Consider the following 106050-nt stretch of genomic DNA (forward strand, 5'->3'; position numbering starts at 1 on the left):
GAAAGCCATGCAGGTGGTTCTCCCATCTCCAGGGACCTTCCCCCCCTGCCCCCCATCTGCTTACAACGCTTTCACACCAGACATCCTCCTTCTACCCAAGACTCTAGAGTGGGGAGGCAGGACAAATTCCCTCCTCTACTCACCCCCCAGCCCCATTCCCCAGACCCGAAAGGAGGCGTCAGAGTGTCCACGTGAGTCACCAAAGGTCCCACCTTCAACTGCCAAGAGGATTCAGCCCAGGTCCCTGGCCGCCAGCCCCCCACCTCCACCCCCTGGCATATCGGGTGCGCAGAGGTCGCGACAGGTGCTCTCCCACCGCCCTACGCGCCCTGCCCGACCCAGAGTCAAAGGGAGGGGCCAGGGTTTCCCTCCGCCTCTCAGGAGGGCGGGCTGCAACCCCGGGCGGCGCCGCACCGAGGGGCGGGCGTCAGACTTTTCGCCGACTCAAAAGCGGCGAGAGGCGCGGGGCGACTCCGCCCCTGTCCTGCCGCCGGGCGTCCGGAGCCACACGTCCTGCTCGCCGCCGCCATGGCCAAGCCCCTGACCGACCAGGAGAAGCGGCGGCAGATCAGCATCCGCGGCATCGTGGGCGTGGAGAACGTGGCCGAGCTGAAGAAGGGCTTCAACCGGCATCTGCACTTCACGCTGGTCAAGGACCGCAATGTGGCCACCCCCCGCGACTACTTCTTCGCGCTGGCGCACACGGTGCGCGACCACCTGGTGGGGCGCTGGATCCGCACGCAGCAGCACTACTACGAGACGTGCCCCAAGGTACGCGCCCGGGCGCGGGGGGGCGGGGAGAGGGGGAGGGGGGCTCCTCGCCCCCCCCCGCCGGGTCGTGCCCTTCCGGGACGGCGCGAGTCCAGCATCCGGGCGCCGGGGCGGTGTCCGCGGCGGGGGTGGGCGGAGACCCCGGAGTGAACTCTCCTCACCCCGTTCTTGCCCCACGCGAAGTCCGGCGTAGAGCGTCTGGGCGGCGGGTGGGCAGCCCAAGAGGCAGATGCGGCCCTCCGCCAACACCCCGTTCACATCTCGTGGGCCTCACTGCGCTTCCTGCCCCTGGGCACCAACTGGAGCCGACGCCCAGGCCTCCCTCGCCTGTCCACTTGCTTCACAAACTTTTTTGGAGCATTCCTCTCAGCGTTTACTCTGAGATGTCGGGCGGCTCCTCTCTGTATGCCAGACACAGTTCTCGGCCCCAGGCAGTCGACCCAGAACAAAACGGATGAGAACCCTGCCTCGGGGAAGCTGAATGTTTAGGGAGGGAGACAAATGCAAAGGTCGTCAAACGGTAACAAGAATTAAGGGGGGGTAGGTGGGGAAGAGTGGGAAGAAGGTGCTTCAGAGCCCATAGAACTTTTGGAGGACTAGATGGGGGTTTCGCGGGAGACCCGGGCTTGTCGTAGGTACTGCCCGAGTGTGGTGAAGAGGGAGGGGTAGAGGTCCCACCCCATGGTCAGAGCTCTGAGCGACCCCCGGCCCCTCGCCCAACACGCAGTTCCTAGGAGTGGGTTGTGGAGCTTCTGGACTTCCTTGATTCCTGCGGACTGGAGACCGAGGGCCAGGCCACCCGGGAACTGCTGAGGAGTGCTGTTCACAGACCACCCCTACCCAGTGCGCGGGGGCTGGAGTGGACGCTGCTGGGCGCACGGAGGAACACTATTTCCACCTGGCCAACCTGGGAAGGCGGGGTGGGGAGGACTGAGTAGGACTTGGCGGCCAGAGGGATTGTGTTGTGTAGAGTGCGGGTGAGAGAGCAGCTCTGGCAGCAGCCGTGAGGATGGTTGTGAGTGTTGAGAGAGGAAACTGGAAACGCTGGCTGGAGGCATATTGGAAAGGGTGAATGATGGGAATATCCTGGAGGTAGTGGGAAATACACATAAACATTTATTAGGATTTTTTTAAATATGTAAAGCATGAAAAAGAATAGCCCATATTCCAAGTGCTCAAAGAACCCCTAAGCAAAACAGTCCTCAGAGTGAGAAATTGCAGCTGTAACAGAGCTTTCACATGGAAAGTAACTTCCCCGCCCCTGAGGCTTAGGCCTCTACCCAGAGGTAGCAACTGCTAAACTATATCCTTAGAAAACACTTCATGTATACATATATTTACCGTAATTTTTATTTGCATAGCGGGGACTGCACCTTACATTAAAAATTATTATTTAAGTTTTTAAGCTGGAGAGTGAGATGATGAGCCATATTTTAGGACCTGCCCCCCTCCGCTCCCCACACACTTCCAAAGCATTTAGTGCCATAGAACATAGTTGCCTTGTACGTTTCTCCTCCAGTGACTTATCTGGTACTTTATGGTTTTCTTGTTCTCTTGTTAGTTTCTGCACTGGGCAAGCATTTCTTACTTACGCAGGTATAAGCCAGGTATTCTGATAGTGATACAAGTGAACAAGATCCAGTCCACACATGTTCATAAAGTGTCTACTCTGTGACAGTCATTCATATAACAGAAGGTCCCTGCCCTCAGCATAGAGTGGAGTCAGTAGGTGTGTCCAATCTTCTCTCCCACCTCCCCTACTTTCTAGTAACTGCAGATGAATCCCAAATCTGGATCTCTAGTCTCAATTCCTTTTCTGGCTCCATTCCTACATTTGTAAGTGCTCGGTAAACATACCTAGATCTCACCTTATTCCCTTAAACTCAGCATGTTAAAAACTCAAATCCGTCATCCCTCCGGATCCTGCCCTCTCTTCTGTGTTTCTAATGTTAATAGCATTGTCATCCTGACAGTCACCCAGACACAAAACTTTAGTTTCGCCTTTGATTTCCTCCTGTATTCCCCGTTCAACAAGTTGCCAAATTCTGTTGATTTCTGCAGTTTGCCTTGAAAATACCCACTCTCCTCCGTTCTCACTTTTCTGCCTAACTGAGGCCCTGGCCTCTGGTCTTCGATGAAGTAGATTTCTAAGTGTTTACCTTGCTTCCCAGAAATGGTTAAACTGGCTGCATGCAACTGAATATGGCTAGCAGACTTATTTTATTTGGTCGGTTAGACATCTTTAAGCAGTTTTATTTTCCGTACCTTCGGGCAGGACACTCCAGTTCTTGACCCAGTACTCCTCATTGTTTTTTGTGACTGCCTTTACACACTTATTTTCTGTCTGGCTCCTGAAGGCATTTGAGTTTGCAATCCCATCTCATTCTATGCGTTACAGTCTGATTAAACCTCTTAAAGACATCCATCTTGCCCTCTGCTCAGATCTATATCACTGGCAGTGTTGCTTTCCACAGTCCTTAAGCACCGAAGGCCCTCCTCAGCCCAGGTGAGCCTGTCCCTCCCATTACCTTGCTCTCCCACCAGGCCAATTTGCCGTCCCCATCCATGCCCTGTTCTCCCCACTTCCGGGCCTCTGCCCACACTGCACCCTTCACCCGAAATGCCCTTCCCACCACGTGGGACTCTGCTCAACTCTTGCCTGCCCTGCAAGTCTCAGTTGTGTTGCCGCCTATTCCATACACCTAGGAACAAATTTAAAGTATTTTAAAAATATTGCTTATTGTTATGTTTTCTTTATTTTATCTACACAAGCCTTTTGAAAATTTCTAATTTTTGTAAAATATACATAAGATATTAGTAATAGTAGTGCATGCATGTGATCTATAAGCTATACTGGAGATGCTCAGATATTTTACTACCAGAAGTATGTTTAAATGTTTAGGGACCGCTAACTAAGACGACGAGGGAGATCAATTTTTTAAGGTCTTTTATACCCCAAATATAAGGTGCTATCCCCCCTAAAAAAATTTATTTGTGGGAAAATAGGAAATCACCTTAAATTCATGTCCTTGGAAAATCTGTCATGGAACAAGATGCTCTCTATCAACTACTTTATTTTAAGCAGCAACATTTTTTTAGGAAGACCTTGAAATGTCTTAAAAACTCTTAAGTCCATGCTAATTTAGAATCCTTAAAAGGGAGACAAACTTAACACAGATGTTGTCATTATTCCTGGGGCTATGACCTCACAATTGCAAGTGTTGGATATATATACTGTATTTATAACCAAGCTTTTTATAGATCACTAAAAAGTAAAAAGCAATAGGTAGTGCTTATATTATAGAGATCATGAAAATGCACACAGGGAAGAATGAAAAAAACTGCCCTGATGTTATGTAAATGTATATTTGTGGCTTGAGATGCTCTTTTTTGTGATGCATTGGTACAAGGGCACCGTGGGGGGGTGGTGAGTGACACCTTGCACCTCTTTGGCCTGAGTCTGCCCCAGGAAAGATACCTTTTCCCAGCTCACAGAAAGGTATCTAATAAACTAATGAGGGCCCTAATGACAGCATTATAGATATTCAAACAACTTAGATAAAAATAATGATGATGTGCTCTGGAAACTAGTGTTTGATAACATGTTGACTATCCATGGGAAGACTTAGAATTCAATTGTTTCATAAAATGAAAGTAGGGAAAAGTAAGATTTCTGAATTGACATTTTCATATAATATTTTAAGTATATATGTGTAACTAATGACTTAAATATCATAATAGGCATTTCTTATTTCTTTCTTTATTTATTTTTTAATTTTTTTTTGCGGTACGCAGGCCTCTCACTGTTGTGGCCTCTCCCGTTGCGGAGCACAGGCTCTGGATGTGTAGGCTCAGCGGCCATGGCTCACGGGCCCAGCCGCTCCGCGGCACGTGGGCTCTTCCCAGACCGGGGCACGAACCTGCGTCCCCTGCATCGGCAGGCGGACTCTCAACCACTGTGCCACCAGGGAAGCCCCTTTTTTTATTTTTATTATAGGCATTTCTTATATTGAACTATATTCTTTTTTTTTTTTTTTTAGTACTTCCTGGTTGACCAAATCCTTTTCTTTGGGGTTCTTCCTATTGAGAAATGGGGAAGTCCCTAAAATTTGAGGTGACTTTATATTGATACTGATGCATTTACAGATTTTTATTGTTTTGTTTTGTGTTTGGTGAAAAAGAAAAGAGGAACTGATACAGAGAGTAAGATATTTTATAAGAGGGTGATGAAGTTACTGACCCTTTTTGTTTTTTTTTGACTAGTAAACTGTGCTTGTATTTTAAAGGGTTTTAGGTAAGTCTGAGCTTTGCACCTTTTGCTTTCAACTCTGATTACTATTGATATTTGCTTGGCTTTTACTATGTCAAAGGCAAACAGTTTCTAACCTGATAGAGAAATGTCCTATTTCACCAAGAACAGACACCAATAAACCTGAGGCAGTCTTTTGTTATACAGAAGGAACTATTGCCAGTTCATAGACTTTCTAGGATAATTTTAATTCTAAAATATTTAATTATAATATTACTTGCAGTAACAGTTAAGGAGGAATACTTTGTAGCCATTGGGTGTATCTTGAAGGAGTTAATCTCTGTGTTTCTTGGATGACTTGAGATGCTCACAGCCAACCCCACCTGACCCTCATCCTATAAACATTTTACAGATGAATGATGAGCTATGTCAGTCTGACTTCCATTTACCCCAAACATATGTTTTTTCATGAGGCTCATGAACAGGAAGAAAAAACCCACAAAATTTTGAATCTAATGAGTTGGATGAGTTTGCTTTTTTTCCCCTCCCTGGGGGTAAAAGATATATATTTTTTAAGTATTACCACCAAAACCAGGATATGAAATGGTTTTTCCAAAGCCAGTAAGTTATCAGAAGTGCTTTTCTTTAGCCCTTCATGCATCTATAGGAGGCTCATTTGAACCTGAGTTAAAGTAGTCCTGCCTGTTTGTTTCTTATGGGTGACCTTGTGTTTTTATGTTGACAAGTAAGGTTGGCCTCATAGCCGTTAACATGACCTCTCTCTTTGTTTCAGAGGGTCTATTACCTCTCTTTGGAATTTTACATGGGCCGAACATTACAGAACACCATGATCAACCTTGGCCTGCAGAATGCCTGTGACGAGGCCATTTACCAGGTACATTGTCTCCATATTTCTCTCATTCTCTCCCTTTAAATTTCAAGTTCAACTCAGGAACCTTGGGGATATAGCCGCCCCACCCCCCCCCCCCAAAAATGGTGAAAAATTGCTTCTATAGACATGGCTATTACAAACTATTAGAAATCTAAACTATAGTACTCCTGATCTCTGGGTGAAGAGGAACAAAGCTAGAGAACTAGTTTTACCTCATGAGAATTTTGTTCTGCAATCAGTTTTTGACGGCATTATGCAACAAATTACATTTTAGCAATTAGCATCTGAACAAGCCTTGAAGAAGTACTTGAGTCCCTGCTGTCGGAATCACAAGCTTTACTTTGGGCTCCCATATACTTTTTTAAAGGGATCAAAGTTTGACTGTTATTTGTATATCAAGGCAATACGTGAAAGTAATAAACTTTTAAAATTCTGTTGTCATACTTCCTCTGTTGCTTAATGAGATGTAAAATACACTTCCTCTTTAAATGAGGAGCCTGAGGTCTTGAACCTAATGTGCTAATTTGTTTGAATGAACGTATTTAACTGTTTCTCCTTTGACCTTCAAGCATCTTCATACCAAAAATAGTCCTTAACCTTTCTGATGTGGTTAATAGGAGGAACGAGTATTTGCAGAGGTGCACTCTAAGTAAGAGACTGTTCAAGTCGCTTTTGGCCTGGCATAGGGTTGTTGTCCTCCCCTGTGGCCAGCTGCTTGTCACTAGGGCTGGTTTCCTTTGTGTGGGTTTAGTAGAGCATTTCGTGCGAAAGAAGCATTGCAGCTCCTCTCTGCTTCCCTTTTCTTTGCTTCCCCTGATATCAGCTGAAAAAAATACACCTCCTTTGCACCATAATCTAACCAGGTGGGATGAAGTGACCCATGTCTCCTTGCTCAAGGTTTATAGCCTACTCTAGACTCACACGTTTAGAGTGTTAAAAATCCTGAGCATTAGCATTAGCAGTTGATGTCACAAGGACCCCAGTACTCTAGTCACCACGGAGCAAGTTTGAAAGCCCTTTGAACAATGAACAGAAGCAAATACATTTTTGAACTCTTAGAAGATTTAGTTATCAGGACTTGTGTCAGAAAGCAACTTTTGAATAAGGATAGGGATCCAAGCAGGTAACCCCATGGCAACTGGGGCATCCACTTCAAGCATAGTTACATCTTGTGCGTATGTTTTCAAATGTGTAAATTATGTTTCCATGTAAAATTCATGGATTGCATCACTTTCAGATTAAGAATGCAGTCACTTCCCAATGGACCATTATTAGCCAGGCATGGGCTAGATTATTATCTAGTCAGCAGAGGACAGGTCGTTTAGTTTATCTGGCCATCAATTTCCTCATTGCAAGATGAACCGTCCAAGGTGACCTCTATAGCTGCAGAATTTTGATATGAGTCCACACTGCTGCTAGTGACCTCTGGCTGTGCGGGTCCCAACACTTTGTGGCAGGGAGCTGACTGGCAACCAATTCCATCCATCCCCAAGGTCACAGATGCTCCTTGGCCTCCCACAGTCTCTCTTTTTTTTTAATTGACTATAGTTAATTTACAATGTTGTGTTAGTTTCAAGTGTACAGCAAAGTGACTCAGCTATATATTCTTTTTTAGCTTCTTCTCCATTATAGGTTATTACAAGATGTTGAGTATAGTTCCCTACGCTATGCAGTAGGTCCTTGTTTTTGTTTTTTTTAATAAATTTATTTAATTTATTTATTTATTTTTGGCTGCATTGGGTCTTCATTGCTGAGCATGGGCTTTCTCTAGCTGCGGCAAGCGGGGGCTACTTTTTGTTGCGGTGCGCAGGCTTCTCATTGCGGTGGCTTCTCTTGTTGCAGAGCACGGGCTCTAGGCGCGCAGGCTTCAGTAGTTGTGGCACGCGGGCTCAGCGGGCTCAGTAGTTGTGGCTCGTGGGCTTAGTTGCTGTGTGGCATGTGGGATCTTCCCAGACCAGGGATCAAACCCATGTCCCCTGCATTGGCAGGCAGATTCTTAACCACTGCACCACCAGGGAAGCCCCAGTAGGTCCTTGTTGTTTACCTATTTTATATACAGTAGTGGGTGTATGTTAATCCCACCTCCTAATTTATCTCCCCCTCCCACTATCCCCCCACAGTCTGTTATCTACCCCAGAGAGAAGTAGAGGATTTTAGGCCCATCCAGCAGGACCACGGGGCTGAGGTTTCCCTGACTGCTGTCTGGCCCCTGGTGTCATGGGCAGTGACTCACTAACTGGTTTTGGGTTAACAACCTTTGACCTTACTGAGTAAATATGTTGTGGCCATGAAAAGATGAACTGTAGTCCATCCCGGAAAATCTGACCTCATACCTTTTGGTCATTTTCAAAATTTAGTCCAGTTAGTATCAACTTGGTACTGGACTATTTCTGAGGTTTTACCCTGGCAACAAAAAATAATTTTAAGAAATAGTAATAGCCAACATTTATCGAGAAATACCTACCCAGGAATCATTCTGAATGCTTTGTTTGTATAATCTCATTGAATTCACAGCCCTAAATGAAGTAGATACTATTATCCTTATTTTTAAACGAGAAGTGAAAGGCATAGTGAGATTTACTACCTTGCTCAGGTTCATATAGCTAAGAAGTAACAGGGTCGGTAATGGACATTTAGAGCCCATACTCTTCTCCAAGCTGCTGCCGTGCCATCTCGGACAGTTTGCATCTTCAGTCACCAGCATCCACAGCGGGTATCTGATGCCCGTTCAAGCAGTGAGGGACCTGGCAGGATTGAGTTCACAGATGAACCTGAAGACCCAACCCAGAGCTTTAGGAAATGACTGTTCTCTCTGAAGTGGCCTGTTTGTATATCTAACGTTTATATCCACGTCCTATGTTGTTTTTCTTTCATCAACAGCTTGGATTGGATATGGAGGAGTTAGAAGAAATTGAAGAAGATGCTGGGCTTGGCAATGGTGGTCTTGGGAGGCTTGCTGGTAAGTGTGCTATTGTCTGGCCCTTGACGCCGTCTCAGATGCCACGCACAGCCATGCTTAAAGAACCAGAAGACTGTCTAGAAGTGCACAGTGTGAGCCGGTTGTAGCTGTGTTTGTTTCTGAGTCTGCACGGTGGTTTGACCAGTTCTAGACAAACAGTAGAGAAACGATCTTTAACAAAAGAGACATTGCTTAAAAAGTTTGGAGACATTGCTTCAAACCCCAAAGCTAACCAGATCCTTCCTGTTCACTTAAGGGTTTCCAAGATGGCCCCTTCACTTCACTGTTATTTGTTCACAGCTGCTCAATTCACATACTCGTGTGGTAGCACCTAAGTTGTTTACCCATTGTGTTATCGTCCTGTGCACTTAACAGTTTGCTTTTTGACTAACTAGTAGGCAGTGACATGCTTGTTATACTATTGGTATGGTTTAATTAATGAGTATTTTTGTTTTGTACGGATGAATTTTGAGTTCTTTGCTTTATCCAGGAAATGATTTCTCCACAAATATAGAGGAAAACATTAAAAATATAATACCAATGCCATTAAATTAAAAATATGCATCCTTACCACCAAGCAATTCTACTTCCTGATATCTACCCTAAAGAAACACTCCAACATGTACATAAGGAGGCATGTGAAAAAAATTGCTACAGTATTGTCTGTAAAAGCAAAATTTTAGAAATAACCTAATGTCCATTGATAGAATAGGTAAATAAGTAGAGGAACACCATGTTACAGAATAATATGTGTCAACTTAAAAGTGAACTGTTTGTACTTCCCTGCATAGACCTCCAAGAGGTGGGGGGCTGGGGGCAGAGGAAACAAGTTGCATTAAAAGCCACACAGTGTGATACCATTTATGTTTTTTAAAAATTAATATTTTATGTGAGAATATATGTAAATCCATAGAAAAAGTCTGAAATTTGAAATACTGAACTGCTCCTTGTGACTTTCTGTAGAGAGGAGCGCAGAATTGGGGGTGGCAGTCAAAAGGGATGCTAGCCCTGTGGGTAACATTTTATAGTGTTTATTTATTTTTACTTGTTGACAGTTTGCTTTATTTATTTATTTATGGCTGTGTTGGGTCTTCGTTTCTGTGCGAGGGCTTTCTCTAGTTGTGGCAAGCGGGGGCCACTCTTCATCGCGGTGCGCTGGCCTCTCACTATCGCGGCCTCTCTTGTGGAGCACAGGCTCCAGACGCGCAGGCTCAGTAATTGTGGCTCACGGGCCCAGTTGCTCCGCGGCATGTGGGATCTTCCCGGACCAGGGCTCGAACCCGTGTCCCCTGCATTGGCAGGCAGATTCTCAACCACTGCACCACCAGGGAAGCCCTGTCAGTAACGTTTTAATTGTTTTTACAAAGAGGATGTTACTATATTATTTACTTGTGAAATTTAAATTTAATAATAGAATGTACGACCACACATGTATGTATCAGATCGTACTCTATGAAAAATAAATACCTACGTCTTCTCTTTTAGAAATGATTCCACAATCTCTTAATTTTACACACAGTTTCAAATGACTAGGACTCCATTTACATGTGTTTCATATTGTTTATTCCTTACTACATGAGTGGCCCTGTGTTTTAACGTTGCAGTTAGTCATAGAAAACGCTGCCTTTGGCATACTTAGCCACCTTGAGAAGTTAATCATCGGGTAATTAGTAGGCTTTCCATGGAGCTATAGGAAGATCAGCAGAGCCAACGGCATGCTCATGTAAGACTGACAAGGTAGGCTGCCTTCCTTTTATGTAAAGTCCCAGGCCTATTTTTGGCAGCGTTAACCCCACTCTGGGCCTGACAGGGAAGGGGTGAATGAGGCTGAGTAATTCTCATTAGATGACCTCATCTCTTACCAGACTGAAAAAACTGGGACCCCCATTCTGGTGAGGCTCTAAGGATAATTTGATCAGGACCCAGGAAAAGACAAATCGCCACAGCTCCGAGAGAGCAGGAACTGGGACAGAGCCAGGCCACATGAGCACAGGGACTGGAAGACCACTGTGATGTTACAGTAACTTGAAGGTCTTGGCCATTGGCCTTTGTGGATCTGTTTTAGGACCCCACCGTGAACCTAGCTCAGTCTCTTCCTGTTTGATCTGCAATTTTCAATGTTCTTTTTAGTTTTAGATCCTACTATATTTTCTCATTCTCTGTATATTTCTCAGTTCAGATTCCTGAGAGGGGCACCATGCTTAGCGTAACCCCTAAAATTCCTCCTGACCACAAGATAGATCCTACCCAGCCTGTTGATCGGCTGCTCTAGATCAGGTGCTCTGTCATTAAAGCCGTTGGCGACAAGAAACAGAAAACCTAGCAAAAGCTAGTTCCGCCAGCAAGGACGTGTATTATCACAGAACGAGAACTTCAGAGGTTGGCCATTTTAAGATTAATTTTTTCAGCAGACAATTCTGTCAGGACTCTGGGTCTCTATGGTTCTTTTGACTTTACCTTCATGGAAGAAAGATGGAAGCAGTAAGGAAAATCTTTCACTGTACCCAGCAGGCTTTCTAGCACCTCTCATTGGATTGAATGTCATTGAATGCTCATGCCAAAACCCAAACTGGTGAAGGACATAAAATTACTATGATTAGCTTAGAAGTTTAGTCAAGATTCAGTTGGTCCAGCCTCCCTGAAGCATAAGGCCACCTGATAATGTGAACCACACTGGAATTCCATTAGCCAGAAAGAGAGTCTGCCCCAGATGTCCAGCTAGTCAGTCAATTTACATGTAAATTATACACGTCTTTTCAAGCAGGGGGACATGGAGTCCGCTTCCCCTAGAAAGGGCAGTGTGAGGAACAGACATAATAAAGGAATTTCTAGCATAGACATAATAAAGGACATTTCTAACGTAGACATCTGGCATTTCTCAGATGAAATGCCAACACAGTGGTTATTTCTGGATGGTGAGGTAATAAATGTTTGTTTTCTTCTTTCTACATGTTGTATTTTCTACCTTTTCTATAGTTTATTCTATAATTAGAATGTTATTTTAAAAACTTAATACCCGCTGTGCTGCAGTCTCCGCTTTAGGATACAAATATGGTTTCTCATAGAGAAATGTTTTGTGGCTGCCATGTTTTTTAGAGAAAGACAGAATTTTGAGTAACCTTGGTGACGCTGCCTGTGGCCTGTGCTCTGTTTAATTTAGCCTGCTTCTTGGATTCCATGGCAACTCTGGGGCTTGCAGCCTACGGCTATGGCATCCGATATGAATATGGAATCTTCAATCAGAAGATTCGAGATGGATGGCAGGTACGTGAGACATATTTTTTCATTTTGTCATTAAAGTCCTTTGTCTTCATGGTGTTCTGGATGGTTTATAACTTATGGACATTTTACGTAGAGCTTTACTACTTTCTGTGGCATTTGGTTGACATCAGTGAATACTGTCAGTCTTCCCACTTTGAGGTGTAAGCTCCCTAAGAGCAGAGAGCCTGCCGGTATCGCCAATATCATTCACCACCAGGTCCGTAGCATCTTGTACGGTGCCAGACTCACAGGGGTGCTCTGAAGATAGTTATCACTGATTGCCTGCATGTGGACTACCTATAATGTGCAGTGTCCTATCTCTGCAGCATATAAAATGGAGGAGCACATCTTTTAGCTCATGATTTCCCCAATAACTTTTTTCTTTTTTTAAAAATTTATTTATTTATTTATTTATGGCTGCGTTGGGTCTTTTTTATTATTATTATTATTTATTTATTTATTTATTTTCGGCTGCATTGGGTTTTCTTTGCTGCGCGCGGGCTTTCTCTAGTTGCAGCAAGCCGGGGGCCGCTCTTCTTTGGGGTGCGTGGGCTTCTCATTGCAGTGGCTTTTCTTGTTGCAGAGCACGGGCTCTAGGCGCGCAGAGGCTTCAGTAGTTGTGGCTCGTGGGCTCTAGAGCGCAGGCTTAGTAGTTGTGGCACACAGGCTTAGTTGCTCTGTGGTATGTGGGATCTTCCCCGACAAAGGCTCGAACCCGTATCCCCTGCATTGGCAGACGTCTTCTTAACCACTGCGCCACCAGGGAAGTCCCCCAATAACTCCTGATAGTAGGAAGCATGTCACCATTTTTGTAGGTGAGAAAACTGAAGGTCTTAAGAGGGGAAGTCACCTCCGATCACACAGCTGGCAAATAAGGCTGTATATCCCCAGATTTCCAGGTCCACATTCAGTATTCTTTTCTACACTCAGAGTCTTGCCCTCCTTAACATGCCTATCTTACAAGATATGTAAGCTCAGTGTTCTAATTTTTTTTATAAGACGAAAGCAGGCAGTCCTGTTAACTATTATATTAAAAAACTCTGGCACATATGTAATATGTATAATTATAGTGCTCTGTAGAAAACTACACAAATAGTAATGAATCCATACAAATGACTCTCATTTTATTTTTATATAACCAAACTAGATTCTTAAGTATCTTTTTATCTTTGGTAACTCTTTGAACTACAGTCAGCCCTGGCATGGACAGTTTTCCCCGATGCTAAGTGTGATTGAGGTTTTTTCTCTCCGTATCTTTGTCTCATACACACACATCATTGGCAAAAGGATACTGGATATTCAAGAAGCCTGAGCTCTCTGAGCCTTCCCAAGAGTCAGTCCAAGGTCAGCGTGATCAGGCCTTGGGTTGAGGGACCTAGGCTGGAGCTGATCCCAGGGGAGAGGAAGGATGAGAAGCTGAGTGTCACCGCCATCCACGTTCCCCTCCCTCAGTGTTTGGACACTCCGGGCCAAAGAAGGAGGGCACTAAAAGATTTGATATAAGAGAATGCACCAAGGGAAGTCCCAGGAGGAGAATACTGGGAACATATTGAAAGACAAACTTCCAAATTTTGTTAAGAACCAGTGTATCTTTAGCTACTCCTAAATCAAGTAGGAGGCAGCATTGGGTAGGAAAAAAATTGGGCCCTAATATGAGATCTAATTTCTAATTTGAGGCCTAAGTGCAACTCATTACCCTTATGAAGTTTGTTGTCTTGATTAGGTTACCTAGCTTCCCTGACCCTCACTTTTCTTGTCTGCAAAATGGAGATGCCAGCTTCACAGAACTATGAAAATATGTAAAATGTCTGTTGCACAAATAGGCACTCAATGAAATGTTAATTTGTCCTAATAAAAGGAGGATAAGTTTTTTAATTGTGGTATTATATAATAAAATATTAATGTAACCATTAATATCATGTTTTTAATTAATTATAATGAAATGGGAAATTGTTTATGACAGCTGAAAAAAGGAGGTATAGGATCATTTGGATAGTATGACCTATCCAAAAGAAACCAAAAAGATAAAGTGCTAGAACAAAAAAATAACGTCAAAGCTTCAACAGTAATTGATTATCTCTGGGAGATAAGATTATGGGTGACTTTGACTATCTTCTGTTTGTTCTCCTACATGACGCATATTTCATAAGAAATGTGTATTTTAAAATCATAAAAAGATATAAAAACGGGGCTTCCCTGGTGGCGCAGTGGCTGAGAGTCCGCCTGCAGATGCAGGGGACGCGGGTTTGCGCCCCGGTCCGGGAAGATCCCACATGCCGCGGAGTGGCTGGGCCCGTGAGCCATGGCCGCTGAGCCTGCGTGTCCGGAGCCTGTGCTCCACAACGGGAGAGGCCACAACAGTGAGAGGCCCGCGTACCACAAAAAAATAGAAAAAAAAAAAAAGATATAAAAGCAAAATAATTGGTTCCCTTCCACAGTGAAGTAATATAGGGTTACATGGTGAGAAGCCTAGCTTGGCAGGCATTTCCAGTTGGACCAAGATTTTAACACAACCTGACCAAGCGATACATGGTATCCTTTCTCAGTCTTTGTATCCTGTATGGTACTCATTATACCCCAGGATGTTTAAGGATTTTATTTCTTACTTTTCTGTGAAAGATTTTTTTTAACTCAGCAGATCAGTCTCAAAAAATTGTCTTTCAAGTGCATTTTCCCCCAAAGTCTTATGAAAGGTCACTCTTTATTAATCCCACCTATGACCTTTGCTACTTTTAAATTGGCCTTATTTCAGGAAACCATCCCTTCTCTCCTGTGAGACCCAAGAAGTATATATGCTAGTGTTTTTAAAGGGAAAAGAGAGACCAAGTGGCTTTTGCTAGTCTCCAAAGCTAGCTTTACTACATCATCACTTCTTTCATTACAACTGAAATTGAGTCAGAAGGACACCTAATTTTATCTAGCATAGCCATTGTTCACTGGGATGGGATTTTAAAAAGCAAACATAAAAAAGAAACTGTTTCCGTGAAAAACAAAAAATATCTTCCAGGAAAGCAGAATGCCTTTTGGTCACTGCTCTACTCACATCAGCTACATGGTTGCTCTTACAATGGAGAAGGCTGATGAAAATTGCACAAACTAGGAAGATTTTTAAAGGTTGATAGACTTTCAGTTTTTGAAGGCTCTCTTCAAGGAAGATTTGCAGTAATAAAGTGTGTGTTGTGAACTCCACCCCACCCCCCAAGGAAAACAATTTTATTGCTCAAATGCTTGACTTACCTCGAACTCTAATGGGGATCATTGAGGCCTTCTCAGCATAGTCCTCTGAAAATGTCTGGCCACTGGGAGGAAGAGGGGGAAAGGCAGTTGCGACAGCCTCAAGTTAAACAGTCACACGCTAAAGTTCTGAGTGGAAAGACGCTGATAGTAGAAATCTCAGGGTTGAATCAAGCAGTCTGCTGGAACATTCTTTCTCTTAGAACCCTGCTATACCTAGCCATGCACAGTTCACATTACCCAGCAAGCCTCCCTCTCCTGGCCATTGTTGAATTCCTGGTGTTCCCCAGAAACATTTACAAATGACTGGTACCATCAGAAAGCAAAGTTTGTTGACAACTCCTGTTGGTTGCTCACTGGTTCTTCATGTCCCGTGTATCCCACAGTTGAGGGGAAAAGCGTTTCTTCGAATTCAGTCACTCACAGAGGCCCTGAGCTGACCTCTGCTTCCATGCTGGCTGGAATAGATCCCACCGAGTAATCTCTCTAGGAAGACCCCAGATCCAGCTGCCATGCATCCCCCCACACACACACCACCACTGCCACCACCACCCAGGCGGGCACGCTGCTCCCCACGCCACAGTCTCCTGCTTGCTTTGTCTCAGCTCCTTTTCATCTGGGATGTTCAGATCCACACAGCCCACTTGTATATAAATGGAAGCTCTCCTCCCGTCTGGCCCCTGCCCTTCATATGGCTCAGCAAGTTAGTGCACTCAGGGATCACTGGTTACGTGGAAATCTAAATTTACAGACCAGTTTGTTGATTTGTTGGAAGAAAGCAAGATAGAAAGGAGGTTTATCACCATCCTGCAGCCTCTGTGGATTGAGCTGGGGTGGCTGGAGGCAGTTCTCTCTTTCTCCTCTGATCTGCTCAGACCAGCTTGCTTTTATGAAATATCTATTTTTCAATTTACCTTAAAAACAGGCTTTGCATAACTGAGGGAAGTGTTGGCTGATTTCTTGCCAAAATCAGGAAGAGACTCAATAAAGAGCAGCAAGCTAGGAGTCCTATTCTCCTACAGAACTTGTTAACCCAGTGGAACGAAAACCAGCCATTATTTGGCAGGAAAAATCAGACCAACATCGAGAGTGACTGGCTGACTAGTCCCTTGTTGCTTAACAGCGTGTCCTCAAAAGAGCAAATGCAGCTTCTGATTTGCAAAGGAGGCCAGGAGGGGCCGGCCAGTGGTGGGAAGCCCAGTGTTCAGCCTCTCTTGTACGGGCATTTCACAGTGCTTGAGGGGAGAAGAGTCTGCTTCTGCTGCATTTTGCAGCAGAAAATATCTTGTCAGCTCACCTGTGGACATGATTTTTGAGAGGAATGCTGTTTCTGCCTCCTCGTCCTCCTGGTTCATGTACAAACTTAAGGTGTATTTTACAACAGTCCTGAATGCTGAAGTGAGGCAGATAGGCCGTAAGGTTCTTTCCTGTTACAGGAAGCATTGTGTGTTCACATTGACCAGTAATTTGAAACCCAGAACACTGCTCTTGCCTAAGTGCAGCGTGAAGTGTTTTGTAAGTCAGGATGTTTGATCTTTGTGCATATCCTCATTTATTTTTCATAGAGTTTCTAGTTATTAACACGAGCTAGAGGACTCTAACTTAACCAATTTCTTATCAACTGATAAAATTCAATCCTTTCCTTGTTAAATTTTAATTGTATTTTTGTTCTCTTTATGAATGGGATAGCCAAAGTCTCAATTCTGAATTACAGTTCCTGACTTTGTATTGCTGTGTAGCTCCCTGCTGCACCGTGTACCCGCTGGCTACATGTTAAGATGCAATTTTTTTTTTTTTTTGCGGTACGCGAGCCTCTCACTGTTGTGGCCTCTCCCGTTGCGGAGCACAGGCTCCGGATGCACAGGCTCAGCGGCCATGGCTCACGGGCCCAGCCGCTCCGCGGCATGTGGAATCTTCCCGGACCAGGGCACAAACCCGTGTCCCCTGCATCGGCAGGCGGACTCTCAACTACTGCGCCACCAGGGAAGCCCCAAGATGCAAATTTTTAAATGGAAAATTTAAGACCCCTCCCCAGACTGCCTGAGACTCTGCATTTTAACAAGGTGCATTGTACTGATTAGCTCACATCTAGGTCCAGCCTTCCCTAGGCTTCATCCTGCATCTGCTACATCCTCCTGCAGCTCTCTAATTCCAGACCTTCTATCCGAAGATGTTGTTTCTGTGTGTCCCCTTTTCATTCATCATGATGCTGGTAGCTCTTGTTAATGGGCAGCTTACTAGCATTCCCAATATGATCAATGTTTGAATAAATGGATGTGTGTTTGCTTGTCTGGTTGTTGACATTAATGTTTTGTCTAATATCTCAAAAGATAGCTGTGTTTGTTTGCCTCTCTCCACACTGTGCCTGGGGCAGACACTGAACTCATACATAGGTGATCATGAAGGATCCAGCATTGTGTCATAATTCATCATTAATATCTTTTTAAACTAAAGCTGAGTTTTCTAAGAGGGAAGGATGAGGAATCAGGTAGGTAAAATAACCATATTGGGGGTAATCTCATTGACAAGGGAGCTTTGTACTAAAAACCTTACCCCTCCCTTCTTGCCAGAACACGATTGCATTTTTTAATGTATATGGAATATTTTAAAGGTTTCACTCATAATACCTTTACTTTAAAAATGCAACCCCAGCCCCACCATGTGTCTTTTGTTCTTGTTTTGGCATTTTTATTTGTTTCTTTATAGAAAACAAAATGCATTTGATGTCCAGGATACCCTAAATACAAATTAGATTTTTAAATTTTTATGAGAAATATTTTGTTATAAATTGACATAAATACATGGGAAAATGTTGTAATTGTCAATAAAAGAAATTCCTTACATTTTAGTATATGTCATTTTCAAAACGAATTAGAAATAATAGTTCATGGGACTTCCCTGGTGGTGCAGTGGTTAAGACTCCACGCTCCCAATGCAGGGGGCTCGGGTTCCAGCCCTGGTCAGGGAACTAGATCCCACATGCGTGCTGCAACTAAGAGTTCGCATGCCGCAACTAAGGAGCTGGTGAGCTGCAACTAAGGAGCCCCCCCACCCACCCCGGCTGCAACAAAGGAGCACACATGCTGCAACTAAGACCTGGCATGACCAAATAAATAAATAAATAATAGTTCATTATCAGATCAAAATTCCATAAGGATTCAATTAAACAAAGACTTCAAAATGTGTTCTGTTGATGGGAATGTAAATTGGTGCAGCCACTATGGAAATAAGTATGGACGTTCCTTAAAAAACTAAAAATAGAACTACTGTATGGTCCAGCAATTCCATTCCTGGGTATATATCTGGAAAAAATGAAAACGCTAATTCAAAAAGATACATGCACCCCAGTGTTCATAGAAGCACTGTTTACAATTGTCAAGGCATGGAAGCAACCCAAGTGCCCATCAACAGATGAATGGATAAAGAAGATGTGGTGTATATATATGCAATGGAATATTACTCGGCAATAAAAAATGAATTAAATACTGCCACTTGCAGCAACATGGATGGACCTAGATAATATTATGCTTAGTGAAATAAGTCACACAGAGAAAGACAAATACTATACGTTATCACTTATATGTAGAATCTAAAAAATAATACAAATGAATGCATATGCAGCACAGAAACAGACTCACAGATATAGAAAACAAATTTGTGGTTACCAAAGGGGAGAAGGAACGGGGGGAGGGACAAATTAGGGATATGGTATTAACAAACTACTATGTATAAAATAGATAAGCAACAAGGATATACTGTATAACACAGGAAAGTATACCTATTATCTTATAATAACCTATAATGGAATATAATCTGCAAAAATACTGAAACACTATGCTGTACACCTGAAACTAACACAATATTGTAAATCAACTATACTCCAAATTAAAAAATGAAAAAAAAAGTAATAGTGTTCTGTGCCTATACTGAAATAAGCCTTATTAAGGGAGCTTTCTATGAGTAGTTTTTCTCAACCGATTCTGTGCTTTCAAGGCACAAAGCTCTTGACAGAAACCATAATGTAGGACCCATCAGGTCCAGGTATCCAACAATAAACATCCCTGGGAAGCCTCTCTCTTTCCCTCAAGCTAGACAATTGGATTCACAGATGTTAAGACACAGGCTTTAGAACTCACAGACCTACCATCAAATCTTACCTGTATCATTTACTATCCGTGCAACTTTGAGCAAGTTACAATTTCCTTAACAAAGGGAGAAGCCATAGCTCCCTCCTATATTTGCTATGAGGATTAAATGCAATAATATGTATAAAACATTTAGAGCAATACTAGCCAGTATTGTTGTTGATTTAGGCTGTACGACAATAACAAAGATGAACTGAAATTGACAGAACCAACATCTTGCTTGCCAAAACAGTATTCTTGAGTTGATTCAGTCAAAAATATATATATATATTTTTATAAATTTATTTATTTGGCTGCGTTGGATCTTTGTTGCTGCACACGGGCTTCCTCTAGTTGTGGCGAGTAGGGGCTACTCTTCGTTGCGGTGCGCGGGCTTCTTATTGCGGTGGCTTCTCTGGTTGCAGAGCACGGGCTCTAGGCGCATGGGCTTCCGTGGTTGCCGCTCACGGGCTCTAGAGCGCAGGCTCAGTAGTTGTGGCACATGGGCTCAGTAGTTGTGGCTCGCGGGCTTAGTTGCTCCGAGGCACGTGGGATCTTCGTGGACCAGGGACCGAACCTGTGTCCCCTGAATCGGCAGGCGGATTCTTAACCACTGCACCACCAGGGAAGTCCCCCCAAATATTTTTAATTTGATATAATTGAAGGGCTAGGTCCACCGCTCCTGAAAAACAAATTCTAAGCCATGTCCTTTTTGCAGATAGAAGAGGCAGATGACTGGCTCAGGCACGGAAACCCCTGGGAGAAGGCCCGCCCCGAGTTCATGCTGCCTGTTCACTTCTACGGGAACGTAGAGCACACAGAGGCCGGAACCAAGTGGATCAACACGCAGGTATTCTGAGAGTCCTCGCGCTGAGCATTGTATAGAGGATGGCACAGCGTGTGACGTGTATGTGGTGTTGAGTATAGTGTGTTGTATATTGAATAATAAAGTATATTTTTATAAATAAATCTGTTACGTCTCTTGGTGAACCCACTCATTTTGGAGACCAGGGAGCTGAGGCCAAGAGAGAAGTGACTTCCCCAAGGTCAAGTGACTTACCAGGGTCATTTTGTCATCTGGTTTATAAGAAATTAATCAATTCTAAGCATTCTATAATGCTTAGCTCTCCAGTTTTATATAAAGCTGTTGAAACCAAGATTGAATAAAGTTAAATGTCATTCCTCACCCCACTGCCATATGTACATTGACTTGTAAATTCTAAGGGGTAAATATTTTTAAAGTGAAGTATTTATTCAAAGGATTACCGGAGTTCTTCTTCATTACAAAGTCAAGAAAAACAATGCAAAATATTGCAAAATGCACTCTGTTACTGTGTGCCAAATCACTTCTAGAGAAATAATGCTGGTGTCGGTCCAAGTGTGCTTAATTCACGGCCGTGTATTTATCCTGCCACCACATTCGAGTGTTACCCTGCTACTGAACAATTTACTTTTCAGCTCCTCTAGGGGTGGTTTGTGCTTTGCTGTCTTCATACGTCCTGATAAATAACCCCTAAGAACTACTGGATCGCACTGTCCAACCACTGGAGGCTCCACTTGAGATATCTGTTTAGTAAATATAGTCTTAGGCCAGAAAAGATGTCTCACTGGCCACTTTAAAAGCTTAAAGAAAATGGTAAAGACCAAGGAAATGCTGTTCTTATATGGCAAAATCAGGAACAAAATTCAGTATCATAATGCTAAATGCAGTTGGTTTGCGGACTCTAGACCCATGTTATAGTGGACTTCTAAGCTGATGCTTTATTCTGCTAATCCATGCAAGGCTATTCACAGTTCACAAAAGAAAGACTGCTTTTGAAGTTTTTCCTATCTGAACGTGATTTTTTCAGCATATGAAATAATGGATTAGAAGCTAAAATCGGTCATTATATATAATAAGGAAGAAACTAATACTGTAATTTCAAGATGTTTCCCTCTATCCACCACTCCCCTTTTATTTTGGTTAAACAATAGACCACAACTGAGTTGCAGTTGATTACAAATATGACCATAAGAACTGCAACAAATCAATTGTTAATATGCCTAAAGAATTCTCACATGTTTTGGGTATTAATCTAGCAAGTATTTGGCGTCTAAAACTTCCAGTGGCTTCTGATCTGTTTAAACGTACGCAGGTTATACTCCCAATCCTGGAAGCATTCTGTTTACTTCGTAAGTCCCACTGATGACCTTATGATGACCTGATGATATATTTACAAAGCACCTCTAGACATTTTCATAATACATCCAGAAATTCAATTAGGGAGAGTGTGTTTTTCTGTGCCCACAAAGGCAAGTTTATGGGGCAGATGTAATAAAGGGTGAGCTGACCCAACCTGTGCAGAATTTTATGGATTGATGCCACTGCCTGATCAGCCCCAGATTTGTAGCTAGTGAGGTCAGACCTCATGTATGCCTGCTGTGAAGGCTTCCAGTAAACTGAGTTACTTGTTTCATTTCTTGTGTCAGTTCAGGTCCTCTGGGAAGCAGACAGAAGGGAGAATTAGAAGTACAAGTGATCTATTGCAGAAATGCCTGTGAAAGATAAAGGGAAAGGGGACGGGAGGAGGGGGGAAGTCGTTCAGACTGCAACGCAGGTGTGACACCTGTGAAGAGAGAGAGGGAAAGAAGGATTCTCAGGAAGGAGCCTCACACTGCAGTGCATCTCTGAACAAGTGCCCAGGCTGATGGGACATTGCTCATGAGGGGAGTCCTGGCTCTCATGCTCCCACCACGATGGGAGCATCCCAAAGAAAGCACAGCCTCGTGTGAGCTCTGAGGTGGCAACTTCTCCCTGAAGTTCTCTAAAGGGACCTCCAAGCCATGTGCTTCCCCAGCTGCCTCAATTATGCTTTGAGGGTCAGAAGGACAAGTCATGTTTGGACCCAGACTCAGAGTCCCACTCTGTAAGTGACTTCTCCTGATTGACCACAACTTGCTCTTAGAACTCCAGAGATCTTTATTTCCTAGTAAAAGATATTCACATAAATGTGATTTATTACTCTGTGGTTATGATGTTCATGAAAGCATGACTGAATGTATGTGACTGATTGATATAGGCTAGAGTGTTTCATTCCTTCATAATTCAGCAGACCAAATTAAAGAGATCTGTGGTTAGGTTTCAACACTACCACTGACTATGACCTTGGGTAAGTCACTTCTCTCGCAGCTTCATTCCCCTCATATCCAAAACACCTTAAGTTGCACTAGATGATCTCTAGCATCCTCCAATTCAATCCATCTGTCATTCCCCTTCCTTAGAGCTTGATTCTGATGAGGCAGGGAATAGAAAATTGTCTTCTCCCACATAAATTTTAAATTCATGTGAAACATGGTTCATCTTCCCGTTCTTCTCTATTTCCATGACTGTCACAAATATTGAGCTAAATTTTCCAAAGCTCACCTCTTAGACACATCTCAGCTAATTATCAGCTTATTTGTTAGATCACTAAAATAACTCTTCTTCGTGCAACTTTGAAAAATCCAGCATAGCATTTTAAACATCATATGTAATATTTATCTTCATAAATTTCCTATTCTGCTAATTTTCACCATATTTGAAATCAGATCATTGAATAGCCTACATGAAACTTGTCTTGATTACTGTTTTTTAATGGGTACAGATTCACATTTACCACTTTGCATATCATATTTTGCTATCTTTAGAGCAATGGCTTGATCTTGAAACATGAAAGATCTGTGTCCAGATCAGGGCAAGGGACACAAAGGGAAGTCAGCGTGGAAATGATGTGGAGGACCATCTGGGACCATCTGTCTGGGTCATTCCAGCCATCCATATTGTTCCAAGTGGGAGGAGGACCGACATGGCCCCTAATACCACCTGCAGCCTTGGGACCCTTAGCTTGGTTTAGGGATCATACAGTTTGAGTTGGTGATGGAGCCAGGAACCAAATTCCAGCTGCTGTCTCCCACCTCTGTTCAACCTCCTCCATCCACATGGGTAACAGTAAGTAGCTGCTTTGGTTTCACCCCGCAGGTGGTCCTTGCTCTTCCATATGACACCCCGGTGCCTGGATATCTGAACAACACGGTCAACACCATGCGCCTCTGGTCCGCTCGCGCACCCAATGACTTTAACCTCAGAGACTGTGAGTACAGCGTGGGCTCCCTTTCCTCATGTGTACCTTTAATCCTTCTGTCCAATAATTAGAGCCAAGTTGCACTGAGTTTCTGATCCAAACTCTTTAGTGACTAAAGCATTATATGGAGCAGGTATGGGGCACATGGTTAAATCAGTCCTTCAGTCTAGACTGTCATGTGAATCACAGCATGAAGGTTTGCTGAAATCTCTTTGGATTTTTAGGAATCCCACATGGTACCCAACAAGCATCAGGTGAGATCAGGGGGCTTCTGAAAACAGTGGTTGGCTCGTCTGTTTATTCATTTTTCTAACGTTTCCCTCAGTTAACGTTGGAGACTACATTCAGGCTGTGCTGGACCGGAATCTGGCCGAGAACATCTCCCGGGTCCTCTATCCCAATGATAATGTGAGTGATCAAGCTTGCTTTCTCAGTGGAAACAGAAGCAGCTTATTTCAGAAGCACCTATTCAGTAGCCATAAAGCACATACTTAATACTGGGTTTTTTCCTTCAGTGAGGAATAATCACCATATCTCTTCCTGACTTGTGTAGATTTCCCCTCCCACCCATGTAAGGAAAACGAATTTGTACAATTCATGAAGTCAGAATTGGTGTTTCGCCCTTGATTAGTGACCCCATCACTAATTGGGAGGCTCTGTACATGTATTTCAAAACAAAACCTGGCTATAAAAGATGAGGTGCAGTACAGGTGAAGCACTCCTTCCTTTCCAAACAGAAATTTCATCCACAGCATCAGAAGTCCCTGGAGGTGTCTTGCCTGTCCTCTTCCCCTCACTCATGGGTCTCCTCTGACCCAAGGCAAGGTGGGGTCATGGACCTCAGAATAGACCCAGGAGCAGACACTTGTTTCTTATGCCACTTATTTATCTCATTAAACTTTTTCTTATAGCTGATCATTCCAAAGTTTACACGAAAAATAACTTAGTTTAAGAAAAAAAAAAAAAAACACTTGGAACTGGATCTCAGATGCCTGTTACGGATCTTTTTTTTTTTGCCGTATGCGGGCCTCTCACTGTTGTGGCCTCTCCCGTTGCGGAGCACAGGCTCTGGACGCGCAGGCTCAGCGGCCATGGCTCACGGGCCCAGCCGCTCCGCGGCATGTGGGATCTTCCCGGACCGGGGCACGAACCCGTGTCCCCTGCATCGGCAGGCGGACTCTCAACCACTGCGCCACCAGGGAAGCCCACGTTATGGATTCTTAGTGGGTTAAAACATACTTAGCTCTAACTTCTCCATGAGTAAAATAATTTTCTGGACGCTATAATGATTTTTTTTTTAAATAATAATCTCAGAAGTAACCAAACTAGTACCCTGCTCCACAAAGATGTCCACAAAACAAGGATCTTGGGGACTAGGACATAAATGATCCTAAGACCAGATGTCCACTTAGTGTTAAACCCATCTCCAAGGAGGATTAAGTGGATTTGCTGCAGCATTTTTAGGAACTTAATGGTATGTGTTATTTTTCCTTTGGGAGAAACGATGTGGCTTCAGTACCTTAAAAGAAATCTGTAACGCAAAAGCAAAAGACTGTTCTGTTTCAAGGTCAATTAAAGTAAGAATCCTTCCAAGACTGGGGCCACACTGCCTAGCCAAACCCAAGCCTGCAGGATTGTTTAACTAGAAGGGGCTTGAAATTCATCCTCCTATCTTCAGTAGGGCCCAAACCTAACTTTACTTGGAAATAATCATCCACAACAATTGATAACACATACTAGGTTAGCATGGGGTGCAAAGTTGACTAAATGCATTGGGCAGAAAAGGTAGCTCTCAGAGTTATGCTTCTTTTTAAGTAGAAGTTGATAAATCTTTTTCGTACTGTAACCACAAGAACAGACTCATTCCCTCTCCCCAACTTGGCCATAGCCCTATTTGTCTGTCTTCCAAGAGTCTCGCCCCCTGTCCTCACTCTGCAACTAATGAGATTTTTTTTTTTCCTTGCTTAAAATTCTTTAAGGCTTTTGCTTACCCCTAAGAGAAGTACAGAATCGTAGGTGTATCTTCATCTATGTGGTCATCAGTTCTGACACATCCTCTGTGATCTTGCCCTAGCAATAGGTCCCAGCTGTAGAGGATTATTTGCCCTGTTCTTTCTAACCTCCATGCTTTGCCCAGGTTTCCTCTGCGTGCAGGGAATACTCTGGCCCTCTGCGCTCACCTCAAATTCCTACTTAGCTTTCAGGGCTCAGATAAAGATATCACCTGAGTATTCAGGTCCCCAAAGTACTGTGTATACACTTAAATACAACATAAATGTTTTTAAAAACTGTCTTGTTTGATTTCAAGCCTTGATTATACATCTGTCTCTCCCCAGTAGTTTGAACTTAACTGAGGTCAGTGATTGTTTAATTAATCATTTATTTCTAGCACATTAAAAATCCCCTAACTCAATAAACATTTAAATTCATTGTGGATGGATTCATGTGCTTTTTTTAGAATAATGATTTCATTATATTTTTTACTATGAAACATGCTATTAGAAAAAGAAATATAAGCAATATAAAAAACTACCAAGTAAAAAAAAAAAATTCCAAATTCTACCACCTATAAATTCCCATTGGTAATATCAATCCAGTTTCCTATTAATGACTTTAAATTTTTCTTTTGGTTTTTAAACTTTTATCAAAGTTGTACCTGCACATAGTTTAAAGAGAAAAGCAGCTCTCTGAGGCTTACTATAAAATCAGTCTCCTATTTCCCACTTCCCCAAAGCAACTACATCCCCTTGCTTTGAATTGCTTTCCTGGATACTTACCTCCATATTTCTAACAACATGCTGTTACTGCTGCTTCGTGATTTCCTCTTTTTACAATATTGACTCCCCGCTACTGAAGATGAGAGTTTAGCTCCCTTCCTCCCATAGACTTCCACCCCCACCACAAAAACACGTTTTCTATGCCCACTCTCTCAACATAATTACATGGTGATTTGCACTAGCTCTTCAGCTAGTGTTTACATTATTATGACGCTGTCAGTGCTACAGACAGCTGATCTGTGCACAATACATGTCATCGTCTCTTGATTATTTTTCCTTTCCTTAAAATGTTCTCCTTTCCTGGAGTTAATCATTGTTTTGTTTGTTTGCTTGGTTTTCTGAGTACTTTTCCCTAATTTAGCCTGCACTCTACCCCAGTCGTAGAAATTTCCTCTCAATATATTCAAACACCTTAGGTGTTCTGTTGACTCAGTCTTCTTGAAGTCTCTTCTGGATCTCTTCTGATTGGCTGCTCCGCTGTCATCCTGGGATCTACGTTTCCCATTGTCCTGAGGACGTCTGTGCTCATATACTCTCGGGGATCATTTGTTTCCAGGATCCCACGTCTTGGTTTGCTCCCTTGTTTTGGTAGTACACATGCCTGGGGCTTCCTAGGAAAGGGTGCAAGTGAGGTCGGTTTTTTTGAGACCTTGCATGTTGGAAAATGTCTTTATTTTTCCCTCTCATTGGGAGTTTGCCTGGATACTGAAGACTCAAAGTTTTTTTTTTTAATCTCCTAGTTGTTGGTGTTGCCGAAAAGTACAGTGCAATTGGATTCTTGATCTTTTGTTTGAATTCTGCTTTCTTCCCCCTTTGAAAGCTTCTAGTCTCCCTCTCCCTCTTCCCCTCCCTCTGTCCCTCTCCAAAACCCCTCTCTCCGAGTGTACTAAAAGTTTTGGGGGGTGTGCTTTGGTGTAAGTCTGCTTTCACTTATCACGCCTGGGTACCCTTTCAGTCTGGGGACACAGGACTACAGCTCTCTGAGAAACAGTCTGGAATTGTTAAACATCCTCAACTGGTTCTTTAGTCTTCTTACCTTTTTTCTTTTATTTATCATCTCTTTGTCTTCCTGCTCACGTTTTGGGCAATCACAACTCTCTCTTCCAGTCTTCCTATTGGGTTTTTCACTTTGGCTGTCATGTTTTAATTTCCACGTAATCTTTTTTTGCTCTAGATATTTTCTTGAAGCATCTTATTCGTATTCCTTGAATACAATATCTAATCTATCTGAGGATACCGGTAGTATTCTTATAATCATTCTTTTCTCTAATCTCTGTTACCTCTAAGTTGGCTTTTATTATTTTAACATGTTTTAGAAGTTTTTCTTAGCTGTCTAATGGTCCTTAGCTGCCCACTGAAACTTAAGAGAAAGGTACCAACAAGTTTTGGGGAGCTCTGTACACTTGTTTGGGATTTATCTATTTGGTTTCCCTCACCTGTGACCTGCTGGGGCCGCTTCCTGGTGGAGTTCCTCATGTCCATGTCTTTAGGTCCTCCCTCCTGTGCTGGTCGAATTCCCTAGAGAAGACGCTTGCAGCTTCTCTCCTGGTGGAATTAACACTTGGCTGCCTGTGTTCTCAAATTCAGTTGGGAGATGAAGACTGAAAGCATCAGTATTCAGTACATAAACTTTCACTGAGCCTCTTCCCCCATTTTTAGTATGGGATGGTACCCCTGCCTCCGACTTTACCTGCTGCCCTCCAGTCCAGAGACCCCTGTTATACCATCTCCAGAGAACAGACCTCCAGCTTCTGCCTGAGTTGGCAAAGGAGATTGTCCAGTTGAGGGAATTGGAGAGGAGGTCTGAGGCCAACTGCTTCTTAGGCTCCCCACTAACCTTTTACCCCCTCTTCACCCCTACTTCTGGAGGCACCCAATGCTGACACTTCTTGGGCCTTTTGGGAGCTCCAGTGTATACACTGGGTTGTTCCTTTGGCTTTTCTCCACTACCAGGTCAGGATGCAGCTTTCCTGGGTCTTCTGGTTCAGTTTACCATTTATCCATCTGTTTTTCAGCTTCTGAAAAGTTGTTGCTGTTGTCTTCTCTCCATTCCCTTCATCCTTTATCATGCCTTTTTTCAATCCCTTTACTGTCATTTTAGTGGAGTTTCAGGAGGCTGATGCTTGGCATTCAACCTGCCAGCTTCCACCAGACATCCCATGGGCTTTAGCCTTAAAGTCCCCTGGTAGGGGACGCCACCCATGTTCTGGCCACTCCTAGCAATGTGAGCCCTCTCACTCAGTCTCTCTGGCTTGAAGTTTTTTGAAGGGAAGGAGCTGAGACTGAAGCAGGAGTACTTTGTGGTGGCTGCTACCTTGCAAGATGTCATCCGACGTTTCAAAGCCTCTAAGCTTGGGTCCAGCAGGAGTGCCGGAACTGCGTTCGATGCCTTCCCAGATCAGGCGAGTATTCAGCCCGAACGCAGGCGGGAACAACTGAGGGCATCAGGACTTCCATCAGATTTACTCCTCTGTCTCCATGCTAAAAAAAATCTGAGTGTCTATATACCAATCAGAAACAGACTCACAGACATAAAAATAAGCTTGTGGTTACCAAAGGGGGTGGAGGGAGGCAAACTAGGAGTATGGGATTAACAGATACACACTGCTATACATAAAATAGATACGCAACAAGGATTTCCTGTGTAGCACAGGAAATTTACTTACCTATAATGGAAAACAATCTGAGAATATTTATATATTAACTGAATCACTATGCTGTACACCTGAAACTAACACAATATTTTAAATCAACTATACTTCAATTAAAAAAGAAAACTGAGTAGCTACAGGATACTTAAAGCCTTCCGTAGAGGGCAGACGTTTTGTTTGGTGCACGTGTGAGGCACGGATGAGAACAAGGGCCTGGGCCGTTGGTGACCTTCACGTCGGTTTTCCCCTTGCAGGTTGCCATCCAGCTGAACGACACTCACCCTGCGCTCGCCATCCCTGAGCTGATGAGGATTTTTGTGGACATTGAAAAATTGCCCTGGTCCAAGGTCCGGATGCTTTGGCTTCTTTTTCCTTTGACTGGCCAGAATATCTGTGCTTAAGAGATTCTGCCCAAAGCGCCTTTCACAGTTTTTCAAAATAAGTCACTGTTGCTAACTTCCAACAATTAAAGGTAAACTTTGCCCTGGCGCTGACATGTCTCAGCTCTTACTGCTTTACAGGGAGTAAGACTAAGAAATAAATAAACACATTGCTAATGGGACACAGCTCAGTGGCTATATTATTAAGGCTTATATTGTGTTTGCCATTTTTGTGTCTAAAAGGATTCGAAATTAAACTCTCTAGCCTCAGAATACAGCTAACTGAAGGTGTCTCCACCGATTTTAAGCATACTTGGTACTTTCTCAGAACATTACTGAAGTTTTATTCCTCAAGTTTTGTTTGTTTAATAAATGAAAGACAAGTTAGGATACTAGAGAAGATTTATCAGCATATGCTGTCCTAAATTTTATCAGACAATTTACTGCTTTTCCTCCCCCTCCCCCCCCCCCAAAAAAAAACCATCTTCCCATTACCTGGACCATCCAGGAACCTAGCGGAATTGTGTCTAACTGTATACATGCAGATAGAATTGCCCTGTTGCTGACGGGCAGGAGTTGAGGAAGTGTTTGGCCTGCAGGATGGGGCACACCTGCAGGCCGCCTTTCCTGCAGAGGCAAGCACTGAGCCCCCCTCTCCCCGCAGGCATGGGAGATCACCCAGAAGACCTTTGCCTACACCAACCATACAGTGCTCCCGGAAGCCCTGGAGCGCTGGCCTGTACAGCTGGTGGAAAAGCTGCTTCCTCGACATTTGCAAATCATTTACGAGATGAATCAAAAGCATTTAGATGTAAGTCACTTTGACAGATTCATAACCCTTTTGAGAAGGAGGTCTAGAGATGTTAAGGGTGGCTGCAGTCTTCCCTCTTACCAAACCTGAGGCCCAAACATCTTTCAGTCATTGATACATCAAAAGCACTCAAGTCCGGGTGGGGCTCTGTTAATGACATCCTTTTGAAAATACTAACCTGGAGGGATGGCATCTCCCTAGGCATCTTCACTCCTCTCTGTGGGAGTGAAGTCTTACCTTTGCTCCATCAAAGGTTTTGGTTGGGAAGTGAATAACGTTATCCCAGGGTTGCTGGAAACCTGAGTGACCAGTAAGGCCTTTCTCTTCCTTTGCCTAGAAAATTGCCGCCTTGTTTCCTAAAGATGTCGACCGCCTGAGAAGGATGTCTCTGATAGAAGAGGAAGGAGGCAAAAGGATCAACATGGCCCATCTCTGCATTGTGGGCTCCCATGCTGTGAACGGCGTGGCTAAAATTCACTCAGACATCGTGAAGAACCAAGTGTGAGCCTCCACCCCTGTCGCAGCGGGTCTCACATTGCTCAGGAATAGAACGGTGCTAGCGAATGCAGGGTTGCGGTTGGAGATGAGGAGAGGCCCCGTGAAATATTTAAAAGTAATGTCTTCTATACAAAGAACCCTTCTCTAAAAGGAAAAGCCCTTCCTCTCTGAACAGTCCTAATTCTAGACTTACAAGAAAAAAAACAAAACTCTTCTGCTCAAAAGTCTGATATATATGTCAGTGCTGGGAAATCATATGAAGGTGATTAGATTGGATTTTTTCTTGTAATTATTTTGAATTGCAAATGGATTTCTATTTAGAATGACACCCATAGCTGCTGTCAGCCCCTCTCTCCACTTTTATTTAACCTTTCTAAGCCTACACTCCGCTCCTTAGATCTAACCCTGAACTTCATCCAGCATGCGGGAACCTGCCGTTCCAGCCATGTTTAGTGATGTGTCTCTTCCATCTCCAGATTCAAGGACTTCAGTGAGCTAGAGCCAGACAAGTTTCAGAATAAAACCAATGGGATCACTCCAAGGCGCTGGCTGTTACTCTGCAACCCAGGACTGGCAGAGTTAATAGCAGAGGTAACCGGGAAGTGCCGAGGGAAAGGGGGTTTCTGACTGGAATTCAAGAGGCAGAGAGTGCGCTTATAACTTGCAAATCCAGTCTGCAGCAGGGCCTGCTTCATCCCCAAGCCAGTGGCCTGTGCAACCCCACAGGGCTCCGCACTGGTTTCGTTCTCCGCCGTAGCCAGCTTGAAATTCTTGATTTCAGAAAAAAGAGACCCCACGCATTACGCAGCTGGCCCTGGTGCACAGTGCTCATATGACACACAGATGGTACCCCTGTTTAATAAAAGAGGATAACAGAGGTCCTCTAACAGGACCTTTGTTTGTCCTCTAATAGTAACTAGTAGAACCTGGGTTATTTGTCACTCTTTTTAGGTAGATTTCCTGTTTTTAACACTTAATACCACTGAAGGTATAGCAAGTGTTCTTCCCACACGGCGTTTTCAGCATCTCCTGTGAATGAAGCCATTCTGTGTGCTGTGGGGTGCGAGTGTTAGGGGCATGTGAGCCCTTGCCACAGACTGATAGAAACTGCTCATGTGGGCTTGACTGCCTTCCCTGATTCGAGTCACCTTTTCCTTTAAACTGAAAGAAAATCGGAGAGGACTATGTGAAGGACTTGAACCAGCTGACGAAGCTGAACAGCTTCCTGGGCGACGACGTCTTCCTCCGGGAGATTTCCAACGTGAAGCAGGTGAGGCTTCCCGGTGTGGGTGCTTTGCCCGGCGGCACTTGCTTGGAGGGTTCATGCCCCACTCTTTAAAAACAGACCACCCACCCAATGCTCCTGAGTCCAAAGGGCCCTGGCCCCATGCACTGTCTCAACAGGAGAACAAGCTGAAGTTTTCTCAGTTCCTGGAGAAGGAGTACAAAGTGAAGATCAACCCATCCTCCATGTTTGACGTGCAGGTGAAGAGGATCCATGAGTACAAGCGGCAGCTCCTGAACTGCCTGCATGTGGTCACCATGTACAACCGTGAGTCAGCCCTGCAGCCCCCGACCAGCCCCCAGAGGTGGAGCTCTCACCACCCTGGCCATCCTCCGTCCTCCGTTCCATCCCCTTCTCCATCTTTTGCAGGCATTAAGAAAGACCCGAAGAAGCTATTTGTGCCCAGAACAGTTATAATCGGTGGCAAAGTAAGTTGCTTCTCTTCCCTGGGTACTTGGGGGCTCTTGTCTCTTTGGCCGTTTCTCCACTGCATCACGCCTGCATTCTGTCATGTGTCCACACCCTTCCCCAAGGCTGCCCCAGGATATCACATGGCCAAACTGATCATAAAGCTGATCACTTCAGTGGCAGAGGTGGTGAACAATGACCCCATGGTTGGAAGCAAGTTGAAACTCATCTTCCTGGAGAACTACAAAGTGTCTCTTGCTGAAAAAGGTAGTGCTGTCCTCACAAACCATGCGGGGCCAGGGCACATGCTAGGGATGGATTACACATTATAGAAAAATGGAGCAGCTGACCTCGGGAGCCAGTGACTTAGGATAGAAGGTGTCACTCTTAGGCAGAATACGACCCTAAGCTAAGAATGTTTAAGGTGACCCAAGTGACACTGAGATGACTGTCCCCAGACTCCACATCAGAGGTTACATCTGCAAGCACATTTTCCTCTTCTCAGCTGCTCAGGGCTGGGTGTTGGAGGAGGTGGCCCTGAGGTTTTGGTAAAGTACAGAGCGTGCTCTACAAAAGAAAAAAAAGATCTTCAGTTCCCAGCCCCAGTTCTGCAATAGAACACCAGTGCCCCAATCCCCGGATATTCCTCTGGTCACTCCATGGAAAGAAGGGCTGTCATTTGTTCATGTGGCAGCAGGGAATGAGGGCAGATGTCAGGCTGCCAAAGCCCTAGGCTTAGACGTGCCTCAGACAGGCGCTCAGAGCAGGCGTGGAGTTCCCATGTGGGGACAGGCAGACTGGCAAGAAGCCAACATCCCTTTCTTTTCTTATTTGCGTCACAAAGCACCACCCACATGCAAATGCCAACTGTGTGTTCGCCCTTTTCCCAAATTGAAAAGGGACCTTTCTCTTTCTGAGGTGTTTTTGGGTCCTCTGATGTTACAATTTAAGAACTGTCTGCATAAAGAAAAAAAGAGCCAGATTTTTATGGGCGCAAATGAAGATATGTCTAATCCACAAATAAGCTCTCAAAGTAAAGCTCTCAAAGTAAAGCAGGTCCTGTGCTTTGTAGCGGAGGCACCGGAGGGATGCTGCAGGCAGCAGGAACTTCTGTGTGAATCAGACTGAAAGGTCTGCCCTGGGCACACCTCAGTTGCCTGTGGCTTATTTCCCTGCAGTGAAAGCGGAGGGAAGGTGGTAAGGAGTGGAAGGAATGGCACAATCCAGTTTCCTCAGATTGCAAAAGAGGGGTCAGGGAAGATTCTGAATCTTAAGGATCAAGAAAGAGAAGTTTAGATATATTTTATAAAGTTATGAAATAGAAGAAATAAAAATAAAACCATAACAAAAACTGAAAGGAAGAAGGGGGAGAAGAGAAGTGTAAGGTTGATAAAAAATTAATCAGCCCATCCAAGAAAGAAATGGAAAATTTTATTTGAGCCAAACTGAGGATTATAACCCAGGAACAGCAGATCAGAAAGTTCCAAGAACTGTTCCACCCATTAGAAGTCAAAGCAGTTACATAAGTTTTTCGAGACGGGGCTCTACATTAAATGCTGTATTGTTGACAGTTTACAGAATCCAGATCTTCAGGTACAAAGTGGTGGGTCATTGTGACCCCTTACAAGATGGAGAAGGAATGTTGTCTTTTAAGGAGTTGTCTTGTTGGTGCCAGGAGAACGTTGCTCTTTATGGCTGAGTAGATATTCCTGCTGATGGAGAGGTTTGGTCCATGCCTAATGCAGATACACAGTGCACAGGAGAAGGGAGAGAGGAGGCCAAAGGGCAGGGAAAAATTTTCATGTTTAACTTTTTCTTGTCTGGCCATAAAATAGGAATTTTACTTCACAGTAGCGTCGACTTTTATAGCAGAGAGTCAATAGATGCTCTTTAACGTTTATAGACCAAGGAAGAGTAGTGTAAGCATAGAGTTATTCAGCACTGTGGCCATAACCACCACGAAGCACATCAGAAAGGGGCAAAAGTGGTTGCCAGAGTCAAGGGGAAGCGTGAGATCCATCCTGCACCATTTGAGTGTTTATCTTGATGTACACATACTACTTTAATGATTAGAACAGGCCAGCTAGGTGAATGCTTGGGTACCGTACAAGCGGATCCAGAGAGACGGGATCACTAATTCTGTCACTAATGCCTTGCTTGCAGTCATTCCAGCCACAGACCTGTCGGAGCAGATTTCTACCGCAGGCACCGAAGCCTCGGGGACGGGCAACATGAAGTTCATGCTGAACGGGGCCCTGACTATCGGGACCATGGATGGGGCCAACGTGGAAATGGCCGAGGAAGCCGGGGAAGAGAACCTGTTCATCTTTGGCATGAGAATAGAGGACGTGGCTGCTTTGGACAAGAAAGGGTGAGAGAGCACTCCTGCTTGTTGAGCAGGTATCCCCCCAGGAGGGTACCTGCCCACCCAGGTGTCCCATTGAGGCAGGTCCCATGAGAGTGACAGCAGAACATCTCCCATGAGCCAGGGGACCCTCCCGACCACAGATTAGTCTTATTACACGCAGCAAGTGAAAGTGAACGGAGCTTGGGCACAGGTACGTGGGCTCGTTGCTATTTGTTATCAGCCATGGCAGAGCTGGCCTCATGAGCTATTCACTTCTCCACATCTGTGATCTCTACTTTGACCAAAACACTGAACCAGTGGGTAGTTGAAGTTTTTGCCTATTATTTAAACCATCGAGTGTTCCTTTAAGACCTCAAAGAGATGGACTAAAATGTGGTAGATGATAGGCCTGGTTGTATAGAAGCACCCAGAATACTTGTTCCACTTACTATCTGGATAGGTTTATTAACCTGGATTCAAATAAGAAGTAAAGAAAGATGCTGCTCAAAGGAGCCAGAGCAATCACAAAATCTGGAGGGTGTCGAATATACTTCCCAACCCTTGGAAGTAAATTTTTGTTCAGTAGCAACAAATTTGGGAATCTGTGGGACCAAAGAGCAACTGTCGGGGACCTCCCTGGTGGTCCAGTGGTAAAGAATCCGCCTTACAATGCAGGGGATGCGGGTTCGATCCCTGGTCAGGGGACTAAGATCCCACATGCTGTGGGGCAACTAAGCCCGCGCGCCACAACTGCTGAGCCCGTGTGCTGCAAACTACAGAGACCACGAGCTCTGGAACCCGTGCACCACAACTATAGAGCCCAAGCGCCCTGGAGCCTGCACACCACAGCTAGAGAAGAGAAAACCCGCCTCCACACTAGAGAGAAGCCCACAGGCCACAATGAAAGATCCCGCGAGCCGCAACTAAGAGCCGACGCAGCCAAAAATAAATTAAAGAAAGAAAGAAATAATAAATCTTTTTTTAAAAAAGCAACTGTACGACGCTTGTTTAGAGCCATAAAGCCTGCTTTGAAATGAATCTTACTGTATTTTACCAGATTAGACTATCGCTCTGTGACTAGGATTTTTATTATCTACTGTCCTTAGTGTCTTTGGTTACAAGGAACTAATCAAATTTAGTTGGGAAAAAAGATGTCAGGATCTAGTTAAGTATCACTTATACCCTGTTGAACCTATAATGACTTTATAAATGCCATATTTCTGAATGCATCTTTCACAGCTAATGTAGCGTCCAGTGTGTCATTAACAAACATTAACAGAACCTTTTCTCTTCCCCCGCCCCGACCCTACAGGTATAAGGCAAAAGAATATTACGAGGCACTTCCAGAGCTAAAGCTGGCCATCGACCAAATTGACAAGGGCTTCTTTTCTCCCAAGCAGCCTGACCTCTTCAAAGACTTAGTCAACATGCTATTTTATCATGACAGGTGAGTTCCCACAAGAAGATGGTGCTGTTTGGGCCGTGGAAAGGGGATGAGAATATCTTAAACCAACTGCAACACATGTAGATTAGCATAGATCTGTGATCTGATAAGCTAACGTAGACTTGGAAAGGAAAATTAGATATTCTCCACTAACAATGCAAGGAGAAGACTTAAGAATAAGACCCACAAATTTGGTATTCTTTTTCTCCTTCCACGGGTGTACCCAACTTTCAGATGCATCCGTGTGATAACATTCTCACGTGTGGGAAGAAAGGTTGAGGGCTGGTTGAAACCCTTGTGAATAGAAGTGTCAGACTGGTAAGCCAGCCGTGCCTGACATTAAGCAAAAGAGAATTTTAAACGGAATCTTAGCACACATCTATTAATGAAGCTTTTTGTCTTTTCCTTCTAATCACAAAAAAAGGTTTAAAGTTTTTGCAGACTATGAAGCCTACGTCAAGTGTCAAGAAAAAGTCAGTCAGCTGTACATGGTGAGTACATGGCCGAGACTTACAAAGGAAACCAGTTTACGGTTCATTAAAATTTTGGTTTCTTTTTATTAAATCTAAATAACAGGGCCCCACCAACCAATCAAAAATGGGAAGTGAGGCAGCTCTTTAGGTTTTTCAGATCAAAACTTAACTGTTCCCGAATTCAGGCAAAGGTTGGCATTTGACATTTCAGTTGCAGTTGTAGGTTTTTTAATATCCAAGTAAAAAGTCACAAATAATTCAATATTTATTGAGCACCCACCATGCAGCAGGCATATCCTAGAGACTAAGAGTATAAAGCGAAATTAAATACTCACTTTACCCACTCATTTATTCAACAGAGAGGCACTGGGGCATTGGGTGCCTCCATGGCAGGCCATGCTGGGCACTGAGGCCCCAGCATGGACAAAGCCAAGGCCCCTCCAGGAGCCTATTTAGGGCTGGGGCCCTTAACCAGAAGTGCATCAGAATCACCAAGCAGTTTTTTCAAAGTACAGATGCCCACCGCCCTCTAAGAGATTCTGACCCAGTAGCGGGTGGGACCACCATCAGCATTTGAAAAATCTGCTAAATTGCCCGGAGATGGAAACAACCTAGGTGTCCATCATCGGATGACCCATGCTTGTTATGTAGAAAAGCTGTATAGGAAAAGAAACAGAAGTGAAACAGAGCAGGAGAGGAAAATATGAGTGAGGGCATGCACAAATGTGAATGTTGGTTTTGCACAATGGTCCCTTCTGTTAAAATGATGGCCCTGATCCAAAGGATGCCCACCTAGAAGGCCAGCATTCTGTTCCATCTTCCTTGTTCATTAGTGCAAACTGCAGCTTTTACTCTTAACAATAATTGTATTGTTGAAGCGTAGAAAACATGGCCCACATGGTCGGAAAGTCTAGTCATTATCCCTCTAAATAAAGAACATGAAGAGAGGAAGCTTTTATTCTCTTCTTATTTTAGTAAGTTTCCAAAGTCTGAATAAACTAATTTCAGACTGTGTGTTAGTTTTTCTTTTAAATGTTTACAATTCATTGCTGATTGTTTTCAAATAACATTCTGGTCATTTCCATAGAACTCCTTCTTAGAGTTCTTTACGAAATCACGAGGCTCTAAGTAGATGCTCAGCTGCATAGCACAGGGAGATCAGCTCGGTGCTTTGCGACCCACCTAGAGGGGTGGGATAAGGAGGGTGGGAGGGAGACCCACCAAAAGGGAGGGGATATAGGGATATACATATGCATACAGCTGATTCACTTTGTTATACAGCAGAAACTAACACAACACTGTTAAAGCAATTATACTCCGATAAAGATGTTAATAAAAAATAAATAGCTTCTTATACTTTTTACATAAAATTATGAGAGATATATATTTTATTTAGATATATAGATGTATATTTTTTATTTAGGATAAAACCTTAATTGGTCCTGTTTTCAAACCCCAGTGGAGTATTTGGGATTCAGTGTAAACCTATTGGAGTATCTACCTTCTGAAAAAAACAGGAAAAGAGAAGTCGGTGAATAAAGTCTCCCATGGGACTGTTTGCCCGCATGGTAGCTAATGTTCTAGAGTAGTGTTTTTCGAGCTCTGGCTGTGAGCCACGGGATAAATTTCTTACGTGGCATCTAGCAGACAATGAATGTTAGTCTCTTCCTTTTCCCCGTAGTTTAAAGGGAGATGAGGTATCTTCGTTCAAAATGAAGCATGGGAAATAAGGCTTACATGCCAAAACATTGTAACTATGGCAGAAATTACCAATTAGCGTTTCTGTAAGAGTGAAAAATACTTTCTTTTTCATTTTAGAGAAATATAATCTAAAACAGGAGAAAAGCACAGTCTGCCCTGTCCAGCTCCCAACTGTGGAACAAATGTATTTATGATTCATTACAATTTACTCCTGTCACTTTCCCCATAAATTGCACTTGGATGTGCTTGGCCTGATGTTTGTCATACAGCTTGTTGGGCACTCAGGCCCTGAGCCTTAGATGCACGTCAATTTAATTTAATTCAATTAAACAAGTATAATTCTTGTTTACAGAATCCAAAGGCCTGGAACATCATGGTACTCAGAAACATAGCCGCCTCAGGGAAATTCTCCAGTGACCGAACAATTAAGGAGTATGCCCGGGACATCTGGAACATGGAGCCTTCTGACCTAAAGATTTCCCTGTCCAGTGAACCCAGCAGTGGGGTGGACAAAGCCAATGGAAAGTAAGTTGTAAAGTGTCCTGAGAAAAAATAGCTTCTTACTGGACTTCAACATTTTCACAACATTCTTTGATTTTGTTTTGTTTTATTAAATAATAATCTAGTTAAGTATCTCTGGGAATTGGGAGGGAAAGTGTATGACTATATTAGGGCTAAAAATACAGTGTTAATTTCCAAAGGCTACATGAGTGCCGAATCTTACTATTTTATAGCAGATTGAATAGCATGCTAGGACTTTCCCCAATGCTATTCAGAAAGCTAGAAAACAGCTTGGAACTTTTTAATGCCATTTCAATTAACTAAACTGAAATACAAATTATTTAACTACATTGGAGCATCTTTCTTGCTACTGCTTGCTGTCTAGGTGCAGATCAAAAACCACCTTATCCACAGATATCCCCAGAATGTTTGGTAACTGTACATTTTTAGATGGGATCAAATTTTTACCAAATTCTGATTCTCCACAGTGAAGTTTTGGCATGTTCCACAAAGTAGACTATGACAAGCTAAACAAGAACATTCCATAATGCCCAGCGTCTGTGCTTTCCCTTACTAAAATGGCAGGTGACTTGTAGAAATGTCAGTAACTTCAGCTCACCCAAGCAGCCCAGTACAGTTTTACATAAGAAAGATACACCACAAGTGGTGTTTGGACCAAGTCTTTGCTCTCCGCTGTACTCAGACGTCACGCCCACTGCTGGCTCAGGAAACCTCTGCAGGAAAAGGACTTAGATGAGCTCACATGCGTTCCCCACCTCATGGTCTAAGTAAACCAGAGCAGCCCTCATTGCATTTAGCAAAGCAGATCTTACCTCACGGTTTTTAACCGTGTGGTGCCTTTACACAGGAAGGTGTGTTGGAGGCCAGGAGGAAAGATCACCATCTTCACCCTCTCTTTGTTCCTATATGCATTGTGTGCAATTTCACAGAGCTGCAAGGGGCAGAAAGACAAGGACTCAAAGGCTGATCATTGAAGCAGCTGTTTTCCTAGTCTACTTTTCCTAAAAGGGTATGGAAACAGCCAACTTAAGGAGTTAGTCCCATTAAGTCAGAGATACGGGCACCCTGCATATCCCTGAGTGGTTGCCTCTACAACCAAGGAGCTGAAAGCTGCATAGCTCATGGAACAGTGGCAACAGTGTATTGTATACACCAGGCGGCACAGCAATTCAGGGGTGCAGAGAACCCCTTATAATGTCAGAGACCCTTCTTTAGGCCCTAATCAAAGTCTGGCTGGCTGAGAAAATGGTGAAATTAGTATAGTATGTTTCTGTCAGCCGCTGAACTTAGTTTACCTTTTTTTCCAAATTCCAAAGGCACCGTTTTGTCATCCTCACCATGTATGATAAGAAGGGGAGAAGACAGGAATTTAACACTAGGAACAAGTGGAAGAAAAGCTTTCAGTTCAAGAAATATACATTGAGATTTCTCCTCTTCTAAGTTAAGGCTTTAGCAAAACATGAGGTTTGCCCAAAATAAAGGAATGCTCTTTCCATCCCTCCCAGGAAATACAACTTCATATATAATAAGCTTCATATAGTGACTTTTTTTTCCTCCAGGCAAGATTCTTCTGTTTACTCATACAATTTACTTAGCTTATTGGATTTAATTTATTCCTATGTGATTTTTGAAAATAAGGAACAAAAACATTGAATTTGTACAGAATTAGCAGAGCCTCACCTTTTCCTTATTCTGCCTTATTTCATAATATCTGGAATGTTTTAATTAAACGAAAACAAAGTAAGTCAAACCAAAAAATAACAAGAACTACCACAGGACCAAGGAGAACGCTTTGTAGCAATTTGTTTACATTTCCCCATAAATGTACAGGATGGACATGAGATCAATAGGTTTGATTAGCCTCCTGGTCAACTTCCTATCTGGTAATTCGAAAAGGCTATGACATGAAGGATGACTAATAGTACTTCCCTGTCCCCTTCCAAATTCTGATACCATCCACCCCTGCCACAGTGACTCGCTGTTACTCCTGAGGATATTAGATCCCTCAAGTGTGCTGAAAAGAAAAAATACTGATAACGACTGCCTATTTGTAGGCACTCGAGACTCTCCAGCTGTGAGAGGCTGACTTGCCAGATTCTCGTCACTGGACTTGCTGTTGGGTTATTCGGCTGATGGTGTATGGATTTTGGTTACATGGGGAATAAGACCTAGAACTCAGAGATTCCTCCAAGGAATGCTAGGTTAGACCGTACAGGACCTTTAAAGGGTCCTGAAACACCCTAAACCTACAACTCCCTTTATAACTTCAGAGAAAGTACTGCATTGGTAAAGTCATTAAATTAGACATAAGGATAATACCAAATACTAAAAATTTGTAGATACTGTAGATACCTTACCCCAAATCCTAGTGCCCATCTAAGAATTCTCATCTACTCATTCAGACTGGTCACCTCCCCATTCAATAAGTCACATGATAATTACCCACCAGAATCCTACAGATATAGTAATAATGGACATCTTTACGTCATTAAGTTACTTTTCATCACTGGGGAAGACTAGTTCGTCTTTCCTCAGGGCATCCATAACCGTGCTTAAAAATCCTGGAAGTTTCCAGTAAATCTATTTTTTAAAAAGGAAAAAAAACTTGAAACATGGCCTATAGCTATGTCATTTGTTATAGTTTCCCACTATGAACTGTAGTAATATAGAGAGTAGTGAGTTTCTAAATATAATAAACTTTTTTTTGGAAATATAACTTTTATGTTTTAAAAGTAATTCATGTTATTGTAGGAAATTTGGAAAATAGAAGAAAGAAGAAGCAAATCACACATAATCCCACCATCCATAGATAATCACATTAGACATTTTGTGGTTTTTACTTATCTTTTTTTAAAGTACAAATAGCCCCACTAACTTATTTCTTCATACTTATAAAGCAGCAGTGATACGCATAATCTAAAAATTGCTTCTACAATGAACTGCAGAATAATTAAGTGGTTTAGTTGGGGAAAAGAATATTCTGATTAGTTAGAAATTCTGATAAAGTATACAATACAGAGATAATTGGTTTTAAAGGATTTGAACATTACAAACTCTATTGAATATGATTTAATATTGCAATGTTTTAAAAAGGCATTTCAGGTTTTAATAATGACCATAGGACGCCAAATATAACAATTATCATTCTAAACATACTGAATTTCCTCATTAATGGAAAATTCCAGTAAAAAGAATGCTAGTTAAATCAGCTCTTGCCACATTTTGATTAAGTCGAAAGGTAAATTAGCTTATATGCCCTAAAAACATCCATTTCAACTGAAAATGAGGAAAGGACATAAACCCTGAGCAATACTGCACCTTCCTCAAACTTTTAACCCTGCCTCTAAACTACTCCCAAGGCCATTCAGTTCTCTCCATTTCCACTAATCACCCAGCCTAACCCAGCCCTCATCTCTTGCTTGGATTACACCAACAGTCCCAGGTGGCTTCCTGTTCCACCCTCGCCCTGCTGTAACCCAGTTCCCACAGGGAAACCAGAGTGATCATTTTAACGTGCAACTCTCATCACATCCCTCTTTTGCTTCACATCCTTCAAAGGCATGTGGATTAAACCCAAGCATCACCTTGGCCTTGGAGGCCTTACAGAATCTGGCTACAGCCTCTGTCGCCTATCACTAAGCCCACTCCTCTCCACCCCCAGGCCCTGCTGTCTTCTGCTCCTGGAACACGTCAGCCTTGATCCCACTGCAGGGCCCTTGCCTTTCTCTTCCCTCAGCCGAGACCTCCAGATTCTGCCATGACAGCTGGCTCCTTGTCATGCAAGTCTCAGTTTAGATGATATTTCTTCAAAGAGGTCCTCCCCTAACTAGCCATCGAACCTTGTCCCCCCCATCACCTCCCAGTCATTCCTTTCACATCATTTTATTACCTCTACAGCACTTCTCACTATTCAAAATCCTCTTATTGCATACTTGTCTTCTATGTGCCTCTCCAGCAACCATACAGACTTCATAGGAGCTTAGACCACAACTTTCTTATTCCCTGTGGTATCCCCAGAACCTAGAAAAGTTCTTGGTACCTAATAGACACCTGATAAATATTTGCTAAAGAAGGAATGTATCGACTGTGCAAATATCCCTGATGTACACTTTAAGCTATTATCTGTCATTTTCATCTCAGGGTGACTGAATTTCATTCAGAGTTTATTCCTTGGAACAGATTTGCAAAGAGAAAAGACCAACAAAGTATATTATGTGTATTCCTCTGCGGTGCTGAGCAGGGAGGGGGGTGCAATGTAGTAAGTGGGACATTGCCAAGGGAAGGGAGTGGGTACAGAATAGGTAGGCTGGGGCCATAAATGCAAACGTCTGCTTCGCAGTTTAAAAAGAAAAGAATTATGTTCAGGTTCAGTGTAGAAGCAAGTTTTAGATTTCTGCTTGTCACTGCTCCTTTATGAGTATGGAGAAATAAGAGTTAGTGGTCATTGCCCCAGCGCTATAATATGTCATTTGCTGTAGTCTCCCACTATGAACTGTAGTAATAGAGAGAATAGTAACTTTCTAAATATAAGGACCTTTAAAAAAATTTTTTTTTCCTGATTATAAAAAGGAAATTCATGCCTGGTAGGGAATTTGGTAGGGAAATGGGTACAGAATATGCAGGTCGAGGTCAGTAACGGCAAACTTCTTCTGCTTCACAGTTTTGACATGGGCCTGCTGCTTGCAGAAACCTGCGTGGTTTCCCAGGGTCTGTCTGGCCTGCATTTTTTGCGTGGTCTCACAGCAAATGACTCGCGTTCGGGGACAGTCTGGAAATCCCAATACTGCTTCTCTTTCCCTTCCTTCCTTTGCCCTCCTCTTACCGTGCTAAGGGCAAGATTTCTTGGTTTTCTCTTTCCTTTGTCTTCTGGTTCTGCTACCCCTGGAATCAGGACTCCTCTGAGGAGAATTCAGTAAGAGAAGCCCTTCAGCAATTCATCTCAAATTCTGAAGGCATAAGGAGAAAGCAGGCCCCAGTCAGTCTACTCCCCTTATCCCTCACTCCTCTCCAGCCAGAGGTGCCCCTCGAGACTCACAGGTCAGACCACCCCTCCAGCCCAGACCACAGCGAGTGGCTCCTAATTGGTTTCCCTGGCTTCAAATTCCGCCAGATGAATATCCTTAAAATACCAGTTACCTGAAATCTGCTGTTACAAAGCTTTGGGAGTGGAACACTATCTATTTAAACAGACAAAAATCTCCTATCTTGGCTGTAAGCCCATCCGCATCCGGCCACAGTCTTGCATCCCAAAAGCTGCGCACCTCCATCTGACTGCCTGGAGTTAGGAAATGCAGGATCGAGTCCCGTTTCCTCTCTATAGGGTATGGGGCAATTGGGCGAGCCTTTAAGCCTCCATTTCGCTCAGTGGAGGCAATGGTGCCAAACTCAGAGGTGCTGTGAGGATTTAAAAGAATGACGAGTGTGAAAGATCTTATATAGAGGTCCTCCGTGACTCTCAGGTATTTCATAACATAATCACCCCATTCTGGCCCCGTGCCTTGGCTCACATTCTCCCCTCCTGTCTGTGTTTTCTAACTGCTCTCCCTCGCCTTCAAGACATGAGCTTAGATCCTGTCTCCCTGTAAGTCATCATTGATCACACCTGCACACAAGACCCTTCTCTTCCCTGAATTCTCCCTACCCTGATATTATTGTTCTGGGTCCTCCCCTAACACCTAACTTAGTCTACTGTATTATAGAAAGAGTGGAAAAAAGGAACAAGCCTTTGTTGAATGCCCATATTTTTGCATGATTATTTTACTTAATTCAACCTTCACAACAACCCTATGCAGTACCAACCTCATTATAGAAATAGGAAAAATACAACAAAGGGAGATAATTTACCAAAGTCATAATTGGTTAGTGGCAGAGGCCAAATTTGAACCCAAATCCAAATCTGTCTAGCTTCATAGCCCATGGTCTTTTTCCACTGTGCTGAGTAATGAAATCGACTCCCAAGTGATACTCGGAAATCCACATCATTACTTTATACCCCCCGTTAATTTCCTGTCTCCCCAACTAGACAAGAAACGTCTTGAGGGTAAGGACCTATGCCTTTCACTACATCCGTGTCTCATCCCACCTACACTTTTTTATTCAACAGTACTGTTCAGAGTTATGGCACTCCACTGATAATAAAAATAGCTAACGGCCATTGAGTGCTTACTCTGTATCAGGCACTATCATACATGCTTTTCATATGTGAATCTACCACAACAATCTTGAAAGGCTGTGATTACACCCATTTATAGATGAAGCATTAAGAACAGTTAGTCCAAGATTACACAGCTGTTAAGTGACACCCCTGGGGGAAAAAACCCAGAAAGACTGACACCAGAGCGATGGTTCTTAAAGAAAATATTTTTAAAACGTTTCTGTGAAGGTATCAGAGACCTACCAAAGTAATGAGGTCTTGAGTGGCCTGGATCCCAGAGAGAAGGGAAGCCTAGTGAGGTGAGCCTGACACTCAACACACTTTTCTCCTTGAGACAACTGCCAAGTCAGAAGAAAGCCAGAAAGTAGAGGCAAAAGAACACAGAACAGATGACACAAATAGAAAACAGAGAGAGTAGATTTAAGCCTAAATAATATCATAATTACATTAAATGTACATAGACTAAATACTACGATTAACAGACGTTTGTCATACTGAAAAAGAAATCAAAACTGTACTATATGTTGCTTACAGAAGATATATATTAAATATAAGATTTCAGAAAAGTTGAAAGTCAAGAAAGAGAAAATGATATATCATGCAAACACTACTCAAAACAAAGGTATATTAATATTGGACAAAGTTGACTTTATGTTAAGAAGCATTGGGACTTCCCTGGTGCGCAGTGGTTAAGAATCTGCCTGCCAATGCAGGGGACATGGGTTTGAGCCCTGGTCCAGGAAGATCCCACACGCTGCGCGGAGCAACTAAGCCCATGCGCCACAACTACTGAGCCTGTGCTCTAAAGCCCGTGAGCCACAACTACTGAAGCCCATGCGCCTAGAGCCCATGCTCCACAACAAGAGAAGCCACTGCAATGAGAAGCCCGCGCACCGCAACGAAGAGTAGCCCCTGCCTGGTGCAACCAGAGAAAACCTGCACGCAGCAATGGAGACCTAACACAGCCAAAAATTTTTTAATTAATTAATTAATTTTTTAAAAAAGTACCCTTAAGATGCCTTCCAAGATTAATCGACAGTTTACAAACTTGGGCCATATGTCCCCTCTAAGAATCTTACCCACCCCCCTCTCATTTGCTAACATTTCTATGGAGGTATGACTATAAGCAATTGAGCATCAGACATGGAATGAAATTATAAAATTAGGATCATATATACAACAGATAAAAAAAAACACATCTTGTCAGTCAATTCTTTATCTTCTTGGAAAGATCATCTTCTCTACCTGGGATGCTGTGTAAAACCATTCAGCAACTTCCTTGAATTCTCTAGAGACTTCCTTCTCATAAAATAATGAAAGATGTGGTTGACGTTCATAGGGCTGAAAATGATGTATGAGAGGTTTGTTTTCACTTTAAAAGGAATAATAAATAAACGAACAAACCTAAGTCAAGTCTATCTATGAAAAAATTATAAAAGATACGAGGTACAGTTAGTTAATGGGGAAAAAAAGCTTTGGCTCAATCTATTAGAAGGAAATAAAAGGACTACAAAATCCAAAAGCCGTTGTGCCCCCCTTTAATAGCAACTGGCTAATAACCTATCACAAGTTAGAATAACTTAGAAATATATAAAACTAGTTACGAAAAGGAAAACTGTTAATAAACGTGTGTGGAAACAACCTACACTTTGACATCTTGTAAAGATCTATCACTCACCTTTAACAAGGGATAATTGATACTTGCAACCCATATGTTGGTAAGTGGAGCCTCCAAGATAATAGCATCAACTGGAAATCCTTGAAGAGAAGAAAAAAGAAATAACTCCCCTATTATATTTCAATACTGTCTTTCCTAAATAAGGGATCTTCAAGGTCTTGTACATGAACTACCTGCATCAAAATCAGTTGTGAATCTTATTAATAATGCAAATTCATGAACCCACACCAGAGTCCAGTCAGAAGCCAGTATCTAGGGGGTGGGGAGTGTGAGAATGTGCATTTTTAACTAGCACCCTCGCTAAAGAGATTTCATTCCTAGGTACATGATAATTGAAAACCACTACCTTCTTCTAAAACACAAGCAGATTTTCATGACTTGGATAATTTAAGAAAGCAAAGTACTACAGGAAGGGAGAGTGTTCAGCAGAGGCTGACGAGGTTGTTTTGGCCAACACTCCCTCTGAAAACAAAAGAGCTAAACATTGGAGTTACTGTATATGTACTTTAAAATAACTTACTGAAAATAACAAATGGTAAAATAGTGAAATATTTATTAAAACTTATTGTTAAAGAAAATTTCGTATGATATATTGAACAGGGTATAATGTGTAAAATAGATGTAAATATATTTAAATTAGAGCACAAAGAGAAAAGTGTCTGGAAAACTCAGAAAAGAACACTGGAAACATATAAGACATGGGAACAGATAAATATATATATATATATATATATATATATAATTATAGTCCCAGATAAAGAGAAGACAAAGAATGGAGCAGGCATAATATTTGAAGATATAATGACCAACAATTTTCCAAAATGGATGAATATCAGGCCACAGTTAAGCAGGATAAGTACCAAGAACACCTAGGAGAATCAGAGTAAAAATGCTGAAAAACAAAGAAAAAAAGAAATCTCAAAAATAACCAAAAGAAAACATTATCTTTAAAGAAGCAAAGTAAGACTGGCAGCTGACTTTCTAATGAAACTGTAAAAGCAAGAACAAAGTGGATGACATCTTAGAAAGGTTGAAATAAATGACTGCCACTCTAGAACTCTATGCCCAGGAAAAATTGCGTTCAAAAATGAAGATGACATAAAGACATTTTCAGACCAAAACTGACAGAAATCTTCACCAACAGACAGGTGGAAGAAAAATCCCAGATGGAAGCACAGCGATGCTGGAAATAATAAACAGCAAAGAAAAGGGTAAATCTAAATACTGACTTTATAGTATGAGAATAATCATTTTTATGGAGTATGTAATATAGAGAAAATTAAAATACATGGTAGCAAGAGTTCATAAGTTGGAGACTTAATGTAATTAAATGTTCTAAGGTAATTGCATTATCCAGGAAGTGAAGTATTCATTTATGTGGGAATTTAATTCAGGTAATTCATTGCCAACATTGAAGGAGCCATGAGAGTTTAGAGGACCAATGAAATGACATTTCTTTTATTTCCATAAGTAATTAAGATTGTGTATAGCAGGTGACACACTTTAAAATGTTTACCGTAACTCACCCTCACCTGTATTGCCAAGTAAAGTTTAAGATATACTGCAAGTGATTACAAGCTTTTAACACGTATCAAGATCACCTGGTCTTGGTCATAGGGATTCCAGTTTATGAAGACAGCTAGGATCCACCTAGCTGTCACCTGTGTTTCTAACAAACACCCCCCTGCAGATTCTGACAAAGGCAGTTCTCAGAACACTTTGAGAAACACTGATATAAATATTATGTAAGGAGGGCTGCAGAAAGCAAGTCCTGCCTATTACTTCATAACGTATTATTTTCCTCCCCTGTAATCCAGATTACTCCATAACAACACTTATTATCACTTCACAGTGAGGGCTCTTTTAAGGTAATTTTAACTCTTTCCTTAGTATTTACTTTTAATTTCATAACTCTGAAAAGCAGGTATTGTGTATATTAAATAGAAAAAAGAGAGTTTATTAGACTGTCAGGAACTGTCTAAAGTTGGGGTGCTCCAGGTATCTCTGTGTTCAGATTGTACACAATAGTCTCTTCACTGTTTTTCTTTTCCCACATTAAGCCAAGAAATTATACGATGTAAAATAAGCATTTTATCTTACCTTTCTCTTCTAGAACTTTTGCAGCATTTGTTGCAACTCTGTAAAGCAATGAAAATTAGTACATACGCGAAACAGTGACTTAACAGTCAAGTAAACAGTACAAAATGCAACATCCAGTATGAGCATCTGATGAAAGCTCTTGACCCTCGAATGTGCACAGACACAAAATTTTTCACAGGATTTCAAGAGGTTCCACTGGCCCTAAACAAGAATGCTTTCATTTAAAACGCTCAAGGAGAGTTCTGGAATGGGCTTCAGTGTCATAGACAGCCGGAGAGCTAGACCCTTCCTTGTATTACAGACAGGCATGCTGAGGTGTAAGGTCACTAGCCCCATGTGGAACCTGAGAGAAACCATCTCCTAGCTCAAGGGTCCTCCTGCTGCCCACTGCTGCCTATAATATGACACTAACGCCCCAAGGACCCACCTCAGCACCCATCTTCAGACCCCACTCACCCTGTTCCCAGAGAGTGGCCCCAGAGACACACAGGGGTGGTACCATTTCTCGCCTCGGTCCATTCATAGACACAGACAGCATCCGCACTCAGCCCATCCTCCGTGGGTTTACCCGTCGAGTCCCCGAACCCTGGCAGCAAGGAAAGGCAAACACAATATCACTGCCTCCAAAATGAGGGCTATCAAAAGGCCCCTTCTTACTGAAAAATCTTTGTACACTTTTCCTAACACATACCTCCGTAGTCAACAGACAAGACATGAAAACCACTGTCACTCAGCACCTAGATGACAAAGGAGCTGTTATCACTTTAATTGGGAGATGTAAACAAAAGTGGTCTCACCTCCTCAACACTTCCATAATCCTGGTTACGATGGCTTAATAGGTAGGGAAAAATGCATTTCTGAAATCTGGTGTTTGACTTCAAACTTGAGAAGATCAGGCTCAACGGGAAAGAAGGAAAGCAGCATGGCAGAATAGGACCACACAGCCTGGGTCACACCCTGGCTCTGTCACTTAGCAGCTGTCTGACCTTGGGAAAGCCACTTAACATCTAACTGTGTAAATATAGTCTGAGAAGTGAAAAATAAAACCTTCAGGATCGTTGGAAGATTGCATGAGATGATGTAGTACCTTGGTACATAGTAAATGCCTTTTTTTTAGGAATTCCCTGGAGGATAAGAACTCCACACAGAGTTGTAGTAGAAGCAAGCAAATAACGGGAAGATATTTATATTAAGTGTGAACAGATAAAGAGTTAATATTGATCAAAAATAAAGAGATCACTTGGTTACATGAAACCACTGCCAGCCCCAAATAGATAAATGAGAAAAGAATATAAAAACATAATTTTAAATGAAAAAAAATTACAGTGATAGACAAAGAGAAGGGGGATAGAAGGGGACAAAAATTTACTGTGCAGGCACTTTTAAATCTTTACTTAATTCTCACAACAGTCCTACAAGGTATGTGTTCTCCACATTTTACAGAGAAAGAAACCGAGCCTTGGAGAGCTTAAGTAACTTGTTCACAGACACCCAAATGGCCAGCAGCAGAGCCAAGATTCACACCTGGGCCTGCCTGTGTCCAAACATTGTGCTTCCCCTACTACTGCATAGATGTGAGAGACTGAACTTTAAATACAAGCTGAACTAATAATGAGGAAGTAAATTAAACTTTTAAACATGTCATATTATAGGCAGCAGTGGGCAGCAGGAGGACCCTTGAGCTAGGAGATGGTTTCTCTCAGGTTCCACTTTTAAACATGTATTTAAACTACATTCCCTCCAAACAAGTTATCCAAGACACAGGGCAGTTCAGCATCCAGGGAAACGGGAACATCCATGTGTTTTTTGTGGTGCCATAAATTGAAGAGCCCCTTGACAATGCAACTCAAGCAACAGATCCTACTCCTAAGACAATGCAACTCAAGCAACAGATCCTAATCCTAAGACAATGCAACTCAAGCAACAGATCCTACTCCTAAGACAATGCAACTCCTAAGACAATGCAACTCCCAAGACAATGCAACTCAAGCAACAGATCCTACTCCTAAGAATTAATCTCCAGGAAAAAAAAATTCCAAAAGAAGAATAAACTAACTGCTTAAAGTTTTCCATAGCAATACTATTTTAAAAGAATTTAGGAGGAAAAAAAAAAACTTGTATTAAATAGCAGTGAAATATTTAAGTAAATAAACAATTGTCTATAAATATAATAGAGAATGATCACCCTTTAAATTGGTAACTATGATGACTGTGGAAAAACACTGAAGAATATTTTTTAAATGGTATTAAGTAAAAGAGCACAACGTAAAGTTATACAGAGATACAGTCAGTAACATGAAAAACTTTATAGAGATTAAAAACTAGGTGGGAATGCAAATAAATGAAAATAGTTTTGCTGGGTGATTGAAGTGATGAGTGAATGAGAAAGGGGGAGAGAGGGAGGGAGGAAGGACAATTTAATAACAAAGTTTTAATTTTTAAAAGAAATCGCCTATCCAAAGGAGAAAATGAAGAGCTAGGGAAGTTTGGTCAGGCTGGGAAATGATGACTGTGGTGTGTGGAATCCAGAACCCGCCTGGAGGAGGTAGTCTTATCATACCATCCCCACACATCCCACACACCACAAGGTTGATCTGGCTACTTTTCACACCTACAACTCTTCTTCCTGTGCACATCAGAGACATACAATTCACCTTGGCCAACAGTAGGAGGGGAAAAAAGTACACGTTCCCACAGACCTCAGCACCACACCATCCCACTTAGGGAAGTACAAAGAGTGGAGTTCCAGGTGGAAAGTAAACCTAAAAATTAATAGACATCATCACCCCAGGCAAAACTGCATCTAGCCCACCACTCCTTGGAGTGATGAGAGAGGGGAGTAGACAGGAGAGGATGGCCATGTCTGAACAGGGGAGGGAGGATGAAGAAGGTGCTGGGGTGCTGGGCCTGGCAGGATTCTGGGCCCCACTAATGCTGTGAAATCAGGAGAGGGCTCTGGAGTGGGAGCTGGCTTGTGGGAGGAGAGACCAGGTCTTGGGATCGATAACTAGACAAGCAGCTGAATCACCTAAGGGAGAGATTACTGACTACCTGAGGGGAGTGTGGGAGGGCATAAACAGGAGCCCTCCAGCCAGCCGTCAGTCAGATAAGGCAAGGTGGAGAGCCTGCCATCTTCCTCATGCTGGGAGATGCAGGGGCTGCCCCCCAAAACTGGAGTCTGTAGCAGGCTGGTGAGGACACCAAGGTGTGGCCACCTTCCCTCGGCCCAGCCTCTTATGGGGCTGAAGAAGGGCCTGAATGACTTAAGAGAAGACACTCTACATCTTTATCCCATACCACCAAAAAGGTTGTTTCTTGTAGAAGGAGTGGTTTTTGCACTTAATATATTTTCTCAACCCATCCCCTAGCCCTTAGAAAAAGCAAATAAATTCAACTCCATCTGGTGATGAAAGGAACAAATTCATTAAAGTGTTTGGGACTCAGAGATGTTCACATCTGTTTTGATCCCCCAAGGTCAAAGCTGGAAGAGAAGTCTACTCATGGGACTTTAGGCCCAGACACCACAAACCCACCCTCACCTCCAGGAGCTCTCAGGAGATAACCATGCTGAGGGCGGAGGAAGATCTTAGGCCTGTAGCCCAGAAGAGAATAAATGGAGACATAAAATCGGTGCCTTGAGGCCCCTTCAGACATACCTTTACTAGCTCAAGTCTATGAGGAGCTGCCCTGTAGAGGAGGTTTAAAAAAAAAAAGAGCAAGAATTAGGAATTACAATGACAAGTTCAACAAAAATCACTAGCATGCTGCTGGCATCTGATCTCACGCCTTTCTTTTTCAGGTTAGACAAATAACCAGGAGAGAGGGCAATGCTTCTTGGTGTCATAGCCCACGCGCCTGTGTCAGGGTGAATGACCCACAGCTCCCCTCTGCTGCCGCCTTCCCCCAAGTGAGCACCGGCTGCCCGGACCGCTAGCGCTTCTCAACGTAAGCATTTGATTGAACTGCTGGCAACCCATCTCCTTTCACTGCTGCACAGCAAAACCTATTGCTAAGAATACTTCTAGAAGCTAAAGGAAAATAGAAAGTGGCTTTTCAGAAAAAGGGATGATATAATCAAGTTCACTAAAGGAAGATCTGCCTGCATCCTGTCCACTGTGCCATGAGGTGCAAGATGAAGTGAAGGAGAGAGACTCACAGCCCTGGAGGTACAAGAAATACTTTTTTCCAAAAGAACCACAGCCTACTCTGTATTAACCACATAAAAGGGAGATAAAGATGATTCAAAAGGCAGAGGATTCTTTAAAAAACCATTTGAATTTGTTTTAGAGCCAAGTTTCTTAAACCTTAGTGGGTCATGGAACCCTTTGAACATGTAATTAAAGCTATGGACCCGCTGCCCCGAAAAATGTATCCACTCTTCAAATTTTGTGTACAATTTTGGGTTGGGAGTTCATGGACCCTCTGGGGCGTCTATGGATCCCAAGTATAGAACCACTGCTTTCATCAAGGTTCCCTGTGATCTGTCATTTGGCCTCCTTCCAGCTCAGTACTGCTGAGAGCAAGCTGAGACTTTCGGGCAGGAGACAGAGGAAGGTGCAGCTGACCCCAAGTCAGGAAATCTGGGATAACTGAGGGCAAGAGTGGATTCACTCAGAGGGCAGACGTGACTGTGTGATTCACATGACCCTTTAAATAAAAATGCATTGTAACACCGTGCCCAAGTTTACACAATCAGAACAATGTTAAGCAATGTTGAAAAATGTTGATTTCACAGGAAATCTCTGTAAATGTGACTCTGAAACATACACCTCAAGAAAGCCCCTTGAGCAAAGGCAAGTCTTGAGAAGGCCATCTTCTGACACAAAAAGACAGTGAGTAAAAGAGACAGAGGCGGGGAGCCAAGGGGCAGATTCCAGACCTTGTCACTGAGTTTGAAGTGTCCTCCCAGAGACAGAGCGAGGTCTGCGGGTCTCTGAGGCACACCGCCCCTCCCCCATGCTGAGACCCGCAGTCACAGCCAATACTCATCACCCACCATAATGACACAGGCCCACAGAGGGACTGGCAGTGCACCAAAGGACAGCCAGCCTCCTGGGAGGTGCTCTTGGTTACCAAGCAAGGTTGGGACCACAGAGAGCAGGCCGAGGCATCAGTATTCCAGACTAGAATTAGTCAGGTGGCCCCCAGTAGCCGTGATCAGAATTCCAGGTGGTCTCTCCTAGGGAATCCATACTTTTGATTAATAGGATTCATGCCAAATAAATGAATCTCCATGTGGTTCTGGGAGAAGACCACTGATGTGGAAACTGCTCTTCCTTTTCTCCATACCTCATGCCTACTCCCTACCCAGTCGTCCATGGGTTTGATCCATCATTTCCGACACTCTTAGGGAGTAAAGGAACCATTGCCTTCTTTGAAATCAGTATCCAAATTTTGGAAGTTAGTTTCCCTTTCAGTTAAGGATCCACATATTCTACATATAGAATATATAGATTTTTTTAAAAGAGAAGCCTATTGCCAGAACACCCTCAAATTTCAACAAAGGGAAAAAAATATGTGAAGGGATGCTTACAGACCTAAAAACTGAGCTCTGCCTTACATGCCCCCACAGGGCTGAAATGCTCTTTCACTCTGTAAAAAAAAAACAACATCCAAGCAAAGGCAACTGACTTGTGTTCTGCATGCCATGAAGATAAACAATAATTGGGTTGCCGTCATGGAGGGCTGCTTCGTAGCAGCTACGGCCCTTCCCCTTAGCATCCTCCCCCCACCGGCAGCTAGAAACTGTGTGCCTGAAAAGCAAGGAAAGGTTTCGGCCAACATGGACAGAGAGAAGACTTCTCTATCCTTGCCAAAGTCTGAAACCTCCTTATGTCAATCAGATACATATTTATATGTTTATATACTATTAGAATATATAATGGATTATTATACGTAAATAGTCAATATATTTACATACAGATATGTATCTGCTTAATATATATGCACATGGTAAAAATTAAAATATAATGCCACAAACGTCTTATAATGAAAACCACTACTGCCTTACCCCCCCTCTCCCATGCCGAGATAACCCCTTTTAACCATTTACTGTTTTAGTTCTTCTGACTCCTATACCAATCATGCTTCCAAGACTGCAATTCTTAGGTGTGGTTTGTTGAAATGCAATCCACTGGGTGGAAACAAGTAAAAGATAATAGATATCTGCCACCTGCTATTGGTTTGGCTGAAGAAACAAATTGGAAACAAAGGGAAACCAGTTTAGGTAGGAGAAAAGAACTTGAACATGAAATTAAGCTATTCTACTCAAGAAACCCAGTGACCTTGTGATTTTAAACACCTGAGTGAGCTCCAGTTCCTCCACCTTGTTAAACCAATGAATGAACCCTGCTAACACGAACACTGCCATATGACATGTCACCAGGAGACCTGGAGAACTGGCCATGTGATGATAAATCTTCAGTCCCTCAATCTTTTTTTTTTTTTTTTTGGTCACACCGCGTGCAGCATGTGGGATCTTAGTTCCCCAACCAGGGATCAAACCCATGCCCCCTGCAGTGGAAGTGCAGAGTCCTAACCACCAGACCACGAGGGAAGTCCCAGTCTCTCAATCATTTAGAGGCAAAAAGTCTGACATCAAACCCCAAACCCCAAGTCTGTACTGCGAAGACGGGCATTGCTGCCATCTAGATAAGCTAGTCATGAGGACAGCTGACTCACCAAACAAGGACTGATGGGGCAAGAGTAAAGAAGAAAGATGTTTTCAAATTCCAACACTATTGGTGGGACTGTACCCTGCAAATTAGGAAGAAGTTATGTGAACCCATCCATATTGGCCCCCAAACATTCTGTGATCACATGTTTAAACTCAGGGAGATGAAATATAAAACAGGGCACGGGAAAACTGGCAACCACGAACAAGTAGGTGAACCAAACAGAAGAAAATATTGAGATCAGAGCAAAACAGACAGTAGGATGCTCACGGCCTTGATGGACAAGTATTTATGGAGTGCCCTCTGCCAAGCACTGTGCTGAGCAATGGAAACCCACCAACAAAGTCCCCCACCTATGAAGTTATTGTCTCATAAGGAAGACAAACATTCATCAGATAATCACACAAGCATTTATTCAATTACAGTGGGGATAAACGCAGTAAAGGACAAGCACAGGTTGCACTAACATATGCCGAAAATGGGGTGGGGGGCGGTGAGGAAAGGCTTTCCTGAAAATTACCGTTTAAAATGAGACCCAAGAGATGGGTAAGCAGTTAGTTAGGCAAAAGGAGGGAACAGAGGGAGCAGAGAGAGAGAAAGAAATGTTGCAGACAGAGCATGGCTTCTGTACACGGAGGCCAGTGGGTCTGGAGCAGGGTGGGAAGGGGGTGAGGCATAAGGCAGGGAAGAAGACAGACCCAAGGCACCTGAAAGACTCCAAACTCCAACGTAAGATTCCTGAAAAGCAAATGCAAGCAAGTCAAGCGTCAATATAAAGGGAAGCTGTGTGGAACAGCTTCCTCCAAGGAACACCGACCTCTCCCCAGGCAAGTAACACAGCACTGCTCACCTCTGCCCTTGTGACCTGAAAGCCACACCCACCAAGCACCCCAGGGTCCAATCAGTGCACTCACCATGTTCCCAGAATCACCCTAGGTTCACCTTTGTTGTAGAAGCTCACTGTGTGAGGAATCTTTAACTCCGGTTTCTTTAAATCCACAAGAAATGGTGCTTTGACTGGAAAGGAGAATTCATTATCAACTCCCAGAATCGAATTCCATGTCTCTTAATCACAATCAAAAAAAGTAATTAGCCTCATGATTGACATGTTTCTAAGCTGCAAGCTACTACACTCAATTCCAAGCAAAATATTTTTACTTTATAAACTAGGACTACCCCGCAAAAGAGTTGCCCCCCCCCCAAAAAAACTAAAGCTAGACTTAAAAATACCACCAGTGTTATATATAGCCTCTAATGGAGTTTATTCAATCTTCATCCCCGTTTCAAGCGAAAAGCAAAGGAGACCATTCACCTAAAAAGTAAGAGGGTCTAGAAGAAGGTAGTGAGTATTTTGCTACTTAAGTCATGAGTTACTTTTTGCACTAAGTAAAACCTAGTCATTAGCCATAAGCCACTAAATGTCCAAGATAAACATACACCTGGAGACATGCAGGTGAGAGCATCACCTGTGCTCTAGAAGAACCGTGTGTCGCACTGACTAACGCAGCACTTGGTAGAAAAAACACGGGAAAATAGATTTCTCACATCAACCTGTCTCTCTCTCAAGGGATACAGGCAAGAAGAGGAAGAGAAAAGGCACAGAATACAGGAGGCAGTAAGGTATACAGATTAATAGCCAATTTGAAGACTGAGCTCCTGAATTGAAACCCTACCCGCAAGGCCATATTTTTCTATCTATCCCAACAGTTTGCAAGGATTCATCCTAGACCCCAAAGCCAATATTAAATAGGTTTCAGACCATTTAAGTCTAGCCATAATTTTATAACTGACATATCTTTTTCATTATGCCATAACTGTAAGGGCAGTAAGTTCTCTATTTGGGAAAAAAATATATAAAGGCAAATTCACAAAAGGTACATACTCACAAAAGTTGAAAAAAATCACCATGTGCATCAGAGGAGGGAAAATATGTTCGTTTAATGATTTAGTTGTAAAGCTGTCACACAGAGTGGCAATTTTTCTTCTGAGGGTTGAACAGGAGTATGGGAAAGATCTGTAAGATACTGTGAAGCAAACAAGGTATTCAAAATCAGTCCAAGTGTTGTCTCGGTTTGTTTCTCCTTTTAACCTCCAAATTGAATTTCACAGACCGACACTGGGAATTACAGGCAGGTTGGCATTTAAGCAAAAATGCTTTACAGAACTGTATGTAATTAGGGCAGATCCAGATCTGGCACGAAGGGAGAACCAGGAGAGGAAAGCAATAAGTCAGGGCCCCTACCAGCTGCTCAGAAAGCCCAGGTGTGACAGGACAGGAGGGGAGGGGACACGGATGTACTCGCGTCAGACTTGTTTCCTCAGTGTACCCCACAGAAGGCCAAGGCTGGACCCTGAAGTCACCAGGAAACAGGATTCAGACTGTTTTAACAGTTGCCACAGTTTTCAGTCACATCACAGTTCAGTGCTGTATGTGCTAGCTACTATTAGTATTAGTCTAAAGCAGTGAATGAATAATCGTCAGATTCCCACCGCCCCTTCTGCCTGGGTCTTGGGAAGCAATGAGACAAAACCCTCACATCTGAGGTGACATCCCTGGTGGGCGGGGCCGTGAGGAGCAGCCTGGGGTGCAGGGGGGGACCTGGAGGCTGGACGCAGCAGGGCCTGGTCAGGGAATGGGACACGGGGGGCCACGCACATCTTGTTCATTCTACTGCCCCCTGTGACACAAACCATCCAAACTGGGGGCCACCAGCAGACAAGTTATGGTTTGTCCATGAGGGCTCCCTCAGGCTACCTCTGTCTCTAGCCACATCTCCCATGAGGACTGTCTCCTACCTTTGAGAAACGAGGGACACAGGAGGTCAGTGTCACCACCTGCTGCTCCCAGTTTTTGTCCACATCGTCCATGACAAGAGTCCCTTTCCCTACTGTGAACGGTCAGTGTGATCAAATCGTGAAGCTGTAGGGGATGGAAAGCATTTCTGATGCGCTGTCTCCCCTGCCCTGATTCCTCTGCTAGACCAGAGGCATCTTAGAAGACAACTGTTATTACCTCTGCTTTGCAGATGAGGAGGCTGAAAAGTTAAGGACCCTTCCCAAGGTCACAGAGCCAATGAATGGCAGAGCCACGTGAACCCAGGTCTGTACAACCCCAGAGTTCCATGGTGATCTCCAGTGAGCTGTCACAGTCCTGGTGAGTTCTACTTGTCATCCTTGAAGCAAAAATGAGCCCCAGGAACAAGGCTGGGCTCTGGTGAAATTCAGCTCTTAGAGAGAGTTGTTTCAGGATCCTTTTCTCCCCTTCTGCACCCTTGCTCCTCTCAGGGTCCCTCCTTCCTCCCACTTTCTTCCTTCCTGCTCCCGTATCCTCAGAACATAGCCAAAGGCATCAAAGAAAGACCTCTAAAAAAATTCTCCCTCAAGTGTTAATAACTTAAAAATCAGGGCACTTACACATGTTTGGAAAAGGCATGGACGCAGAAGGTAATGAATCTCTGATGAATTTCCAGCAATTCTGCTGGGAGTGGAAAAGATAAGCAGGCTAAGGGTGATGGACAGCTCTTCAAATACATCAGCCATGGGCAACTGCCTACACATAAAATCAGCAAGAAAGAAACGAAAATGATTGTTTCATACTTTAAAATAGCCTCCATGAAGGTGGTCGGAAGCAGAGGATATGGCTGTTCTGATTTTAGAGATAAGAAATCAAAACCCAGAGGAGCCACTTTGAGCCACAGATCACGCCCAGACAGATGAGCAGAACTGAATTCTTATGCTCCCTTCCAGTTGGCTGGCTCTGGCTTTCTTTCTCCTGACTCTCTGAACTCCCACTACCCTGCCTGTTAGACTCCCGCTAAGTTACCTTTTGCAGGTAGCAGGGTGCTTGGGAAGCTGGGGCAAGAGAGGGAAATATGTTTCTGTTTTTAAAGAATAATTCATACAGGACCCTTCTCTCAAATAGCTCAAGGCACTTCTGTGAGAATTGCTGCGGGAAGAGAACAGAGTGACCACATCCCTCACAGCATCAATAATGCACAACGGCTCCTTTGAACTAGGGGGCTGTCAGTTTGACTTCCCCTAGATCAATAGGGGATCAAAAGTCACCAGTGGCTAATAGACCTTATTTGAGCAGAGGATGCAGTTTCAGCCCGATCCTCACTCGCGGCCAGCACATCAAACAGCCACCTTGATGCTTCGGTGTTCTTCGCCTGCCCTTTGATTAGCTGTGGCTGTAACTGCACCGCATCCCACAGGGGCTACAGAACCTAACTGGATGATTCTTACTGGCAAAACCTGGTGGAACCAGCTGCTCCAGGGCGAATCATTTCTCCTTCATGCTCAGAGGTACCAGCTTTGGGAAGCCCAACTCTGACCACATTTGGCAAGACAGCGATTCCAAATATTAAGACATGCCACACATCCACCCTGTGCCCATTCATCCCGCCAACATGTATTGATCACCAACTCACCAAGCACCAAGTTACATCTGTGTTCTCCTCCCTTCTTTCCTCCCAACCAAATCCTCCCTTTCCTTCACATCCACTCAAGTGTCCCTCTTTTTTTTTTCAAAGCTTCTCTAGACAGATCTTCTCATGGTGACTTCTCCTCTTTTCACCCCTCCCACTAATTATAATCGGGGCCTCAGTTTGACCCTTAATTGTTTTCTGATTGTTTTCCCACTATGAGTCCTGTCTCCCCAGTGACAAGAACCACGTGACAGATAATACTGCTTTTACATTCCACTCTGCCTAGCACAGGGCCGAGCTCCATAAATATTCATTGAATGAAAGGTTGAGAACAGAAAGAAGAGTGTATTTCTTTCATAAAGGAGAAGGAAGCAAGGCTTATTGGTAGCTTTGGGGGACAGGGGAAGGGATTCCTTCTCTGTTTTGAATTATTGATACAACTGAAAATTAATCAATGTGAGCTCCCCAAGAGCAGGGGTTTTGCCTGTTTTATTTATGGTTGTGTGCCCGGGGCCTGGATGAGTGCCTGATAGGGAGTGGGATGTCCAATACTCTGGTGAGGATGGATACGTTTATCAGCCTTCTCATGGGGATTTTCTAAGCACTATCTAGAAAAGTAAAAACTTGGGATGAAATAGGGAGAAATGAAGAGGAAAACAGCCCTTCGGCTTCCCCCAACTTCTTTCCTGAACATGGTTTCCATTTTTCTGATTTGAAGAAAATCAGTTGCAAGTGGAGATTTACTTTCCTGGGCCCATCCATTTTCAGAAGCAACTACATCTGATGAGACTTTTGTAAAATAAATAGATCCCCAAGGCATTAAAAAATAATCACTGAAAACAACATGGTTTAATGTTCTCCCTGAGTTTCACAACATATCACAATAGATCCACAGCTACAGGCTGTTCCAGGTGCACAGCAGGCCCTCCATGAATGTTTGCTAAACTCACCAGCTCCAAGGAACAAAAAGGACTCGGGATGCTGGATATCAGTCTGTGCCTCAGCACGGCCTAAATTAGATCAGTAATTTTCTGCTCAGATGAAGAAATGCCCAAGTATTTTATTCTTTCACGGAGCATCTCGAGAATTATTTTTAGTAACTACGAAGGCAAGTAAGGGGCCCCAAATCCCCATCTCCTCTCCACTATCAACAAAGTGGGCTGTTCTCTGAAAGCGTGAACTGCAGCTTTGATTCTCTACCAAATAAATGTTAAATAATCAGCCACCCACTAAAAGGTGGTAAATGCTAGCTTTCCCAGAACAACCGTATCTGGGAGGTAAGGCCCATGATGGTGAAAAGTGCAGCCAGTCAGGACATTCTGACTGGTGTTCAGATCCAACACAGAAAGGGGGCTCCGGCCTGCACCGCTGGGCCAGGAGAGGGCCGCTCTCTGCCTCCTGCCTTTGGCCACAGCAGGAAGAGAGGAAAGGAGATTGGTGTTTGTCTTCACCACTCAGACATCCCAAAGTGAAGTCTCCTGTGCCTGGATATGATTTTTGGATATCTGGTAATCAGCAAAAATTTAACAAAGCAAAACAAAGGAATAGAAAGAAGCAAGGTAAACAGAACTGCCAATACCTTCCCACACCAACAAGACAAAACAAGACACGCAGTCTTTTGGGTCCAAGGTCTCCAACCAATACCTGGCTTCAACGCAAACAAGACAGTCAGTGCATTGCTGGTCGACTGAGGTAGTCTAAGGTGACTGCTCAAGCCAAGGATTCATGGAAGGAAGAAAATGAAAAACCTGTGCTGACCTACACATTTCACATTTGAAGGATATAAGAACTAGGCACAGGCAGTGATGCCAAGTTATGGTTTCAATGTACCATGCATCTCTAGCATTATAGAGAGGCGTTCTTCACACGCCAGACGCTTCACACTCAGGGAGGTGGGCTTCCGATCCTTCTCCATCTACACAGATAGGCCCTTGACCTAACAGAATGCCTTCCAAGACCACAACACTGATTATTATTGCCACTATTATTATTTTTTAAAATCCGTCCTGCTGTTAGTAAAATGTCAAGGCAGATAAGAGATTGGCACAGGAACCTGAACCAGCTTTCTGGAATCTCTAGTTCAGAAGCCCCAAAGGGATATAGGTTCCTGAAAAATCAAACGTGCGAGTCTCGCCGGCGCGGGTAGGGGTTGGGGCTGAGGATACAGCCGTCCAAGAGCTCTGGGGGCCTCCGAAGCCCCGGGAGTCAGCGCTCGGCCACCAGCCCTGCGTCACCGCCCGGCGGTACCCACCCTGCCGCATTCCGGGCGGTCGGAGCCGGCGGGGCGCTGCCGGGGCGCACAGGGCGCGGCGTGCACTCACCTCAGGTTCCACGTGACCATGTGCCACCACGCGGGCACGCAGCCCTGCTTGTCTGTCTCCATCCCGCGTCGCGTCTGGATCGGCCGCCGCCGCCGCGGGAGCTGCCGCCGGTAGCCCAGAGCCGCGCCCCGGTCGCTCTCCTCCCCCGCGGGTGTGGCGACCCGGGGGCCCTGCGGCGGGTGGAGCGGGGCGTCTGACCCAGCGCGCGGCTGGGCGCGGCCCGGGGGCGGGCTGCCCTAGCGCCCCCGACGCCACACGCACTGATGATGTGTGATGGAAATAAGTGCCCTACTCTTCTAGCTGGCTACGCGCAAACTTATTTTCTGTTTTAGTCTATACATCTCTCTGTGTGTGTGTGTGTGTGCGCGCGTGCGTGTGCGCGCCCTGCGTGGAGTAAAATACATTTCTTACTATGATAGTAATAAAACAAAAGTCTGAGAGTTGCAGCTTTAGAAGATCCTCCTGAAGGACATATGCTTTCCTCCACTTTAACCCTTCTTTTTTCTTTCTCCCTTTTGTTTTTCCCTTTTTCCCTGAACCTTCCCTTCCCAACCCCCATCTTCTTCCTCTCTCTCCCTCTCTCCTCTCTCTCTTTCCCTCCCTCTCTCTTTCTCTCTCTCTGTCTCTCTCACACACACACAAACCTGTCATCATTACTGTAGTAAGAATTTCTTTAGCTCCCTTTCATTGATTACTACTTTATCTGTCCACAGGGTTATGAACTACACAATTACTCCATGTGTCCAAATGCACCACCTTTTTGGTGTTTTGTTTACCTAGCAGCAGGTAGCAGAAACCTCCACCTCCACCCCCCCTTGTATCAGGAGTTCAGGCTTCGAAAGGTTTGGCAGCGATGCGCTTACATCGTGCACTGTCTTCTGGAGCAGAAACCGTCCTTCACCAGAGCTGTTCCAGGGAAGCCACGGGGCAAAGTGTGAGGGCAAAGGGGGACAAAGGGAATGAGGTTCCATTTGGAACCAATTTGATGCCAGCACCAAGACTGCATCTGGGAGGCAAGGTACAACCTCCCCAGAGGGAAAAAGGGGTCTCTCATGTGCCTGAGCTGTTGGGCATTTGCCAGCTGAGCAGAGGGCCTAGCAAGGACTGCCAACCCACAGAAAGTGCATAGGGATGCATCAGCTGGGGGCAACTGGCCAGTCTAGAGGAAAGCACCAACACCTTTCAAGAAAGGGCAGTTCCCTTCGAGAACTAGGCCATTTCAGATAACTGGTCAGACAAGGGGGAATTTTGTTCACCTCTTCTTGTCATTTCTCTAGGAATGTCAACTTTTGGATGCACATCAAGATAGAAGAGGAATCAGGTGAGGAAGGACCAGAGGAATCTGAGCCCGCCTGATGAGCCAGCTGCAGCTGGGTCACACCCTGCATGATGAGAAACGTTAAGCCACCGTCAGATTCCACCCCCGGAGTCATCCGTGAAATGGGTCTGGAATCTCACAGAACTTATTCAGGGGAGCTCCGGAGGATACCCTGGGCCATGCCCCGTGGAGGTGGAGGGATCCGAGACAGCAAGAACAGGGGGAGGAGAGAGCAGCAGCTGCGTTTGGTCCCAGCTTCTATTTCCATCTGTTTATTCAGGTTGAGAGGTCAGAGGCCCACGTGCTGGTTGAGCAAACAAAGTTGTAAGTCCCAAGTCTAAGGAAATGGTTGAAATGCTCAGCAAAATCTCTGAAGTTAGAAATAACTATGGCCCATTTTTTTTTTTAAAGACTGTATAAATTAAAACTCTAGGAGAAATCTTTCCCCAGCATTAATAGCCCCTTTTCAAACGGCACATCCTGGAAATCAGAGAGCAGAGTCTCTGAAATGATTTTGCAAAACCTGAAAAACAAGTGATTCATTTATTTTTTAAGCACCTATTTCCTGAGCACATTTTGGGTGCCAGGTACCACATTTGGCTCTACAGGGATACAAAGCAGGATCCTGCGTGGTAGAGAGACTTACCTAAAGAGAAATGATAACACAAAATAGGGATGGAAGAGTGCCCTCGGGACAGAAATCAAGTAAGATGGTGCGGGGGGCGAGGCTGCCAGGGCCTAGATGTGGAGAAACGGCGTGACTACGAAGGGACATTTTAGGGTGATGGAAATAGTCTATATCTCGTTTGTCGGTGATTACATGACTGTACGCGTTCACCAAAATTCACTGAATTGGAAACTTTCCAAAGGTGAATTTGACGAAACATAAATTATACCTTAACAAAGCTGAGTTTTAGAAAAGGGACCTGGGGGGGGAGGGGGTGGGGTCAAGATGGCGGACTAGGAGGACGCAGAATTCGCGTCTCCTCACAACTAGGGCACCTATCAGGCACCGGTGGGGGACCACGGACACCGAAGGGGACGGGAGGAACCCTCAGCGACCGGGTAGGACCTGGGGCATGGGGGGAGTGAAGGGGGAGGAGACGTGGAGGCGGGATGGGACTGGTGCCCCTGAGGGGCGGCTGGGGGAGGGGAAGGGATCCCACGCCCGAAGAGGGAAAGTGGGGGACCATTGAGAGGGCAGAGGATCAAAAGGGAGAGTGGCCAGGTTTCCCCTGCCCACTTGGGCCCCTGGGAGCCTGCTGAGATCCCGGGCCTGATCCCCTGCCCACCGAGGACCCTTCCAGCCACTCGGGTCCTGAGGGAGTGGGAGGGAGGGAGGGAAAGGAAGAGCAAAAGTAAAGGCCAGGGCTTCCCTGGTGGTGCAGTGGTTGAGAGTCCGCCTGCCAATGCAGGGGACACGGGTTCGTGCCCCGGTCCGGGAAGATCCCACATGCCGCGGAGCGGCTGGGCCCGTGAGCCATGGCCGCTGAGCCTGCGCGTCCGGAGCCTGTGCTCCGCAACGGGAGAGACCACAACAGTGAGGCCCACCTACCGCAAAAAAAAAAAAAAAAAAAAGTAAAGGCCAGACCAAGGGGACCAGCACCCCTGAGGGGCAGCTGGGGTAGAGGAGGAGTTCCTGCACCCAGGGGGACCCACCCACGGTTAGGGGTCCAGCAGGACAGGGGAGGCTCTCGTCCTCGTGTTACCGTATGCTAACACATATGTATGGAATTTAAAAAACTGGAACTGATGAACCTACTGGCAGGGCAGGAATAAAGACGCAGACGTAGTGAACAGACTTGAGGGCACGGGGGTGGGGGGTAGGGGGCAAGGGGAAGCTGGGATGAAGTGAGAGAGTGGCATGAACTTATATATACTAACAAATGTAAAACAGATAGCTAGTGGGAAGCTGCTGCATAGCACAGGGAGATCAGCTCAGTGCTTTGTGATGACCTAGAGGGGTGGGGTAGGGAGGGTGGGAGGGAGACGCAAGAGGGAGGGGATATGGGGATATATGTATACGAATAGCTGATTCACTTTGTTATACAGCAGAAGCTAACACACCATTGTAAAGCATTTATACTCCAATAAAGATGTGAAGAAAAAAATAGAAAAGTGACCTAAAAAATGTACAGATAAACTGCATAAACAAACATGTCCCTTCTGATGTCATAGAAATGGAAAGACAAAGCTGTGGGTACAAATCCATCAGAAACCAGTAGTTGAATGTTATTTGCGCTTCTAGCAGAAAAAGAGATCTCATTAGAGACAGATTAATTTTACCACCTCAAATTATTCTAGAGAAAACGAACTGGGGACAAGAACAGCTGTCTCTCAGCTGCCGTACAGCTGTGGAGGTAAACCAGTGGTGATAGAGCATTTGAGGGACGAAGAACTAGCAAACAACAGGTAACTGATTTTCCATTATTTGGAGAATGTTTTTTCTTGAAAAGAGAGTATTTATCCACCTTGAATTTTCTTCTTTTTTATTGAGATATAATTGATATATAATATAATATATTAGTTTCAGATGTACAACATGATTCAATATTTTTATATATTTTGAAATGATCACCATATTAAATCTCATTAATATCCATCACCACACATAGTTACAATTTTTTTTCCTGTGATAACTCTTAAGATCTACTCTCTTAGCAATTTTAAAATATAAAATACAGTGTAATTAACTATAGTCAAGCTGTACATTACATCCCCAGGATTTATTTATTTTATAACTGGAAGTTTGTTTTGTATCTTTTGACCCCTTCACGTATTCATCCATCCCCATCCCCACCTCTGGCAGAAACAACCAATCTGTTCTCTGTATCTATGAGTTTAGGTTTTGTTTGTTTGTTTTTAGATTCCACATACAAGTGAGATCTTTATCTTTTGTCTTTCTCTGACATTTCACTTAGCATAATGCTCTCAATGTCCATCCATGTTGTCACAAAAGGCAAGATTTTCTTCATTTTATGGCTGAGTAATATTCCACTGTGTATATATACATATATGCGTATCACATTTTCTTTATCCATTCATCCATTGATGGTCACAGCTTCTTTCCATGTCTTGGCTACTGTAAAGCTACAATGAACATTGGGGTGCATATATCTTTTTGAGTTAGTATTTTTGTTTCCTTCAGATAAATACCCAGAAGTGGAATTGCTGGATCATATGGTAGTTCCATTTTTAATTTTTGAGGAACCTCCATACTGTTTCTCATAGTGGCTGCACCAATGTACATTCCTAACATCAGTGCACAAGGGTTCCCTTTTTTCCACATTTTTGCTAACACTTTATTTGTTGCCTTTTTGATAACAGCCATTCTAACAGCTATGAGGTGATATCTCATTGTGGCTTTGATTTGCATTTTCCTGATGATTAGTGATGTTGAGCACCTTTTCATGCACTGCTGGCCATCTGTGTGTGTCTTCTTTGGAAAAATGTCTGTTCAGATCCTCTGTCCATAGCTTTATTGAAATATAATTCACATATCATAAAATTCACCCTTTGAAAGTACAGTTCAGTGGTTTTACTATATTCACAGAGTTGTGCATTTATCACCACTATTTAATTTTAGAACACTCTAATTCACCCCAAAAGGAAACTCCATACCCCTTGCTGGGTCATACGTTAATTTTATGTTTAATTTTTTACGGAACTACTAAACTGTTTTCCAAAGTGGCTACATTATACAGTCCCACTAGCATGAGCCCTACATAAACTACTGCCTTGTGTTTTTCCATTCTTGTCCTTTTCACCCTTTTTTCAACTTTCCATACACAGATGTGGGATATTGAAAACAAAACAAAACAAAAACACAAAAAAACAAATGCTGTTGAGATTGAAACGCAACATTAAAGGGAAGTTTGAGGATAGTTCCAGAAGACAGGGAGTGAGTCAGATAACTTATTCAGGTCATTTATTTTTCTATGTTGTTTAGGTTTTGTATTGTCTTAGCCTATATCAGATCTAATTTATAGTTACATATATAACTATATATAGTTATATAGTTAGATTATAGTTATAAGCATGGATGTTGTGTTGTTCTCATGGTCTTGGATTTGAGCATGTTGATACGGGCTTCCTTTTAGCAAAGGAGGTGATTTCTTTGAGAAGAGACAGTGATGAGAGTTGGACTAGAAGTGCCTGAGTGCCTCCTTTCTTCCAAAGAACCCTGCACTTTCCAAGACATAGCCCAGAGGCTCTCTTGTTCCTTGGCAAGAGATGGAAGTTGGTTTTCCCATGTATCTGTGGAAGGAGTGAGCCAGGATTAATTGTGTTATATCAGTGTGTCCATAATCATGTTCAATTATTTGGGGAGCTCTAGGCTACACACAGTAAAATAAGTTCCTTTGTCCAGGATCTCACGTCTCAAAATCGTTACTTGGCTAATGTTCTTTGAGGATCTCGAAGAAGGAGGTATAGAGTGCAGCTTGTCACTAAATTCACCTCGTCCCCACCCTCCTCCAAACCTGTTCCTCTTGCAGGATTCTCTCTCTTGAAGAACAGCATCATCACACACCAAGTTTCCCAAACCACAAACTTGGGACTCACCGTTGATTCTTCTGCTTCCCTTAGGCCCAGAATTCCCTATGGATGATTTCTTGCTGTGATATCTGTTTATTTAACAAATATTTACAGAGCACATTTTATAAAGTATCTGGCTTGGGAAGCTTACACTCTAATTGTAAGGACAGGACAGGATCTACGCAGATGAAAAGCTAAATACCAACATGAGATGTGTCACCAGATAATAAATAAATGTGTATTACAGATAATGTAATGCTGCAGGCTCAGGGAGAAACATCTTTTCAGGCTGAAGAGGTCAAACAACGAGTTCAGGGAAGTACTGTTCTGTTGTTTAGAAACAGCTTTGGCGATGGGAGATTATTTCATTATTTTTTAAAAATACTATTCATTTATTTTATTTTTTAAAGTATATATTTTATTTATTTTATTTACTTATTTTATTTATTTATTTGGTTGCGCCAGGTCTTAGTTGCAGCAGGCGGGCTCCATAGTGGCAGCTCGCCAGCTCCTTGGTTGTAGCATGTGAACTCTTAGTGGCGGCATGCATATGGGATCTAGTTCCCTGACCAGGGGTAGAGCCCCGGGCCCCCTGCATTGCAAGCATGGAGTCTTAACCACTGCACCACCAGTGAAGTCCCAGGAAATCATTTTAAATGGCTATCCAAAAGGACCCATAGAATGTTCAAACTGGAAGATATAAAGCAGCCATTTGCCAATACGCTCATTTTACGTAGAGGAAATGAGACTCAGTGACACCAAATGATAGATGTTGGGCTGCATTCATTCAGTATTTATTGAGCACCCACTGCATGCAAAGGCACAGAATGTACTACACACTCAAAACAGCAGGCGAGGTGAGGCTAATTCTCCAAGGGCACCTGGATCTTGTAGGAAACTAAACCTGTGTCAGAGTGTCCCAAGGGGCAGGGCTGTGATGGCAAAGTGGTGGGACCAATTGATAGTTGTAAACTGGGTTATTGGTCCTTCCACTAACCCTTCAAGATAAAAGAATTAAAATAGTTAATCACGGGTTAGTTATTTCTGCTTTGTGAGCAATCAGGGTGAAGGAATTTACCACCACCTACAGTGTCCTGCTGTCTCATTAGATATCCAGCTAGGAGATTCTGAAGCAATCTTTACTCTGTCCACTGGAGGGAAGGTGACAGCGGAGTTCTTGTGAAGTGGAAACACTGTGGTTGATTTCAGGATGATACAGACTGGGAGGTGCGGAGAGTCTCATCATCAAGGATCTTTTTTTTCTTCTACTTGCATTATTTTTTAAATGATCCTCTAACGAATTCAGAGTAAGGGCAATTCATGGTCCACGTTCCAGCCTTAGGGAAAACAGTGACATGGGGCTTTTACTCCAGAGGAATTCATACAGGAAAAGCTAAAAGCTCGGGGAAGAATATGTAAAAATATCTTCTTGAAAATGAAGGCACATGCATGGAGAAAGTGTTGACAGGAAAAAAGTCACAGCTGTCGAGAAATAAACAGGAACTGACTTTCCAGTCCCAGAAGACTAAATGTTTCCAATTCTGGGCTTTCTGGATGCCAGACATTAGTTTGACATCATCTATGCCTCAGTTTGTAGAATCTCCAAAGACACAAAAAAGCCTCACTTCCTTAGTTCCCCTGTTCATGCCCTGAGTGTATGTGTGCTTTCAGCACAGCTTGAAATTAGCATATTTTTCCATCTTTGCCTTTAGTTTTTTAACAAGCAGGGAGAGACCCAAGGGGACCTGGACTTGCGTGCACCTTGGACTGCAAAGCCGTGTCGGGTAGCCTGAGGCGGGTCTGCATTATCCTCAACCGAGCTGGGCATGCGTGGAACAACCCGCCCCTAGAAAGGAGTTTTAAAATCATATTATGTAGTGTGAAATGAGATCATAGATATGAAAGCTCTTCTTTGAAGTTAAAAAAATTTTCAGCCCACAAATGCACAGTATTGATATTGTTTATTAATGAATGTATTTGATACTCTCTTTGTCCGGTTCCTAGCCATATTCAAATGCATTCATTTAAAAAGACAGTCATCAGCCTTATGGCTTACAGACTAACATAGAAATTTAATTACTAATAAATACTAATATATACACAAATGTACTCTCTGAGGAGGCCACGCAGCCACTCTCTTCTACTTCACCGCCAACCAAAAGGAATTAAAAATTGATGTCAGCAGGAGATTCCCTCCCTTCCTTATAGTGTGTGAGACAAAGGAATGTAAGAGGTTGTGGGTGGGGGGTACTCCTCAAAGAGGATAGGAACTCCCAAAGGAGCCCACCCCACCCAGCAGTCACAAATGACTTAGTAAACACCAGCTCATTAATCCAGATGTGACTGTGAGTAGTATTGTGAGGTGGCCTGAGAAACAATTTTTAAGCAGAAAGGCTATAGTGTTTAACAGGCAACCCTATAGTCTTGCACTATAGGAATTAGGAATCCTTGCGTTTGACGTTACTTGTCCAGTTTGGAACGAAATATCATGCACGCAGGCTACATGTATCCCCAGCACCTAGCATAACACCTGGCACAAAGCAGGGGCTCCTAAGTAAATGAAGGAGTAATTGAATAATTGCAAAACTTGAATCTATCTGTACAGCAGCCAGTCCAGTGCCACACAATTCCAATCTTTCCATCGCATGTATTCTCGATAGGCCCCCTGGCATCCTCTGATTCAAATCTGTAAAAGTCTGAACTGCATGATGATAGGAAGGAAGAATCCAGGACTGGAAGGTCTACTGTGGAAGCCGTCGCAGGGTCCACTGCCTTGTTCTCACCTTCCCCACCCGGAGCCAACTTCCCAGCTCAGTGTAGCCATCATGCCCTGCACTACCTTTGACCCCTCTGAGGATTCGACAGGTATTCCTTCTCTTGTGCGATCCCACTCCACGAGCATTCATCAAATGCCAACTGCATGTATTATTACACCCTGCTAGGTACTGTGGGAGTACTGCTAGGTACTGCTAGGTACTGTGGGAGCACTGCTAGGTACTGCTAGGTACTTTGGGAGTACTGCTAGGTACTGTGGGAGTACTGCTAGGTACTGCTAGGTACTTTGGGAGTACTGCTAGGTACTGTGGGAGTACTGCTAGGTACTGTGGGAGTACTGCTAGGTACTGCTAGGCACTGTGGGAGAGAGCAGAAATATAAGATCAGGCCCCTGATCTCAAGAACTAACATTATGGTTAGGGAGACTCTTCATTATTCTTCATTTATTCTACAGACATTTTTAGCATATGTGCTTAGTACCATTCTAAGTGCCTGGATTCAGTGTTGACAAGACAGATATCTTCCTTGCTCCCATGATACTGACATTCTAGAGGGGGAAGACAAAAAAAATCATATAAACAAATAAATACATGACGAAAATTCAGACAAGTGCTACCAAAATGAAATCAGGTCATAGAGAAACTATTTTATCTGAGATCTTAGTGACAAGACTTGAGAGCAGACTTCCAACCAGAGGAAATAGTAAGTTCAAAGTCACCCAGGTGAGAACACAAGCTTGAGTGTTCAAGACCCAGCCGGAAGCCCAGCGACAGTGGGAAGAAATAGGAGACAAAGTCGGGCAGGCAGGGGCCAGCACATGGAGGCTGTGTCCTTTACTACTCAAAGTGTGGTCCATGGACCAGCAGCATCAGCATCACCTGCGAGTTTGTTTAAAATGACCCCCAATCTCAATTTCCTTTCTTTTATAGCCAAAGGACTATCAACTTTTAGATGGCATATATCTGCCTGCAATAAAGACCACTTCTCCAAACCTCCCTTGCAGATAGTTGTGGCTATGTGACCTAAAGGGAGTGATAGATGTGGCTTCTGGAATGTCCCTAAAGGGCATGTTTTCTTCTTTCCTGCTCTCTGGATACAAATTTAAAGGCTACTTCTCCAGCAGCTATCTTGGACCATGAAATGTCTTTGAGGATGGAAGCTACCCAAGGCCAAACAGCAAGCAGAGAGCCCATGTCCCTGCCCTGAAAAGGCCTTACCAGCCCTGAACTGACTACCTGTCAAACTCCTGAATATAAGAAAGAAACTTCCATTTTCCTTAAGCCACTGGTTTTTTGGAGTTTTCTGTTACTTCCAGCTGAACTCAATCCTAACTAATTCACACTCTTTATCATTATTTCTCTTATAGAACTGTACATTTCCCCCAACCCTTAAGTAAAATCAATAATCCAAGAAGATATACTACATTTATCCTGTAGCTTCAAAAAACTCCCACTAAGCCCTGACCCACCCCTGCTCCTCTACGGTCACACATACAGCAATCGAAGCAGCACAGTCCCAGCTGGACGGTGGCAGGGAGGGTGGACACAGCAGAGGGCAGTGGCAAAGGCAAGGGCACAAGGCCAAAGGTCAGCTTGAGCTCCAGGTCCTCTGCTGCTTCCCTCCTGAGGACACTGAGGGAAGTGGACCCCTCCAGGCTGAGCTGCTAAGCCTCAAGTCTTGGTGGCATTGGCCTGCCTACTCTGAAACGTCTAAAATTGTTAAACAGTCAACAGATCTCTTGCTCTGTTGAAGTGACTTCAACCTAGACTGATAAGACACGTCACACCAGGTCTCTATATATAGAAAGAGCCTAATATTTGAAAACTTGGAGGACTGACCAACTGCTGCTCTTCAATGGCAGTTCAGTAGGCAGCTCCATCAACAGCCCCCAGAGCCACCTCTGTTAAAGGCACAATTAAAACTGTGCTTAAAGGCAAATGCGATCTCAAGACATGCCCTCCGGCACTCACATTCAGTCAAAGATAGTTACCCGAGAGCTCCTTCTATATAGAAATCCTGGAGCCTCTGCTGCCGGGGTTCCCTGCTGCCTTTGCAAGACATTGCCTGGCGCCTTGTCTCTTACAGTTTAATGTCTACAGATGCACCAAAACTGGATATCACAGGAGATACAGGATAGATTTTGGCCAGAGCAACTTAAATGGCCCAGAAACATTGGACTTGTATCTCAGTTTGTATCCCATAGTTTCTGCCTTCCCCTCCAGGGAGCTAAAGCTGATCTAGACCTTAGTTCACAGGATCGGTGAGTGAAGGAATTACGAAACGATGAACATTCCACCAACAGCTCTTTTTTCAGTAACCCTGGCTGCCCATTCAGACCATGCCTTTCACAACTTTCCTTTGGGGGTAGACATGGGCTTGGGTCTAAGAGAATCTGCCCCAGTGTGTCCTAGGTGGGCCCTGAATTTGACCAGACTTGTTTGATTGTTTTGAAGGAGGTAAAAGCTGAGCCCACTCCCTCAGAGCTATTCCTGGATTAAACAGTGAGCGATCAATAAGATTCATGGATATGCACTCAGGAACCACAGAAGGCTGCTTTAGTAGGTGACTTTGGGAAGTGACACCAAGGCTGCCATTGCAGTATAGGAAGATTCCGGGATGAGTATTGGAAGCAAGTGGCCATCTCCTCCATGCAGGTTGAGGAGGAGACTGTTGCAACCTTTCTGCAAAAGGTAGCAGCCTCTTAATCTATTCAGGATGGAAGGCATTTTCCAAATTCCACCCACGGCAACATGATATTCTTTATGGCCCTAGTTTCTATGAAGCAAGAAGCAACTTAAGATAAACTACATAAATGAACCAGAAGCAGGAAGAATTGGTGCTTAATACAAACCCACAGAGGCAGCCTAGTCCACATCAAAATGGGGATCCAATCTCTCCACTGAAGACAAAGGTACCAGGTGAGCACAAGGAGGTTGCACTTTGATGTATGTTTGTTTGAGCCCTGTATCAGAAATTATCTCACATCGGAGACTCTTTATGCAAACTTTCCATCATCCTGAATATAGGATTTCTATTGAACGCTATAAAATAAATCTATGCACATCAATAAATAAATCATTTGGTTTCTCTGGAAGGGGGTTTCCTTAGTAGGGCTTATATCGCTAATATAATCATAACCACTCCCTCTAAGGATTAAATTTATCCCTTCAGCAAAGGCACAATGAATTAAAAAACAGAGAGAGAGAGAGAGACTATATAATGATGTCTTCCAAAATGAAAGACTTGTTGGAAACTCACCTGGGTTATACAGCTGTCACTAACAAGCTAGAACATTGCTTTAATTCTGTACCGTTTATTGTCATGGGATCAAACCGACTGGTGGAGGGTTTCCACCATCTACTTGCAGAACAGAAAATTGTGTTGTGATGTTTAGATAAGACACGCGGGGGCAGCAGTGAGCTGATGAGGAGACATAGCAATGGTGACACTTTTGAACCACAAAATTTGACTCTAGACATTGAGATGCTGCCAAGCTCTATTTAAAATCATTTAAACCAAACAGAAACACTTTTTATTTAACCTTAAAATTAAATGTAAGGGCTTCCCTGGTGGCGCAGTGGTTGAGAGTCCGCCTGCTGATTCAGGGGACACGGGTTCGTGCCCCGGTCGGGGAGGATCCCACATGCCGCGGAACGGCTGGGCCCGTGGGCCATGGCCGCTGAGCCTGCGCGTCCGGAGCCTGTGCTCCGCAACGGGAGAGGCCGCAGCAGTGAGAGGCCTGCGTACCGAAAAGATAAAAAAAATAAATATTAGAAGAATTTACCCTCCTGGCATACGTTTTCTGCTCCCCACGAGTGCTTAATATTTTTCCTTCCCAAATGTTTTTGCTTTTTCAATTGACAATGATCTTTTTCAATCCATTTGGGAGTTTGATAATTTTAAAGCTGAGAAACTTCCTCCTGACCAGTCCAAGTTGAAGCCGGGGGGAGGGGGCGGGGGGTGGCGGAGCAAGATATCCCAACGTGGGGGGCACAGAAGGCAAGCCCTGGGTGGTGCGGAAGTTCACAACGTCCGCCTGCGTGGAGAGCCCACTGTGGCCTGGCGCTGACGTCGCAGAGCAAGCCGGTGGCAAGGGCTTTTTTTTTTTTTTTTGGTACGCGGGCCTCTCATTGTTGTGGCCTCTCCCGTTGCGGAGCACAGGCTCCGGACGCGCAGGCTCAGCGGCCATGGCTCACGGGCCCAGCCGCTCTGCGGCATGTGGGATCTTCCCGGACCGAGGCACGAACCCGTGTCCCCTGCATCGGCAGGCGGACTCTCAACCACTGCGCCACCAGGGAAGCCCAAGGGCTCCTTTTAAAGTAGGGGGACGCGGCGGCACTTCCTCTTCTTCTCCAAGGACAGGTTCATTTCATCCCCGTCTATCTGAAACCAGAAGAACAAGGATCAGTACCGGGTTCGCTTTCACACCTGGAAGGAGATTTTGTAAACAAAGGTACCCCAGCCAATCCACCATCACACCCCAAAACGGGGCAGCAGTGAGACAGGCCTATAAGCAAAGCCGGAGATTGCAGGAGTGTTTACTGAGGGCAGGCTGGTCTTCCCGAAGGCGGCGTTGGGGAATGGTGGGGGGGAGGAGGGAGGGGAGAGGAGAGTCTGGGCTCTTCCCCACGTGGCCCCAGAACAGCCTGGCCAGGAGCCGCCAGGACAGCCCCTCTCGCTGTGCCCGACAGGAGGCCTTTGGCAGGCTGTCAGGCCGGGTTTTATTTTTAGGCTCAGCCGGGGCTGCCCTCCTGCACCAGGGCTTCCCCCTCGCACAGCTGTTGCTTCTGCTTTCCAAAGCCCAAGCCTTGTTGTGCTTCCCCTTGCCTTTGGCCGTCACAAGTTGGAAGAGTGATGGTAGCTTTAAAGGGGAGGGGGGGAAGAGGTTGCAGGGGGCTGAGATTCCTGCTCCCCAGCCCGGCCTTGCAGCAGTCAGCCCTCCATCCTCCCCTGAGGATCTCCAATCCAGGCATTTCTAAACCAAACCATGGGGACTTCCCTGGTGGTCCCGTGGTAAAGAATCCGCCTTGCAATGCAGGGGATGCCAGTCCGATCCCTGGTCAGGGAACTAAGATCCCACATGCCTGCAGGGCAACTAAGATCGAGGGCCACAATTACTGAGCCCACATGCACTGGAGCCTGCTCACCACAACTGGAGAAGAGAAAACCCGCAAGCCACAACTAGAGAGAAGCCCGTGCCACAATGAAAGATTCCCACATACCGCAACTAAGACCCAACGCAGCCAAAAATAAATAAAATAATAATAATAAAATAAATAATAAATAAACCTGAAAAAGAAATAAACCAAATGATCTCAGGCCCAGGCAAGGCGGCCTCATTTTCTTGAGCATCCTGAGATGCCAGGCCCTTCTCACTACTCTGAGTATGGGGCATTTCACCTGGTTCTCACCTGCTGAGAAGCCAACAGGAAGAGCAGAACCTGGACTCAAACTCCAAAGCCTGCTTCCCCTCTGCTCCCACACCACAAGCCTTCTCAGATAAAAAGGGTTCCTTGTATGTGTCCTATTTTCAATAGTTTCTTTCTTCCACTATTAGAAGCGGGGGGGAAAAAAGCATGTTTATTGCAGTATTTCCATCCAGTATCTCTCTGGGCAAATCTAGACCTATTTTACGATTCTGCTTTTTAGAGCATGGTTGCAGCCCTAGAGACGTGTGACTGCCTGTGTCCCTGTGTGTATTTTAAAATCTGCACGGAAGCAGAGGTTACCTGTGGGGAGTAGGACTGGGGGATGAGGCTGTTTTGCGTTCTTATTTTCTACCCTTCTGTATTGTCTAATCTTTTCCCAAGAAGTGAATTATTTTGTAATGCTCAAAAAGAAAAGAATGAGGACAGCTCTCACTACAGTCAAGGCCATTGCCTTGTTGGCCATGCCCTCAGGCAGGACTCCACCCAGTAGGGTTTTTTCTTCTGTTCTTAAAAATATGCTTAAATTCTTGCTCCTCCTGTTGAAGTCCCCTTTGTTAAGAGTGTTAAATGGCTCTGGTGTCCCTAGACACCCATTTCCTGAGAGCAGGCTGAGGGCTTCCTTCCTCCACCCAGCATTCCGCACACCCCTCCCACCCATACACTACTTTTTCTCTTTCTTTTTCAGAAACTCGACGCTATCAGGCCCAAGAATTGGCCAGGAAAGGTCTCAACACAGACAGGATCACTCAGAGAAACAGTAAGATAAGTCTGTGTGTTGTACAATACTTTGAAAAGCAAATTGTCAGGAGAGAGGAAGAGAGCCAGCTCTTCTTTAACTCTTTGTCCTTTGATTTGTATTTGCTCTTTAATCCATTCAGCCTCCAAACGCTTGCTGAACAGCTGCCCTGTGCCTGGCTCTAGACAGTTCCTGGGTTAGAAGGGAAGGAGCCATAGTCCCTGCAGGGAGGACCACACATTCTCGACCAGAACAAAGGCAAGTGGTGAGTTTCGGTGAGACAAGCAGGCGGGGGGGGGCGCCATAGAGCCCAGGGCCCAGCACCGCCCAGCCCTGGTAGTGAAACTTTCCAGGACCTGGAAATGCCCGAGCTGAGTGTTAAAGGATCAGATGGAGAAGCAGAGAACAGGAGGAAGGATATTCCCCGTGAAGGAAAAGTGAAATAATAACAAGGTCCCTCTGCTATTGAGCTTTTAGGTACACCGTGGCCCTGCTCTGAACCTTTCTCATGTATATCACTTAGGTCTCACAACCTGCGGGGCAAGTACTCCTGTGGCTCCATTTTAAAGCTGAGGTCCCTGAGACACAGAAGGGTGGTGGGATTTTTCAAAAGCCATGCAGTGAAGGGCGATGGAGCCAGGATTTGAACTGAGGCTCCAGAGCCCTCGCCTCTAAACCTTGGTAACCTTGGGTGACTCAAGAAGTGAGGCGGACGTCCCGCCCCTGCCTAAGTTCCACAACTCCCCACCACAGCCTAAACTCCGCCCCCGCCCCCATAGCCAACGCTTTTTTTTTCTTTTCTTTTTTCCTTTTTATGTTTTTTTTTTTTTATTTTTTTTAAAATCTTTATTGGGATATAATTACTTTACAATGGTGTGTTAGTTTCTGCTTTATAACAAAGTGACTCAGTTATACATATACATATGTTCCCATATCTCTTCCCTCTTGTGTCTCCCTCCCTCCCACCCTCCTTATCCCACCCCTCTAGGTGGTCACAAAACATCTAGCTGATCGCCCTGTGCTATGCGGCTGCTTCCCACTAGCTAGCTATTTTACGTTAGGTAGTGTAAATATGTCCATGCCTCTCTCTCGCTTTGTCACAGCTTACCCTTCCCCCTCCCCATATCCTCAAGTCCATTCTCTAGTAGGTCTGTGTCTTTATTCCTGTCTTACCCCTAGGTTCTTCATGACATTTTTTTTTCTTAAATTCCATATATATGTGTTAGCATATGGTATTTGTCTTTCTCTTTCTGACTTACTTCACTCTGTATGACAGACTCTAGGTCTCTCCACCTCATTACAAATAGCTCAATTTCATTTCTTTTTATGGCTGAGTAATATTCCATTGCGTATATGTGCCACTTCTTCTTTATCCATTCATCCGATGATGGACACGTAGGTTGTTTCCATCTCTGGGCTATTGTAAATAGAGCTGCAATGAACATTTTGGTACATGACTCTTTTTGAATTATGGTTTTCTCAGGGTATATGCCCAGTAGGGGGATTGCTGGGTCATATGGTAGTTCTATTTGCAGTTTTTTAAAGAACCTCCATACTGTTCTCCATAGTGGCTGTACCAATTCACATTCCCACCAGCAGTGCAAGAGTGTTCCCTTTTCTCCACACCCTCTCCAGCATTTATTGTTTCTAGATTTTTTGATGATGGCCATTCTGACTGGTGTGAGATGATATCTCATTGTAGTTTTGATTTGCATTTCTCTAATGATTAATGATGTTGAGCATTCTTTCATGTGTTTGTTGGCAGTCTGTATATCTTCTTTGGAGAAATCTCTATTTACCTCTTCTGGATTGGGTTGTTTGTTTTTCTGTTATTGAGCTGCATGAGCTGCTTATAAATTTTGGAGATTAATCCTTTGTCTGTTGCTTCATTTGCAAATATTTTCTCCCATTCTGAGGGTTGTCTTTTGGTCTTATTTATGGTTTCCTTTGCTGTGCAAAAGCTTTGAAGTTTCATTAGGTCCCATTTGTTTATTTTTGTTTTTATTTCCATTTCTCTAGGAGGTGGGTCAGAAAGGATCTTGCTGTGATTTATGTCATAGAGTGTTCTGCCTATGTTTTCCTCTAAGAGTTTGATAGTTTCTGGCCTTACATTTAGGTCTTTAATCCATTTTGAGCTTATTTTTGTGTATGGTGTTAGGGAGTGATCTAATCTCATACTTGTACAGTTAAACCTGTCCAGTTTTCCCAGCACCACTTATTGAAGAGGCTGTCCTTTCTCCACTGTACATTCCTGCCTCCTTTATCAAAGATAAGGTGACCATATGTGTGTGGGTTTATCTCTGGGCTTTCTATCCTGTTCCATTGATCTATCTTTCTGGTTTTGTGCCAGTACCATACTGTCTTGATTACTGTAGCTTTGTAGTATAGTCTGAAGTCAGGGAGCCTGATTCCTCCAACTCCGATAGCTCCTCCAGCTCAAGATAGCTTTGGCTATTTGGGGTCTTTCGTGTTTCCATACAAATTGTGAAATTTTTTGTCCTAGTTCTGTGAAAACTGCCAGTGGTAGTTTGACAGGGATTGCATTGAATCTGTAGATTGCTTTGGGTAGTAGAGTCATTTTCACAATGTTGATTCTTCCAATCCAAGAACATGGTATGTGTCTCCATCTATTTGTATCATCTTTAATTTCTTTCATCAGCGTCTTATAATTTTCTGCATACAGGTCTTTTGTCTCCTTAGGTAGGTTTATTCCTAGATATTTTATTCTTTTTGTTGCAGTGGTAAATGGGAGTGTTTTCTTGATTTCACTTTCAGATTTTTCATCATTAGTGTATAGGAATGCAAGAGATTTCTGTGCATTAATTTTGTATCCTGCTACTTTACCAAATTCATTGATTAGCTCTAGTAGTTTTCTGGTAGCATATTTAGGATTCTCTATGTATAGTATCATGTCATCTGCAAACAGTAACAGCTCTACTTCTTCTTTTCTGATTTGGATTCCTTTTATTTCCTTTTCTTCTCTGATTGCTGTGGCTAAAACTTCCAAAACTATGTTGAATAAGAGTGGTGAGAGTGGGCAACCTTGTCTTGTTCCTGATCTTAGTGGAAATGCTTTCAGTTTTTCACCATTGAGGACGATGTTGGCTGTGGATTTGTCATATATGGCCTTTATTATGTTGAGGAAAGTTCCCTCTATGCCTACTTTCTGCAGGGTTTTTATCATAAATGGGTGTTGAATTTTGTCAAAAGCTTTCTCTGCATCTATTGAGATGATCATATGGTTTTTCTCCTTCAATTTGTTAATGTGGTGTATCACGTTGACTGATTTGCATATATTGAAGAATCCTTGCATTCCTGGAATAAACCCCACTTGATCATGGTGTATGATCCTTTTAATGTGCTGTTGGATTCTGTTTGCTAGTATTTTGTTGAGGATTTTTGCATCTATGTTCATCAGTGATACTGACCTGTAGTTTTCTTTCTTTGTGACATCCTTGTCTGGTTTTTGTATCAAGGTGATGGTGGCCTGGTAGAATGAGTTTGGGAGTGTTCCTCCCTCTGCTATATTTTGGAAGACTTTGAGAAGGATAGGTGTTAGCTCTTCTCTAAATGTTTGGTAGAATTCACCTGTGAAGCCATCTGGTTCTGGACTTTTGTTTGTTGGAAGATTTTTAATCACAGGTTCAATTTCAGTGCTTGTGATTGGTCTGTTCATATTTTCTATTTCTTCCTGATTCAGTCTTCGCAGGCTGTGCATTTCTAAGAATTTGTCCATTTCTTCCAGGTTGTCCATTTTATTGGCATACAGTTGCTTGTAGTACTCTCTCGTGATCTTTTGTATTTCTGCAGTGTCAGTTGTTACTTCTCCTTTTTCATTTGTAATTCTATTGATTTGAGTCTTCTCCCTTTTTTTCTTGATGAGTCTGGCTAATGGTTTATCAATTTTGTGTATCTTCTCAAAGAACCAGCTTTTAGTTTTATTGATCTTTGCTCTCGTTTCCTTCATTTCTTTTTCATTTATTTCTGATCTGATTTTTATGATTTCTTTCCTTCTGCTAACTTTGGGTTTTTTTTGTTCTTCTTTCTCTAATTGTTTTAGGTGCAAGGTTAGGTTGTTTATTTGAGATGTTTCCTGTTTCTTAAGGTAGGATTGTATTGCTATAAACTTCCCTCTTAGAACTGCTTTTGCTGCATCCCATAGGTTTTGGGTCGTCGTGTCTCCATTGTCATTTGTTTCTAGGTATTTTTTGATTTCCTCTTTGATTTCCTCAGTGATCACTTTGTTACTAAGTAGTGTATTTTTTATCCTCCATGTGTTTGTATTTTTTACAGATCTTTTCCTGTAATTGATATCTACTCTCATAGTGTTGTGGTTGGAAAAGATACTTGATACAATTTCAATTTTCTTAAATTTACCAAGGCTTGATTTGTGACCCAAGATATAATCTATCCTGGAGAATGTTCCATGAGCACTTGAGAAAAATGTGTATTCTGTTGTTTTTGGATGGAATGTCCTATAAATATCAATTAAGTCCATCTTGTTTAATGTATCATTTAAAGCTTGTGTTTCAGGGCTTCCCTGGTGGCGCAGTGGTTGAGAGTCCGCCTGCCGATGCGGGGGACACGGGTTTGTGCCCCGGTCCAGGAAGATCCCACATGCCGCGGAGCGGCTGGACCCATGAGCTTTGGCCACTGAGCCTGCGCTTCGCAACGGGAGAAGCCACAGCCGTGAGAGGCCCATGTACCGCAAAAAAAAAAAAAAAAAAAAGCTTGTGTTTCCTTATTTATTTTCATTCTGGATGATCTGTCCATTGGTGAAAGTGGGGTGTTGAAGTCCCTTACTATGAATGTGTTACTGTCAATTTCCCCTTTTATGGCTGTTGGTATTTGCCTTATGTATTGAGGTGCTCCTATGTTGGGTGCATAAATATTTACAATTGTTATATCTTCTTCTTGGATCGATCCCTTGATCATTATGTAGTGTCTTTTTTTGTTTCTTCTAATAGTCTTTATTTTAAAGCCTATTTTGTCTGATATGAGAATTGCTACTCGGGCTTTCTTTTGGTTTCCATTTGCATGGCATATCTTTTTCCATCCCCTTACTTTCTGTCTGTATGTGTCTCTAGGTCTGAAGTGGGTCTCTTGTAGACAACATATATATGGGTATTGTTTTTGTATCCATTCAGCCAATCTGTGTCTTTTGGTGGGAGCATTTAGTCCATTTACATTTAAGGTAATTATCGATATGTATGTTCCTATTCCCATTTTCTTAATTGTTTTGGGTTTGTTATTGTAGGTTTTCTCCTTCTCTTCTGTTTCTTGCATAGAGAAGTTCCTTTAGCATTTGTTGTAAAGCTGGTTTGGTGGTGCTGAGCTCTCTCAGCTTTTCCTTGTCTGTAAAGGTTTTAATTTCTCCATCAAATCTGAATGAGATCCTTGCTGGGTAGAGTAATCTTGGTTGTAGGTTTTTCTCCTTCATCACTTTAAATATGTCGTGCCAGTCCCTTCTGGCTTGCAGAGTTTCTGCTGAAAGATCAGCTGTTAACCTTATGGGGATTCCCTTGTGTGTTATTGGTTGTTTTTCCCTTGCTGCTTTTAATATGTTTTCTTTGTATTTAATTTTTGACAGTTTGATTAAGATGTGTCTTGGCGTATTTCTCCTTGGATTTATCCTGTATGGGACTCTCTGTACTTCCTGGACTTGATTAACTATTTCCTTTCCCATATTAGGGAAGTTTTCAACTATAATCTCTTCAAATATTTTCTCAGTCCCTTTCTTTTTCTCTTCTTCTTCTGGAACCCCTATCGAATGTTGGTGCATTTAATGTTGTCCCAGAGGTCTCTGAGACTGTCCTCAGTTCTTTTCATTCTTTATTCTGCTCTGTGGTAGTTATTTCCACTATTTTATCTTCCAGGTCACTTATCCGTTCTTCTGCCTCAATTATTCTGCTATTGATCCCATCTAGAGTATTTTTAATTTCATTTACTGTGTTGTTCATCGTTGCTTGTTTCATCTTTAGTTCTTCTAGGTCCTTCTTAAATGTTTCTTGCATTTTGTCTATTCTATTTCCAAGATTTTGGATCATCTTTACTATCATTATTCTAAATTCTTTTTCGGGTAGACTGCCTATTTCCTCTTCATTTGTTAGGTCTGGTGGGTTTTTATCTTGCTCCTTCATCTGCTGTGTGTTTTTCTGTCTTCTCATTTTGCTTATCTTACTGTGTTTGGGGGTCTCCTTTTTGCAGGCTGCAGGTTCATAGTTCCCATTGTTTTTGGTGTCTGTCCCCAGTGGCTGAAGTTGGTTCAGTGGGTTGTGTAGGCTTCCTGGTGGAGGGGACTAATGCCTGTGTTCTGGTAGATGAGGCTGGATCTTGTCTCTCTAGTGGGCAGGTCCACATCTGGTGGTGTGTTTTGGGGTGTCCGTAGACTTATTATGATTTTAGGCAGGCTCTCTGCTAATGGGTGGGGTTGTGTTCCTGTCTTGCCAGTTGTTTGTCATAGGGTGTCCAGCACTGTAGCTCGCTGGTCATTGAGTGAAGCTGGGTGTTGGTGTTGAGATGGAGATCTCTGGGAGATTTTTGCTGTTTGATATTATGTGGAGCTGGGAGGTCTCTTGTAGACCAGTGTCCTGAAATTGTCTCTCCCACTTCAGAGGCACAGCACTCACTCCTGGCTGCAGCACCTTTCATCCACACGGCTCAGAATAAAAGGGAGAAAAAATAGTAAGTAAGTAAGCAAGAAAGAAAGAAAGAAAGAAAGAAAGGAGGGAGGGAGGGGGGGAGGGAGGGAAGGAAGGAAAGAAAGAAAGAAGATAAAGTAAAATAAAATAAAGTAAGATAAAATAAAGTTATTAAAATAAAAAATAATTATTAAGAAAAACCAAAAAAAAAATTTGAAGGAAAAAAATAAAAAGGACGGATAAAACCCTAGGACAAATGGTGGAAGCAAACCTATACAGACAAAATCTCACACAGAAGCATACACATACACACTCACAAAAAGAAGAAAAGGGGAAAAATTCATAAATCTTGCTCTCAAAGTCCACCTCCTCAATTTGGGATGATTCGTTGTCTATTCATGTATTCCACAGATGCAGGGTACATCAAGTTGATTGTGGAGCTTTAATCCACTGCTTCTGAGGCTGCTGGGAGAGATTTCCCTTTCTCTTCTTTGTTCTCACAGCTCCCAGGGGCTCAACTTTGGATTTGGCCCCGCCTCTGCGTGTAGGTCGCTGGAGGGTGTCTGTTCTTCGCTCAGACAGGACGGGGTTAAAGGAGCAGCTCCTTCGGGGGCTCTGGCTCACTCAGGCCAGGGGGAGGGAGGGGCACGGAGTGCGGGGCGAGCCTGCGGCGGCAGAGGCCGGCATGACGTTGCACCAGCCTGAGGCGCGCCGTGGGTTCTCCCGGGGAAGTTGTCCCTGGATCCCAGGACCCTGGCAGTGGTGGGCTGCACAGGCTCCCGGGAGGGGAGGTGTGGAGAGTCACCTGTGCTCGCACACAGCCTTCTTGGTGGAGGCAGCAGCAGCCTTAGCATCTCGTGCCCGTCTCTGGGGTCCGCGCTGTTAGCCGCGGCGCCTGTCTCTGGAGCTCCTTTAAGCAGTGCTCTTAATCCCCTCTCCTCACGCACCAGGAAACGAAGAGGGAAGAAAAAGTCTCTTGCCTCTTTGGCAGGTCCAGACTTTTCCCTGGACTCCCTCCCGGCTAGCCGTGGTGCACTAACCCCCTGCAGGCTGTGTTCACACTGCCAACCCCAGTTCTCTCCCTGTGCTCTGACCGAAGCCCGAGCCTCAGCTCACAGCCCCGCCCACCCTGGCGGGTGAGCAGACAAGCCTCTCGGGCTGGTGAGTGCTGGTCGGCACTGATCCTCTGTGCGGGAATCTCTCCGCTTTGCCCTCCGCACCCCGTTGCTGTACTCTCCTCCGCGGCTCCGAAGCTTTCCCCCTCCGCCACCCGCAGTCTCCGTCCATGAAGGGGCTTCCTAGTGTGTGGAAACCTTTCCTCCTTCACAGCTCCCTCCCACTGGTGCAGGTCCTGTCCCTATCCTTTTGTCTCTCTTTATTCTTTTTTCTTTTGCCCTACCCAGGTATGTGTGGACTTTCTTGCCTTTTGGGAGGTCTGAGGTCTTCTGCCAGCGTTCAGTAGGTGTTCTGTAGGAGTTGTTCCACGTGTAGATGTATTTCTGGTGTATCTGTGGGGAGGAAGGTGATCTCCGCGTCTTACTCTTCCACCATCTTCCCTACGATCTCCTCTCCATACTATTTTCCATAGTGGTTGCACCAGTTTACATTCCACCAACAGTGCAGGAGGGTTCTCTTTTGTCCACACCCTCTCCAGCATTTATTGTTTGTAGATTTTTTGATGATAGCCATTCTGACCTGTGTGCAGTGATGCCTCATTGTAGTTTTGATTTGCATTTCTCTAATAATTAGTGATGTTGAGTATCTTTTCATGTGCCTCTTAGCCATCTGTATGTCTTCTTTGGAAAAATGTCTATTTAGGTCTTCTGCCCATTTTTTGATTGGGTTGTTTGTGTTTTCAATATTGAGTTGTATGAGCTGTTTGTATATTTTGGATATTAACCCCTTGTCAGTCACATCATTTGTAAGCATTTCTCATAGGTCTTTTCATTTTGTTTCTGGTTTCCTCTGCTGTGCAAAAGCAATTAAGTGTGAATAGGTCCCATTTGTCTATTTTTGCTTTTATTTCTTCTGATCAAAGAAAAGTAAGAGAGACTGATCTAAGAAAATATTGCTGTGATTATGTCAGGGAATGTTTTGCCCATGTTCTCTTCTAGGAGTTTTTTGATGTCATGTCTTATATTTAGGTCTTTAAACCATTTTGAGTTTATTTTTGTATGTGGTGTGAGGGAGTGTTCTAATTCCATTGAGTTACATGTAGTTGTCTCGCTTCCCCAAAACCACTTACTGAAGAAACTATCTTTTCTCCATTGTATATTCTTGCCTCCTTTGCCATAGATTAATTGATGGTAGGTACGTGGGTTTATTTCTGGGTTCTCTATTCTTTTTTTTTTTTTTGTGGTACATGGGCCTCTCACTGTTGTGGCCTCTCCCGTTGTGGAGCACAGGCTCCGGACATGCAGGCTCAGTGGCCCTGGCTCATGGGCCCAGCCGCTCCACGGCATGTGGGATACTCCCAGACTGGGGCACGAACCCATGTTCCCTGCATCGGCAGGCAGACTCTCAACCACTGCGCCACCAGGGAAGCCCTGGGTTCTCTATTCTGTCCCAGTAATCTATATGTCTGTTTTTGTGCCAATACCACACTGTTTTGATTACTGTAACTTTTTACTATAGTCTGAAGTCTGGAAGGGTTATGCCTCCAGCTTTGTTTTCTTCCTCACTTTGCCGTTTGGTTATGCATTAAAAAGCATTACTCTGAGGAGCAATCCAAAGTCTTTACCGTATTGCCAAGAGGTTTAATGATGAAAAAGTTTTAAGAACACCTGACTTAAAGCTAAAATAAATAATGCTTGTTAATGATCAAAGAGGAGGAGTGAGGGGGAAGGAGGAAAACAAGGAGACTCCAAGAATACCTGGCTTGGGCTTCCCTGGTGGCGCAGTGGTTGAGAGTCCACCTGCCGATGCAGGGGACACGAGTTCGTGCCCCGGTCCGGGAAGGTCCCACATGCCGCGGAGCAGCTGGGCCCGTGAGCTATGGCCACTGAGCCTGTGCGTCCGGAGACTGTGCTCTGCAATGGGAGAGGCCACAACAGTGAGAGGCCAGCATACGGCAAAAAAAGAATACCTGGCTGAGTGACTGGGTGATTGACGGTGACACCTCCCACCACAAAGAACAAGGAGGGAGGAGACGTTTGGAGAGGATGATGACGAAAGTTTTCATTTGTGAAGATGCTGGGTATGAGAAGCCCATAGTACAAGCAGTTGGAGCTGTCAGGTGGAGAGTGGGAAATATGGCTACAGAGTTCAGGAGTAACCATGGGAACAGACTCATTTCAGAATCAATGGCGTAGACTCATTACAAAATAAGCACGCATATCCCTCTCAACTACTATGATTGAATAGCCAAAAGAAGAGAAAGAATTCAACATGAAAAGAAAAAAAAAGAATAAACAAGCATATCCAGGCAGATTATGTGTAAGGCGGTATGTACGGGAACTGAGGAGGGAGAGGGGGTGGCGAAAGAGAGCAAGGTCAAGTGGTCAGAATGGAGGGAGGAGGACTGACTTGAGGAGCCAGGGCAGAAAGGATGCAGGAGAGAGTTGTGTCAACATTGTCAGACGCAGCAAGAGGCCAAATCGGACTCAGACTATTCAGAGGCCATAGAGTCAGGCAGTGGTGACTGTATGGGAGAGTACCCCAAAGCTGTGAGGAGCCAGATCTCAGAGAATTGAGGAATGAGGATGTAGGAGCCATATATATGGGCTTCTCTTTCAAGACATTTAGTTGGAGGGGGGGAATAGGGGGAGGAGTTGGGAAGCCTCTGAGAAAGAGGTAGGCAGGGAGTGGTGTGGCCAGAATCAAGGGATGACATTTTTGAGCATGTCTCTGGTCTGACAGGGAAGACCCAGTGGAGAGGAAGAGCTTGGCCATCCAAGGGTGGGGAGGTCAGTGGAGAGACAGAATCCCGAGGTGGGGGGGGAGGAGACCAGGGGCCACGAGGGCACAGGTGGATAGAAGGAGAAGGGCCATCTGTTCCTCTTCCATGAGAGGCGATATTGACTATAACAGAACGTACAGCTGAGTCTGGATGAGATGAGAAGAAACAAAGGCATTCCCTCATTCCTCTTTCCTCCAGACAGAAGTGGATCCACGGCTTGTGGACCTGAAATGTGTGCAGTTTGTGGGGAGGGCCTGTTTACAAAGAAGAACACAAAATTCACCAAATCAAAAGTAGGGACAAAGTAAACATTTATTTAGAACGAGAAACGAAATCACACAAATTATACATTTTTAAAAAACAGACAGATACCACAAACCCTATAAAATTCAGAAAACAATATGGTTTATAGTTATCAACTGGCACACTTCTGCAGTACTTTTTTCCCCTATATATTTGGCTATAAACTCTGATCATCTCTATGACAATACTTGTGTAATATTTCCTAAAGAGAGAGTAGAAGGATACTTCAATATTTCTTCTAATGTGGTTGGTTGAATTTGTTTTTTTAATATTGACTGGTGGGATACGTAAAGCTTGCATCTTCACACACAGACTTACCTGCTGTTTGTAGTACTGCTATAGGATTCTGCTCTGCAAATTCAGGAATTATAATTTTATCTAACCGAATTCCCATTAAAAAAGAAAAACAAAACACCTGCGTAATGTATGTTTTAGCTGACTCAGGCTACTATAACAAAATACCATAGACCTAGTGGCTTAAAGAATAGACGTTTATTTCTCACAGTTCTGGAGGCTGGGAATTCTGAGATCAGGTACTAGCATAGTTGAGTTCTGGTGAGAGGCCTCTCCCTGGTTTGCAGATGACTGCCTACTTGCTGTGTCCTCACATGGCTGAGAGAAAGCAAGCAAGCTCCCTGGTATCTTCTTATAAGGTCACTAATTCCATCACGAGGACCCCATCCTCATGACCTCATCTAGATCTAATGACCTCCCAGAGGCCCCATCTCCAAATACGATCACATTGTGGGTTAGGGCTTCAGCATATGAATTGAGGGGGGACAAGTATTCAGTTCATAACAGTGCATTACTAATTAATTAATGCCACATTATCTAGTATGTTCCTGACAGGGAAAAAACTTCTGTTTTGACTATGTCCTGAGAACCAAATCCTCTACTTATTTTATATATAAGGGGATTACAAGAACTTTCCACAGACTAACTTCTGGTTTTGTACATTTCAAACTCTGTTTCCCCCTCTGTCCCCACACCCCTGCTGCCAGCCTCTAATGGGACACATTCCTGTCACCGTGTCCTGCTTGCACAGATGGCACAGCGGGTGGTAGGAATCCTGGGAGCTCCTTCTACACCAGGATGAACAGCAATAACTGAGATCAATATGGGAGCGACCAAACCACATAGATGTTCCCCACTAAATCCAAACTAATGTCTTCAACTTCCTCTCCACTGGATCCCCAAATGCCGACAGCTGCTTCCAGGCTACCTGACACAAGGGGAACATATGGAAACAGACAGCATCTTAACCAATTGCTATTAAAATACCTTACTTTTGCAAACTTGACAAAAGCACCACATGAACACATTGCTAGGGCCTCTCTCAGGGCTCAGGAAGTGACGGGCTTTCCCTTCATGGTGAACCTATTTCTGCCTCTAGTGCATGGGCTGTGAATGTGAGGGTAGGGGCAGTGGTGAGACAACTATATAAAATAAAATCATTGACAATTATGTAGTGCTTACCAGGGGAAATGCTATGTGTGTATTAAGTTCTTTAATCCTCATAACAAACCTATGATGTTTGCACTATGAAATTCTTCATTTTATGGGCTGGGTAACTGAGTCACAGAGAGGTTAGGTAACTTGCCCAGGGTCACACATGTAGTGAGTGCCAGACCTCGGATTTGAATCCAGGCAGTCCAGCTCATGCTTGCCCCTCGTGCACAGAGCAGCCTTTCCGTAGCATACCTCCCAGCCTGCACAACCACTCCAGGACTCTGCAGTCCCACCTGTCACTTTCTGACACAGTATAATTTTACTGATTTGCTTGTTTTCTGTCCCTTGCTACTAAAATATAGACTCTATGAGGACAGAGTTGTTTATTTTGTTCGCTGCTGCATCCCCAGCGCCTAAAACACTGTTTGGCACACAGTAGCTCTGTAGTAAATATTTTGTGATCATCTGAAACTCTTTAATACTCCTCTAAACTCTTTAATCACTCCAAGAGGAGATTTGTAAAATGCAAAAGAAAACAAAAATAAGAGGAAACACAAACAAGTGGGGAAATTTTGGCTCACATGAAATCCATGGGGAGAAAACGAACTTTATATATTTTGAATAAGAAGTTGACGCCGTGCTAAGTGTCTGTAATTCATGTTATCCAGTCCTACATGTCTCAGATCAGGTAGATTATACAGGGAACCACCTAGGAATGACCAAGGAACTCCAGATGGTCTTGTGCACTCAGCTGAGGTTTGAAATCAAAATTTGTGTTAGCACCTGACTGCATATTTATGCATTATGTGATCTTCTCTTGTAATACTCAAGGGCCAAAGAAAACATACAGATGGGTGGATGCAAGACTGAGGATTTGTTGATTGGCTGTGCCAGCACGTCAGAGGAGTGGGGGGGTTGTGTCTGATGAGGAGAGTACCCTTAAAGTGTCCTTAAATCCAAGAGGGCTGGGGGCTGTTATACAGGCAGATTGAAGGCCGATGCCTTGGTAAGACTGAAGATGGGTGGGATGAAGGTGGAGGGGAAGGAAGGGTATAGAGTTGAGGTCAGAGTGGAATTTCAGAGTTCAAGATTTCAGAGGTGAAGCAGTTCTAGGTGATGACAAGGTCTTGTAACAAGATAGGAGATATTGATGGCAACTGAGTAGAGCTCTCAGATGAGTCATAGGACATGAGAAAATTTGATATTGTGTGGGTTAGGCACTGATGCATACATTTATCATCTTGGGTGATGATTTGGAAACTGCAAAGCCAGCTTTAAATATCACATGATGTTTAAGTATCACCTTCTCCAATAGTCTCCTTTTGCTTGAAAATACTTGACTTATAATAACTCTAAAATAATAATCCTCCCCAAATTAACAAACCAGGATTTTAGTATCATTTCAATTCAGCAGGTTCATAATGTTGGGGGCTGTGAGTTTTGCTTGCTGAAGGTTTGATTCTTTTTTTCCTTAATATTTATTTATTTATCTATCTATTTATTTATCTATCTATTTATTTATTTGGCCGCGCTGGGTCTTAGTTGCGGTCGCAGAATCTCCTTTGCGGCATGAGGGCTCTTTAGCTGCAGCGTGCGGGATCTAGTTCCTTGACCTGGGATGGAACCCGGGCCCCCTGCATTGGGAGGGCGGAGTCTTAACCACTGCGCCATCTGGGAAGTCCCTGAAGGTTTGATTCTGTTCAAAGAATAATTTGCAGATAAACACACACCAAAGGAGTGCCACTCTATAGCTCCAGATTAAAGTCCGTTTTGAGATGATACTGAAGAATCCATATTCTATTTGGTGCTACACACATCATAAAAGATCTTGAGTCTCCAGAAATCCACATTCTAAAGCTACAAGACACTCAGTAAACACATAAATACCATGTTAAACAATGGTAGGATGGATAAAAGCACTTAGATCTCCCAGACACCCAATCCACGAAGTGCTCCAATTACAAATATAACAGGCTGACCTTCAGAGAAACAAAATCTTTACTAAGCATTCTCTAATAGCTTTTAAAAAAGATAATAGAAGCTTGAAATTGGATGTAATGTCCAGTGAAGAGTAAGATTTCAGCTTCTTTCACTGTCAGGTGCAGCTGGGGATAGGCAAAGAAACGTTCTGTTTTGTTTTGTTTTTCGAAGTTTTTTATCCAGTACTAAGCGTGAAACATTAAAGAAAGATATCAGAAATCCCAGATCAACCGTAGCCAGCAAGTAAATTGATTATATTCTTTTTTAAGGATATTCATAATAAAAGAATCAATCCACATGTTTAATTGAATTCACCTAAAATGGTAAGAAATCTTACTGAAGTTGTACAAAGTAGAGATTGTGTAAAAGGCATTCAACCTTGCAAACTTTCTAACCAGGGAGTAACTAAACAATTTCTCCTTTCCCCGCTTGGGAAGGTTGAGTGCCAGGTACCTGGATAGTGTGGGAAAGTTCTAACTGAAGGAATCCATGCTCTAGATTTTACATGTGAAGTCATTTTTAGACATTTTGTAGAGCTAGGGAAACAGTTTTGCCCTTTCCATTTTTCCCCTACCAAGTTTTCCATATCTTCAAGACAGATGGAGCACATGTAACAAAACCAACCCGATGCAGAGGATGCAATCTGGGATATTAAAAATAAAATCTTTTCCAAATCTTCACAAGCTCCTTTAAAAACACTTCCAACCAAGTGTTAAAGCAGCTAACAGAGGTGTCTAAAAATGGAAAAAAGAAGAGGTGCTCCAAAGGGTTCTTTTTTCAAAACCAGTCAACATTAATATTTACTTCTCAGAAAGAGCTCTTTACACAATCAGCAGATATGACCAAATTTAGTCATATGTGAATTGAAAATGATTATATCCCAGAGGGCTCTCCATTGACAATCTTTAAATATAAAAATGTTGAATCAAATCCAGAAATAAGACAAATAGTCAAATGCAATTAATACACAAGATAATGTTAATATTATATTTTACTTTATTTATTTTTGGCTGTGTTGGGTCTTCGTTGCTATGCGTGGGCTTTCTCTATTTGCTGCGAGCAGGGGCTACTCTTCGTTGTGGTGTGTGGGCTTCTCATTGCAGTGGCTTCTCGTTGTGGAGCACAGGCTCTAGGTATGTGGGCTTTAGTAGTTGTGGCACGCAGGCTCAGTAGTTGTGGCTCATGGGCTCAGTAGTTATGGCTCACAGGCTCTAGAGTACAGGCTCAGTAGTTGTGGCACATGGGCTTAGTTGCTCTGCGGGATCTGGGGTCTTCCTGGACTAGGGATCGAACCCGTGTGCCCTGCGTTGGCAGGCGAATTCTTAACCACTGAGCCACCAGGGAAGCCCCAGTATCATATTTTAACAGACTCCAAATAAACATTCAGCACCATTGCATCAGTCAAAGAAATCAGTAAAGAAAATATGGTTAGGTAGATTTTGACATTGTATTCTTACCCTTACTAACTCTAAGCCCTTTATTATAGAAACATTGTAGCTTATATTTTACATTTTCGTAATATTTAAATTTTATATTTTCATAATATTTAAAAATAGGAGCCTATCAATCGTGACTCCTGGATTTTTAATTTTCTATGTAAAACTAATTTATTCTGAGCCATATATAACTTCAGATTTTCTAGCAAGAGATTATCCGCACAAAATTGTGTTCAAATGTTACTCTCCCATTGCCATCGTCCAAAGAATGCATCAATATTCAATTAAATGTAAATAAAATTAATCTTTCTTCTTTTTTCCACTGGGACATATAAGTAAATTGTTTGAAATGTATTACTGGTGGAAATTAAATGTAAATTACTTCTTAATTTATGGAGCCTCAGTGCACTGGGAACTGATCTAGGTGCTAGGGATACAGCCATGAATGAGGCAAACAAGGCCAATTCAGGCCAATAGGGGAGACTGGCAACAGCCCTATAAACAAGCAAAGGCACAAACAAGACCATTTTGGATAGTGATGAGTTTTGTGAAGCAGAGGGAATCCGCCAGTGGCATGGAGGGTGGCTGAGAGAGCATGAGGGCCAGGGAACAGGTCAGTTGGGAAATCAGAGAAGGCGATGTTTCGATCAAGACCAGAGCAGCCGAAGGAGCCAGCTGTGCAAAGAACAGGGGGGGAAAGCATTGCAGGCAAAGCGAACAGCTAATGCAGGGAGGAGCTTGGTGTGTTTGTATATCAGAAATGCAGCCAGTGGGGGTGGACTGGGGCGCCGGGGGTGGTGGTGAGAGATGAGGTCCAGGTGTTAGGCAGGGCCAGATCATGGAGTCAAGATTTGGGGGTTATTCTGAGAGTGAAAAGAAGCCACAGTAATTGATTGCATTTTTAAAAAAATCACTGTCTCCTGTGAGGCAAATGGAAGGGCAAGGACCAGAATAGAGGCAGGGAGACCAGGTTAGACCTGCCAGGAGTCTGGGGGAGGCACAACTAGAGGCCCTTAGCAGGGTGCTGGCAGTGGCCACAGCGGGGAAGGTGAGAAGTGCTCAAATTTGCAATATATTTTAGAGATACAGCCTAAGGGACTTTCTGGTAGTGAATTGCAACTCCTCAAACTAAGTTCTCTCTCTTGAACTACATTTCCAAAGCTTTTCTGATACAATTTTAGATCCCAGCCCCTTGCGCTCACCTCCCTACTCCTCTGCACATCTGTGCGCCCCTTTCAGACCTCAGAAAAATGCCCCCTCAAACCTCTTAAATCACAGTTGGTCCCAATGGCTTATCCAGCCACCCATTCCAGAAATGGCTCTCCAGACAGCCTTTCCCAGGTCCTATCACCTTACAATCCATACCTTCCAAAGGACCCCCTAGAGAAATCCTCAAACAGTCATTTCACATTTTTACGTGACTCCCCGCATACACAAGACTTCTGCACCCTCTGGGGATCTGTCCTAGAATGTTACAGCAGCCCCAGTCACATTCAGAGGGTGGTTTTGCAGGCAAGCTCTATACTAGGGTCTTTGCCTGCCTCAGTTACCTTGCAGGGGACAGAGCTACCAGTAGCGCCTTCTTACAGTTGAGGAAACCAGGATGTAGATGTGTTTTGCAAGTTGCAAAACAACACCCAGCTAGGATTTAAGTCAGGTGAGGCTCAGCTAGGCTCTTTACCTCGTGCTTCTCTAGGAACTGCTTCCCCCAAAACAACACCCCTCCCCACCCACTCTTGGTGAAGCATCATGGTTAGAACACTTTTAGGAGTGTTAGGAGCCAGATTGCCTGGACTAAAACCCCAGTGTCATTACTTTTTAGTTGCATGACCTTGGATAAGACACTTAACTTCTCTGTGCCTGTTTCCTCCTCTGTAAAGGAGCGATAACGATAATACCTACCTCATAAGGTGAGGATTAAGTGAGTTACTATATATAAAGTGCTTAGAATGACATCTGGTTTAGAACAAGTGCTACATAAATATGAATTATCATTGTCATCATTCTCCTGTCCCCCACTGACACGTCACCTTCACTTCATATTTGTGCCACAAAACTTCAGCTACGTGATTATCAAGCTATTCCCAAAAGACTCCTAGGTAGGTGTCTAGGTAAGGGGGTTGTTAGGGGAGTGCAGAGTGAGGTCATTACAAAAAAAACTTGATGGGCAAAGTGATGAGGCAAGTGTCAGGGAGGCTAAAGAGACACTTAATACGTTGTGATTAATTTACTCTGAATAATGCATTGAAGTGAAGACATTTTTAAAGCATTATTTAGATTAAATGACTTACCATTCTGAGGCCCATCTCACGAACCAGGAAGTGTGTGGAGCGGGCAGCGGGGAGCCTGTTCTCTCCAGTCTTGCATTACCTGGGGTTCAGGGCCTGCATCTCAAGCTCTTGCTTCCACTTCATTGTTTTTAGTCTCTACAATGTTTAGGATGTTTACCAGTCTAAGTAGACTGGGTTTATCTGTGGGAACAACAATAACAGCACATTTCATCAGCTCAGTGATAAGGTTTATTTCTTGTTCCTGCCACAAGTCTGTCACAGAAGGCCTACTTATTGTAGTCATTGAGGAACTAGGCTGGCAGAGGCTCCATCTCAACATGCTTCCCTGACCATGGGGGCAGGGGAGAGGGAGCATGGCAAGCCACACACATGGCTCTTGAAGCTTCTGCCCAGAAATGCCCCATCATGCTGCTCATATTAACTCCACAAGGAGTTAACTGAAAGTGAACAGAAAACCCAACTAAAAGTAGCTGGAACAATAAAAAGGGGGGGGGGAGGGTATTTTCTCACTCAATAAGAAGTCTGGAGGTGGATCAAGGCCCAAGTCTGTATATCCAGCAATACAAGGAGGGCTTCAGGGGTCCACTTTATTCCCATCCTTAGGGTGTCAGCAATATCCCCCCTCAAGGTCACAAAATGGCTGCAGCAACACCAGCCATCACATGCATACCAACAACGTCTGGAGAAGAATAGTGATGTTTCCTCCCATTAGCCTCATATTATTGAGAAAATGTTTCCCAGAACCCCCAGCTTCCTTGGGTCCCATTGGCCAGAATTAAATCATATGGCTGTGTCTTAGCCAGTCACTGGCAAAAAGAATTAGACCACTTCCTGGTGTGAGAAAAGGCCTGTTTTCCCTTTGCCCAAACAACTCTGACTTCTGTAAGAAATATGCCACTGAACATAAGAAATCAGGAAAACGTAACCTAGTTTCACCAATAAGCTCCTTTATTCAGAGTGTAAATAAAGAGGGACCACGATGACCCCTCATGAAAAGCCTTCATTTGTGCTAACGTAATTATCCACAGTGGAATAACTATGGGCAAATAAAGCAAGCAAAACAGGCATTTAATAGGGAGGGATCATTTACCTAAGGGTCAGGGAAATAAGAAACTACTTTGGGTTGATATTACATCTGTCTCAAAAGAGTTGACCGAAAGAATTCCCCACTCCCTGCTTTGTGATCTCCCACCATAACCTAAACATACCTTCTTCATCATTCCACTCACCACACGTTATTGCCTTTATCTGTGTACCTGTCTGTCTCCACCTGCAAGACTGTAAGCTCTTTGAAAGATATGGTCTGTTTCATCTATTTTTTTCCTGTGTGTGCTAAAAATAACAATGGGTAACATCAGTGGATTGCTCCCTGTGTACCAGTGCCCATTCTAAGTTCTAAATGAATTAATTCTTGTAATGTTAACACCTGTCTTGTGAGGTCTGTGCTGTTATTATCTATATTTTATGGATGAAGAAGAGACGAAGGTTAAAAAGGTTAAGTCACTTGACCAAATGTACACAACTATTAAGTGAGAGAGTTGAATTTCAAATGGAGGCAGCCTAGCTGAGTCATGCCTCACAGATGTGCTCCACAAATGGGTCAACCTAATGTACCTGAATATGCAATGTGAAGGTGAGAGAGAACAGGAGTGAAGAACAAGTGAAGTTATCTTTTATTGACATGTGGAATCTGAAATCAAGTATGAGAGACCTAAATTCTCTAACGGTAGAGATCATGTGTGTTTCCCCTGTTCAGTATGGTATCTCTGACTTCTAGTAGTCCCAGCACACGGTAGGTCCTCAAGTATTCCTGGAAGTGGGGGAGGGAGGAAGGGAGGGACTGAGCCAGGGAGGAAGAGAGGGAGGGAGGAAGAGAGATTAAATGAATAAACACAACTAATGTCCTCCTTCCTCTATATTTTCTACCTTCTCTTCCTCTTACTTCCATGGGTAACTTGGCTTCTGTTACCCTAACATCCTACCTAGGAGAGGAGGAAGTATTGTTTCTAAGTATTGTGTTCTCAAAGAGAAGAGTTTAAGTGTAACATTGTTACAGAGTACTGAGGCCTCTCTGCTGCCCTAAAATTCATTTGGGTTTTGAAACAATGTATCTTGTATAGAGTAGACTTTTCCTCAAACTGAAACATTTTTAAAGAATTTGGACTTGTGCTTGTTTTCTAATTGTGTGCTGCTTGAAATAATGCAAGGCAGGGATGCCAGTTTCCACGTGGACACATTGATTTATTTGTAAAAAGTCAATGCAAGTCCATAAGCAAATGAACAGCAATAATTAAGGGCCAGGAAATGGCCACTCTCCGTTGATGGAACTAGTACTCCAGCAGTCCCTCCACCAGCAATGTGTCACATTAGGTAATAGGCTGCGAATGCTAAAGGCACTTTTTTCTTCTTTCAGCACCATTGTCTTAGGACTCTGTTTTCATGGTCCATAGAATTTCACAGTCCATAGAAAAAACCATACAAATGTAACATATCAGATCTAATCTTTAAATCATATATACTCCCCACTCTAGTTTTAATCATCAAAGTAAAATCATACTGAAACTGAAGCATTGCACTGTTGTCGCAAGTGAATTTTAAGTGTTCTTATTCGTAGAGGGTGTCCAAGTTTCTGTTGTTGATTTTCTTGTTTGATTCTTATCCAGAGAGCTAATTTTTAAAAGTGTCTCTTTGGTCTAACCTTGAACTGGAATTTCATGGGTCTCTGAATATCCCAAAATTTGTTTGTTCTTTATTCTCAGGTTACTTTCCGATTTCATTTAAATGTCTTTGAGTTATTAAGGATTTTTTCTGGTGTCTCCTTCAATTTCAACACATCCAAAAATGAGCGCATTGATTTCTTCCCCATCTGGCTTTTTCCTCTGTGTTCTGTCTCTTGACTGATGGTACCGTCCTTCACCCTCTGATCTAACCCAATACTTTGGCCACTCTTGATCACTCTGATTTTCCCACCTAGAGCCAGTTAGTTGACAAGTCCATTCGTCTAATCTCTAGATCCATCCTTTCCTTTTCATTCTCACACCCACTGCCCTAAGTCAGTCCCTCATCATTGTCACGTGGAATATTGACCCCCAAAGTGGTTTCCATTGTTTATCTCTTATCCCTCCAACCCATCCTTTATATTTCCATTCAATTCTCTCCTAAAAGAGAAGTGTATCATTTCTCCCCTGCTTGGAAATCGAAAATGCCTCACCCTGACCAATTTTTAAAAAGCCCAAACTCTTTAATGACACTGAAGGCTCTTCAGTTACTCCTAGACTGCTTTGTCAGCCTCATCACCTTTCACTCCCCACCATCACCTTCCTTATCCCTGCACGTGTATGTATTTTCCCCAGATTTACCATGACATTCCTCAATTCCATCTGCCTGGCAAAATCCAAATAACCCTTCAAGGCCTAGTTCAAATACCCCTCCTTTTATGGAAAGGTCCTTGATCGCCAGGCAGAATTAATCCCTCCTTCCTGCTCTCACAGCATTTTGTTTATATCATTATGCCCTTTGTCTGAGGTCAGGTTCCCAGAAGAAGATCCTGAGAGGAGCATTTGTAGGCAAAGGTGTTACTAAGGCGATGTTCCCAGAAGAGACTGGCAAGTGTATGAGGGAAGTAGGACAGGGAAGGAAAAGAGACAGAGCGAATGTAAGACAAGGCAAAGTCCTAGGAGTAGCTCGGCCTGATCTGGTAGGGAAAGCCTGGACATTAACTTAAGTCCTTCTCTAAGGCAAAGGGAGCTGGGCTTTTTTTATTCCCACACTGAGCAGTCACTGCTAGGAATTAAGCTCCCCAGCACTTGCTGCTCTCTAAATTTGTACATAGTACCCTGGGGTAGCAACGGAAGAAGAGACACTAGTTCAGCCCAGTGGAAGCAAAAGCACATCAGCTGATGGAGGGGCACAGAAATGGTGACAGGGATCCCCGAACATCCGGGAGGAGGCAGACAATGTCGGCTCTGCTCCTTAGTATAAGCTGACCTGCTTCCGTCTAAGCATCCCCAGCCCCTGGATCCCCAACCACTTGGGGGCAGAGAACCCTTCTTAGTCATCCTTATGTCCCCACAGCATGGAGGGTATCACTTTGCACCTCGAAAGTGCTTAAATAACATTTGTTGGTTCAAATTGAATACTCCTTTCCTAGGTCTTGTGCAACATTTTGCTGCTACTAATCATACTGATGAGATGGGTTTTTTCCCCCTAGCTGGTTTTAGCTCAATAATAGAAGATATGGCTTCTGGGGTTTCAAAACCTACGGTTCAACTTTTCATATTGCGCTTTTCTTCCTGGGGCAACAACTTGCTGAGCACATCTCTTCCTAAATTCCAAGACAGGCTGCTTGCTCTGCTCAGTCAAGACTGCCAACTCAAGAAACATTTTTGAAAGATCACAGTCAGCATCACTGCCAAGAGAAGAAGTTCTTGGCACAAAAAGGACCTGTTTCAATATGAGATGCCAGATGGTGATTTCAACTTCAGCTAAATTCCTGCTGAAAAAAAGTGTTTGAGCTGCAGATGAGAAAAGCTTCTATGACAAATTTCCAAGTGTTAGAAGCTTCAGAAGGAAATGGCAAGTGTTGATATACTCCCCTCCCAACCACATGCACACACACCATAGAACTACTACCTGCATCTGGTAGCTAAGATTCCTACAAAGATGCCTTTGCTTTTTAAGAAGACTTTCAGCCCTGATATGATTTTTACTAATATTAAAGTATATTATCCAAATCCATGAAAATAAAATACTATTTGTTTTTTGTGCAGTGTTTTTTCAAAGTATGTGTCCCTTTAGCATCTGCTGTGAGCTTTTTTGGTATCTGGAGGCAATGCTTTCCTCTCCACCAACAACTCCATTGTTAAGCCAATTTATAAACAGTGTGTCTCCCCTCTCTAAATACTTTCATGTGACAAGGGATGTATGTGAAGTATACATCGATGGTGCTCCGCCTGGATGCCCTTGGGTCCCTGACTTACTGGTGCAGGAAATAGAAAGCCCAGCTCCTCTAACTCAAGTCAGGGCAAACTCTGAGGTGCAGTTTATGCTCCAGAGCTCCACTCAAGGTTAGGCTGAGGTTGGGACTTTGCCTGAAATTTTGCCCTTGGCCGGCTTCTTCTCTTCTGCTCTCCGTGTCTTCCCCCTCCCCCTCCCCCTCCTCCACCACCTCCCCTACGGGTTTCTGCTGGAGCATTTCTTTAATAAAACTCATGCACACAAATCCTCATCTCAGGGTCTAGTTCTGGGGAACCAACCTAAAATTATGGACAATAGAAAAACTAAAGGCATTTTGTGCTAACAGAGGGAAGACAGTTTTTTCTGGAGCAAGGAATGTATGCATACCTCCTTTATCAATCAAGGTCTCAGAAGGAAATTGTGGATAAGCTCAAATTAGGTATTTGGAGGATAGTTAATAAAGGGACTACTTACAAAAGGGTAGGTCGGGTGCAAAGAAACAAGGATAGTGCCTGCCTGGGAGCTGATAACAGGGGTGCCATTACCAAGCCCAGGCCTGAGTGGCAGAACGGATGACTGAGAGTTGTGTAGCAAAGACTGTGCCACAGAAGCTGTGATCTTAAGGGAAGCAGCCGGCCTACAGAGACCCTATAGGGGGCAGCTGGCTGAATAAATACCCCAACCTCATGCTCTTTCCACCTTCCAATCTTTTGCCAGTGACCCTGTCAGCCGAACCTAACGGGATGCCAGGTGCAAAGGAGTCCCTTAACGCAATACATTTTGATGGCCTCTTAGGGAATTGAGCAGTAGAGAAGGGTAGAGGGGGCATCTGGAAGGACAAACAAGCACACCTACCTATTTTCACACACACACACACACACACACACACACGTTCGGCACATTCTTGACTTTGCTTTGTGACCAGATTCACAGAAATAGGCACTCATTTTTCTCTCTGCTGATTTCCCTCCTTCCCCTTTTATCTTATTTGTACTCCAGGGGATCCAGAAATAGGCTGCATGATGTTGGGGAAGAGACCTCAATAATAAAAAATCAGACAAAATGCTTTTTCTGTTAAAGTCTGAGCATGGCATCTGGGCATCTCAGCATAGCCCCCAAACCTCATCTCCAAGATGGCTTATTTATTTATTTATTTTTTTGGCAGATTGAAATATGACTCACAGAGCTCACTGCCATAAGATTTATCATCACTTTGACCTCAGTATTTTGGCGCAAAGAGGTCTAGATTATATCCTTAGAGAACCATGCCCATTCTGTCCAAATTGAAAACAAAATGCAAATCAAAGATTTATGTCGCTTTTGGTAATGAAGGATCTAATCGCTTTCTCATCAATCCAGATGCAAAGATGCCCTCATTATTCAGTTTACCCCCAAATGTCCTCATTATTGGAAATGATGCTGTCTTCTTATTGGTTTCATTTTCTGTTTCTGAAATGGTCATTTCCCCTGCATTCACCTTTGGCTTGGTTCCGAATATAAAGCACTGCAAAATGTGCAGAGTGGAAGACAAAAGGTCACCCAGTTATTTCAAGGTCTTTGAAATTAATCATGGAAAACAACACGGCTCCTTAGGATGCCAGCAGTAGCTGATGTGGGCGGGACAGAGGATAGAGGATGGAGCAACGCCCCTCCCACTCATCCTTAGAGGACAGGCACACACAGCAGTGACTGCCCTCTGAGCCTCCAGCCCTCTCTCTCTGGGTCCCCTGCAGGTGCAGATACAGCTGAGCAGAAAACAGGTAGGCTGTGAGACAGGTATTAACAAATGGCCTGCAGGGTTGTCATGTCTAAGTATTAAAATAGGGTACACTGGGCTATTTTCTCCTGAAATTTTATTTTTTTAAATACTTTTGGGGGGTCCAAAGGTTTTAGAGGGTGGTGGCTTTTAAGAATACTTAAAAACTCTGTGTTTCATTCCAAGAAGGCTGTTTGCATCACCCATGAACCTGCATGGGAGGCAAGTGTGAGTGTAGATGAGCCCAGCCCAGGGGACTGATACGTGATCTTGAACAAAGCACCAAACCCTCCTGAACCCAGGCTCGTTGTCACAACAAGGAATTGGGTGGGATGAAGTAACAACCCTCTTCTTGTTCTAACATTACACTCCCTGAAACACGAGCCAGCAGCCATAGGCAGCTAGTCTGAGGGGAGATGAGCTACAAAATACACACACGATTTCAGACTTAGTACAACCACTCATGTAAATCGTATCATTCATAATTTTTATATTGATTACATGTTGAAATGATAATATTTGGGGTATATTGAGTTAAATAAAATATAAACATTTTACTTGTTTGCTTTTACTTTTAAAAATGTGACTACTAGAAATTTTTGAATTGCACATGTAGCTCACTTTATATTTCAGACAGAACTGTTTATTTATTTATAGGACTATTTTAAAATATGTTTCTGGGTTCCTCTTTTACGTGTGCATCAAATTCTAGAAAACTTAAAGTAGTCTTGCTTGGGGAAAAAATGTTATGTCATTTTCCACTCAAAAGTCTTTCTTTTTTTTGTGTGTGGTATGCGGGCCTCTCACTGTTGCGGCCTCTCCCGTTGCGGAGCACAGGCTCCGGACGCGCAGCCTCAGCGGCCATGGCTTACGGGCCCAGCCGCTCCGTGTCATGTGGGATCTTCCCGGACTGGGGCACAAATCCGTGTCCCCTGCATCGGCAGGCAGACTCTCAACCACTGCGCCACCAGGGAAGCCCCCTTTTTTTTTTTTTTTTTTTTAAAGGTAAAGATTTCATGTCATGTTGGCTAAATGTTTAAGAAAGTGCGAGGTGAAGGAATACCAATGCTTCTTAAACTAGAATTTTATTTTCTTCTGCTTTGAAGCAAGCTATAAGTGTCCGTCTTTAGGCACTTAAGTCTTTAGGACAGTAGAACATTTCCAGATTCCAGACACATGAAAAAAGGTATTTCCAAAAGTGAAGAGCAGCCTCCCCGTGCTGCCATGCACACACATGTGACATCTCTTCTCCACGTAAGGGCCAAGTATTTGGAAAGCACCTCATAGCTCAATCCGTGAGCTCCAAAAGGCTCATGTTTCTGCTGTGCAATAACTGCTGGGTCAAATAAAGAACAGTGGACAGAGACAGGGCATCGGATATACCTTCAGACTGATGATCTGGGCAGAAAGAGCAGCAGAGGGAAGCTGCAGAGGCAGTTATGAGCACAGTGGAAGGAGGGTAGGTTGTCTGCAAACAGTGAGAATACATATATCTGCATGGAGCAAGCAGGGTCTTGAATGTCAGGAAGGAGATCTAGGACCTGATATGAAAGGCAATGGGCTGAATGACTTGATAAAAGCCATGTTTTCAGGAAATCACACCTCTCTTCTCTGTCATGCTATATATGTGTGTGTCTCCCAACTGGAGGACCTGACTGGAATCCAATGCCACCTCACAGTGTTCCCTCACTCTCTCATGTGTGCATAGTTTTGCTTCCCCAAAGGAGAGTAACACATTCCTCAAGGGCAAGGACCCAGGTTGATGTTTCTTTTGAACATCTCATGACTCCCAGGATAGTAATGGGCACAGAGTAGGTGTTTAATGCTTATGTTAAAAAAAAAAAGTGCTGAATCCCTGTTTCTTCTTCATTCATATATTTCACGAGGGAAGATGGAGAATCCTAATTCCTAATAGAGGTCCTTCAGGGCAAAAGTGTAAACCTGTTTGCTTTCTGTCTCGTTCCCATTCCTCTTCTGTGTTTTTCTCATTTCCTGCTGGCATCTTCTTGGGTTCTTACCATAAGTATTTTGTCACTGAAACTCCTAGTCTTTGATTTGCATGTCTGGAACCCAGAGTTCCCCCTTCCTCCTGTCACCATTTCCTTAGGGCCTTGGGGAGAGTATAATGTCCTTTTCACCCAGACAGTCCCTGGGCTGGATTATTCCCGCTAATCTGCTTTATCTATTTGGTCCTCCCTGATATAGCTCTACAGCTCACATGAACACCGTTCTGATTAGTTCAAATCACCAGAGAAATAAGAAAGACACTTATTAAAGAAGTGTAGAAGGAGCTGGGAGTTACTACATAGTGATAGAAGAATTTTTTTTGACTATTCTGTGATTAAGAAATAATGTATACCCAACTATGACTTTGAGGGAGAGTACACTGAGTTTGGTTAGAGGTCTAGCCTTTCTTTAACCAGAAAAAGATAACTCTGCAGATCCCAGGAAATTCACGAAGCCTGAATTTCCCTCTCTCTCCTCACCCCCAACCCTTAAAAAAGTATGTTTATTTATTTATTTTTGGCTGCGTTGAGTCTTCGTTGCTGTGCGTGGACTTTCTCTAGGTGCGGTGAGCAGGGGCTACTCTTCATTGTGGTGTGCGGGCATCTCATTGTGGTGGCTTCTCTTGTTGGGGAGCACGGGCTCTAGGCGCACGGGCTTCAGTAGTCGTGGTTCGCAGGCTCAGTAGTTGTGGAACACAGGCTTAGTTGCTCTGCAGCATGTGGGATCTTCCCGGACCAGGGATCGAACCCGTGTCCCCTGCATTGGCAGGAGGATTCTTAACCACTGTGCTACCAGGGAAACAAAGAATAACTTTCTTTTCCCTGGATGATGATTATTTGTTAACTTTTTACAGCTTTTTACCAATGGAAGAAAGCCAGTCCAGTACTGGAAAATGTAGCAGAAAAGCCATTTAAAAATTTCGGCTATAAACACCTTAATGATACCGGGTCCCTGAACAAGGCTTTTTTTTAGGTGAGAGCTGATATCAGAGGCAGATAAACTGCAACAGATAAGAAATGTGGCTTGTAAAGGGTATGAACTCTGGGTATTTACATTTCTTTTCATTTTTTTCTTATATTGCATATAATGTAGTATTGGAGCTTGGCTACTATTTCTGCTGTTATCTTTATTTTTTGTTTAACAGAGAAAAGCTCAATTGATAGCTTCTAAGGTAAATTCCTGCTTTCTTCCAGTAGCTCAGTCTGGACTAAGACAAACCTTTCACGCTGTATAACCTAAATTGCAGGCACATTGTGTCAAATTATCTGAGTTAGCAGGATTGTTCGTGCAAAGCTACACTGTGAAGTAGCCATGCTGCACACTTTCCCCTCCTTTGTAGGGAAGCTGGAAGTTATATGTAATTTCCAGCATTAACTCCACCCCATTAACTCCCCTCATGAAAGAGTATCTTGTGTTTTTGAAATTACACAATCCCCACCAATTCTGATCTTTCTCTATAGGGAACATCTCCTGGCCCCCAAGAATCACTGCTTGAAACTAATGACAGTCTCATCCTTAAGGATTCTTGCAGGTTAAAAAGGGATGCTTGGAGAGAGAACTTGTAGGATGAGGTTCCCATGGCAGAGACTAGCTGAAACAAGAAAAAAATCTATAACATATATAAATCTAAATATATATATTCTTTTTCATATTCTTTTCCATTATGGTTTATTGCAGGATATTGAATATAGTTCCCTGTGCTATACAGTAGGATCTTGTTATTTATCCATCCTATATACACTAGTTTGCATCCACTAATCCCAAACTCCCAATCCTTCCCTTCCCTACCCCCCTCCCCCTTGGCAACCACACGTCTGTTCTCTATGTCTGTGAGCCTGTTTCCGTTTCACATATATGTTCGTTTGTGTTGTATTTTAGATTCTACATATAAGTGATACCATATGGTATTTGTCTTTCTCTTTCTGACTTACTTCACTTAGTATGATAATCTCTAGGTCCATCCATGCTGCTGCAAATGGCATTATTTCATTCTGAAAAAAAAAAAAAACAAACTCTTCATTCTTACCTTCTAAGACTGTTGGCTGTTTTAGTCCCCAATGAACATATTCTCTTATTTATAAGATGACACCTATGTAAGGATTCTGGTAACAGGTTAGCTATTCCCATAACAAAGAGTGTGTATGTGTGTTGTGTAATTATTACTAGACTGAACAACCACGCATAAAATACATGAGTGTGTGTGTGTGCATGCTTGCACGAGATTGTTAAAAAGCGGGAGAGAGGAGCATGAATCTCTCCTTTTTCTTATTCTCCAGGTGCATTGTGTTGAAGGAATAG

General features: G+C 43.5%; 1 protein-coding gene and 3 long non-coding RNA genes across 8 annotated transcripts; 2 read left to right on the plus strand and 2 right to left on the minus strand.

Annotated features, from left to right (window-relative positions):
• The first annotated feature begins 528 nt into the window (after nt 1-528).
• PYGL (glycogen phosphorylase L) lies at nt 529-63862 on the plus strand. 4 transcript variants are annotated; one of them, XR_004525069.2, is made up of 23 exons: nt 529-771; nt 5814-5915; nt 8793-8871; nt 12032-12135; nt 20209-20340; nt 23488-23599; nt 23916-23998; nt 28626-28769; nt 29273-29365; nt 30063-30209; nt 30547-30710; nt 31184-31298; nt 31876-31977; nt 32112-32259; nt 32362-32420; nt 32526-32667; nt 34564-34771; nt 36060-36194; nt 36616-36682; nt 38718-38890; nt 58520-58647; nt 59416-59798; nt 63519-63862. XR_004525069.2 is itself a non-coding variant. In XM_019923897.3 (21 exons), the coding sequence occupies exons 1-21, from the start codon at nt 529-531 to the stop codon at nt 52629-52631; spliced, it is 2565 nt and encodes an 854-aa protein (XP_019779456.1). In that variant the 3' UTR covers nt 52632-53496. The 4 variants fall into 4 exon arrangements, 3 of the variants coding, with proteins under 3 accessions (XP_019779456.1, XP_019779455.1, XP_019779457.1); XM_019923897.3 differs by lacking the exons at nt 58520-58647; nt 59416-59798; nt 63519-63862 and adding an exon at nt 52619-53496; XM_019923896.2 differs by lacking the exons at nt 58520-58647; nt 59416-59798; nt 63519-63862 and adding an exon at nt 48833-52674.
• On the minus strand, nt 38889-44863 carry LOC141277977 (uncharacterized). Its single transcript, XR_012329984.1, has 3 exons — nt 43710-44863; nt 40183-40262; nt 38889-39818 (listed from the first exon to the last, which is right to left on the minus strand). It is a non-coding gene; the product is annotated as an uncharacterized lncRNA (long non-coding RNA).
• Nucleotides 57279-62516, minus strand: LOC141277978 (uncharacterized). The gene is made up of 2 exons (XR_012329985.1): nt 62242-62516; nt 57279-57517 (listed from the first exon to the last, which is right to left on the minus strand). It is a non-coding gene; the product is annotated as an uncharacterized lncRNA (long non-coding RNA).
• A 1700-nt stretch (nt 63863-65562) lies between the features above and the next one.
• LOC109548073 (uncharacterized) lies at nt 65563-99775 on the plus strand. Of its 2 annotated transcripts, XR_002174079.3 has the most exons (7): nt 65563-65971; nt 70756-70960; nt 71800-73560; nt 73643-73788; nt 76985-77056; nt 77178-77300; nt 99244-99775. It is a non-coding gene; the product is annotated as an uncharacterized lncRNA (long non-coding RNA). The 2 variants fall into 2 exon arrangements; XR_012329983.1 differs by lacking the exons at nt 70756-70960; nt 71800-73560.
• The last annotated feature ends 6275 nt before the right edge of the window (nt 99776-106050 follow it).

The sequence above is a fragment of the Tursiops truncatus genome, chromosome 2 (genome assembly GCF_011762595.2).
Source record: "Tursiops truncatus isolate mTurTru1 chromosome 2, mTurTru1.mat.Y, whole genome shotgun sequence".
NCBI lineage: Eukaryota > Metazoa > Chordata > Mammalia > Artiodactyla > Delphinidae > Tursiops > Tursiops truncatus.

Bases quoted from the DNA above. Each gene is read 5' to 3' on its own strand.
- PYGL (XM_019923896.2), top strand. From the start codon at position 529: ATGGCCAAGCCCCTGACCGACCAGGAGAAGCGGCGGCAGATCAGCATC. The intron at 772-5,813 runs GTACGCGCCCGG...TCTTTGTTTCAG, and splicing joins ACTACGAGACGTGCCCCAAG to AGGGTCTATTACCTCTCTTT. The intron at 31,978-32,111 runs GTGAGGCTTCCC...CTGTCTCAACAG, and splicing joins AGATTTCCAACGTGAAGCAG to GAGAACAAGCTGAAGTTTTC.